The sequence below is a fragment of the Artemia sp. Qi Xiang Cuo genome, chromosome 17 (genome assembly GCF_049724085.1).
Source record: "Artemia sp. Qi Xiang Cuo chromosome 17, ASM4972408v1, whole genome shotgun sequence".
Lineage (NCBI taxonomy): Eukaryota > Metazoa > Arthropoda > Branchiopoda > Anostraca > Artemiidae > Artemia > Artemia sp. Qi Xiang Cuo.
The window spans coordinates 10529875-10674053 of record NC_142810.1 but is presented as its reverse complement, the minus strand read 5'-3'; the positions used below and the strand labels follow the sequence as shown (position 1 = coordinate 10674053).

The following is a 144179-nucleotide window of genomic DNA, read 5'->3' as shown; positions in this document are numbered from 1 at the left end:
CAGCTCTGCTAATTTCTATTAACTATCCAGAAAAATTTAATCCAGAAATTGATTTTTCATTTAAATATACATTTTTTAATTCTTTAAAAACTTGTATATCAGGATTTACTAAAGGTAAATCCTGATAGGACATTTTGCTATGGTCTCATTTGTACTCTTGCTCTATTTCTGTAAATTTTATTTTGAGTTTGTTGAAGGCCATTGCCTTTTGGAGGTCTAGTGTTATTCATTTAAACCAAACATAATAAGCTTTACCATGGGTGCCCATAAGCTGAATTCCAGGGGGGCAAACCTCATCTAATTGGCACTTTTAATGCTATATAAGAGAGATCTCAGAACAAAAATATAAAAATAAGGCAGCATCATTCAGCCAGGGGGGCTGGAGCCCCCCCCATATGGGCGCCCATGAGCTTTACAAAGCTTGTTGCACTAGGTGTTTTGACACTAAAAACCACAATTAAAAAACAACACTAAAACATTCTTTATGATAACATAACTAGCTGCAAGAATAACTAATGTCACAAGAGTTTTCCTCAAAACAAGTCACAATTAGACCCAGTACCAAACTCTGCCCAGGCTAATTGACCATTGAAAAACTGCACTAAGATAATTGTAACTGTGTCTGGTGGTAATACATTTCAAGTCTTCTGTATATGGCTGGAAAAGGAATTTGGCCTATTTTTTCTTTGGACATGGTAGATATATATATATATGTATATATATATATATATATATATATATATATATATATATATATATATATATATATATATATATATATATATATATATATATATATATATATATATATATATATATATATATATATATATATATATATATATATATATATATATATATATATATATATATATATATATATATATATATATATATATATATATATATATATATATATATATATATATATATATATATATTATATATATGAGTACTGACTGCTGGATTTAGTTCATATTTCAATAACTTGTCTTCAGTATGACTTCTTCTGAAGCAAACAAATCATAGTAAAATTCATATTTTTTAGATTCAGCAGAATTCCAGTTATGTGATTTCTAGGGTTTCTAATTCAACTGCAAACTAGCCTACCCTTCTCTCTCTTCTACTGCCTGGATATTAGTCTTGGGCTATATACAACATTGTTTTATGTGCTTATTTTTCACCAAGATTCAATTTACACCCCCAACCAAGGGCATAATTTCCTATGGGGCAGGGGGGCAACTGCCCCTCCCAGACCTTGGTTTGCCCCCTTCCCCCAGCGTAAATTTAGTTTCTTCCAAGATCTTGTCAAGACTAAGATAAACCTATATAATCCAAGCTTTAACAGAAACATATGAGTTTTTCTGGTAAATATTTACCTTTATAGTACTATAAAGTAACTTGCCCTCACCCCAGGATTACACCACTGCTGCCAAATTATCATTATTTGAACATAAAAAACATATTATTAGTTTTTAGGTATATTCTAAGGCTATATCTATGCATTAGGGGGGAGTGGAAAACAGTTATGGGATGTAGTTAAAATAGAAGCAATTTAGAAGTCAAATTAATATTTTTGTTTTTTAGAAATGATGTAGCCTAGGCCTAAGAAGCTGTTATTAGGCCTATAGTGTTTAGGTAAAAAAAAAGGCATAGATAGGGGGAGTATACCCAATTGATAATATCTAAAAATTTCTATTCTATAGAATGTAAAAATAATATCCAACCACACTTAGTTATTGCCAAAATTATCCAACTAATTAGCTATCTGAAAAATCCTTTTAAGCAAATAAGAAATTATCCAACTAGGACAATAACTAAAATTTTAAAGAAAAATAGTTTTATCTTTTTAGCCAAATACAATAAAGCATAAGAGCCAACTTAATATTTTTAACTAAGTGGATAATACTTTAACTTAATGCTTCTGATATATATCTAACTAGACAGATAAGTAAATTCTTCATACAAACTAGTGATAGCCTAATATCCAACTAGTCAGACAATTTTTTCTCTTAGACATAGCATGAACGTCTAATTTGGTGGGTATATCAGAAGATCTAAGACTCAGCATTATCCACCTAGTTAGATATTCGTGCTGTGCCTAAGAGAAACGATTTCTCTGGCTAGTTGGATATTATCCCAAAACTGCATAGACTAATGGAATTTACTTAGGCTATCCTCCTAGTTGGATATATATCAGGAGTGTTCAGACTAGGTATTATCCACCTAGTTAGATGTTCATGCTGTGCCTAAGAGAAAAAAATTATCTGGCTAGTTGGATATTAAACCCAAACTGCTTAGAGAATCTTTTTATCTGCCTAGTTGGATGTTTATCAGAAATGCTAGGGAACATTATTATCCAACTAGGTATATAGCTATTGTCTCTGACTAAGAGTAGCCTAACAATTTATCTGGCTAGTTGGATATTATCCCAAAACTGCATAGCCTAATAGAATTTACTATCCTCCTAGTTGGATATATAGACAATCCTATCAGAAATGTTAAGACTTGGTATTATCCACCTAGTTAGATGTTCATGCTGTGCCAAAGAGAAACAATTTATCTGGCTAGTTGGATATAAACCCCAAACTGCTGAGAGAATCTTCTTATCTGCCTAGTTGGATATATATCAGAAACTCTAAGTATCATTATTATCCAACTAGCCTAGGTAGATATTTTCTCTGCCTAAGAGTATCAATTTATCTTGCTAGTTGGATATAAACCCCAAAATGCTGAGAGAATCTTATTATCTGCCTAGTTTGAGATATACCAGAAAAACTAAGAAACACTATTATCAATCTCGGTAGATATTCTCGATGCCTAAGAGAATCAATTTATCTGGCTAGTTGGATATAAACCCCAAACTGCTTAGAGAATCTTCTTATCTGCCTAGTTGGATATATATCAGAAATGCTGAGCTAAATTATATCCAACTAGGTAGATATTCTGTATATTGCATAGACAGTCAAATATTCAGCTAGGTAGGTAAAGGTGTAAGAGTCTCAAAAATGTTATTATCTGTCTAGCTTGATATATTATCTTGATACTAAGTGTAGTTGGATATTATTTTTACATTCTATAGAATGAAATTTTTTTAAGAATATCCATTGGGCACCTTCCTGCCTAGGCTATAGGCTAGTCTAAGTGTACTATCTACAAAATAGCCTACCCTTAATATGGAGTTCAATGTGGCAACTCTCTGGTCAGACTTCCAAAGTTCAAGCATTTCTAGCTTTGTTTTTCTGATATAAACATAAAATTCATCCAGACTTATTTGAGATTTAGTCTGATTTGAGAGTGGTTCAGGAATTTTCTCAAGTCCTTCTAACTGTTTCAGCCTTAAGGCTATCTTTTCTTTCATAGTCTTTTGTTCGGGGAATGATTCAACCTGTAGCTTAAAAGCAGCAACAGTTTGATGCATTAGTTCATCCCACTGATGGGCATTGGAAATAGGAGTAGAAAAATCTAAGTCTACATGGCTAGAGTCCAACAATAAGGCACTCAAGGGGTCAAGGCCTTCCAGCGCTTCATTTAATATATTTGGTGATGCATGATACATTTTCAAACTGTTATGATGGTATATAAAACACTAGCAAATGCATTAGGCTGTAGCCTATTGGTATCCAATATCAAACAAGCACGCACTTAAAATTCAAAAATATCGCCTTAAGACTTTTGAAGGGCCTTGCATAGCATTCCATTAGAAAGTGTCTTGTAGGAAAAACTACCGTAAGAAAACGAAAAATATTTAATCTAACTGGAGAGTTAGTTAAAATTAATTTTTTTATATAATTAACTTTTATTTTCCTTTCCATTTGACTTTCTAATAGCTCGTCATTTCGTTAATAATGACAGAACAAGTGTAGACACGACCTCGTATCTTTTAATAGGTAGCGCCAAACCCGGCAAATTTTGCAAAATATCGAAAAATGCTTATTCGTGAGTTAAAAAATCCTTTAGACATTAGCCTACAGTTAATATGCAAATTCTGGCTCTTTGAAGCTCTTAACTATTTTGAGTATGCTCTAAATTATTTTATTAATGGTAAAAATTAAGAATTGTGGCCCCTGATAAGGAGACATGCTAGGGAAACAATTCTTACTTTAAAATATGTATAATGATCCTAGTTAACATAGCCTATTATCCAAGGAGAGAACCTTTACATCAAGTTTTTCTTTTTTTGCAGCTTAAAAGAAAAAAATTACAATTTCTGCCATGCTCTCAATGTAATGCATGAATCTTTTGAAATTGCTGCTATAAATTGTTCTTATAGATAGGCCTAGGCCTAACATTCATCCCAGTCATTGTTAATTCCATTTTTTTTTAATGATAGATAAAGCAGTGGTGAAAATAACAAAATAATGCTATAAATATACATATAGCCTATTTACAGAGTAGGCTATATACCCCCACTCCACTAATGTGGATTTATACAACCAAAATTGCATTCTGATTCTAAATATAACCTTCATTTACATCACAAATAAATTTTGCCCCCACCTTCCTGATGTGCAAACATATACCCTGATTTGGATATAGCCTATTTAGGGGTTGAGGTACAGTTCATTTGCTTATATTTAGGCTCAGAATACAATTTTTGTTATATAGTCGCACATTAGGGGGTTGGGGGTATATACTCTGTATGTATAGGGTAAAAGACCTCTTTTTGGGAAAGAGCACTTTTCTTTGGCATTTTGGAAAAATAGCAATGGGTTTTTGGACTGCCCCTTTTTTACTACAATATGACACAATGCAAGTGTAGACCCAATCAACTCTCACTAGAGCCAACCCAGTGGGAGTAATTTATCATCATAAATCCAATGTGTGGTCTCTGTTTTGACAAGCAAGTGAAATGAAAAAAAATTAAATTTAATATTTGTGATTTATAGAATAAAAATCAAGAAATAAAAGTTAGATTTTTAGAATCAGAAGACAATCAGTTTTCTATTAATATTTGAATAATACTGAAACACTGAAAATATATTTACATCAAAATAGGATAATTGGTATTTTCAAAAAGAGGTCTTTTTAGGTAAGTCAATAAACTAATCATTTTCAGTGAATGATCTTAAATAATTTTATTAATAACCATGTTGTTGCATAGCTTAGATTTTTAGATATTCATTGGCCTATACAAACCTTTTCAACTCTAATTTGATAACTAGATATGAGGTTTTAAGTTTTACATAATTTTGCTCAATTGGATACTGGTCTTTTACCCTATGTATATTTATAGCGACATTTTTTATTTTCACCACTGTATCTATCATTAAAAAAAATGGAATTAACAATGACCAGGATGAAAACTATCTATAATAACAATTTATAGCAGCAATTTCAAAAGATTCATGCATTACATTGAGAGCATGGCAGAAATTGTAATTTTTTTCTTTTAAGTTGGAAAAAGAGGAAAGACTTGATGATAAAGGTTCTCCCCTTGGATAATATGTTAACTAGGATTGTTATACACATTTTGAAGTAGGAATTGTTTTTCTAACATGTCTCCTTATCAGAAGCCACAATTCTAAATTTTTACCTTGTTAGTTTTGAAATTCATTCAAAGAGATTGGAAAGAGATCTTGGTAAATTTTTACCATATCATATTATTGACTTACAAAAAAAGTGAATATACCACTCAATGCCTTTTTTTATGCTCTTTCCAAATATAATAATCATTTTTGTCAGAAATGAATTTTACCCCCACCCCTATACACCAATTCAGGGTATATATTTGCACATTAGGGGGGAGGCAAATTCTATTTCTGATGTAAATGGGAGGTAAGTTTAAACTTACCTCCTGTTCCTCCTGTTTAAACTTACTACCTGCTCAATCATGATTGAACAATACAAGTATCGCTTAATATGTTTAATATGCTTAATATGTTCTTTTTTTTTATGACAAGGCGTATGTTTAGTATGCTTAATATGTTTTTTTGTATGACAAGGCATGTTTAATCCTTATGGCGTTGATACCACAAATGCCTGTGGTTTAAGCCAGTAGCAAGTCTTGCTTAATATCAGGCAAAATCAGGGCTTCCTTGCTGAATAGTTTGCTGTATTTACTAGGCTACGGAGGTTTTGAGGATTCATGTTGCAGCTATAGGTTTAAAATTAATGTAATGCAGATTTAGTGGCTTAGACTAGGAATAAGCGAGGGATAAGGGGGATGCAAAGTAGCGAGAAAATAGGTAAAGTGGATAGCATCACTTACCTAGATAATGTTACTTTTAAAGATGTTTTTAGAGACGTTTTGAGTGTTGACTCATGTGAAAATGTGGAATACTTGTATGTGTCTCAATTATATAGAAGAATTGATTTTGATAATCTCATTCTGAAGAAAATACTTGAAAATATCTTATTGAGTAGATGAGAAAAGTGCTTATATTATTTGTTATTTAGTTTTGTTTGTTTGTCGTTTGTTTAGTTTTTCTGCTAAATGATATTAGAAAAAGGATATTTTTGTTTGATTATATTTTTGTCAAATTATTTGTGATATTTTTATCAAATAATTAATTTCTTAAATCCCCATATGGGCTGTTTATAGCCTCTGGCATGTTGGCAGTATGGGAATAAGTGTATGTTTTGTTTTTTATTTTATCAATAAATCAAGTCAAGTCAACTCCAAATTTACAATCTCTAAGAGTGATTGCACTTTGGTCATTTTGTTGCCATGGTCAAGATTTTCATTTGTTTGTAAATTGCAGATACTGCTTTATCTTAGCACAACTGTTTCTACCCATAGCTTTGGCCACAATTGAGACACCCAAGTCATCTGACTTGGACCAATATAAGCATTCACTTGGAAGCTTATGATACCTAGACAGCACTATAATTGCTAAAAAAGTATTCAGGTTTTCAAAGCTTAAAGCGAAGCCTAAGTCACCTTTCTGTGACACATAAATTTTTTTCCACTGTGGGGCTTCTTTGGCTTGACTTTTTAGAGTATTCCAAGCTATTTTGTTGGGAGTCGGACTAATGTTTGGTCAATCATCACTATTGGGCTCAGGAACAGCAAGTATCACATGAATCTCCATCATGTTGGAAACATCATGTGGAAAACTTTGGGATACATCAGCTTCTGCAGCCTCATTGTTTTCTTCCTCTTTGTCACTCACCTCAGCCATATCAGAAGGGATTATAATCAGGTCAGCAGGGCCCTTGTTGTCTCCAGAATCTTTTATACTGCAACAACAGCCTCCTCAATGTTTCAGAATGGTTCGGATCTCATTGGTAAAGAACAATGTTTTTTTCTTTTGTTAGCTCATATCAACCAATATTAGTTTTTGCCTGTTGTTCCCAATCAGGAACACTTTCATAAAAACCCTGGGATATAGATTTTTCATAGCAGACTGACTAATAGCATTTGATAATCCTACTCCCTGATGAAATGGCTTTGCCAAAGACTCTAGTTTAGACAGTATTTGTTGAAACTATAGCTAAGCATTAGCTCAGAAGTAGCCTTATCAAAATTCTTAAAATTTCCACTTCTACTAAAATCAAGAAAATATACTTACCCTTGATATTTCTGAATGTGAAAATTTAATCTTATGCTTTAGACACTGTTCTTAACTATGGAACACTTCTGGGCATCTCAGGTACAATGAGCAAAAACAAAATCCAAGTCAAACTGTTCCCAATTTGGAACAATGGGCACTAATGGGTTAAATTAATATGAAAAAAAGTTTGACATTTGATTATTTGGTTAAGGTATATTAGCCTGAGGAGTAGAAATTAGATAGCTTAGGAAAAAAGGGCAAATACATACAAGATTCCTAGAAATGACATTTGGACAGCATGAACACACTAATCATACCTTTTTTACACACTTTCCACATATAATAATAATACTTGCTGAGACATTCCTACCCAGGCCTAGGGGTGCACAGTGTCAGGGGGCACAATAAATTATCACTGATTATTTTTTTTCTTAACAAAAACTGGACTGATGTGATTTATTGTCAAAATGACAGGTGTACTCTGCTGCCGTGCTGCCTATTCACAGAAAACTAATTTTAAAACAACACAGGAATTCTGTTTCCACTTATAAACTGTCAGATGTCTCTCAAGAATGGCAGCTGAGAGTTTAGTATCACCTTTCTCTTTCATTACTTTTGCCTCATCAGTTGTGTTCTGTCCAGTGCTTCCACCATCCCCAAATTTTTGGGGAATTCCTGAAAAATATCACAAAAATGGTCTAGGAGCATGAAAGATTTAAATCTGGCCCTGTCCCCACTCCTTTTTTCGTAGTTGCATAAATAGTCCTAATAACGTTTTTCTCCATTACATCAATCTAGTAATATTTCATTGCTCCTATATTACCTTAAATCACATTGTCCAGCAAATAAGGAGTTATCCTGTAGGTACTGGTTAGTGAAGATGTTGAGCCAAAGTGTCAGCTGCATCCCATTCTTGAAGCCGATAATTTCGGAGACCACACTGCCTTTCCATGATGATAAATAAAAGTTCAAATAGGGATAAAATCCTTTTAATCGACAGTGTTTCACAAACAGTGATGGAAATTCACAAAAATACTGGATATTTGGTCACATATACAATGACCATTATCAGTACTAAAACTGATGAGTTTTACTGCTGATGATGGTCACTGCATATGTGACCAAAATATCTGGCATTTTTGTGAATTTCTATCACTATTTGTGAAACACTGTCAATTAAAAGGATTTTGTCCCTATTTCAACTTTCATTTATCATTCTTGAAGCCATGGAATGGACAACCAATCTTTGTCCACAGCTCCCTTGAAGCCCTCTACATTAGGCCTCAAATATACTAAACCATTATTTTTCTCAGTCTATAACTTTATCACTGCATGTGATTGAGTGCATGTTTTACCAAAATATTATTTGGAATGATTAAAAAAATTATATAATAATGGTAGAAAAAAATTATGTTTTCATTTCTATAGTGTTTTTTTTTATAGTTTTTATATGTTCCTTGGGCTGTATAAAGGAAAATCAGGAGTGGTGTTTGCAAATGAATTGATTTTTATGCTTAGAAAGAGCAAAAAAACTAATTGAGTAGTAGTCTCACCTTGTCTCTATATTAGTTATGGAATCTTGTATGTATTTACCAACGAAATAAACATACCATTGAATTGTCTATTTAATGCTCTTTCCAGATTTGGTAATTTCTGATGTCACAATTATGTCCTACTTCCCTTTCACTTAATTAGACCAGATGTATGTTCAATCCCACTTTCTAGGGCTAAAATGAGAGAAAGTTTGAGATGGCCAGTATGTGTTCTGTGGATGAAGGATGAGATATTGCCAAAGATCATCCTTGTCAGTCAACAATATACAGAGCCGTTCTTAGCAGCAGCAGTACTACCCCCCCCCCCTTGAATGGCTCTGACTATATATAGGGCCAAATGAAAAGCAAGTTGTTCTAAATGGGGCGAGAGGATATTTTAAGAAAAGATTTAAGGGAAACTGGAACTCCTTTGGAGGGTGTAAAGAAAGAAGCCTTGAATAGATTGGGATGGAGGAAAAAGATGTGTTAGCCTCAGGCATCTTGATGTTATAATGAGTTATTAGTTGTAGTACTATATACCATATACCCTAGTAGTTAAGAAATAGGTCTTAAAAAAAAAAAAAAAAAAAAAAAAAAATTGGTTTCTGGTTATGGTTTAAGTTGGCTTTGAACACACAATTCCAACAATCTAAGTAAGACCCAATAGTAGCCAAATCTCTATAAACAGAATTTTAATGATAATAGATACATCAAAGGAATTTGCTTTTTAGGCTCCAGATATATAAAATTTAATTTTAAGTTTAATTAAGTTTAATTTTACCCATCAAAAGCTACAGGCCTGAGAAAAATTGCCTGCTTTTTGAATATGGAAGGAAATACCTCCAAAACGTCAAGCGATCTTAACGAGAATTATACCATCAGACTCAGTATATCAGAGAACCCTTGTGTAGATATTTCAAGCTTTTATTTACAAAAATGTTGAATTTTTTGGCAGAAGAAAAATCATGGATACATACTTTTTTTTTCCAGGGTTGATTGTAGCAAACCAATGGTCTGTAATCAAACCAAATAGTAATATTAAAGCAAAGATTGATAGATAGCTTATTTGAATGGAAATTAAAGGTTCTAGTGCCCTTTTCAATTGGCCAAAAAGATTAGAGGGCACGTAGCACCCTTCATGCCTATTTTTCTCCCAAAGGCATCTGATCAAAATTTTAAGATACACATTTAATTCAACATAGTCAAAAGGTCCAATAAATATGTTTTTGGTGATGACATGACCCTCTATAGTCCCTGGGGAAAGGGCATGTAAGTGGTGCAATTTGCCCTTATTGTTCATCTACAGTTTTTGTTTTTGGGAAATATACAAAAAGTTTTGGGGATAATTTTCTGCAAGGAGGGGGAAATTTTTCAGGAGAAATGCTACACGGGGGAGGGGGGGGTTATTAAAAAATAGAAATTGAATGAAAGATTACGTTTTTCAAACTAAAGCTAAGGAGCAGAAATAAAAATTAAAACAAATAGAAATTGTTCTGTATATGAGGGGGGCTTCCCTTCTTCAACCTTTGCTCTTTACGCTAAAGTTTGACTTTTTTCCTGATCCTTTAGAGAAGGCTACTCATTGTTCATGTGCAGTTTTTGTTTTTGGGAAGTATACAAAAAGTTTTGGGGATAATTTTCTGCAAGGAGGTGGAAATTTTCCAGGAAAAATGCTACACGGGGGGGGGGAGTAAAAAATAGAAATTAAATAAAAGACTACGTTTTTCAAACTAAAGCTAAGGAGCAGAAATAAAAATTAAAACAAATAGAAATTATTCTGTATATGAGGGGGGCTTCCCCTTCTTCAACCTTTGCTCTTTACACTAAAGTTTGACTTTTTTCCTGATCCTTTAGAGAAGACTACTCACACAGAAAGGCCCTTGGTTTTGAATGAGAAGTATTTTTAATGACCTTTAAGACTTTAGCATCAAGAATGACAGTTAAGGAAGGGTTAGTCTGCCTCATATACAGAATGATATATGCTTGTTTTAATTTTTAATGTTACTCTTCAGTTTCAGTTGAAAAACTTGTTTTTTATTTAATCAAATTCTAAGACAGATAGACTACTAGGGATTAAGAAGTCCCTTGCTAGTCCAGGGGTTCCTGTTTTGGAAATTAGTTGATTTAAGGAAATGAAGCTTTCAGAAATGAATCCACTTATAGCTTTAATTTTTTTTTAAATAAAATTCCGATTGTTTCAGCATGATTTTAGGCCATATCGAGGTTTCTTCTAAATATAAGAAATAGTTCTACAATTCTTTAAAAACTTATAAATCAGGATATTGCAAAGTTTAAGGCTCAAAACACTTTTCTTCTGCATTATTCAAGCAGTAGATCTATTTCTTAAGGTTTCCCTTTTATGATGCAAAGGTAAACAGAGTTCAGTGCCCTATGAAAGGGTAGAGGTAGGTATTTCATAATGCCTTTGTGGTGACACTTAAGGCCCTAAATCCATCTATAAGAATCTCATTCACCTTACTCAACTACCTTCCAAGATGACTAAAGCTGCACATCTAGAATTTTACTAACAGATTCCTACAAATCCTTAAAACTTATAAATCTGCATTTAGAAATGCTTAAAACATTTTCCTTGGAACTAATTTATTCTGTTGATCTGGTTTTGCAAGCTATGCTTTAAAACACTAAATTGAATTTGAAAAACCATAACTGGATCTCCATAATTTTGAAGAAAGCTGTTTTCAATCTTAACAAAACCATTCCGACTGAAAATTGAAGTGGGAAAGAAAAATCCCCTAGTTAAGCTATCATTTGTCAGCTGAGTTGAGCCCATTTGCAATCATTTAAAATTGTTGTAAAATAAGAACAGAGCTGTCATGGGGAATTATGTATTTAGCTCTTTTGTCTTGAATTTGAATACAAATACATTTAAATACATTTCAAATACAAATACATTTAATACATTTAAAGCTTTCGAATGTCTATTTGTTTATGAAAAATTTTGAATAATCGTTTTTGAAATACAGTGTTATGGAATTAAAATTCAAGAGGGGGGGGGGAATGAATAATACAAATAGTTGAAGTAAAAGAGGACATAAAATTTCTTGATAGTTGAAGAATGTAAAGAGGAGGTCCAACAGGCCAAATAAGCTCGCTAAGACTAACATTACCCAAAATTATCTGCTGCTTCAAACCCAGTGTAACATTTTGTTGGTAATTAGGCTATTATTTCCTCGAGAAGGGCCTCTCCTTAAAGTCATCAAAGGCCTGTGTCCTTTAGCAAGAAGAAGTAGAGGTAGATACTTCAGATAACATTTCAGTGTATCATTTAGGATCCATTCCTGGCAGTTCATTCAATAGCCTGAGCACTTTCTGAGGTAAACAGCCTACCATCTAGAAGTAAGGCTATCAGACACAAAGGATCAGTCAATCAGAGATAGTCTATTTCCCCCAGATGAGCCAATAGGAAAGTTTTTATCTTTTGAAACAAATTTTGACATCTAAACAAAAAATTGACTATACTTGGATGATTAAAAGATTACCTTAACAAAGTTAAGGCTACAAAGCAAAGCGTTAATAAAGTTAACCATCATGTTATTATATTTGTTCAGAAATACCACAATAGATTACCATCACCTTGGATGAAGTAGTAGAAATATACTTATTAATTTATTAAAATCTGTAACCTGTCATATAGTATAGCAAGCATGTAGAAACAACATTGATCATATTAATTACCTTAAATCGCAGCTTAGAGCGAATCTAAGGATTTTCGTTCTTTGTAATGTCGTGTTATGACTTCTGTTGGCTGTTTGATGCAGTTGCTTGCTACATTTGGGTAGAGGATTCAACAACTTCCCAGATGTACAGGGACTCTTGCTGTAGCTATTCTTTGTCAAGATTTGGGTTGAATGCACCTGTCGAACCAGCAGCCACTGCATCTTCAGACGGTTGATTCCACAAGCTCATTACTCGCTGGCTGAAGAAATGGCTTCTTTCTTGGATTGAGGAGCGTTTCTTGAAGATTTTATTGGAATGCCCTCTTGTCAATGAACGTTCGGGGGGGGGGGCGAGGAGACTAGAGAGAATATTTTTGGAATAAATTTTGTGGGACACAATCATGTCTCCACGGTTCCTATGGTATTTGAGAGTAGAAAGCTTCAAGTGGCGTAAACGCTCTTCGTATGGCATTTGTTTGAGGCTTTCAACCATTTTGGTTGCTCTTTGTTGTACTCTTTTTATTATATCCTTGTCCTTCTTGAAGTAGGGTGACACCAGGGAAACTCCAACCTCTAGGCGCAGGCGAACTAGTGCCTTGTAGAGCTTTGTAAACACACTTGGGGGTCTGCTCGAGATAATTCTTTTGATCATTCCGAGAGATTGGATGGCAGACGACGGTTCAAATTTTGCATGGGTACTTAAATTGACGATCAATAATGAATCCGAGATCTCTTTCTTCAGAGACTGCCAAAAGGGGGTTACCTTGAAGATGGTACTGCTGATGTGTATCTATGTATCAGTCCAAGTCCCAAGAATGTCAAGGTCCTTCTGGATAGATTGCAGGTCAGTGGGTGTAGCTGCTGTTCCAACAAGGTTGGAATCATCAGCATAAAGACTGAGGAGGTTCGAGAGAAGATTGGGTTCATCATTTATATAGAAGTTGAAAAGATTTGGTCCAAAAATGATCCCCTGGGGAACGCTGCTCATAACAGTTGTAGAAGAGAAGAAATGAGGGACACCTTGGGAGTTACAACTTGTGCTCTTTAATGAAACCTGTATTCAACAGAAATTGACATAAATAATTGTATCAAAATTACTGTTTCTTCAAGGTACTGCTCTTTGCTTTTCTGTCACTATTTTTCTGGGGGGAAGTATTTTTTAACTAATAATATGAAAAGAACCAGGATATTTTAATGGAAGAAGAGGAATTCAAAAAGTAGCTTCTTTTATTGATGCTACAACAAACCCAAATGTGAATGAGAGCTTTTATGATTGGTTATCATCTAGTAATTTTCTTTCTTTTAACATAAATTACCTTAAATTGCAGCTTGGAGTAATCTAAGGATTTCTCCTTGTAGAGCTCCAGAATGATGACTTGAATTGTTTTCAAAGGTCTTTAGTGACCAGTTGCAGTTGGATAATCAGTGACCAGTTGCAGTTGGATAATCAGTGACCAGGTGCTGTTGGATAGCATCCCAGTTGAGTTAACACTCTCTGGAGGACCACTCAGCACCCAACCTTCGGTTGAAACACCAATGAAGAAAGAAAAATAGAAGATCAGATTGTCTATAAATGACGCTCAGAAGAAACTTAGATGCATAAATAGTGAATTGGTTAGGCTATATCTATCTACGTATGCATATACACAACGTCAGATTTACCCCCACCCTCATCATCCTTAGATTTGTTTTAAAAAACTCGTCTGGGAATGTTAAAAAGCCATGGCCTAATAATATGTAATTTTTGTTTATACCCCCTCCCTCCTCAATAGAGTCACATCATTCTATATTTGTTAACCCTTTATCTTTATATTGTTATTACTGCTGTAAATTACGCTTGTACTTACTCGAAAGTATTCCAAGCAGTACATAGAATGTGTTTTATCAAATTTTGATGGACATTAGGAAGAGCTTCCAGGCTAAAGCAACTCTATGGAATATTTCAGAGGGAAAAAGATGCTTTTGCTGGTATTTTAATTTTAGCTCCAGTCAAGTACATACCACTGCAGAACTTGAAATTTACTTGGTTTTAAAAGATTTTATTCCCAGGCCCTGTTGAAGGCTATTGCTGCCTTTGATTTAGGTAACTATCATTTGGTAAAAGAGTATTAGACACCAACCTTTGCTATATTTTGAGCATGGTAAGCTATTCAGTAACATGCATATAAATGGTAAATTTTAGTCACATATACTGGTGAGCTTCTCCTAATGGTTGAATTTAAATTTTTAGGGTACAGAAAGATTTTGATTAAAACTATTCTGTCTGTAGAAGAAGGAGAAGAAAATGTCGCTTTGTTTTTCATAAGTTTTAAGTCCCATGCTCAATGTTTTTGATGTCTTCCCATAGATTGACTTTGGAAAGCCCTAAATTGAACTGAAATTATCTTTATTGACAATTCTGGCCTAAAAAATTGCGAAGTGTACTAGATACTAAAACAAAATGTTTTTGGCTTCAAACTAATGGGTGTATACATTCTTCTTTATCATCTTGTTTTGGTATTTTTTCTGGCACATGGAAAAGTGCAAATCAGTGTGCCATGAACATCTTTAAAGTTATCACAGTTTTAAGGTTTTTCTAGGAAGGATTTCCTACCCTGACACCTCTGAAAGTCTCAAGATGTTGATTTTTTTTTGTAGAATATCCAATATTTTTCCTATAATTGCCCTTGTTAGTTTTCCTCTCCTTCTTTATAGATTCCAGAGTCTAAACCAGGGTCTCACTAGACGGCCCAAGTATATCCTGAAATTGACCAGTTCTCCCCCTCTTTTACTATGAGATCACAAAACCGTTGGACTGGCACTTGCTTTTCAGATATTTTTTTTTTGTGCATCCTGTTGTTAAGTAAATTGCAACTAGCCTATTTTTTATAGTTATTTACTTGTGAAATAGTATTTATTTTGTGTTGTTTTGTCTCTTGTTAGGTTTAATTTATTTTCTCTTTACTACTGTTTAGTAAGGCTATCAGAAGCAGATTAGAACGTTCAACATTTTTTTTTTAATTTATGGTATTATTAATTGTAAAAATTCCTGTTTCTATTTTTTATGTACATACTCTATTTCTTGCCTTTGTTTAGGTTGGTACCAGTTAAGACGTATACACAGAACAACACGCATTTTAAATTCTCAAGCTGCAGTCAAGAAAGAAAACAGAAACACCAAAAAACGAAGTACCTCAAATAGGCTAGTATTTCCTGTGCTTACTGTCCCACAGAAGGAGAATGGTAATTATGTTCCATATATGTTTAACCAAACCCCCAGACAGGTTGGAAGGCTGTCACTCTCAGAATTTTGTGCAATGTGTGCCCCTCCCTGAAAAATGGGTCAAATTTATGATTTTTAGAATTTTGGACCCCTAAATGATATTTTTTGTATCTAGGTTTTGACTTGATTTTTTTTTTGTAAAAACACTACTTTATGCAATACTTTTGTAAAAATGGAATAATTTTTTTAATTTTCATTCTTTTATATATATATATATATATATATATATATATATATATATATATATATATATATATATATATATATATATATATATATATATATATATATATATATATATATATATATATATATATATATATATATATATATATATATATATATATATATATATATATATATATATATATATATATATATATATATATATATATATATATATGTATATATGTATATATATATATATATATATATATATATATATATATATATATATATATATATATATATATATATATATATATATATATATATATATATATATATATATATATATATATATATATATATTTATATTTGCTTTATTTTTAGAATCTTTAGTTTTGTTTTTGTCTTTATTGTGGATACAATGTTCTGGTAATGCTTTAGATTTAATCTTTATATCTTTATTTAAATGCATTTTATCGATTTTTAGTTCTTTTTTTAGGTTTGCAGATTTAATCTTTATTATTGATACTATCGGGTCAAGCTGTTACTCTCACAGTCTAATTATTTAAAATGAGTTTTGCTAGTCCTGTTATTTCAAGTCCTTGCGCTCTTTATTGTAAATGCAACCCCATTTATTAAAAAAAAAAAGTTAAAATAACATGAATTTCAACTTGCGTGTGCATAGTATGACATCATGTCATACTTCAGCTATGAAAGTCTTTATAGCTTCCAGCTCTGCATATTAATGAATAGTAATTGAATAAACAAATAATGAATAAATGAATATATAATGAATAAATGAATATAATGAATAAATGAATATAATGAATAAACAAATAAGCCACAAGCTGATAAAAGCAAACAAAGTGACCATTTTGACAATGTGACCATTTGAATTTTGACCATTTGATGACAGCTGAAAATAACTGATTGGTCTCTGTTCTTGAATTGTACATCATAAGCAGCGCCAAAAAACCATCAGAGAGAAAAATCTCAACGAAAAAAAGAAATAAAAGAGATCTTTCATTCATAAGCAGTGCAATAGCGCTGCCTAAGAGCGATGTGGGCTCAATGTACTATTTATTTTTTAAATAAATAAAAGCAGTAGCTAAAGCTAAGGCTACTACTATTAATTCTGCTGCTACCAAAACTAAGAGTACTAAGACGAAAAATTTGGGGAAAATTGAAACTGTATTGAACTAAATCGAAACATACTATACCCAAACAGGTTGTTAAGAGGACGTATCAGAAATGCTTCGGGAAAGGTTCATGGTATAAGGTTAGACTTTCTGCGTGTTTTGATGGGGATCTTGAAGAAACGAAAGGTGCTATGCGCATACTGCTACTAATCGCAGCATACAGAAATCTGATATGCGACATTGATATTGCCGCTATAGAGGGGATATGATAGTGAAATTGAAATTGTCCAGCTACGAGCATTTGACCGCGTGTTACTCATTTGACTCGTGACATCTCCTTATATTGCTCGTTTGACCTCATATCTTCTCCTTATATTGCTCGTTTGACCTCGTTTTTTCTTCTTGTGTTGCTCGTTTGACCTCGTTTTTTCTCCTTGTGTTGCTCGTTTGACCTCGTTTCTTCTTCTTGTGTTGCTCGTTTGACCTGGTTTCTTCTTCTTGTGGTGCTTGTTTGACCTCGTTTTTTCTCCTTGTGTTGCTCGTTTGACCTCGTTTTTTCTTCTTGTGGTGCTTGTTTGACCTCGTTTTTTCTTCTTGTGGTGCTTGTCGTTTCTTCTCCTTGTGTTGCTCGTTTTGACCTGGTTTCTTCTTCTTGTGGTGCTTGTTTGACCTCGTTTCGTCATTTAAATCATCAGTTGACAAGAATTGGCGCAATAAACCATGGCGAACGGCTTGGTACACACCTGATGAGTTGGTAGGTTGTCTCCGCTTGTACTGCTCGCCCAACCTGTCGGCCGAACTGGTGACTGCAGGATCATCCTATCGCTGGCAAGTGCGATCTAAGGTGATGCCTCTAGTAAATTTTTATTTCGTACAACAGAATTGACCTAAAACGTCAAAGGAAGAAGATAAAAGCGAGATCAAAATCCTCTAGGAAAAGGAAAATTTCTTTGAGAAAGTTTGAAAACGCTTCTTATAATCTTAATAATCCGATACCTCTTTTAAAAGTATACGTGGTAACCCTTATAATTTGTTTGTGGCTCATTTGTTATTTTAGCGCTACCTCCTTGTCGTTCATTTTAGGTGGTATTTGAAGCGACGCATTTAGTTCGTAACGAAAACGGCCAAAAGATTCTGCTTGTCATTTCGTAAAAATGGTTTGTTAAAGGATAAGCTTATTAAAGTTTCCATCCTCATATTTGTTTCATCCATTGATTAGGCTTTTCAACATAATCATTATTATTTGGGTGTTGTCTGAATTTTGAAACAACCTCTAGTACATTTAGGGCTGAGTAAATTTAGGGCTAGTAAAAGTGAGGGCTGAATAAATTTAGGGCGTAAGCCACATTCAATATGTGGCTTACGAGCCAATAAGATATTGTTATCATAAGTTTAGAAACTTCTGGATGGTCTCTCAAAACAATGCTTTACTTCTGGCATTTTTTAAGGCTCTATTATGTCACCATTCCTTTTCAATCTGTTGCTGTATATCAAACTTTTACTAATAAAAGCCGAATACAATCCCAAAATAGATGGGGTCCTCGTTGACAGACTTGGCATGCCAACAATATTTAATGTTCATATCTGCAGAAGAATTCTAAAGACAGGTGGATTGCCTCAGCCATGTAACAAAACCCTTTGGCATGCAAATAAATAACGACGAAATCAAATTAATGGTGACGTCTGATCATAAATAAGACGATATTCCCTCCATAACCATTGATGGTCAGATAGTCGAAATAGTTGACCAGTTTATCTACCTTGGAAACCTCCTGGCTGCTGACTTCCATCAACTGGTTCTAGTTTCATGAGACTGTCGGAAATATTGAAGTGTAGCCAACTCTCGGCCCACCTAAAATTCCATCTCTTCAATAGTATAATTATGCTGATATTTCTTAAAAGTTTCTGATATTTCTTCAATAGTTGCTGATTATATCAGCAACTATTAGCATTAGTTGCTAATTAACATTTGCTGATTATATCAGCAAATATCAGAAATATGTGTATAATTATTGACCATTGAAAATGTGGATGGGAACCTTTGACCATCAACGCATTCCACAGCTATCCAGAGCAGCACTAAATAGATTGTCTTGTTAAGTGTTCTATCAAAACTAACTGTCAAAGACTTAAGTAAGTATAGTAAGGTATAACATAAGACTTAATTAAGTACATTGCTCATATACAATCAAAACTAACTGTCAAAGACTCAAGTAAGTATAGTAAGGTATAACAGTAAAACTTAAGTCAGTACATAGCTCATGTCCTGTCAAAACTAACTGTCAAAGACTTAAGTAAGTACAGTAAGATATAAAGTAAGACTTAAAAAAGTACAGTAAGATATAAAGTAAGACTTAAGTAAGTACAGTAAGATATAAAGTAAGACTTAAGTAAGTACATAGCTCTTGTCCGGTCAAAACTAAAAGTCAAAGACTTAACCAAGTACATAAATGAAATATCTTACCTTTAGGCTGACAAAGTTTTCATGATGAAGGTATGCAAAGAAAATAGTGAGAGGTGAGTCGAGGGATAAAGCAAAAAAAGCGTCACTAGAATTTACAGTCCAAACCAGCGGTGCTAGTTTCCGTTTCATGGCTCTTCAACCAGGAAGTGCAATGGGGGGGGGCAGCCGTTATGTGCTTTCACACACCCTTCCATTTTACCTTCCCCAAATTTCCCTCGGTTCTATTTATAGCTGGGTCGATGCTGCCTAAGCTTATAGAGGCACGCTACTGACCCCTGTCAGCAACTAATAGTTTTTTAGTGAACAATTATGCGTATTTTTCCCCCTTTTTTATTAAACTGACTTTGTGGATAAGCCTCGCACAAAAACATCAACGCAGTCGCAAATTTTACTGGTAATTCTAGTTTCATTGTACTTTAGTTATCCCTTAGTAATAAAAATTTGATGCCCTAATTTTATTCCCAATATACTACCCAACAAAATACCCAATTATCTAATTCACTATTTAGATTATATACAGTGTATGGAAATTAGAATAACTAATTTTGGTAAACTTTAATTTAAGTGAAGAGCATCACTGCCGTTGATTTGCGTCCAATTGGGATGTCTTGGTGCAAACTGGAAGATGGAAGAGTAACACATTGGAATTATGAAAGTATTAACATCAGGGCATTGAATGACCATATGACGATTCTAGAAAAGGTAAAATGTTTCTCCTTAGCAGTAGAACTAAGGTCAGGGCCCGCAGGGTCTAGGGAGCTTGCCGTTAAACAAAATCCAAAGTAATTTTTAAATTTAATATGCCAGGTGAGGGCAAAAGACGCCTGGTCCTGCTGCAACAAGAAGATGAAGAAGAGAACCAATCAGGTTCTTTAATATTGCCTAATAGAAGTTTAATTTTTAATGAAGGTGGCACAAAGGTAGAACCTTCCTCAGAACCTACAATCAGGTTCTACCTTGAGTCTGGCGAGTTTATGGCTAAGCAAATCCCCAATTAACATCTGGATTGTGGATCCCAGGTTAGGTGGAAAACGTCTGACCCTGCTGCAAGAAGAAGAAGAATAGAACCGATCAGGTTTTACCGTGAGTCTAGAGAGCTTATGGTTAAAAAAAACGCCTGACTCTGCTGCAAGAAGAAGAAGAAGAAGAAAACCAATTAGGTTTTACCATGAGGGGAGAGCTTATGGTTAAACAAATTCCCAAGTAACATCTGAAGTCCAGATGTTCGGTGAGACGGAAAACGCCAGATTATGCTGCAACAAGAAGAAGAAGAGAACCAATCAGGTTTCACCGTGAGTCTAGAGAGCTTATGGTTAAAAAAAACGCCTGACTCTGCTGCAAGAAGAAGAAGAAGAAGAAAACCAATTAGGTTTTACCATGAGGGGAGAGCTTATGGTTAAACAAATTCCCAAGTAACATCTGAAGTCCAGATGTTCGGTGAGACGGAAAACGCCAGATTATGCTGCAACAAGAAGAAGAAGAGAACCAATCAGGTTTCACCGTGAGTCTGGGGAGCTTATGGTTAAACAAAGTCCCAAGTAACATCTGAATTTCAGATGCCAGGGGAGGCGGAAATGCCTGGCCCTACTGCTGAAAGCTGAAGAAGAGGACAAATCAGGTTTTAATGTGAGCCTGACGAGCTTACGGTTGGACAAATTCTCGAGTAACATCTAAATTTCAGGTCCCAGGTGAGGCAGAGAACACATGTCCATGCTGCAAGATGAAGAAGAAGAGAACCAATCAGGTTTTACCGTGAGTCTAGAGAGCTTATGGTTAAACAAATCCCCCATTAACATCTGGATTGTGGATCCCAGGTGAGGCAAAGAACACATGTTCATGCTGCAAGATGAAGAAGAAGTTTTACCGTGAGTCTAGAGAGCTTATGGTTAAACAAATCTCCAATTAACATCTGGATTGTGGATCCCAGGTGAGGTGGTAAATGCCTGGCTCTGCTACAAGAAGGCAAAGAAGAAGAAAACCAATTAGGTTTTACCATGAGTGGAGAGCTTATAGTTGAACAAAATCCCAGGTAATATCTGAAGTCCAGATGTCACGTGAGGCGGAAAACGCCTGATCCTGCTGCAAGATGAAGAAGAAGAGAACCAATCAGGTTTACCATGAGTGGGGAGCTTGCTGTTAAACAAATTCCCAAGTAGTGTCTGAATTTCAGATATCAGGAGAGGTGGAAAACACCCAGTGCTGCTACAGGAAGAAGAGAAGAAGACGGCTGGATTTACCTGCCTGGGGGCGATAGGCCACTTCTGCTTACCTGGACACGTCTTACCCTATCTTGAAGATCACTTCACTAAATAAATACTGCTCGCTTAACCCTTATCAACATGACGCAGAAGATAAGTAGGGCAGCTAACGAATTGGGGAGAATCGTTTTGGCATTTAGTATCTTTTCAGCATTCCGCTTCGTCTTTTTCCCTACGGTAGCCACTAGAGAATCGTTTTGGGCACGCTAGATGCTGAAATGCGAATCATTTGACCTAAGTACCGCCATCTTCGCTTTCTGATCACTTCAGATTCGTCAGATACTAAAACTTAAAAGCTCTGTTATATTTATTTTCTGGCCTACTAGTTAAGGAACTCTAAATATGACTAATGGTAAAGAACATAGAACCTTAACTAATTCGAAAATATCGTGTTAAAATATCAAACTAGTTATTTGATCAAATCTTTTATTTGGTCAAGTCACTTAAATGATAAATAAAGTATGAAAATGTTTTGTATTTTAATAAAACTTAAAATATATCTTGAATGTTTATTTTCAGTTCCAAGAAGCTTTTCTGCTCTCCAGAATTAAAAAAATAAGGATGCTGCTATAAGACTCTCAAAGTTCATGTGTGATATTCTTTTTGTTTCACAGCTATCATGGGAGCCAACATGCGAAATACAATAATTAAGGTATTTGATCGAAATATTGTTCTTTTGAAAACATCATTTCAAGGAATAAATAATTTCGTTATTGGACTGCAGGGGGGAGGGGCATTCTCACCCACCCCATTAAGGTTCGGCTAATGAACTCTCCTCCACGGAAAGTTGATAGATTGTGGCCATAAAACGTACTTTTTAGATTTTTGTTCCCTTCAAAAATTAATAATGTTTACCCACCCACCCCACCCCACCCCTAAAATGAACCTTCTTAGGTCTTTTTTTTATGTTCTGATATTTTTTTTTCCAGGCACGAAGCCTTGTCGAGAAACTACCCAAATCCGATGCATATGTGGAGGAAGATAGGACGTTAATTAACAAAATGACAAACCCGTTATACTTGGGGATCTATTCAAGACTAATCCAAGTCCACAGCTCTGTACTTACTATAATATGTAATCAAAATCCAGAACCTTATTATGTATTTATGAAACCGCTGGTTGTACAACAGTTATATAAAATACAAGTGGGCGGCGAACGTTCAACAACTCAGAAAATTGTTTCCCAATTTTTGGAAGAAGATAATTCTCGTTTAAGTGAAATTGTGAGAAAAACAAAACCCTGTTTTGATGAGTGCTTAGTTGAAAATTATTTGAAACAAAAACATGAAGTTCGTGAAACTATGAGTACAGCGTTGCTCGTTGCGTTGACTTTTTTTAATGAGATTTTAGGCGATAAAAGTTAATAAATCATTATTTTTATTTTTCAACACAAAGTATATGGTAACTTGTAAGAGTATGGGTAACTTAAACTGGCAGTAGTGTCGGCAAATAAAAATCATCAGCGCCATCTAATTTTACTAATTTTACCAACTACGCAAATTAAATTATTTGTTGTTATTATTACACTGAAAAAATGTCACTTGTCGCCAAGCTCTAGATGTTGCTGAGGTGTTCCTTTGTCGACACTAGTGTCAGTTCTCACTCTTGTAAGCTACCCATAGTCTTTGGTTCACCATTTAAAAAAAAGATTAGAAAGTATTGGTTTTTGAAACTTTTGTTTCAAAGGAAGAATACAATTTTAAGTATTAAATGTGATCCATGTGTTAGAGGTGGTTGCTTTGTTTTTATGTGTAAATATGAACTTTTCAAAGCTGAAATATCAATTTAAGTGAAGATGGAGAGAGGTTTGACGACTCAGAAAATTTTTCCCCTATTTTTGGAAGAAAAGATGATTTTTGTTTAAGCGAAATTTGAAAGAAGAGGAAACCATGTTTAAGATTAAGTCGTTCCATTGTATAATTAAATAGAAAAAACAAGTTTTTTTAACTGAAAGTAAGGAACGACGTTAAAACTTAAAACGAACAGAAATTATTCCGTATATGAAAGGGGCTGTCCCCTCCTCAACGCCTCGCTCTTTACGCTAAAGTTATTTATTGTTTTAAAAAATAATGTTGTGAGAAATTCAAACTTTAGCGTAAAGAGTGAGGCGTTGAGGAGGGGACAGGCCCTTTCATATACGGAATAATTTCTGTTCGTTTTAAGTTTTAACGTCGTTCCTTACCTTCAGTTAAAAAACTTGTTTTTTTTATTTAATTTTTGAACGTTTTTGGATTGACGCAGGTTCTGATATTGGCTCACCGTACATGAATAATTAAAACAAAATTTGCATATTAATTTTACTTTTATTTGGTTTTATTGGCTTTCTCGAAAGTTATTTAATTTTATTTAAGAAAGTTTCTATTAGTAATAATTATACATGACTTACGAATTAACAAACGTAACGAACTTCTATATTCATAGATTTTTAATACGTATATTAGGGGGTTCTTCCCCTAGTCAATACCATGCTCTCTAAGCTAAAGTTCGAATTTCGTTCCAATTCTTTAAAAATGACCCCTTAGTCAAAAAGGCCGTTAATTAGAATAAATAGCTCTTATGAAAGGACTAAAAAATCTTTGGCTTAAAGAGCGAGGTATTGACTAGGGGGTGAACCCAATCATATACGTAATATTTTCTGTTCGTTTTAAGTTTTGATGTGGCTCCTTACTTTCAGTTGAAAAACTTTTTTTTTTATTTAATTTCTGATCTTTTTCTTTAATAATGATGGGAAATCCGGCGCCCCCTTCACAGCAAATTCCCTTCCCCCACGAAAACTTCCTTCATGGAAAGATCCTGCCATATACCCCCTGACCCCCCCCCCCATCTACCAAAAAAAAATCCCCCTGAAAACGTCTGTATATTTCCCAATAACCAATACAATATGATAACATTGGGTAAAGTTCATAACTTTCAGCCCTCCCCCCGGGGACTTCGGTGGATTAAATCATCCTAAAAGACATAATTATCATATTTTCGAGCTTGCTGAACAAAATGGCTATCTAAAAATTTTGATTGGGTGACTTTGGGAAAAAATGAGCGTTGGAGGGGGCCTAGTTGCCCTCCATTTTTTTGGTCACTTAAAAAGGGCACTAGAAATCTTAATTTCCGTTCAAATGAGTCCTCTCGCGATATTCTAGGACCACTGTGTCGATACGATCACCCCTGGGGAAAAAAACAACAAAAAAACAAATAAACACGCATGCCTGATCTTTCTTTTGGCAAAAAATGCGAAATTCCACATTTTTGTAGATAGGAACTTGAAACCTCTACAGTAGGGTTCTCTTATACGCTGAATATGATGGTGCGATTTTCATTAAGTTTCTATAACTTTTAGGGGGTCTTTCCCCCTTTTTTCGAAAACCAAATTTTCTCCTTAGTAAGACTAAACTTGATGAAACTTAAATATTTGAAATCAGCATTAAAATCTAATTCTTTTGATGTATCTATTGCTATCAAAATTCCGTTTTTTAGAGTTTCGGTTACCATTGAGCCAGGTAAAACAAATAAGCTAAATTCCACTGCTGTGTGACAAAATGTACGGTGCGCATTTTGTCACACAACAGCGTTCTCAAACGTTCTCAAGGTTCATTTGGGTATATTATAAATATATTATATTATAAATAATAATATATAAATAATTATGAATAATATTATAAATAATAAAATATTATAAATAATAAAATCGGAGTAATCGTCCCTCATCTTACTTAAATATCTTGACTTCCACCGTGGAAAAAGTGGGTAGCATAGTAGCGATGCTAATTGGCACTTTTCATGGCCTAATGAAATTTGTTGGCAGATTTGGCAGATTTTGGAGTTTTATTGAATTCTGCTACTGGCAGCTTTGGAACTTATCCCATACCTTCCTAACTTATTATCTCCCCTTATCAATATTGATATTCTGATACAAATTGTTGTATGAAACAAAAAAGAGAAAGCAGAACAAAATGAGAAAAAAAAATCGAATAGCAGAAAAAGCGAGGGTAGTGTCAGCCAATGGAACAATTATTGCTTATTGTTCCACTGGCTGACATTACCAATATCGTCCCTCATCTTACTTAAATATCCTGACTTAAACATCTCTACTTATAAATTTTTATATCCTGGTATAAGTTGTTTGATAGTAAGTCTCAGAGAAGAAATCAATTCATTTAATAGTTTACGCTCAAAAAAAAAAAAAATTATTAGATGGCGTGCAAATCTTGTTAGACGGGTCCAAGGCCAGTGAACGAGACAAGAGAAATGTTATGCAATTATTTGTCTCTGTTCAATAAGATGTCGTCGGCACAAAAAAAATCTAATGCTATAAAATATATTAACTATATGGAGAAGACAGCGTGATGCTTCTTTTTAATTTTTCTATATTTACTTTTGCATTTGAGGAATAATTTTTCAATGAATATTTTTGAAATATTTAGCAGTACTTAAAGAATTGGAATCAACATCTAAAGACTTTTTGACTTGTATTAAAAACCCCATTGTCTTTCCAGTAACAATTTATTGAAAAAGCTTTAAAGCTTTAAATGGAAAGAGCTTTGTTTACTAATTCTTGAAATTCCTTCATTAGCTTGTCAGATGCCATTTTGCGAAGGTATAAGTTACAAAATGTTATATTGCCATGTATTGGGCTTCATCAGGCCAGATGCCATTCAGATGGCCAGATGCCATATCAGATGTCAATGCGCCTGTCAGGCAACTGACATAAAAAAGGCAAAAAGAGACAGCCCATGCTCTTAGTGAAGACAAGAGAAAATATGTTTTTTCCCCTTCCCCCAACAGAAAATTCTAAGCCCCCTTACTTAAACTCCATCCCTTTACTTAAACTCTAAATTCTGTTTGGGGTTTAAGATCTTTGTATTTACAGTCGTAAAATTCAAAAGTCTACATATATATATATATATATATATATATATATATATATATATATATATATATATATATATATATATATATATATCTATATATCAAACAGTTCGTGGTAACGAACTGTAAGTAAGGAGCGACCCGGCTCAATGGTAACCGAAACTCTAGAAAACGGGTTTTTGATACCAATAGATATATCAAAAGAATCAGATTTCAATGCTGATTTCAAATATATAACTTTCATCAAGTTTAGTGCTACCCATCAAAAGTTACGCGCCTGAGAAAATTTGGCTGATTTTCAAAAAAAGGGGGAAAGACCCTCTAAAAGTTATAGAACCTTAATGAAAATCACACCATCATATTCAGCGTATCAGAGAACCCTACTGTAGAGGTTTCAAGCTCCTATCTAAAAAAATGTGGAATTTTGCATTTTTTGCCAGAAGAAAGATCACGGATGCGTGTTTATTTGTTTTTTAGTTTTTTTTTCCCCAGGGGTGATCGTATCGACCCAGTGGTCCTAGAATATCTTGGGAGGGCTCACTGGAACGGAAATTAAAAGTTCTAGTTCCCTTTTTAAGTTACCAAAAAAATGGAGGGCAAATAGGCCCCCTCCAAGGCTTATTTTTTCCTCAATGTTACCCAATCTAAATTTTGAGATAGTAATTTTGTTCAACATTGTTAAAAATATGATAAATATGTCTTTTTGGATGACTTAAGCCCCCGAAGTACCCAGAGGAAGGGCTAAAATTTATGAAATTTACCGACTTTTAGCATATAGTATTGGTTATTCGTAAGTATACAGATGTTTTCTGTTTGTTTTTGGGGGGTTTTGGGTTGTTTGGGTGGGGTCAGTGTTGCGGATGAAAGAACGGGCCGTGTAGGAAGTGGTCATAGGGTTAAGCAATGCGCCATGAAGGGAGTACCAGACCTGCCAGTATTATTTATTAGTTATTTGTAAGTATACAACCATTTTCAGGAAGAATTTTTTCTGAAGGGGGGGGGCTAGAGGAGGGGGTTACTTTGGAGAATATTTCCGGAGAGGATGTTTCTTTGGGGTAAGGGACATGTCTATGAAGGGGGCGCCGGATTTCCAAGCATTATTTAAAAAACGAGCAGAAATTAAATAAAAAAACAAGTTTTTTTCAACTGAAATGTAAGAAGGAATATTAGAACTTAAAACGAACAGAAATTATAACGTATGTGAGGGATTCTCCCCCAAGTCAATACCTCGCTCTTTACGCTACAGTTTTTTTTTAGTGATTTAAAAAGATATATATATTATAATTAAACGTCCTTTTTTTTTATGTTTTTTTTTAATAATAAATTTTTTTAAATTTGAAATCTAAGTGCTTATTATTGACTACGGTAAGAACCCCCTTATATACTTAATAACATAAACGTAAAAAAAAAAAACAATGAAAAAAAGCAATACGGCTCAATAGTAATCGAAACTTTTAAAAACGGAATTTTGATGTCAATAAATTTATCAATAGAATGTGTTTATAATACTGATTCTAAATATATAAATTTTATTAAGTTTAGTATTACTCATCAAAAGCTACGAGCCTGAGAAAATTTACTCGATTTTTTAAAGAGGGGGGAAACATCCCCTACAAGTGAAAGAATTTTAATGAAAATCACACCGTCAGATTCAGCGTATCAGAAAACCCTATTACATAGGTTTCAAGCTCATATCTGCAAAAATCTGCAACTTTGTATTTTTTGCCAGAAGAAAAATATACGAATATAGCTGTTAGTTACGTAAGTTAATTTGTAAAGACATCCATTTAGCAAAAGAAAAGTAAAATTTTTATGCAAATAAAAGCTGCATTAACTAAAAAACGATCAGAAATTAAATAAAAAAAACAAGTTTTTTAAACTGAAAGTAAGGAGCGACATTAAAACTTAAAACGACCAGAAATTATTCCGTATATGAAAGGGGCTGTCCCCTCCTCAACGCCTCGCTCTTTACGCTAAAATTTGACTCTGTCTCACAATTTTATTTTTTAAAACAATAAAAAAATTTAGCGTAAAGAGCGAGGCGTTGAGGAGGGGACAGCCCTTTCATATACGGAATAATTTCTGTTCGTTTTAAGTTTTAATGTCGCTTCTTACTTTCAGTTTAAAAAACTTGTTTTTTTTTTATTTAATATATATATAACTCCAATAATGTGGAGAAAATGTTATATACCCCGTGCTATCCCGATATGGATCCCTCTTGCCCCCCCCCCCAACAAAAGTATTAGAGATTTGCCCCTGCTATATTTTAATATTCCTCCTAAGGCTCATAAATCTGTAAAGCAGAGGGAAGACAAACGAGTCACTCAGAGAAGAAAAAACAAAAAAATAATCACTTAGTACTTAGAGAGAGAACAACAAAAAGGAGAAGAAAACTAAGTATCAGTAGACCTAAGTGAAAACCGAAAAGAAACAGGAAGATACAAAAAAAAGTGCTGGATGAGACAGAGGAAACTTAGCTCAAATTTTTATTTTCTTACTACATGCATTTGGAAGGAGTAACTTGTTTTGTACTTGTTTGTTTTGTTCATTTTTATTGAATTTTTATCATTTCTAAAATTTCTGGTTTTAGTTTTTCTTCTTCTTTGCGTCATTTTCATTCTCCTTTTTTAGTTTCTCGTTAATCTGTTTCCGTGTCGAAAATGTCTTGTTTCATAAAAAAGAAATATTCACGTTATGTCTTTCTTATTTTTTTTTCTAGTCTTACACCCGTTTCTTTCCTACTTGTATTCTTCTGCTTTTTTGTTATGGCTGATGGCCTTGAAAAATTTATTTATTAAAACAGAAATACATTAAGCTCAGGGTGTGTTGCAAAAATAAACAAAAAAAAGGAAATATACAATTTTGATAAGAGGAAGCCCCGGACTATCCGCCAGTTGGTTGTTTGATTGCTTTGAACTTCTCGGTTACTGTAAATTTATTACTTTTTAAAATGTTTTCTTATCTTTCATTTAGCATTAATTAAAGGGTATTCTGCGGCTACGAATGGAAGGATGCTATTCTAGAAATTTCCAGAACTAAAATAAAATTTACTGAATATCGAATACCTTGTATTTCATTTTACTTTTTAAAGTACTAATGATATCAAAATAAAAATATCCCCCCCCCCTCCTCGACTCATCTTAGGTCTGTTTATACCTTAAAACTCTAAATGTGTAAGATTTTCCTTCTGGATGTTTCAAAAGTATCACATTTTCGTCAGTGTTGTCAAGTTGAATTGTAAAAATAAATGAACAAACACTTAATTTAACAACGCCTTCGTTGGACAGCTAAACCTACAAACGCTGGATGGCACTGGTGATTTTTGTCGGTACTAAGGCCAGCTTCCCCTCTAGTCAGCTACCCTTTCTCTTTGGGAAATTACCTGCACTGTGGGAGGTCTTTTGGTTGTTTCAAACTTATTAAGCTTTTACGGTAGTAACATATTTTGTCAGCGTTGCCACGCTGAATTATGAAGATAAATCAGTAAAACTAATTAATTAATTTAACTACACATACGTTCTACTACTAAACCTACAAACGCTGAATGACACTGGGGATTTTTTGTCGGCACTAGGGCCAGTTTCCCCTTTAGTCAGCTACCCGTACTCTTTGGAAAATTACCTGCATTGTTAGACGTCATTAGACTGTTAGAGCAGCTGCGCTGGTTCGGCCATGTAAAGCGAATGAATCCCGAACGCCTGCCCAAGATCGCGTTTGAAGGGACAACTAAAGAACTTTGACCACGGGGGAGACCGCGCAAAAGATGGATTGAAACCGACAGTGTATTGCCAAATTATCCCGAAATCCACTGGACAGAGCAGCATATCGAGCCCTAGTTCATCAAATTCAGGAAGGAGTGGCCCCAAGACGTCCCATGAGGATGTATGGGACTTAAGTAAGTAAGTTAGAGGTCATTTGTTATTCCAAACTTATTAAGTTTTTACGGTAGTATCACGTTTTCGTCAGTGTTGCCACGTTGAACCGTAAAAATAAAACAACAAAACTAATTAATTAACTTAACAAGGCTTTCGTTCGACAACTAAACCTGCAAGCGCTGAACGGCACCGGGGATTTTTTGTTGGCACTAGGGTCAGTTTCCCCTCTAGTCAGCTACCCGTACTCTTTGGAAAATTACCTGCACTGTTAGAGGTCATTTGGTTATTCCAAACTTATTAATTTTTTTCGGTAGTATTACGTTTTCATCAGTGTTGCCACCTTGAATTGTAAAGATAAATCAGCAAAACTAATTAATCAATTTAACAACGTCTTCGTTGGACAGTTAATCCTACAAACGCTGAGTGGCACTGGTGATTTACTGTCGGGACTAATGCCAGTTTCCCCTCTAGTCAACTATCCGTACTCTTTGGAAAATTACCTGCACTTTTAGAGGTCATTTATTTATTTCAAACTTATTAAGCTTTTGCGGTAGTACCACATTTTCGTCAGTGTTGCCACGTTGAACTGTGAAAATAAAACGACAAAACGAATTAATTAACTTAACAACGCTTTCGTTCGACAACTAACCTTCAAACACTGAATGGCACTGGTAATTTTTTGTCACTTTTAAGGCTAGTTTCCACTTAGTCAGCTACCCTTACTCTTTAGAAAAATAACTGCACTGCTAGAGGTCTTTTGGTTGTTTCAAACTTATTAAGCTTTTACGGTAGTATCACGTTTTTGTCAGCATTGCCACGTTGAATTGTGAAGATAAATCAGTAAAACTAATTAATTAATTTAACTACACCTTCGTTTGACTACTAAACCAACAAAAGCTGAATAGCACTGGGGATTTTTTTGTCGGTACTAAGGCCAGTTTCCCCTCTAGTCAGCTACCCGTACTCTTTGGAAAATTACCAGCACTGTTAGAGGTCATTTGGTAATTCCAAACTTATTAAGTTTTTACGGTAGTATCACGTTTTCATCAGTCTTGCCACGTCGAATTGTAAAGATAAATCAGCAAAACTAATTAATCAATTTAACAACGCCTTCGTTGGACAGCTAAACCTACAAACACTGACTGGCACTGGTGATTTACTGTCGGTACTAAGGCAAGTTTCCCCTCTAGTCAACTACACCTACTCTTTGGAAAATTACCTGCACTGTTAGAGGTCATTTGCTTATTTCAAACTTATTAAGTTTTTACGGTAGTATCACGTTTTCATCAGTGTTGCCACGTTGAATTGTAAAGATAAATCAGTAAAACTAATTAATTAATTTAACTACACCTTCGTTCGACAAATAAACCTACAAACGCTGAATGGCACCGGGGATTTTTAGTCGTCACTAGGGCCAGTTTCTCCTTTCGTCAGCTACCCGTACTCTTTGGAAAATTACCTGCACTGTTAGAGGTCATTTGGTTATTCTAAACTTATTATTTGTATTTACTCGGCAGTTAAGGGAAGCAAAACTGCGTGGGTGTATTCTTGTAGTACAATTATTCAGGTTGGTAAATAATAAATTCCGATTAGTAAAAAGTCTCCCATTCAGAAGCATCCCGATGTCATAAGTGGGTTAGAAAGTGGAGCATAGTATAAATACACGTTTGGAAATAATACACAATTTGGAAAATTGTGCATAAATAGGAAAATTAAAGAAATTCTGCGTTAACTACAGCAACTTGCAGTATTTCAAAAATCTTGTACAAGTTCCAACTTTGCCAGAGGTAAGCTTTTTTTGTTACGGTAAGCTGGTTTTGGTAAATTGTTATTACAGTAAAAAATCAAATCAAAGCGAGTCGAAACTCAAAACTTTGTTTGTGTTCTAGGCTTTTATAGCCTTTGCTTTTATTATCACCTAAAGAAATTTATAACTAAAAGTGTAAGCCGTCAGCAAAGAAAAGACACGAGGAAGTCACTTAAAAGAATCACTTGGTGTCCCACGTCTGGTGACAAAACACAAAAGGAGTAACTTGGTGTCCCATGCCTGGTGACAAAACACAAAAGGAGTAACTTGGTGTCCCATGCCTGGTGACAAAACACAAAAGGAGTAACTTGGTGTCCTATGCCTGGTGACAAAACACAAAAGAATCACTTGGTATCCCACGTCTTGTGACAAAACACAAAAGAAGTAACTTGGTGTCCCATGCCTGGTGACAAAACACAAAAGGATCACTTGGTGTCCCACGTTTGGTGACAAAACACAAAAAAGCGATGAGGAGCTGGTCACAAAAAGGTGCATTTTGGCGCCCAAAAATACAGATTCCCCATTGTGCTTCGCTTAACTTAATAATGAATTTGTTCTGTTTGCCGTCCATGAACAGAAGGTGTATGGAGATTGCTTAAAATAGCGTTATTTGGTGCTTAGCAACAAAATATCCGTTTGCCATCCATGAAGAGAAGAAGTATGGAGATTGCTTAAAACAGCGTTATTTGGTGCCTAGCAACAAAATGTTTCTGATTACCATCCATGAGAAGACGCATGGAGATTGCTTAAAATAGCGTTATTTGGTGCTTAGCAACACAAAGTCTTTAGGCTTAAATAATACTATTGTATTTTACATTAGATCAGCAAACTTAGAGAGGATAGAGGGCAGCACATCTAAGCAACAAATCGCGATAATCCTACCAAAACTCTGGTGGCAGATTCCCCCTTCTCCTAGACTCATAGAGACGAGGTTATTACCTTGTTCTTGGGGGGTTGAATAATTAACATTCTGAAGGGAAAACGCCCATAATAACGACAAATATAAAAATCACCTAAGTTACTACAGCTACTTTAGTTAGGAGGGATACCGGATCATGCTACTCTGTCTTGCTAGTTTTTTTTTTCCAGTGAATCATTAAGGGGATTTGATACCTTAAAATCATTTTGTGAGCCTCAGTGCCGGCTGACTGTCTCAAAGTCAAAGGGCCTATTAATTAAATCTGTCAGGGGACTAGCCATCATCGAGAGCTATTCAGTGTGTGGTTTGACTATAAAATTCGATTGAAAAAACAATGATAAAATCTACTTCCCTTGTGCCGGTAAGATTTTCAATAAAACTGTATGGCACCACAGGGAACTCCCAAAGCTGCCAAATTACTTGTGATTTCTTTTGAGCTTATTTTTAGCGGCTTCAGGGACTACCCTATCCTGAGCTTTAAATAGAAAATTCTGCTTCATCTAATCGGAAATGAAATTTATAGTTTCTGATGATGTTAGTTTCCTTCAGATTGAAATATCTGTATCTCCAGCACAAAACTGGATAAGTTAAATGGTTTTTCTAAGATGTCCGGGGAAGTAGATGCCGGATTTTACTTTCCTGTCGTTTATTAGGAATTCTTATCCAAGCTCTATAAGTTATGGCAAGACCGCCCAATCTATTCTAAACATTTTAGCCACACAAACTAAAACAGCTTATAATGGACGAGAATGGTGATCCTTAAAGGTATCGAATCCCCTTAAAATAAAATCCTTTTTTTTTACTACCCAGTTAATTTTAATTTTTTCAACCCGCGATATTTGGATTTTGACTCAAGACTGTGCTAACATATTTTTTAAGCTCGGCTTAAGAAGGAAAAGGAACAGTTCTAATCAGAAGTAATTAATACTTCCTTCAGGTTAGTTTTGACCATTGACCATTTATTTGATTTGACCATTTGATCACTGACCGTTTATTTTGACCATTTATTTGGCAAAAACACAATTTCCATATATGGCAAAAAGCAGCACCCACATACAGAAGAATGTGTGTCATGGGGGGCGGGGGAGGGTTTGTAAAAAAAAAACTGGTGAATCACATAAAACACATAAATCACATAAAACACATGGGTAATCAGCTGAAAAACCATTAAAAACAAAGGATGTCCAAGAGGGAGAGGTGGACTGAAGGGGGAATATCCTCCGTACTTGTCTGGCCACATACAGCTTTTAGCGGAACTCTAAATCTTGTAATGAATAATGTAAGCACGGGTATAAAACGGTTAAGGGTGTGTATAATTAGCAATAAAAATGAGGATAAACTGAAAAACCCGATTGAAGATGTTTAGTCCTCCTTAATCCTCGCTAGGACTTTATAACGATTGGAACAATTCTTAAGCCTCTATACAAAAACAGTAAACAGTAGATACAAAAGTAGATGCAAAAACAGTAGATACAAAAAATGTATTTAATAGATCATAATTTTACAATAAAAACGTATCTTCATTCCAAATTTTTAAGCCTCTATACAAAACAGTAAACAGTAGATACAAAAGTAGATGCAAAAACAGTAGATATAAAAATGTATTTAATAGATAATAATATTGCAATAAAAAATGTATTTTCACTCTAAATGTATATGTAATCATGGCAGGGTTTCCGAGTTGATTAAAGCTCGAACTTTGGCTCGAAGATCCTGGAAAAAAAAGAAGAAATCAGTTGCTCATGGGAAAAAACAGTGGCTCAGAATTCAGGAATTCAAGGACTCATTACGTAATTTGGATTCTGTAGATTTAGTAGTTTTGTAGCTTAGTGTCAAATCTAGAAGACAAGACAACTACTGCCTTTGAAATCATGAATTTGAATAAAATATTTTTGTTTCATTACGTAAGGACTCACTACGTTATTTTGGATTCTGTAGATTTAGTAGTTTTGTAGCTTAGTATCAAAGTTAGAAGACAAGAAAAAGTTGAAGATGAGTATCATGCTTCTCTGGTATGGTTTCATTACGTAAGGACTCATTACGTAATTTGGATTCTGTAGATTTAGTAACAGACAAGATAAGACAACTACTGACTTTGAAATCATGGACTCATTACGTAATTTGGATTCCGTAGATTTAGTAGTTTTGTAGCTTAGTATTAAAGTTAGAAGACAAGACAACTACGCCTTTGAAATCATGAATTTGAATAAAATATATTTGTCTCATTACGTAAGGACTCATTACGTAATTTGGATTCTGTAGATTTAGTAGTTTTGTAGCTTAGTATTAAAGATAGAAGACAAGACAACTACGCCTTTGAAATCATGAATTTGAATAAAATATATTTGTCTCATTACGTAAGGACTCACTACGTTATTTTGGATTCTGTAGATTTAGTAGTTTTGTAGCTTAGTGTCAAATCTAGAAGACAAGACAACTACTGCCTTTGAAATCATGAATTTGAATAAAATATTTTTGTCTCATTACGTAAGGACTCATTACGTAATTTGGATTCTGTAGATTTAGTAGTTTTGTAGCTTAGTGTCAAAGTTAGAAGACAAGACAAAGTTGAATATGAGTATAATGCTTCTCTGGTATGGTTTCATTACGTAAGGACTCATTACTTAATTTGGATTCTGTAGATTTAGTAACAGACAAGATAAGACAACTACTGCCTTTGAAATCATGGACTCATTACGTAATTTGGATTCAGTAGATTTAGTAGTTTTGTAGCTTAGTATTAAAGTTAGAAGACAAGACAACTACGCCTTTGAAATCATGAATTTGAATAAAATATTTTTGTTTCATTACGTAAGGACTCACTACGTTATTTTGGATTCTGTAGATTTAGTAGTTTTGTAGCTTAGTGTCAAATCTAGAAGACAAGACAACTACTGCCTTTGAAATCATGAATTTGAATAAAATATTTTTGTTTCATTACGTAAGGACTCACTACGTTATTTTGGATTCTGTAGATTTAGTAGTTTTGTAGCTTAGTATCAAAGTTAGAAGACAAGACAAAGTTGAAGATGAGTATCATGCTTCTCTGGTATGGTTTCATTACGTAAGGACTCATTACGTAATTTGGATTCTGTAGATTTAGTAACAGACAAGATAAGACAACTACTGCCTTTGAAATCATGGACTCATTACGTAATTTGGATTCTGTAGATTTAGTAGTTTTGTAGCTTAGTGTCAAAGTTAGAAGACAAGACAACTACGCCTTTGAAATCATGAATTTGAATAAAATATATTTGTCTCATTACGTAAGGACTCATTACGTAATTTGGATTCTGTAGATTTAGTAGTTTTGTAGCTTAGTGTCAAATCTAGAAGACAAGACAACTACTGCCTTTGAAATCATGAATTTGAATAAAATATTTTTGTTTCATTACGTAAGGACTCACTACGTTATTTTGGATTCTGTAGATTTAGTAGTTTTGTAGCTTAGTATCAAAGTTAGAAGACAAGACAAAGTTGAAGATGAGTATCATGCTTCTCTGGTATGGTTTCATTACGTAAGGACTCATTACGTAATTTGGATTCTGTAGATTTAGTAACAGACAAGATAAGACAACTACTGCCTTTGAAATCATGGACTCATTACGTAATTTGGATTCCGTAGATTTAGTAGTTTTGTAGCTTAGTATTAAAGTTAGAAGACAAGACAAATACGCCTTTGAAATCATGAATTTGAATAAAATAGATATGTCTCATTACGTAAGGACTCATTACGTAATTTGGATTCTGTAGATTTAGTAGTTTTGTAGCTTAGTGTCAAAGTTAGAAGACAAGACAACTACGCCTTTGAAATCATTAATTTGAATACAATATATTTGTCTCATTACGTAAGGACTCATTACGTAATTTGGATTCTGTAGATTTAGTAGTTTTGTAGCTTAGTGTCAAAGTTAGAAGACAAGAAAAAGTTGAAGATGAGTATCATGCTTCTCTGGTATGGTTTCATTACGTAAGGACTCATTACGTAATTTGGATTCTGTAGATTTAGTAACAGACAAGATAAGACAACTACTGCCTTTGAAATCATGGACTCATTACGTAATTTGGATTCCGTAGATTTAGTAGTTTTGTAGCTTAGTATTAAAGTTAGAAGACAAGACAACTACGCCTTTGAAATCATGAATTTGAATAAAATATTTTTGTTTCATTACGTAAGGACTCATTACGTAATTTGGATTCTGTAGATTTAGTAGTTTTGTAGCTTAGTATCAAAGTTAGAAGACAAGAAAAAGTTGAAGATGAGTATCATGCTTCTCTGGTATGGTTTCATTACGTAAGGACTCATTACGTAATTTGGATTCTGTAGATTTAGTAATATATTTGTTTCCAGATTTATTTTAATTTCCAACAAAACAATTTTTTTTTCTTGATGCCCCAAAGACTACAGCGCTGTAACTTAAAATTCTTCAAATTTTTGCCCAAAATGAATTCACACTAAGTTATTGACAAAAATAAAAACGGCAATTCTTTGGCTATTATTACATGGTACGAAAAGACATGCTTGAAATTCATTGTTTAACGTCTGTGACGTTATAGTTCCACAAGCCAATCATATGATTATTTAGGCCTACGCCAGAAAGGAAAGCCAATAATACCAGTTTTTAAAACCTGATATATGTGAGGCTTTAAGAACAGGCGGTAAAAACAACAAAAAGTTAAATCCTATCTGATTGGTTTGTGAGGGCATAAAAAGACTGCAAAGCCATAAGAAGAACAACAAATCTAACTCCATCTGATTGGTTTTTGCGGCCGCAAAAATATTGTGAGGCAATAAAAAGAGCAACAAACTAAATCAAATCTGGTTTTCCTGTGCAAAATTTCAAGCAGGTAGGCTACAGCCAGCGACAAGTTTTTGGGTCGCAAGATTTTCGAAAAGGTAAACTTTTTTATGATATTTTTGTACTATATTAGGCACGTTAATGGGGGAGCGGAGGATAATTCCCACCTTATGTTTTACACCCCACCTCCCCGGATTTCAAAAAAAGTATTTATTGGTATTTTCATTGTATTTCGTTTTTTTTTTGGGGGGGGGGGGTTATTTGAATCACTAAATTTTTAAAAAATAAACTTTTTTTGCATTTGTGTCCTATTCAAGGCGCGTCTATTGAGAAGTAGAGGAGGGGCAATTGTGCCCCAGATTTTTTTGTACCCACTCCCCAAATTTCGAAAAATACCTTTTTCCTACTATTTTGACTAAAAAAAGAAACCCAATAAAATTGCCCTCCTAGATTTTAGAAGGAATATTTTGCCCCTCCCCCACAATTTCGTGAACTGACCCCCCTCATACTATACATATTAAGTTGAAGCCCCCCTCTTATATATACTAAGTTGAGGTCGCCTTATTCTGCTACACCATAATTTTTACATTTGTCACAATTTAAACGTTTTTGAAAATATTACGCAAAACGTAACAACCATAATAATCACTGTCTATCAAGTAAACTATATTAGATTTCTAAAAGCATCTAAATTTTAAAGATCCAAAATGCCTACTATAGACAAAAGTATATATAACAGGTAGGGTATATAAAGGGTGTATCCTAATGGCCTATCTTGCAATGTTTAAAAACAATGTAAGTTATATAAAAGGCAGGGTATATAAAGAGTATATCCAACAGGCCTATCCTGGAATCATTAAAAATACTGTAAGGTATATAGCATCAGGTATACAACAGGCAGGGTATATAAAGGGTATATCCAACAGGCCTATCTTGCAAGGTTTAAAAACAATGTAAGTTATATAAAAGGCAGGGTATATAAAGAGTATATCCAACAGGCCTATCCTGGAATCATTAAAAATACTGTAAGGTATATAGCATCAGGTATACAACAGGCAGGGTATATAAAGGGTATATCCAACAGGCCTATCTTGCAATGTTTAAAAACAATGTAAGTTATATAAAAGGCAGGGTATATAAAGAGTATATCCAACAGGCCTATCCTGGAATCATTAAAAATACTGTAAGGTATATAGCATCAGGTATACAACAGGCAGGGTACATAAAGGGTATATCCAACAGGCCTATCTTGCAAGGTTTAAAAACAATGTAAGTTATATAAAAGGCAGGGTATATAAAGAGTATATCCAACAGGCCTATCCTGGAATCATTAAAAATAATGTAAGGTATATAGCATCAGGTATACAACAAGCAGGGTATATAAAGGGTATATCCAACAGGCCTATCTTGCAATGTTTAAAAACAATGTAAGTTATATAAAAGGCAGGGTATATAAAGAGTATATCCAACAGGCCTATCCTGGAATCATTAAAAATAATGTAAGGTATATGACATAGGGTACATAATAGGAGAGGTATATAAATGGCATATCCAGCAGACCTATCCTGCAATGTTTAAAATAAAGTCGGATGTTGCTTTGAAACTATTCATTACGTTGATGCTGTATGTTGGAAGAATTCAAATAATCGATTCCTTTTTTTTCTTCAACAGTATTTATTAAACGATCATAGGATTAAAACTGATAAGTAATCAATAGAGAATTTATGATTATTTCATAAACTATATTTAGTTTTTGTGAATTTCTATTGGAAAGATTAAATGTTTTGAATAAGCTTGCTTTTATCGGGCAACATCCGTGAAAACAATTTTGGAAGAAAATGAAGTTCGTACCAGATTTATCGGTTACCAAAAATTGTTCAGTTGGACAACTGTATTTACTACCTTTTGTCTATAGCAAGCAGTACTCGCACTATCTCCAAATTCTTTAAGGCTTCCCCGTAAGTAAATAGTTCTCCTAAATTTCCCAAAAACTATTTGATGAAGAGTATTTCCTTTATTTTTTATTTGTTTTATATTTTATTTTTTAATATATTTTTTTCTAATATTTAAGATTTCTTTTATTTTATTTTTAATTAATGCTAATTTTTTCAGGTTTTCCTGAAAGTAAATAGGGTTCTCCAAAATCTCCCCAAAAATTAACGTCAAAGAAGATTATTTAAAATTTATTTTTTTTTTACAAAATAGTATTGATTATGCTCGGTCAACACTAACAGCACACGATACCCCCCCCCCCCCCCGAAACTTAAATTAACTCTATAGCAACGTTTTATGGTAGAGGAAATGGATAAATTTTAATAATTCTAAATATATTACAAGTAAAAATTAAAAATTTTAAGCCTGGAAAAGACAGGATGGAGCCATGATAAAGAAAGACTGACAATTTTCTTTTAACTAAAAAACTGTTTTTTATCTCATAACACATTAAAAAGTAAAAATTTTTCATCTCTTTTTGTCAAATTTTTTTTTTTACGATTTTTAAGACTAAAAATGAAAGCATGGGATTATTATGGTTACAGCTAACCTAGTAGCGATCAAAATACGGACCATAATAACAGAAAATTACAACCTAAAATCGTGACCGAAAAGTCACCAAAAATAACCACAGTAACCAAAAAATACGCTTTTAGATAAGTTTTCAAATGTAACAGAGTTTTCAAAAGTTTTCATATATATATATATATATATATATATATATATATATATAATATATATATATATATATATATATATATATATATATATATCCATTAATTATTTATTAACCAAATGATAATCTAAAGAATATCTAATAGCCATTATTATAAATCAAAGAAATTAAAAAAAATTATTATTAATTACATATATTACCCATGCTAAACTTAAAAGAAAAAAGTACAGACGAAAACGAATTTTTAAATTATTCTTCCTAACTCAATTTGTGTTGCCCACGATGAGCCCCTGGAAGATAGAGACACGGAAGCGGACTTAATTGCCCTCAAATCACCTTCGGTCCTGCTGCTCAACCGTCCTCAGTGAAAAAAAACAACAAACAAACAAAAACAAAAAAAAAACGACTAAAATAAATAAAAACCGTAAAAATCACCACTAAATTAAAGTGAAAGTACGTCACGTGACGTGCGGATGTCAGGAAAACGTCAGACGCACGTAAGTTGACAAACAGAATCCCTATCAACGAGGGAAATTTGACTATGCTTGCTGAGACAATTGCTACAACAGCTAGGAAGCTATCATAGCAAAGTGCACTTACTTAGCACGAAAGTCCAAAATCGAGGAACGAGTCCGAAATCAAAATCGAGCTACGAAGAGAAAGAGGCGGATCCGAGAAAAAAAGATGCTTTGTTCAAATAAATAGAATTTTGTTGACTCGAAATGTTTTGATACTATATTGAGGACTCAAAGTAAGACCTTGGACCCATTCTCCCTACCTAAAACAAACAATAACTCGTAATCTTCCTTTGCACCCCCCTTCCAATAAATGGACTCTCGAATTGTCAGAATGTGAAGTCGTAAGTTTTCCTAACACCTTGTGCTATATTACTTACGGGGACATTACGGGACCAAGAATAGTGCCACGTGGGCAAGGGCTTATTCAGGATTTCTGTTGGGGGAGATGCTAAACACATCAAAAACTAGTTTAAATGGATTTTTGCTTCTTTTTTTACGGGTCAAAAAAAATTCTGGGGGAGGGGTTCTGCCCCGATACCACTCCCCAGGATACGGCCTTGCTTGGGGGCCAAAATTCAAAGCTTACAAAAATTTTAAATGCTTAATCACCATCTTTGCTGAAGATTTCAATAAGTTGCAAAACTACAAACTATCCTAATAAATATAAATAAAAATAAGAACCTCTGTTAATTTTGTGACTGTTGGCTGCACCATAGACACTGATTCAGACGATTCTTCATTAATCTGAGCCAGGTTCTTTACAACTAATGGTGAAGATGGGATATCCCGACTCCTTATTTCGGCATCTCTAGAATAAGAAAACAGTATAATTGACCATTCACCATAGGCGAGTTCGACACTCTTAACGGATTTTTTAGTATTAGCCTTCTTTTCTCGCTTATTCACCGTCACCAGACAATCACTATATGGTGATGTAACCATAAATTACAATTTCACAGACCCATGCTCCTTATAGGTAAATCTGAAGACATGAAACCCCAACTTCTAAAAAAAAGAAAAAAATTGCTCCTGCTGGATTAGTTTTAAGCGGTCCATTCCCCTTGCTGCGGCATCTTAACTTACTTGACTAAAGTCCCTTCTGTCATTGAAAGTCGTCTCGGGTCCTCTCTCTTCATAGAGACGTGAATATGCCTTTTACATATCTTGCGGTCTTCTGCTAGATTAAACAGGTTCAGAAGCCGGCAGAAGTAAAGTGTTACTTGCGCCTCTTTGGAGGGTAAACACCGTGAATTTGGCCTTCAAACATAATCTTCGAAAGACGGGATTGACCCATCCGTTGGACTTGACTGAGCCGTCAAAGTTGCTAGAGCTGGATTTTCGAAAGGATTTACGAAAGGATTACGAAAGGATTTTGTTTGTCTTTACGACGTTTTTGTTTGTCTTTACGACGTTTTTGTTTGTCTTTACGACGTTTTTGTTTGTCTTTACGAAGTTTTGTTTGTCTTTACGACGTTTTTGTTTTTCTTTACGAAGTTTTTGTTTGTCTTTACGACGTTTTTGTTTGTCTTTACGACGTATTTGTTTGTCTTTACGACGTTTTTGTTTGTCTTTATGACGTTTTTGTTCGTCTTTACGACGTTTTTGTTTGTCTTTACGAAGTTTTTGTTTGTATTTACGACGTTTTTGTTTGTCTTTACGAAGTTTTTTCTTGTCTTTAAGACGTTTTTGTTTTTCTTTAAGACGTTTTGTTTGTCTTTACGACGTTTACGAGATTCCAGATGTGAGATTATCACGGTAAGTGACGCCAGTGATGTTGCACGAACATTTTGTTTCAAATGCTGTAAATCTAGGCTTGACGCCCGCATTCCCCTTCTATGTGTCGCATGAACATGTAAGCGATAGGGATAATCAAGGTGCCGAAAAGTCGTATCTTAGGTTACAAAGATAGATCTTCACTTCGCCATATAGGTCGAAGATCTTTGTAACTGGGGCTTCCGAGGGTAGGACGTCTCTCTATATATTTTGAATGGTAGTTGTCGCTGTAATCAAATAGGCTATGGGCGGAAACTCATCCACCAACTGAATACTGTCTTCATTCGGTGCCCAGTCTGGTCTGTTTGTGTCTTCAGGCATTCGTGGAGTGTGAATACTGAACTGTACGCTGAATACCAATTGAATGCTGTCTTCATTCAGTGCCCAGTCTGGTCTGCTTGTGTCTTCAGACCTTCGTGCAGCATGAATGCATTCAGCCCCCAGTCTGTTCTGTTTGTGTCTAATTGCTTCCGTGCAGTATGAATGCTGAATGCCAACTGAATGCTGTCTTCATTTAGTACCCAATCTGGTCTGACAGTCTTTAGGCTTTCGTTCAATTTTGTTTTTTATGCATTTATGACAATTCCAAAAGAACAAATGACTTTGAGAATATTTTATTTATTTATTTATTTTTTAACCCGTCACTACAAAAAGCAAAAAGGCGGAGTACAACATAATACAAAGAGAAAAAAAAACAAACAATACAGAAAAAGTACTTAAAAGCACTACATCGACACTACTGCCGCAGGAGGGATGACCACTCGTGCGATAACCTTGCGTTAAAATTGTCAATCTTTTTTCTAACGGCCTGACATGGTTGTGTAACTTTATAATGAAGGCTAATATATGAGTTACGCGTCCACAAAGGTAATCTCAACAGATACTTCGCATAACGAAAGTAGTAAGACCGAATTTTCTTAATGTCAGATTTCAGGAGCATTCTCCAGAAAGGTGCAATATACAGAATATATGGCAGTGCAGTTGCGTTGTACAACCTATTTAAAATTATGCGATTAAAACGGAGTTTATTTGCCACAATGTTGCCATATGACGCCGAAAATCGCCTTTTCGAGTGGCTAACTATGAGCAAGTGGGTCGCTCACAGGGATGTTCCGACAGGGAGGCCCAAAAAAGTTAACGAAGTCACTGGCTTAACGGTAATATCACCAAGTCTAATAGCTACATCAGTCGAATCATTCCAATTAAAGAGAACAATCTCAGACTTAGCTGCATTGAAACTAAGACCAATTTTCCGGTATTCATCATTTAACATTTTAAAATTCTCCTCGAGGCGCGCAATGGTCCGACAAGGCATAAACACGTCATCGGCTTAACAAACTAGACTTAGATTCAAACCGCGAACTATGCATGAACATTCAATTTGCGATTGTGGCTCTATTATTGCATTGTTGAAAAATTCAGGTGAAACAATAGATCCCTGTCTCACTCCCTTATAAACCGGTAAAACAACATAAATATCACTCAGACCAGGAATATAAATAAGGACCACGAGATTACCATATAAATCACGATATGCTCCTATCACCGAGGGGTTGATCCCCCTCTTATATGCCGAATACAAAATATATTCGTGGACGAGCGAATCAAATGTACGGTGTACATCGTGGCTACCAAGAACTAGAGATTCACTAGCTGCATCAGCATCCAAAAGTATAGCACATAGAGCTGACAGGGTATGACCACACCCTAGTACCTTCTGAAAGCCAAATTGCTCCGAAGGAGCGTTACATTTTGATCAAATTTCATCGCATGTTAGCAACTCAAATAACTTACAAAAAATATTCGACACAGTAATGGGTCTATACGAGCTACAAAGGTGGGGAGGTTTACCTCGCTTTAACATAGGGATCAGTTTACCTTTGCAAAACGATTTTGGCACTATTCCAGAGGAGAATATCATTTGGTACAGTAAGTTCAGGTGGTCAATAAGAAGATCACTACTAAAATTAAGAGCAGCCCCGCAGATACTATCAGTACCCATACTGAATTTCTTTTTCAATTTCATTATAGCAGAGATAACCATACTTCATGTCACGACAAAATCACTATTTGCATGGCACTGTAAGCTGTAGTCAAGCTTTTCAGCATGTTCTGCACTAAGATTGGAGGGGGGAGGCGCAAATTCTCGGCGGTAATGGTCTTCCCAGAGATCTTCACGAGGAACAGAATCCGGATAAGCATAACGTTTGGGTCGCAGGGCATGTTTCCACAGGGCACTAGGATTTTGGTTCACGCTTTCAGAAAAATTGGTTATGCAATCGCACCTGTGCTTGTTTAGAGCTCTGGCAAATACACGGTTAACGTGTTTCTGGACACAGTTAACCCAGCCTGTTCGTGGTCTGTCACAATCAAGCCAGACTTGGAACAAAAACTTAGATTTCTGACACGCAGACTTCAGTTCGGAGTTCCTGGACCAACCTTGAATTCGCGTTCCACGCCTGATTTTCACTGTCGGCACAGCCCCTTTTATGCCTGGCAAATAAGAGCACAATAAATGTCCATAAGCACACGAGCATCGTCACAGGAAATATCTGCAGATTTTTGTAAAGGAAGGAAAGGGATCTTAATCTTGCAAAGAATTGTATCACAGACCGATTGGAAAGATGATGTGTCTGTCTTTTCCCAATCTTCTTTGACAAACCAGACTGGAATCTTGGCTGTCGGGGCAGCAGCAAAAATTTTATTTTGACAGTTATCGGAAATGATCAGAAGTGTATATTGAAGACAGCACTTTCACTTGGCTTTGGAACAGATTTCCCGATGCTAAAACGTGATCGATATTGGTAGTGGCCCCAGTATGATGAAGATAAATTGCTTCAAGATTTTTTATTAGAACTTCTAGATCACTGGTAAGCTCCAGGATAAGATTTGATCGAGTTGAGGTCGTCACGTAAATAAGAATTAAAATCACAAATCAGGAGCTGTGCGGGCATACCACTGCGGGTAACACATTTTGCAAGTCGTTTGGCCGTAAGAGCAAAGAATTTTTCCGATTTTTCGGACTCGTTATCTGTCGGAAGGTAAGTGTTAATAGAGGTCAGATTCACAATTTGAGTAGCGATATGATTGGCTGCGGTCTCCACGAGGACACTGGGAATTGCTTTGTGAACTAGGGTAGCAATGCCGCCAGAGGGTCTGCCGGGGCTTAGAAGACGTTTGGTTGGCGAAAAATATAGCACGTGGGAATCAGGGAATTCAAGGAGCTCCTTATTGCACTCAATTAGGAAATGTTCTTGCAAGCACAACACGTCGTGATTCCTCAAGAATTCTTCAATTACAGGCTGCTTATTAAGACCATCGGCATGCATATTCCAGGAAAAGACGCTAATTTCGATGGTTAGGCTTCTCTGCAATCACTTTGGTTTTCAGGGTATCTTACATGATAGCAGGTGTGTGACGATGAATAACAAGCTACACAACGCATTAGCTTTGCACAGGGGCTGTCACTTGATGAAACGTGTTTAAAACTAGAGCATCGGCCACAGATAGCTTCATTTGCACACGAAGCGGCTTTATATCCATTTTTAAGGCACTTGTAACACTTGCGAGGCAAAAAAATGAAGTTTTTCACATTTTGTCGCTCTTTTGGAGAATAGTTATGCTGTTTGACTCCGTTTTAACCCCCAAAGAAAATTTCTTCCCTTTACCCCCCCCCCCACACAAACACACAGAAAATTTCCTCCGTCAATGGTTTTAACTCCTTACAGTAACCCCAGAAAACTATTAAATCATCTTCAGGATTTCTGCACATTGGGCAGAAATAGTTTTAAGTTATGGTGATGCTTAAATGAGGGTTGACCGACCCCTCATTATGCTATTTTACTTCACGTAAGTAGTGTCGTCACTTCACGTTTACAGTTTGACTTAAATGGATGTGATATCGTCTTACGGATATGCATATTTGTGAATCAATTGTCACATCTACCTAGGGGATACCGACGCACCAAAAAATTGAAACAACTGCCGTGAGGGAGCTTAAAATAGTTTTTGTGATCACCCAGCGGACCACCTGAGGACCAGCCGGAGCGAGCAGAGAAAGTCAGTGTGTGAGAGAGTCCACACCATGTTGGATCTGTTCCCTATTCCAATATCAAATCCGAGACCACCTCTTTTTCACTCTGAGCCTAGAAGCTGCTCGAACCCTGAAGGCAAATAAGGGCCGTGGTTGAGATGGAATGCAAGCAGATCATTTGAAACTATAATATGGTCCAATCTTAGATTTTCTTCACAAAATTGTATGTTCTCCCTGGAACGAAGGAAATTCCCGACTTCACAGTTGCCCCATGGCCATTTGCCAGCGATTGTCTCACTGCGCAAAAAGCAGTCAAATAAAGTTTACGATAACTATCGTCTTATCAGTTTTAACTACCCTGGCGGTCAAAGCCTCCACTTATATTATATTTCAGTGAGTTAGAGCAATTTCAAGTTCTGTCATCTTAGAATACCAAGTCAGTTTTCGTCCTAAAAAACCGAATGTCAGGTTGTGCGTGTATTTGCACCCCGTTCAACTCAACCCTTTTAACTGAATCCCCGTCCAACTGAACCCGCTTTAACTTAACCCCCGTTTAATTCGGCCCTCATAGAATTCAACCCAATTTAACTCAACCCCAATGCAATTTAACCCTCACTAAACTCAATCCCCATACAATTCAACTCTCTTTTGACTCAGCTCCAATCTCCGTGCAGCCAAATCCGACCCCCATTCAACTCAACCCCACTTAATTCGACCCTCGTTTAATCCAACCCCATTGCTGCAACCGTGAAATTCAAGCGTGTGCGGGTCCTGGGCATTAAAAATTTTGCGAACTGTGAAATATGTAAGATATGAGGATAAATTGGTGTTTTTGGAAGGGGGAGGGGGAATAATTTTGCATTAAAGCAGCAGAAAAAAAACTACAAAAACCAACCAGTGAATAAAGACCATTTAATTCGAGTCAACTTTTATGACTTCTGATAAAACAGTCAAAATTACATTTTCTAGGTTTATTGTTGGTTAAAGAGGGTTAAGTTGAATGGGGCTAAATTGAATAGGGTTGACTCAAGTAGGTTTCATTGGGGGTTTGAATTTTATTAAACGAGGACTGAGTTGTGTGAGGGTTGAATTGCACGGGTGTTGGGTCAATCGGGGTTGATGTTGTACAATGGTTGAATTAAAGGGGGTTGAGTTACTTGGGGGCTTAATTTAACAGGGTTGTGTCGCACGGGGGTTACGTTAAATAGGTTCATTTACACTAAGTTTAGTTAAACGACGGTTCAGTTGCACGGGAGCCCATTGACATTTTGCGAATTTAAGTAGTCGCGTTATGACCTATGGAGTTCTCACTAAGAGCTTTTAGATGTCCATTGGGGTATTTCAAGGATTTGTCCTGTCTCTTGAACTTTTCAAACTCCTCTTTACAGCAGCACTTTAACTGGCGGAAACAATTTGGCAGAATTTAAACGACTGAGGGAGGACATTTTTCCAGAGGAGGGTGGGGAATATTTGGTATGGATATGACACGTAGGGACCATTTTTTATTTATTTATTCAGTTGGGATCAAGGGTGTGTTATGTTTTCATTTACCCGACAGCAGACCTGACTTGCGTGCAAAATGGTTGTAGCTTTGAGGGTTGAAGAGAATATCAGAGAAATAGGTTGTCTACGTTTGATTAGTACACTTCCCAGTGTGCTTGGGGTCCAACAGAGGGTGAAAATCCTTTTGTGTGTCGGGGGGAGTATGACTATCTACAGAATGAGCCCAGCTACACCCTTCAGATGATTTATGGTAGTCACTATCGAAAACTAAGGCTTTCTAAAAAAGAGAAAGTCCGGCGGATATCAAACCATTGTGATCTTTGGGACGTATTTTCCCTAAAAAACAGTTGATTTTACTTTGCTTGAAAAAGGGACTAAATAAAAGAGTGAAGTTATTTATCCCTCTTAAATGATACAATTTTTGGCACTAAACATTGAATTCAGCTAGAATCAAAAGAAACAAAAAGAACTAGAAAATTAAATTCAGCTAAAATCAAAAGAACTAAAACATACAGCCAACAATCAAAAAGATTAAATGACTTAGAAAGTAAAAAAGTTAGAAAAACTAAATTTTCGGATTTGTTGGCCTTTTGATGTTTTTTTTTCTGAACATCTAATATCTATAAAGCTGAAGTTTAAGACTTTTAGTTAGAAAGCTTACGACATTGCCAAAAATCACAAATCAAATCCATAAGAATAGAGAGGTGTTAAACGAGAAAGAGAAATAGAGAGAGAGAGAAGGCTAAACAAAAAGAGAGGGAAATAACTAATTCAACAGTGTAATCAGAACATATATTACTCTGACGACGTTGACGAAGATGAAGACCGCCTTCGCCTCCTTTTGCGCTTCTCTCTTCTTTCTCTCTTCTTTTTGTGCTCACTCCTCTCTTCTTTACTATTCTTCCTCTTTTTCTTTCGCCTGTGCCCTTCTTGCCGTTCTTCACTGAAATTTGAAATACATTTAAATAACTATAAAACAAAACATCTGTAGAGTTCTTACTGACAGCAAGCCTTAATTCATTTATTTTATTAATAAACTTGGATCATTAATTTATTTTATTAACAAAAACACCCTTTATTATGTGCTAATTTATTTACTACTTCATTCTATTTATTGGTGAAAGGTTTTAGAAAAAAAATAAGGCAAGTAAACGACACTCACAAAAAAAGCCTTGCCAGTGGGTTTTGAGTCTTATACTCCGAAATGAGAAAGCTTAAGTACCAAGGCCATAAAAAAAAAAATTGGCTCCTGGACTCATCTTAGGTGAAGTTTTGGCCCCTGGACCGATCCAAAATTTGATAGCCGAAATTTTCAAAAATTTTTCTTTTGGTTATTTCAAAAATATTAAGTCTTTAGGGCAGTACGTAATAATAAAAAGCTAAACTAATTAGTGAAATCTTATGACGCTCTTCGTCCGCAAAAATTCAAATACTAACAATCTCTTGATACCTTCAAAGAAAAATTTTTCGAAGCTATTTGTTGCCATATGTTTTTAACTAATTTTTTTGTTGATTATTCGTCACTTTTCTTTCTTTTAAGTTTGGCGTCCGTGATTACCAAAAACTGAACTGCTGTATTTGGCAAGCATAACATAGCTTGTCAATATATATGTTGCCATAGCATGTCAATATGTTGCCATATGTTTTTAACTCATTTTTTTGTTGATTATTCGCCACTTTTTTTTATGCTAGGCGTCCGTGACTACCAAAAACTGAATTGTTGCATTGAATGTCAATTCGTTAAAAATTCCCCCGTAAGTTTACACATAATTGATTAAAACGGGACTTAATTTTCACTGTCCTTGGTACTTTAAGATGATAATAAACCTTATCGGTTATTTAATGACAAAAATAACCTTTTCCATAGCCCCCCCCCCCCTCAAAAACCTAAATCTTGGTGCGAGAAAAATTTTACATAAAAATCGATGGATCATTAGGCTAAAGAGATATCTAAATTGTCTTTTAAAACACATTTTTATTTTGTTTTAAAACTGAATATTTTAAGTTTAGGTTTTATAATATTTTAATATTTAGGTTTTAAGTGCTAATATTGGAATTCCAGATAGCATTTTCATCAATACCTTCTTTCAAAATACAGATCTCGTGATTTACGAATATTCCTCGGCATATGAAATGATCGAAGATATACTCCTTAATCCCAAAACAACAGGAATTTTAGCCAGAAAAGGTCCTCAAATGATTCCTTGATGAAACTTGGAGAGATTTTGTCTTGTGTGTAGTGCTACTAATTGGGGGAGGGGGATTTGCCCCTCCTAAATTTCAAAAATACTTTTTTGTATTTTGTTGCCATTGAAATGGCCATTGGTATTTTCATTGAAAGAACGAGAAAAACATCCCCCTCCAGACTTTGAAAAATACATCCCCCCCACACCCAACAATGGTGGGGGATATAACAGAGTTGGCAAAACCCTTTGGCCTCTTTAGAAAAACAGTAAGTACGGTAAATTTGTGATTTCTTTGAGAGAAAAGTAAAATAATCCTTAGCCCCAAGAACGACTTACTAGTCATCCAAACAAACTTGGTTTATTTTAGGAGAAAAATTCTTCAAATTACTTCTTTTTAAATAAATGACAAACTTGCTCTTTGAAAAAAAATTGCTCAATTAATTATCTTTCCGACCATGTATATGTTGGCTGCAGGAGAACTATTACTGAAAGTAGAGTTGTTCTTTTCTGTTTTTTTTATCTTTTCGAAGGTTTTCTTTAGAATCTATCTAGGTGGCACTTTCTCTTGTGCGTGCAGGTACAATAGAATTGACTAAGACCCTTTCGCTCTTTTCAAAAATACATTTACTGTATATTTGTGACACCTTCGAGAAAAAAGTAAAAAAATATCCAAAGACATTGATAATGACCTACAAATAATCCAAACCGACTAAAGTAAACCGATAAACCGGTAATAACCGATAAACCGACTTAAAGTTGTAGCTTCATTTTGCATCCTTTTTTTTTTCAAAAACCATGAAATTTTTTTTATTTTTTTGACAGGTATATTCTCAAAAGACTTTCAAACAAATATCCTCGATTATTTTTTTTTCCAACCGCGTATATGTTGCCTGTAGGAGAAGGGTTACTGAAAATAAATATAATTAAGCTTCAATTTATTATTTTTTGTCCTTTTCACTGTTTTTTTCGAATCCATCTTGGAGAGATTTTTCCTTGCGTGTGACGAGGTCTCTTGTTTGTTTCTGGGCCAAGAACGCCTGAGCATTGGTCTCGGCCCATATACTCGCATTATTATCTCGTTTTTACTTGTTTAACATTACCCCTCAGTTATTTGTCCATTTTTTTTTCCAAACCTTAGCCCTTCTCCTATAAGTTTTTTAGGTTTTTTGAAATAAATTTGTTGCGATAGCTTGAGAACATTCATGTTAAAGAATGCTCGTAAATTATACTACCAAATCTATCAGATTCGTTACTGAGAAATACTTTCCCTGTTTCCTAGTGGAGCGAAGATGATTATCTAGTTTAAAACTATAGGTTACTGCCAAGACCCCCACAAAATTATACCGAGATCACCTAACTTATAGAGATACAAGTCGTGTTGAGAGGAAATCACGGATCCCCGCCACACCCCGCGGAGATTTAAATGGGTATTGACCTAAAAAAAGTAAATAAAGCACTTACTTTTATTACCCACTAAATTTGGCTGGAACATTTCTTGACGTTAATAACCTAGCGACCCTCCCTAGGACATTTCAAACTGGCAAACATTTTCTTTCAAGGTTTCATTCGTCCTGTGGTGGCGCATTGGGTTTGACCTTGCCTTGGTAATAAGGGACCCAGAGATCGAAATTGGCTGTAGCAACACACTGCAGGGCTGACGCAGGGACCTGAGTGGTAGGGCTGTGGAGTCAATTATAAGTCACAACTGACTCTGAATTCAGATATTTTCAATATACCGACTCCATTCAGCAAAATTTACTAAGAACTCCGACTTCAACTCCGCGAATCCACAGCCCTGCTTAGTAGTCAAGAAGCTTCGTTAATCCGATTAGTTACTTAAAGTTCCATTGGGCCTTACCTTCGATCACGGGACCGTTTTCTTTTCTTGTCCTTTTTACTTTTCTCACGTCTTTTCCTTCTACTTCTTTCTCTACTTCTTCGTCTTGACGGACTTCTTGAGCGGTATCGAGATTCTTCTTCTGACTTGTCTCGCTTTAAGCGTGTGGACTCCTATATAAAAAGGCAAAATAATATTTACAGCAAAAAGGAGAGAAACACAGAAGAGACTAGAAAAAAAACATAAATAGTATCATTTAGAACAGGAAAACCCTGACGATCACAGCATGGACAACTGAAAGAACCTCAATGGTAGCGATGGAAACTTACCGGCCCTAGTTTAGCTCTTAAAGTTCGGAGCCATAGCTTTGACTCTAGAAGGCCAGTGCCAGATATACCAGTGCCATAAGCAACATATAAAGGATTTAAGATTTACCAGTGCCATAAGCAGCAGATCAATAAGGAACACACCAGTACCATAAGCAGCATATCAATAAGCAACACTTAAGCAACACATCAGTGTCATTAGCAACACATCAAGGAAAATATTTACCAGTGCCATGTGCAACACATCAATAAGAAATACACCAGTGCTATAAGCCACACATCAACATCAATAAGCAACAGACCAGTGCCATAAGCAACACATCAAGGACTTAAGATTTACTAGTGCCATAAGCAGCAGATCAATAAGGAACACACCAGTACCATAAGCAGCATATCAATAAGCAACACTTAAGCAACACATCAGTGTCATTAGCAACACATCAAGGAAAAGATTTACCAGTGCCATGTGCAACACATCAATAAGAAATACACCAGTGCTATAAGCCACACATCAACATCAATAAGCAACAGACCAGTGCCATAAGCAACACATCAAGGACTTAAGATTTACCAGTGCCATGTGCAACACATCAATAAGCAACAGACCAGTGCCATAAGCAACACATCAAGGACTTAAGATTTGCCAGTGCCATGTGCAACACATCAATAAGCAACACCCCAGTGTCATAAGCAACACATCAAGGATTTAAGATACACCTATGCCATAAAAAACACATTAATAAGTAACACTTAAGCAACACACTAGTGTCACAAGCAATACAACAGCAATTTAAGATATACCAATATCATAAGCAATATACCAAGTAAAGATAAAAGTAGAGGAGTCTATACAATTGCCATAAAAGCATTTCAGCCATTTTAAGCTGAATGAGTTAAGCTGAATTAAACGTATTAGGCTGAATGTGTCATTTTAAAACTTGCGCTACAAACAAATTTAGCAACAAGCTAAATGACAACTGTCCCTGAATTGCATGTATTACGGTAACATTAAGCTGAATGACCGAAGCTGAATAAAAAACACATTAAGCTGATCGAGTCAAGGTGCAAACTGCGCAAGACAAACTAGGCACTCTACAAGTTAAATCACGACTATATTTGCATTACAAGCACTACAGCAGTGTTAAGCTGAATCACCAAAGCTGAATAAAATGCATTAAGCTGAATGAGCAAAGATGAATAAAAACATTAAGCTGAATAAAACACATTAAGCTGATGGATTCTAAGTGCAAACTGCGCAACACAAACTAAGTAATCTACAAGTTAAATCACAACTAAATTTATATTACTAGCACTACATCAGTGTTCAGCTGAATGAGCAAAGCTGAATAAAAACATTAAGCTGAATGAGCAAAGCTGAATAAAAACACTAAGATGAATAAAACACATTAAGCTGATGGAGTCAAGGTGCAAACTGCGCAACACAAACTAGGTACTCTACAAGTTAAATCACAACTATATTTGCATTACAAGCACTACAACAGTGTTAAGCTAAAAAAAATAAATAAATAAACATTAAGCTGAATGAGTCAAGTTACAATCTGTGCAACAAACAAGTTTTGCACAGATTGTTGCACAAACTGTGCAACAACAAGCTCAATCACAACTATTCTTCATTGCAAGCGTTACATCAGTGTTAATATCTCAGTAGGATAAAAATCGCACTTCCTGTGGTGTCATGTTAAAGAATTTCAGCGGAAACAAAATACGGTTTTCTCCCAAAAAGTTGGAGCGCAATCCTTAAAATTCTTAATTCTAAGAGCAGAATAATCTTTCTAGAATTCTCCAGTTTGATGTAAAGGTAAAAAAAAGATGCGCAAAAAATAAATTGAAGATTTTATTTATAATTAATTTGACATTTTGTTGGGCTGCCCGAATTTACCAAAATTTGAAAAGCAATCCTTGGAATTTATAATTCTAAGAATAGAATTCTCCTAGGATTTTCAGTCTAATGCAAAGGGAAAAAAGATGCGCGAAAAACAAATTAAATTATTTATTTATACTCTTATAATTAATTTGAAAATTGGTTTGGCAGCCCAAATTTAGAGGACAACCCTTCGAATTCTTAATTCCTCTAATTAGAAAAGCAAAAATACCTGACACCCCACCACCACAACCACAACCAGCATAGCGGTCTAGGGTAAAATTTTAAAAAAGAAAATCGAAGAAAAAAAAATGAAGAAATAAATTGACGACGACAAAACGACAACAAAGATAATTTCCAGAGAAATATACAGAAAAGAAATAAATTCTTTGACAAAAATCTCCACTAAGCTCACGCTAAAAATGTTTGTTATTTTAATATGTTTACTTTTATTTCAATGTAAGAAACAAATTAACGAAATAATATTTCAGTTCTTAAAAAAAAATATATAATAGAAAAGCAAACATTTTGGACGTCTTAAAGAAATAGGAAAGGGGGGGGGGGAGTGGTCCCATTTGAAAACGAAACCAAGGAGGTGACTGACTCAAGTGAATGAAAATATCCGTCAAAAACTACATTTGGTAGGATATCTGTCCATGACTAAATGACGCAGCCTTTCTGTTCCTTCGTTTTGAGTGAACCCGACTAATTGAGCCTTTGTTAATAAGAGAAGAACCGAGCTTTTTATCAGAACTTCCGTGAAGTAATGAACCTATAGCTCTTTTAACTTGAGTTTTTATCAACGAACTTCTGATCATGACTTAGTTTTAGCTTTTTTTTCGCTAAGGACGGCTAAAGGTCATGTAACTAAAATATTCACTTAAGCTTCATTAAATAAATGTCTTTTCAAAAATACCATTCCATATAATTTCCTGCTCTTCACATTATTTCCACATAGCTTGATTTACGGAATTTGGGGCCGAGCTGTCGTTTCAAAGTGGACAGAGTTGCTTATCTAGTTAACAGAAGGTCACGGGTCCATATCCCACAAATGGTAATTTTTACAATAAATTTTGATCTTATTAAAAATTATATCTTTTAATCTTAATTTTTTTTTAAAAATTATAATCTTTATAATTTAATCTTTTAAAATTATAAAATTTTATTTGATATGGCTAAAAGCGTAGGATTGGTAGCTTTTAGAATTAAAAAGAAGAATATATTCAATAGGTTGCACAACACTTAACATTTCCCTTTGTTTTCAACATACCCCATACCGTAAAAAAATTGCGCAAATTACTTCCAGTATGGGACTTGTAAAAAGAAAACTTATCAGAAAGTTCCATTAAGGCACGTTCACACGTGAGCTTAGCTAGACATAAATTTCTAGTCATCATAACGTTGGATCAATTGAGCTTATAAAAAAGAAAGCAATAGGAAGCATCCTCATGTAAAGAGGAAGCAAATTAAGATTGATAAATACTGAGTGTGCCTAGACATTGCGGTGTAGCTAAGCACAGATGTGAGTGGGGCTTAATGGAACTTTCTGAAGGGAATTAAGATTTTAGGCAACTAGTTGTCGCTTAGACCAATGTACTGAACATCCCCGGAGCAACAGTTTTACAAATTCCTGTAGGAGGAGCTCAAGGAGGAGCAATATAATTTATAACAGCCATTATTTATACTAATATTAATTATAATGACAATTAAATTCAGCAAACACGGTTCACTGTCTGTCTTAAAAAATTGGACAAAATTAACTGTAAATTTGATTTCTGCATATTTTTCTTAACATTTGTTTTCATCATTTTCTTAATAATTTTTTCCTTTTGTTTTTTTTTTGTAACAAAGTAACCGAAAAAAAATTAATAGAAAGAAAAGATTTATATCACTAGATGAGACGACACCCTCTTCTTCAGTAGCTTCTGTTTTAGGAGAGCGACTGCTCCTTTAGGAGGAGCTCAATCGGCTTATAAATTATAATAGTTAGTGTTTATGCTACTAATTATTATAATAGCAATTGTAGCCGGCAAACACAGGAGATTCGTTATTTCTGAAATTGGATAAAAGTAGCTGTGAATTTTCAGGAATTTTTTTTTTTTTCATCTTGCTAATATCGTTTTCTCAATACTTTTCCCTCTTTTCGTAAATACATTGAAGGCCACACTGAAGCTATAAAAGGCCCTCCACATTTTGAGAATCTATGTCTATTATAGCACCAACCACTCAAGAAGTGAAGTATTAGTAGTAAAAGCTATAGAAGGCCCTCCACATTTTTGAGAATCTATGTCTGTTATAGTGCCGACCACTCAAGAAATAAAGAATTAATAGTAGAAGCTATAGAAGGCCCTCCACATTTTTGAGAATCTATGTCTGTTATAGCACCGACCACTCAAGAAGTGAAGTATTAGTAGTAGAAGCTATAGAAGGCCCTCCACATTTTTGAGAATCTATGTCTGTTATAGCGCCGACCACTCAAGAAGTGAAGGCCCTCCACATTTTCAAGAATCTATGTCTGTTATAGCGCCGACCACTCAAGAAGTGAAGTTAGGTTAATTCTAATAAAATATATCAAAGTATGATCAAAAAATATAATAATTTAGAAACAAATTTGGGCTAATATTTGCACATTAGGGGGTGGGGGTAAAGAATAGCGGGTCTGAATGCAAAATGTGTTAGGTACAACTATACTGCATACTATGAAGTAAGAATCGTTTTCTAACTTCATATTGTCCAAATAATTTACATTTAGATTCACATTTATGCAATCTAATAATAAGATTCACATTTATGGTTTTCTTTTTAAAGAGGTAACTTTTGAAGAGGCAACTTGTAAATGGCTTACCGCAATCTTTTGGCTTACCGCAATCTTTTGGGTCATTTGGCTTACCGCAATCTTTAATGAGGCAATTGAGATTAAAAATATATATAGAGATTTTGCATAAATAGACACAAAGGAGATATTTCCTTAAGCCCAATTTATAATAACTTAATATTAAAAGATTCAAACAATATTTTTCTGTCTAATTTAAAACAAACTGTCCCCATATCTAATGAAAATCAAGGTTGCAGGCAAGATAAATCTATTACTAGGCAAAGAATTTTGCCCAATCCAATTGGTGAATTGTCTTTCATTTATTCTGGCTGGTTTTGATTTAGCGTCTTCTCTTCTCGTGAAGTTTGCTTCAAAAGGTTAAATTTTGTTGTCATTTTTTATTCTTAATGATCATTGAAGACGACTTTGTGGAGGTCATTGTCGAAATTAAATAAAAAAAGTTTTTCAACTAAAAGTAAGGAGCAACATTAAAACTTAAAACGAACAGAAATTATTACGTATATGAGGGGGTTCTACCCCTAGTAAATACCACGCTCTTTACGCTAAAGTTCCAATTTTGTTCCAATCCTTTAAGAATGAACGCTGAACCGCAAAATCCGTTTAATTAGAATAAATAGCTCTTTTGAAAGTACTAAAAAAAACTTTAGCGAAAAGAGACAGGTATTGACTAGGGGGTGAACCCTCTCATATACGTAATAATTTCTGTTCGTCTTAAATTTTTATGTTGCTCCTTACTTTCAGTGTAAAAAACTTATTTTTCAATTTAATTTCTGATAGTTTTTTAAATAATACTGGGAAATTCGGCGCCCCCTTCATAGAAAATTCCTTCCCCTACGAAAAATTCCTCCATGGAAAGATCCTCCCACGTAACCCCCTTCCTGTATACTTCCGTCGGTATACTCTTGCGTCTCATAACGTCTGTATACTTCCAAATAACCAATACAATATGTAAGCAATGGGCAAAGTTTATAACTTGCAGCCATTCCCCCAGGGAAGGTGGGGGATTAAACCATCCTCAAAGACATAGTTATTAGATTTTTAGACTATACTGAACAAAATGGCTATCTCCAAATTTTGATCGGGTGACTTTGGGAAACAATGAGCGTGGGAGGGGGCCTAGTTGCCCTCCAATTTTGTTGTCACTTAAAAAGGGCACTAGAACTTTTAATTTCCGTCTAAATGAGCCCTCTCACGATATTCTAGGACCATTGGGTCAATACAATCACCCCTGAAAAAAAAACGCATTCGTGATCTTTCTTCTGGCAAAAAAATGCAAAATTCCACATTTTTGTAGATAGGAGCTTGAAACCTCTACAAAAGGGTTCTCTGATACGCTAGATCTGATGGTGTGATTTCATTAAGATTCTATGACTTTTAGGCGGTGTTTCCCCCTTTTTTCTACAAATAGGGCAAATTTTCTCAGGCTCGTAACTTTTGATGGGTAAGACTAACTTGATGAAACTTGTATATTTAAAATCAGCATAAAAATCCGATTTTTGATGTATGTATCGGTATCAAAATTCCGTTTCTTAGAGTTTCCGTTACTATTGAGCCGGGTTGCTCCTTACTTACAGTTCGTTACCACGAAATGTTTGATATCTGCTTATTTTCGGTTCAGGTTTTTCAACTGGCTGACACTACCCTCGTTTTTCTCGACTATTTAATTTTATTTTTCATTTATTTTTTTTTCTCCTTTGCTTCATACGTTTCCTCCTTTCTTATGTTTGTTGTAACAAAATAACAGAAAAAAAATGAATCAGAAGAAAAATTTACATCACTAGATGAGACAACGCCCTCTTCTTCTGTAGATTCAGGTTGTTTTTTGCTCCGCTTTGGAGCAATAGTATCTATAATCTCTATATCCTCATCACTCTCGACCGTTACGACTTCTGGTTTGGAGTTAGGTGGCGTTGAGGGCAGAGATGAGGCTGAAATATCACTTTTTGGTGTGCCGGGTAATTCTTCTTTACCTGGAATACACAACAAACGATAACAAAATAAATAGTCATGAAAATAAGAGAAAGTATCTGAAAAAAGGAGAAAGGAATTAATAAGAACAAAGCCTTTCCACTTGCGAGAGCTACATTGTAGTATTGTCAAATTCTAGGGGATTGCAAATACCACAGTATAGCTTAGATTGAACAATTTCTTCGAATAGGCGGGGGGGGGGGGGGAGAGACTTTATTTTTGTGTAGTGAATACTCCTTACTTGTATGAGCAATAGTTGGTAACAAAATTGATAGCCATGAGAATAGGAGAAAGAAAATAAAAAGGAGAAAAAAACAGAAAAAAAGAGACCCTTGTCAAATTTTAGGAGATTGCAAATATTACGTTTGGGCTTAGACTGAGCAATTTCTTCCAAGGGGGGAGGCGAGAAGGGAGGATTATATTTTTATGTAGTATCTATTCTTTCCTTGTAATGAGAGATAGTTGGTAACAGGGTTAACACTAGTAAGAATAGGAGCAGAAAAGAAAATGAGAAAAATGAAAAAAAGAAAAATGAGACAGAAGAAAGAAAAAAAATAGTTTTTTCAATTGCAAGAGCAAATGTTTTAGTATTTTTAAATTCCAAGGGACTGTAAATATCACAGCTGGGCTTAGATTGAACAATAGGGAGGAGATGAGGATTTTATTTTTGTGTAGCAACTACTCCTTCCCCTACTCCATCTACTGGTCGTAGTTCCATTTGTTTTCTTCATCTTGAGATTCTTCTCTCTCTTTTCGTCTTTTAAAATCAAGATAAAAGACAAGAGAAAAGGAGCTGGAATAAGAGAAAAAGGTTATGAAGTAAAAGCTTTTAAAAAAAAACGAGGAAAATCAGCCATTTCTTCTTATGACAGAGACCTTTTTTTAATTATTTCAAACTTTAGAAGAATTTCAAATGTCAATATTCGGTAGGGATTCGATACTTTCCCAAAGGAGGGGGTGGGCGGCTTTCATTTAAAACTGTAAATGAATTCAGCTTTTCCTAGAAAACTAGTTAATTAACAAGGAGTCATAGACATGAAAGAAAAGAATTAGAAAAAAAATTGACATAACAAAATTATAAATGACACAAAAAGGATAAAAGGTACTATTACATACTTAGACTTAATTCCTCCCACGCCGTCTGGCGCATAAGGCGACCACGGTGCCTCTCAACAGCGACCTCTGAAGAGCTTGAGACCACAGATCTACCAAAGATGTATTCGCTAAAGTAGCCTCTTTCTCTAGGGACCGGCCAAGCGTCATTCCCTGTCGTCCACGTCTTCTAATGCCGGGGGGGGGGCAACACCAAATATCATGGGGGAGCCTGCCAACGCCCATACAGACCATACGACCCCAATATCACCATCTACTACTTAGGATTTTGTCAACTATTAGCGGTTTTTCCGTCCTTTCACGTAGGGCAGCGTTCGTAATTCTTTCAGACCAGTGGATCCCAAGGATGCGCCGAAGAAATTTATTTTCGAAACATTGTATTCGTTTCTCAAGCTGTTTTGTCACTGTCCATGTCTCGCATCCATACGTTAGTACAGAGAGGGCATTGCTATTTAGGAGTCGGAGTTTGAGCTTTAGAGAGTACGCAGCATTTTCCAAATTATTCTTAATTTGGTAAAAGCATTGCCTGCAGAGGTAATGCGTGTAGTAATTCCACGCTTAAGACTTCCGTCAAATTTGATGAGGCCTCCAAGATATTTAAATTCTGTAGCCTCATCTGAACCAACATTCAGTGGCCCGGCCGGGGTTGTATTTACGTTGTTACGCATAACCTTCGTCTTTTGAGTACTAATTGACAATCCAACTCGCCCGGCTTCGCTCAAGAGCTCGGTGATGTTCTGTTGCAAGCCTTCTCTTAGATGAGAGAGGAGCGCAATGTCATCAGCATAATCACCGTCAAAGACAGTACGCCTGTCTCTCTCCAACTGTATCCCTCCAAAAAAAATGACAGGACCGGAGTACACAGTCAATGAGAATCGTGAAGAGCACAGTAGAGGATACAACCTTGTCGTACACCAGAATTGATCAGGAATCATTCCGTCAGGTCTCCATCGTCGGCAAGCTGACCATTGTATAAAGCAACAATAATACTAATAATCTTGTCTGGGAGTCCATAATATCATAGTATTTTCTGAAGTGATTTCCTATGTACAGAATCAAACGCCTCTAAGAAATCAATAAACACTATTAATATTTCATTTTGCGACTCGTTCGATTCTCAATTAGAATTCTTAGGCTGAATATGAGATCAGCACAAGATCTACCTGATCAAAAACCGTGCTGCTCATCTCAAAACGCAAGGTGAAAAGATGGCTTTGTCAGAAAACGTGTCCGGGGCGGTCCGCGGTCGTCATCTGTGAAGTCAAATCAGATCCGAGGCAATTCGTTGTCGATTCAAAAATCGTAGTTTTTTTTTACGGGGACAGGCGATTGGCCTGTCACCTAACCCTCCTCCTTTCCTGGCTTGGGACAGGCTGCTCCCCAATACCCCGGAAGGCATGATCCTTACAGGCGGAGTAAAAGGTACTATAAAGAGGATCAATCATAGCATACGACATACAAAGTAGAAATCAATAGAAAAGGGAGAGGAAAGTAAAATATACCAAAATACGCAGCAACATAACGAAAGAGCAATGCTCTAGGAAAGTTGTAGCTGGAGTTCAGAGTTTGCATTGAAGAGGATCCAGATTAAAATATTGTTTAGGGGGAGGGGTTGTGGCGGAAAATAGTCTAAGACAGGCTCAAAGAAAATCAATCAGCCATAGAGAGGAAGGGACAGAGAGAGATAGAAAGGCAGAGAGGGGCGAAGAGAAAGGAAAAAGAGGGAGAGGGAGGCTGGGAGAGGGTAGAGAGAGAGAGAGAAAGTATGTGAGAAAGAGAAAGCTTACCTGATAAACTGGAAGCATCTGTTAGAGGCAGCTTAGATTCATTCTTCAATCTTGCGAGAAGCATTACAGCTTTTTGCCTCCGCTCAAACTTCCTTCTCTGATCTTCAGCTTCTTCTTCATTCAGTTGCACAGGTGATGCAGCAGCACTTAGACTTGGAGGAGTGTCAGGAATAGAGCAAGGAGACATTGACCTTACGGGTGATTCAACACTCTCAACTGCTTTTTCAACCAAAACTGAGGACGTATAAGCACTATGAGGAAGTTGATTTATCAAGCTATCATTAGATTCATCACTAACAACTTTTTCTATTACCGTTTCGGAGCTATGACCTCGCTCCTGCGTCCTTTTCATCATTTTCTCAATTAATCTATTTCTCATCTTTTCTTCCTCAAATTCATTCAGTAAATCAGGTGGCTCAACGATCTCAGTGGACGGAACCCCGCGTTGTTTTACAATTTCAACAACTTTACCGACTTCTGTAAAAGGAATGGACTGCTGTAGCCTTTTCTTCATCATTTTTTTGTAAGCTTCAACGGATAGTTTTTCTTTTTCTTGCTTTGGGACAGGAACAGGAGGGCTTTCAACTTCATCAGCAAACATATCCACATTCTGAGGTTTAGGAGGCTTCATTTTCTTCTCTTCTTTTATAATTTGCTGCGTTGATTCTATTGTCTCTGCAAAAATAGAAACAGAAAAAAAGAAATTGAATAAGAATCAATGACCTGAATAAGAAATGAAGGGAATACAAATTAAATGAACAAGAAACACAATTAGAAAAAAAAGAATCAATGCTTCTGTCGCGGTTGCTGCTAGAAGCTGAGAAACAAAAAATAATTTCTAAGACTACACTGGCTCTGCATGACAAAATGAAGAAAATCGTGAAGAAGAAAAAAACGAAGATATTTCCAGCCAGCAAAGAAAGGAGTACCTACTGAGTCATCTTCTAAGCAGAGGCTCCTCCCCCCAGGCCACTCAGCGCATCCCCAGGTGGTGGACAGGGGAACACCCTACAGATATGTAGGGTACCTCCATTGACTAGGAGGCACGGTCCAAGGGGTACCCAGTCCCTGGGGGTCCTTAATTGAAACTAGGGCACCCTCACCCAGGGGCTGCAAATACAGGCGGACGAGGAGGAAGGTCCCTCGGATGTACACTCACCAGGGCCCACCGGAGTGCGGACACGTCCCATCAGTTACAAACCTTCTCCCAGCAATGGGTTAAATTGCATAGTGAAGCAGAAAACCATCGTGGGAGGATCCCCTATAGGAGGACAACTGCGGAAGGGCGGAGGATCCGGATTACGGAGAACGCTCTAAGCAAGGTGGTGGAGAGGGGTGGATTGCCGCCACCACCCGTTTAGCCAAGAAACCACCTCTCTTGAAATCATGAAAAAAGGGCTCAATGTTATGCGAACATCTGCTACCGCGTTCGGGGTAACCGAGAAACAACCAATTTTGAATGATGATAAAGCGATTTTACATGCTACTGCGTCCCGGGTAACCACCAAACCTACAAAGTCCGGGGCAGCCGACGATCCTAAGCCTCGGACAACCCCCACCCGGGGCAAAAATCCTCACGGTTATTCCGTTCCGACAAAAACCACCCTACACTTTGGCAAGCTAAACATCCGAACACTTGCTAAACAGGGAAAACTAGATCTTGCCCTTAGAGAAGTACAGAGAGACAATTGGGATGTTATCAACCTCTCTGAGACTTACCTCCCCCAAACGAGCGAGGAAAACCTCTCTGGAGCCTCTTTCTTGTTGTCCGACCGCAGGGACGGAGTTAAACCAACAAGGTGTAGGATTCTTCGTATCACCAACTGCCAAAAAATCTCTTATCTCTTTCACCCCAGTTTCAAAAAGAATAGCCGTCTTACAACTCAAGGGAGCTGCCATGAATATCTCTGGCGTCCAAGTCTATGCCCCATACTCCACGAGAAGTGAGTAAGAATGCGATAAATTCTATTTCACACTGCAAAGCGTCATCAACCAAATCCATAAGAAAGACGTACTGATTGTCATGGGGACTTTAATGCTATAGTAGGTACGGATAATACTGGTCGGTCCGACATAATGTGGACTTTTGGGCACGGAAAACTCAATGCAAAAGGTGCTCAACTTCTGTCGAGAAAACGAGTTATTCGTAACGAACACAATATTCAAACACCGTCATCGACGTTAAGTAGTCTGGAGATCCCCAGATGGTAAAACCGAGAACATGATTGATGTTATCGACTAAGACCACATTCTCCTGATGTTAAGGTTCAAGCTAAGAATGAGAAAATTGCAAAAAGCACCAAAAATCGAAAGATTCCGGGTGGATCTGCAGCGAGATCATGAAAAAAGGCAAACATACACTTCCACTCTATCTGAAAAATTCCGAGAGATCCTGGAAAATCATTTCTCCCTTGACCACCGCTAATCAGATAGACTCCATGACAGAGCAGGCAACATCAGTAATCATAGAGACAGCAAATGACGTCCTCGGACGAAAAACTCCCAATGAAAAACCATGGATCAAAGACGAGATCATTACGCTATGCGAGGATAAGCAACTTTTGGCAATAAATCCGACCACCACAGCCGGGATATTTACAAGCTCCTTAAGAGAAGAGTAGAGGGAGAGATCAGAAAGGCACTACGCAACCACCTGCGGAAGAAATACGAAGACTGCGAAGGATTGTTCAAGAAGGGGAACAGCGGAGCGGTTTTCAGAATGGTACGCGAGTTAAGCCGAAAAAATGCCACAAACATCAGTGATCCTGGACAAAGACAGAAATGAGATTAGCGATTCAAAGATGAAACTTGAAAGATGGAAAGAGTACTTTAACGATAAACTGAACCCCCCAGTAGCTGCGGATCCTGAAATACAAACCCGCTTCCCCATACCCAATCAAGAACTCAGACCTCCACCACCACTCAATTCAGAAACCGATTCAGAAATAACGTTGCTCAAACAAGGAAAAGCCTCTGGTCCAAACGGAGTCACCACTGAACTAATTAACGTCGGGTCGGATGATGTAACTGATCTGTACCATGACATTGTGACTGCGGTGTGAGAAACCGGCGACGTACCCCATCAGTGGTGCAAGGCTGTCATTGTACCCATTCACAAAAGGGGTAAAAAAGAGTGCGGAAACTACCGTTCGATCAGCCTCACGAGCCATCAGTCATGTGTCCTCACAAAAGTCCTACTCTGACGCATACAAGCAACAACTGCCTTTGCCATTGGAGAATATCAGGCCGGCTTCCGCCCTGGGAGATCAACAATCGATCAGATATTTGTCGTTCGACAACTCATGGAACGATACATTGAATTCAACCAAGAACGAAACCAACTATTCGTTGATTTCCGTCAGGCATTTGACCTGATATAGCACAAAGGACTCTGGCATACAATCCTTCACTACGGGATCCCTTGCGAGATAGTCCAAATAATCAAGAGTCTGTACGAACAGTTCCGAGGCCAAGTAACAACCGCTGATGGGTTGTCAGAAGAGTTCACAGCTTCGTCAGGAATACTCCAGGGTTGCATCTTATCACCACATCTCTTCAACCTCTTTCTAAATGCCGTTGTCAATGATGCAGTCGGAATATGGTGCAACAATAGGAGGGCTGCTAATAGACAATCTTGCCTACGCTGATGATATTGATGTGCAAGCCAACTCTACACAAAAACTGCTGACACAAGCTGATAAACTCAACAATACCACAAAGCCGTTCGGGATGGATATCCATGCCAGCAAGACCAAAGATATGGTAATTATGAGACGTGAAATATTATCACCCATTATCACCATAGGCGGGAAACAGGTTGAAACGGTTGACCCCTTCCTGCACCTTGGTAGCCAACTCTCCTCAGATAATTGCCAAAGCTCTGACGTGAAACATCAACTTGCACTTGCTAGATCTAGCTTCCGAAGACTAGCCAACCTCTGGAAAAGTAACCACCTAGCCAACAAACTCAAAATGCGCCAATTCAACAGTTTAGTAATCCCCATAGTTATTTATGGATGCGAAACATGGACGCTGAAAACCGAAGACGAAAGAAAACTTCTAGCTTTCAAGATGAGATGCCTCCGTCGCATTACTAGATCAAATATACTGACCGAATCACGAATGAGGAAGTACGTCAAAGGCTGCAGTCCACTGAAACCATTCTCCGTAAAATCAAGAAACAACAACTGCGCTGGTTCGGCCACGTCAAGCGAATGGAGCCGAGCCGCCTCCGAAAATCGCCCTTGAAGGATCCCTCCTTTTCTATAATTGCATAGCAACGGTTTTTCTTTAATTTCATTGGCTTATATAGGTGATCTGCAATTGTGATTTAGTTTTATTGGCGTATATCGGTGACGTGCGAAATCACGTTATTGCATATTTTTGGCATAAAACGTTCAGTAAAAAAAAAATTAATAAAGCCATTTGCTGATAGAAATTACTTCTTGAATTTAAGTCAGTAGACATATATTAAAAAATGAACCCCCCTTGTTTCAAATAATACAATTTTTAGTTTATATGTTTCAAAGGTAATCAATTGCTTATTTTTAGCACTCATAAATTATTTCAGCATAGCACTATAAGACTGTGGTCTAAAGAGCGAGGTGTTGTGGAAGGGGCACCCCCCCCCCCTTATGTAAAGAATAATATTTCTTCGGTTTAAGTTTATTTTTATAACACTGAACTTTCATTTGAAAAAAGTTGTTGTTATATTTCATTCTTTAAAGCTTACTATCCTATATTTCTTGTTGAAATCTATGCTTGTAACTCCATTTGATAATTTTTGTTACGGGTTTGTACATCGATGAGTTATTTTCTTGTTTTTATCTTTTCTTTTCTTTTTATTAATTTATCAGATTTTGTCTTGAAAGCAACATTAAACATTAAGAGACATATTTCATGAACTTGTATCTGTATTTACAGCCTGAAGCATATCAACCCCGTTTACACCACCAGAGGGAGGACATGTGGGAAGTGGCAATGAACAGGAGGGGACGCAGCCTTTACTCCCCCCTCCCATGGAAAATTCCCCCACAGGCAAAATTGAGCAGCCAAAGTGAAAGTACAAAATTGGTACATCAAAATCTCGATCAGATATCCTAGGGACTAAGACAGTGTTTTCCCTGTCTTATTAAACATTAAGAGACATATTTCAAGAATTTGTATCTGTATTTACAGCCTGAAGCATATCAACCCCATTTTCACCCCCAGAGGGAGGATATTTGGGAAGTAGCAAATATGAAGGATGACTGGAAGCTCTTCCTGGTTGCTATGGCTACACATGAGGGGATGAGGTTTTGACACAGGAGTGAAGGTAACTGAATAGGAGGGGAGGCAGTGGGAAAATCCCCCCTCCCATGGAAAATTCCCCCACAGACAAAATTGAGCAGCCAAAGTGAAAGTACAAAATTAATACATCAAAATCTCGATCAGATGTCCTAGGGGCTAAGACAGTGTTTTCCCTGTCCTATTAAACATTTCCCTGTTTTTATATATGTTCTTTTCAATCTTCTCAACATTTCTGAATTTTTAGCTTTCTGGATGATTTTAAACCAGGGGTTTCCCTGGTTTAAAATCATGGGGTAGGGGTTGGGAGAGGGGAGGCTACCCCTAACTACTGCTAGCACTCTAGGCTCAAATAACCGTAAAATAAAAATGCTATAAAAACAAAATGAGTTTATATTATAGTTCAAATTTACAAGGCACAGTACCTTTTTTTAGATCTTCATACTTTTCTAAATCTTCTTTTTCGACAGCTGATGGTTTTTGCGTCAGTGTTTCCACGACACTTGATTTAACTTCCTCAGTTGGAGGTTCGGCTGTCGGCTGGACTTTCTCCACAAATGCTTTGTTTATGGAGACTGCAGGTTCAGCTTTCTCATCTTCTTCCATCTCATCTTCATCAATTTCATCAGCTCCTAGTTGTATTGTAGATGGAACTAATTTCACAGGATCTGATTCTTTGGCTTTTAGTTTGAAGCTGATAGGAACTGAAAATAGTAAATAAATGGAAACTTTTGCCAAAACACCAAAGATATAAAAACAAAAAATTTTTCTTCCCCAATTGGCCCCTTTTAGTTCTTTTCATACCACGATTTTCTAAGATTTTTCTAAGATCCTTCTTCTAATTCTTCATATGTTCATTATAAATTTAATCGAAAGTTTCTATAAATAAAATAATCCCTTCAAGAAGCCCCAAACGCATGACTATTGCACATAAGCTACCACCTTGTATTTCTAATGTATAAAACATAAAATCGCGAAGAAAGTAAGAAAACGAGGACAATTAACAGCAAATGAAAAATTATACAAATATTTCGGTCAAGACCTCCGCTTGGCCGGCCTCAGTGCAGAATAAAACTGATAAAAAATATAAAAAACTAAATCTTAAAATAAAAACACAAAACTAAAATTAGACGACCCTTTCTCAGTAACGGTGAAAGGGCAACATTTCTTCAATAATCTACCAATTTTTTTCGACAGTATTTTTTACTAGAACTTTAAAAAAAATTGAAAAAAGTAAAGGGAAATCGCATAAAAAAGAAGATAGGGGAAATATTTTAAATTACAAAAAAATAAATTTTTAATAAAAACACCAAAAGAACAGGAATTACAATAAATATTCAAGTTTTCAGCATATTTTCGTCAGTGTTGCCACACCAAACCGTGAAAATAAATAAGCAATACTATTTACGGCAAATTTGTATAACCATAAGTTGCAACAACTAATAAACTAATCATGTTTACGAGATGTTTCCCTTTAATATTTGACAAACATGAGGACTGTATCCTTTTAATATAAGATTTTAATACTCGAGGCCTGGGGGAATATTTCCAGGGAAATGACTATACAAGATAAGAATTATATTTTTCATTAGGCATAGCTGGTCTAACAGATTAGCCCTTTGAATGTCTTTCTTGGCTTCTAGAACTTGATTTAGGTTATTCTTGTGCATATGTTGTTTAAATATCTCATAAAATTTTTTTCCGTGAACATTTTTGCGATTTTGCGACACCCGCTATTCGTGAGCCGTTTTGTGTTAAACAAAAATCAAAACAAAGTTAAACAAAAATCGCACCAATGGAAGAAGGTAAAAGATTAGCGGTAAGTACAAAAAAAATGCCTTAAATTAGAGAAATAAGACCCTAGTAGTTCGAATAACAGTAAATTAGCCTGTTACCTCTATACGATTTTGCTGTTTTTAACTTTCTAATTGTACTAGACGCAATTGATGACATTTCACTTGTAGAGATACGCGTATAGTGCCCAGCTGAGCATCAAGTGAAGAAATTTTCAAGTATTATATTTTCTAATAGAAATTAAATAACAGATTTTCAAATAGAAAGTAAATAGAAATTAAATTTTCAAGTATTATTCTTGTATTAGTCTACTTTCGTCTACTATAGTCTACTTTCTCAGATAATTTTTATCCTTTCAATACAATTTTTGTATTTGCATTATAAAAATTAGCAAACAAAAAAGAATGATTATAGAATGATTATATAGAATGAAACATTATATTTTTAGTATAGAATGAAACATTATAGAATTCTATATGATTATATATAATGATTCGCAAACATTAAGAATTAGTGGAAAAATAATTTTTTTTTTTAACAAAATGGAATTACTCCCTCTAACTACCTGATTGAATAAAGCTGATTGGAAGGTCCTGTACTAAGTAGGCAATACTATTTGACAAATTTGACGGTTGTTTCCTAGCGTAAAATTTCAAACATTGAAGAATTTATTGCTTCCCAAAGACAACTACATCGATAATAGAAAGCTACACTTTCATAAGCTGTTTTGCGCCATGTTAGATTTTGCCGATTTTTATCTGTGTAAATCCAAAATCAAGTTCAATGCCTCTCACTGAATGCCACGATTGTCTCGCGCACAATCAATATATAGAAAATACCAGTATTCTTTTTTATATATCTTTTCTGATAATCATAAATACTAACTATAAACCATTAAATTGAGAAGATTTCAAAAATATACCTCTGTAAACGTTAAAAAAAAACACTCGAAACAGAAAAAACCTAAAAACTATTAGAAAAAAAAACTAACAAAACTAACTAACAAAAAAAAAAAAATGAGGAAATCCAAGATAGAAAAAAACATGCGTAAACAGGGGCGAGGCTCCAGTATCTTTATTGGGGGGGGGGAGTAAGGGGGTTCCATATCCGGATAGTCAAGGGACATAGGATATATAACAATCCTTTCTCCAAATAATTGGGGGAGAGCAACTGCCCCCCCCCCCCAACGAAGCCTCTGTGCGTAAAAGTTCATAGGCTTAAGGAAAGTTTCAAGGACTACCTTTTAATGAGATTTTTTTAGAGAAATTTTGGAATTGAGAAATACAAACAAGTGAATCCATTAATGAAAAAAAAACAGTTTTTCCTTATTGAAGTAAGCAGACGTAATAAGACTGATATTACTTTAAGAAATAAGAGATTTTCTGGAGGAAGACCCTTTAAAAAAAACCTTCAAAAACATATCAAAATTTATTTATATTAATTTTTTACGTTTTTACGAGCCGGACAAACATTTTGGTAAGCCCTCTAACCCCCCTCCCCCTCCTGGATACGGCCTCACCACCACAAAAAAACCACAAACAAAATTGACGTAACAAGGCAAGACCAACAGAGAAAACTGGGTATTTTTCCGATAGTATAAATAAATTCGTGCAACGGTGTACACATACAAATGACATGTGTGAAATGTTAAAAATACAACAACAACTAAAATGTGACAACATCCTTTTTTTAATAGACGGATTCTACCCCTCCCTCCAGCCTATGCTCAATATTCCACAAATTTTAGGTCTCTGCAAGATCTTCCTATTCAGTTAACTTTTCGGTTCAGTTTTGTTCAGGTTCAGTTCAGTTACTTTTCATTTTCGTTCCGTTTCAGTTGTTACTTTTCAGTTTCGTTCCGTTTCAGTTCAGATACTTTTCAGTTTTTATACAGTTCTTTTTCATTCAATTTTCAGTTTTGTCCAGTTTCAATTCAGTTTTTTTTCACTTTTAGTTCAGTGCCTTTTCGTTTCGATTTAGTTTTTATTCTTAGTTAACTAAGGTGCAGGGATTCAAAGAAGTTACGAAACATTTTTTTGTAAAGTCGATGATATAGCATATACACATGTTACATAGCAACAACAAAAATACGATTTTAAACATGCTAAATAGCATGTCTGAGGACACTGAGGTAAAATATGTATTTTAGCATGTCATAAAACTGAGGTAATACCCACTATTCTATGATGTCTGTGCTTCATTTCTTTATATAGTATTCTATTTATCATTTCAATCAGTGATTTTAGTGCTGGACATTTCTTTATATATATATATATATATATATATATATATATATATATATATATATATATATATATATATATATATATATATATATATATATATATATATATATATATATATATATATATATATATATATATATATATATATATATATTGTAGTGAACTAGTGTTCATTGCAAAACATGGTAGTGAACAAAAATGCTCAATTCTCCAAAATCCTTCATATAACAAAAGAGAATTTTGAAATAAATAATAATTTATTTAGCTACTGTTTTAGTATCATTTTGTAACTATATTTAGTATAATTGCCGTTCTGAGTAGTAAGCTTTCAGATATTAGAAAAATCAACTTCCTCCGTTCCATTGTCTTGATAGTATACATAGTTAGTGATTTCCCTTATTTTCTATGTATTTTACACCGCTATTCGAATTTTATTATTACTGAGTTATAAATAAAACAAACAAATAAATAAATCATACCAATTTTCTTTTCATTTTTCGATGCTGTGTCACTACTTTCTTGAACCTGCACAGTTTCCTTCTTTTCCTTAATCATCTCAATATATTTGACTACTTTGAAATCATAATATGGTCTATGTATATTATCTGGCTTTATAAAATCGAACCTGGGGTCATCTGAAAAAACAAACAAGACATTAAACAAGATTAGAATCAAACAACAGAATATCGCTTCTTGTTGAGAGAAGAGCATCGCAAAGTGCAGAAGCCATCGTTATGGCAAAGTACATCGTTCCATCGCTAAGTGCATCGTCAAGCGCAGCGACAAAGATGGTCAACGGCTGCGCAAATCTTCCATTTAACTGGAAATCACAGGGAGAATATTACAGGTCACAGGGAGATTACCTCCAATTAAAGTCCGGTTCTATGCCAGCCAGAGCCGTATCCAGGGGGGTTAGGGGGGTTTACCCCCCCCCCAAAAAAAAACAATGTTTGTGTGACTGGTAAAAACGTAACAAAAATGGATATAAACTCATTTTTTATGCATTTTTAAGGTTTTTTTGGTGTATCCCCCCCCCCCCCGAAAAAATCCTTGTGTAAAGCACCCCCGAAAAAAAAAACTGGATACGGCCCTGATGCCAGCTTTGCGTAGACTTGAGAAGTTACGAATTCATAACCTGCACTGGTAGTACCCATTTCTTTGTAAAACCGACAGTTATGTATATATCATCAACAGCACAAATACGATTTTAATCTATAAATGTATGATAATAATTAAATTTAAATATTGATTTATTGATTCTGATTGATTATTGATTCTGATTGATTACTGATTGATTCAAATATGATTAAACATTCAACTTGATTTAAGATGATTAAAATGTAATTGTAAAAATAAATCAAATACTTAATTGACAAATATAATTAGATTTAAATATTGAAACGATCCTACCGAAGCCAGCTCTCATAATATATATCACACACACACACACACACACACATATATATATATATATATATATATATATATATATATATATATATATATATATATATATATATATATATATATATATATTTGACTGGTTTTCAAATCTGTCCGATGATTTGGATTACCAAAGATTACCAGGTATGTCTATTAGTCAAGGGCTGGAATCTCTGTTTAGTCACCAGGGATCCTTGGGTTTAGCTCCCATTGCCCAATGGGAAACCCAATTCACCCAATTCTACATCCAGTTTCAACACCCAATTCTAATTGTTTGTGTCTTAACTCTAATAATCTTCTTATAAACCTAAAAAACTCGAAGGCTTCGAACTCGATTCAAAAAAAAATTCTTTTAACCTTCTCTTTTCTATGACATCATTCAAGCCATCAGTCCCCTAAAAAAAATAGAGGCTGATTTACCATTAGTAAATCTGTTATCTACAGGTTGACTAATTGGGTCTGCTGGGTCTATTCCCTAGAACTGAGTCTTTTCCCTGAATTGGGTCTTTTCGCTAGAACTGGGTCTGCTGGATTTAAACCTGTTATCTACAGGTTGACTAATTGGGTCTGCTGGGTCTATTCCCTAGAACTGAGTCTTTTCCCTAATTAGATCTTTTCCCTAGAACTGGGTCTGCTGGATTTAAACATGTTATCTACAGGTTGACTAATTGGGTCTGCTGGGTCTATTCCCTAGAATTGAGTCTTTTCCCTAGAACTGGGTCTGCTGGACTTTCAGAAGTTTAGCTTCTTTTTTAAGCTTCAGAGAAATTTTTTTTTGAGCCTCAAAAGAGCTTGAATCTGTTCTTAGCCGAAGTCGGCTCTTAGCCTGAGAAAAGCGGAGAAAAGCAGAATGTTCATTCACATTCAAAATCTTCCGTTTGTCAAGAATGAGAGACAAGTGTGTTAAGTGTCGTTAAGTATAATTAAATATAGTAAAGTATTGTTAAGAATCGAGATAAATTAAAAGGTATCAACCTTCACTCATTACGAATAAATACAAATTATCTGAATAAGTAAGGGAATCACAGTCGTTGTTCAAATTAAAAAGAATTTCGAATAATAATACATTATATATTATATTTTTGTGTATATTTTGTAATAATATATTATATTTTGTTTTTAACAACAGCGTTTTAACGAGCAAAATTTTGGATTTACAATTTACCTTGTTTATTTTGCTTCCCAGAATTTAATTTTGGAAAGGTTATTTTATAAGTATAACAAAAGAAATAGTAACAAAGTTGCTGAATTTCTACTTGTTTACTTAATTTTTCATGATGCTTCTGTTTTTCTTGGTCTAATTCTTCAAATCATTTATGTTTATACTCTTCTTCTTTCCTTATACTTATCTTAAACTCTTATCCTCTCGTGCTCTTCTATATTTATTTGTTTATTATATACTTATTTATTTCTTCTATAATCTTCAATACTTATATTATTCCAGGCTTATTAATTTCTATTTTACACTCTTCACGTCATTTATATTTGTACATTAAACTGATTGATTAATTTTTTAATATAAAATTATTATAAGGCTTTTTGAACATAGTAGAAGTCCGCATGACGCTAAACCCTCCTACATTCTGCTCCTATTAATTGGCCTATTAATTATGGCTCCTACAATGGCTATTAGTATCTTTTATGGTTATTATTTTTCATATGGCTATATTAATTATGGCTCCCACATGGCTTCTATTAATTGGCTTCTATATAAAACCTATTATTTGGCAAATTGCTATGATAAACTATCTGCCATTCTTGGCTAAACACAAAATAAACATTCAACAAATACACGAAATTCATTGCCATAAAAGCTCCATAGCATGTAAAGGAGAGGAGGGTGGAGATACATATACCATTTAAATACTAACTCGTAAACAATAAAAAAAGAGAGACAGGGATAGGGAGGCAGGGAGGGAGGGAAAGAAAAAGAAAGTGGAAACAATTCTAACTATTTATAAGAATTTATTCTGATTACTAAACTGGCTCAAAAAAAAAAAAAAAAAAAAAAAAAAAAAAAAAAAAAAGGAACTTATCAGGAAGGGTATTCCTTATACTATGTCACGCAACTATGGGATTCAAATCAGATCTTACTGTTGGAATGAGTGGAGCTTGAATATTCTGAGAGCTACGGGATTTTGAGTTTGATAATTCGACCGTTCAAATACAAACGATGAAGTCAATCTAAGGGACCTGTGAATAATATTGTGGAAATGGAGAAAAGTAAAAGATACAGAAAAAAAAAATATACAGTTTCTCAACTAATGTCTTACTCGACTAATCAGAGCCGTAGGGTCCAAAATCCTCCCAGTTACCCCCCCCCCCCCCCCAGATGTAACATTCTAATTTGTACTTACTTTTAGCAGTGACAATCTCTTCAAACTCCCTGCCATTTTTGCAACACAGGTTGCGACTGTTAATATAGGACTAATTAATACAGCCATAATAGGCTAATAGCCATATAGATAATAATAGCCATAATAGATACTAATAGTCATAATAGGAGCCATAATTAATATATACCAGTTCATAGGTTACCCAACAATAAACCCAAAAAGACATTCAACAAATACACTAAATTTATTGCCACAAAGGCTCCATAACCTGTAAAGGAGGGGGATAAAGTTTTTTAATCAATATCTTACTGTACTTATCAGAGCCGTAGGGTCTAAAATCCCCCCAGTTTTCATCCCCAGATATAAAATTCTAATTGGTACTTACTTTTAGCAGTGACAATCTCTTCAAACTCCCTGCCATTTTTGGCAACATAGGTTGCCATCTTGTCAATAATGATTTTCAATTCTCCAGATGGTTCCACTATCTCTTTAGGTTTAGATACTTCATGCTGCTTTTGATGACTTTTTATTTTCGATATAAGCTGTCCATAACTGGAATTCGTATCCAGTTTAACAGGTATCTATAACAAAAATGTAAATATATATGGCTACTAACATGCTTGATAAAAAATAATAATCAGGAAATCAAGAAACAAGTGTGATTATCAGCCACTTGAAAAATGTGAAAGCAGAAGGACAAAGCAGATATTTCAGCAAAGATCTCTGTAAACCTCAGTGCTAAAAAAAAAAAGGCTACTAAGATAGGTGGAAACAGGAAGGATGATGCGAAGATGGGTACTTTTCCTACAATAATTAAACCAATAAATGCGTCTTCTTAGCTTTAAAACAACACGTGAATACATCAGAGATAAATATGGGTATTTAAGAGCAATACAAGCCTATAGTTTGCGAGTTTTTTTTTACACAATTCTTTTAATAAAAGACCTAAAAACGATCTGGTCTACCATAATAAAACGGTTCTAGTCTCCCACGGACAATTCTCCCTGAAATATCTCCCAAGAACAATTCCCTACACCCCCCCCCCCTCCCAGCAGACAATTAACCCCCAAAAACTCTCCCACATGTGAAATTGAGCAGCCAACGAGAAAGTACGAAAAACAAAAAGAATGAAGAAAAGAAGTGATTTTGGAATGAAAAAAAGAAGAGAGTTCTAAAATATAGGTAAAAAAATCCTTCACTATTTATTTTAACATTTTTGGTTCTTTTAATTCTTCTTTTCAAGTTATTGGGGTTAATACAAAGGCTGTATAAAATAATGTGGATATCTAACGTTGTTTTCAATTTTCCTTTATTAGAATCCCATCTGACAGTTGGAGAATCTTTGTGAACTAATCCTGTGGAAGCAATCCTTGGGACTAACAAATATCTCTATCGAATATTTGTTGTTCGAGATTTTCGTTTCTATTTTAATTCTTTTAGTACACCAGTACACTTCTGTTAAATATTTAGTCTGTTTATCTAGCTTATTATGTCTTATCTTCTTATTCTTATACTTTTTAATTCATAGTCTTTACTTCTTATACTCCTTATTATTCTTGTCTTTCCACTTTTATTAAACATTTAGACTCTTTGTCTAACTTATTATGCCTTTTCTTCTTACTATTGCGCTATTATTTCATCTTATTATGTGTTTTCTTCTTATTCTTATACTTCTTAAATTTACCTTTTACTTTATGTATGTCTTCTCTTCTTACTCTTATACTTCTTATATTTTTTACTTCTTATACTTTTTACTTTATACTTTTCTTATACTTCTTATTATGTTTGTCTTTTGACCTGTTTTTAAGCATTTAGTCTGTTTGTCTAACTTAATATGTTTTCTCTTCTTACTATGGTGCTATTAATTCATCTTATTATGTATTTTCTTCTTATTCTTACAATTTTTACTCATTATACTTTATAGTTTTTACTTCTTATTCATATACTTCTTATTATGCCTGTCTTGTTATGTTTTTTTTTAATTTTGTTAAGCAATTATTCTGTTTGTCTAACTTATCTATTTCGGATCCTTCCTTCATTCTCATTTTACTTTTCTTCATTATCTTCATTCTACATTTACTTCATTCTTCATTCCAATTTTTGTGTACCTGATTGGAGTTGACTTGTTCTGTATGCTCTTTAGCTTACAAAGGTTGTAAATTATGGAACAAGCCTGATACATACTATAAGAATACACCTTTTTTATATTTAACAGTATTACCAAAAAATTATTCTATAGTCGTTACATAAAATGATTAATTGGGTCTCATAAAAAAAAACTCGCATTTATTTGTTATGTTTTATTAGCTGGCATTGTTATTTCTCGCTTTCTTTTTTTTACTTTTCTGCTTTTTTTACCGTTCTTTTTTTCATTTCTTTATGAACGTTATTATATTTATTTATGTTTCCTTCACTATCTGTACAAAACCTAAATAATTTATTTTTGTCTGGTCAGTCCCCTTGGACAAGCATAAGCTTTAAGAGCTAAAGGTATGTTGTGTTTATGATGTTATGTTGTGTTTTTTTTTGCAAAAAAAAAAAAAAAATTCAATCTTTAATCCTAATCTTACGGGGAAAAGAATTCCCCCAAAGTTCATCTACTTATTTACAATCAATCAAAAATTGTGGAATATACGAACATCTTAACTGTATATTCTATTTTGGGGTTAACTGCAGAAAAGTTGGAACAAAATGATTTTTGCCCCATCTTGTGAAAAAAAAAAAAATCTGAATAACTTATCAAGAGTCAATGCATTTAACTGCGGATGAAACTTACTTCTCTTGGGGTAAAAACGGTAAACAGTTTTTAAAACGGTAAACAGTTTTAAACGGTAAACGGGAAGAGTTCTGTTTAATAAGATATGAAAAGCGCATTATTTAATAGGACTGTACATTATGAAACATCAATACTAGTCTTTTGGTATGATTACAAAATTGTAGTTAGTATCCCCTCTTTAGTAGTCAGAACATTCATCACCTACCCAGTGGGTGTTTTGTCACGACAAAATTATATTTCAAAATCTACAATTGTGACTATAAAATGAAATTTCTTTCCAGCAGTTAATTCTTTTGGTTTTAGCATTAAATGTTGCTACTACCAGCAACTCATTATGGCGTGAAACGACCCTAGGCAAGCACAGCTACACAAGCTACTCCTCATCAGCAATTAGTCCAGAGGTTCACTCTTTACTCCCTCCAATGTAGTTATTGCCTCCTTCCTCCTTATTTGAGAAAATTCTGCCTTTTGTTTTAAGTCGGTGATGGGACAGCGAATTAATCTCTTCTTGAAAATATTCGTAATAAAGTAAGAAGCAATTTCCCTTCTAACATAAATTTAGACATTCTAAAATGATCATAAAATCTTGCACTGGCCCATTTGAGGGTTTTGCCACAATTTTTGTTCGGGAAGAGGGGATAAGAAGAGTTTTGTTCAGAGCAATGTTACCGAAAGAACTTAGGAGAAACAATTTTTTATTACTCGTTTATTACTAGTACTACTACTGACAACTCATTACAACGCATTACAGAATGATCTCTGCTTGGATATACGTTTAATTCCATCTACCACAAGATAGTGGCAGTAAAGCAGCATTGAACAAGCCTTGTGGCACTGTGTTCAATCCCAGCTGCCACAAGATTGACGGGGAAGGGGACTCGTCGGTTAAATAAATGCCAATAAAATATCTATATACGTTGGTTGAGACAGTGTCTGGTCCAAAAACGACAACAAAACACATCATTCTAATTTTTGTTTGACGACAAAATTGGTTGATTTTGGCAATAATTCATCTGTAAAACACCACCCGACTATCCAACTAGGCATCTTCGTCACATCTCACCACCCTTTATCTATCCCCAAAACATTAAAAAACTATACACTCCAATTATGCTACATTAAGTGAGCTCCATGCATCTTTTATTTTTTGACAGAGTATCTTTTATGCCATTTATACAGAATATGCGTATGAAAAGTGAAACATGGTTAGATAGTGTTGTAGATCTTGCTGATGCTGCCAACCTCTTAATGACATACTACACCTTTATTGGTTATTTATCACTACTACTACTATTTATCACTACACCACCCAACTATCTTGACCCTTCTTTCATGTAGGCACTACAAACTGGGATCAAAACACATAACAGAATGTAGTAGCACACAACACAGCACAGAGCAGTAACACACAACACAAAACAAATAGTAGCATATTCGAAAGAAATAACAATCGCATCCTGTCTTTAAACTATTCCCTTTGTGCAAGAGCATCCTGTTCCTCATATAATCAGGAGTAACCAGTGATTGGTGGTTAGGACGATGCAATGAGATAAAAAAAAAGGCATAGCGTTCCTTAAATTTAAAAGAAAAAAGAATTAATTATCATAAGGTGTTTCCGCTGTTCCCTCATACATAATCAAGTTCCTTCACCGAAAAAAGAAAAACAATCTTTGAAGCATATAAAAACTTTTTTAGGCTTTATTTACATATGACTGAAAAGGTGAACTTATACATTCATTGAGAGAAAGGCGTCCTTGGGACGAATCGCTGTGGGCATCTAGCTTGATTTACTAAAATAATAAATATAAAAAAGTCAATAAGTATTTATGTATTTAGATTAATCTTTAAAATTCAACCACCAGATATTTGAAAACACCAAAAGAATGAAAGGCCTGTGCCACAGCTTGAACTGTATTCCATGCTCTTGAAGATGCCACCAGAGGGTTAAAAATAGACCGGACGTAAGGGGTGGGAGGGACTCTTGCTGTCAGAGCATTATGAGTTTACTCGTTCTGACCCTGCTTCGGTCAGGCCCATCCAAATAGGAAAGTTTTAAATCCCCTTTTCCTTTAGTTTTAATCAAGAAATTAGTTTCTGCTTTTTTTCGATCGAATTTACTTACTCAACCTACTCCCTTTACAAAAACAGGGGAAGTATTCTTTTTTTATTTAAATGTTCTTATAATAAATTTTTATTATTAAAAAGCGAGCATCCTGAACAAGACAGACTGGACACAAGACCTATTAAACAAGGCAATATCCAAATGTCAAATGCCTCAGTAGCCTCGACTGACACTTATGAATAGTGATCAGTGAAATCTCAGATTTCATCTAACAATTTCGTTTCTTCACCTTGATCCAATCATACATTTCCGTTACCATATGAATGGTAATCTGGAGCCAATCGGAAGGTTCAGAAGGTCACCGTTGTGATCGTCAGTGACTGCAGACCGTAGAGCCTGCCACCCTAGAGCAAAACCTCTGGAAGGAGATATGTCGTCGTCTGCTGGGCGGCCACGATGAGCCTGGATGCAGCTTGAACGTGCAACAGGTACAAGTAAGTAAAGTAAGTAAGTACTATATGAATTCCTACTTTTCAGTCAAATCTAAGGAGTTTATTAATCTAAGGAGTCTCTTAATGAGGCAGAATAGGAGCAAGGAGTATGTGTTTCTTGAAAGTTCGCAAATCCATCTGCTGTTAAATCTCTCTTAAATTTCACATCAGGCCAAGTCCTCAAATTTGCTTCTTTTATTTTTGCACGGCTGCCTGGGGAAACTTCAATTGTCTTCAAGTTTTTATTTTTGTATCTGACAGCGCTGAACACATCTGAAATCCTAGGTGAGCTTTCTTACCTAAGATCTTCTGACAGCGCAAGAGTCCATTCCACCTCTTGCGTCCGGTCTGACTTTAACCCTCTGTTGGCATTCCACAAGAGTATGGAAAACACTTCCAGTTACGGCACAAAGATGTCATTCTTTCGGCACTTTCAAACGTCTGGTGGTTGCATTCTTAAGAATAATAAATTAAATACATATTGATAATTTTTTTTTATTACATAATTATTCTTTCTTATAGCTTGGACTTACTTTAATTTATACTCTCTTTTATTTTTATACGTGTCTTGAATTATCCTTTTAAATGAGTTATTTTTTGTTTTTGAGTTGGATATATATATATATAAATATACATATATATATATATAATATATATATATATATATATATATATATATATATATATATATATATATATATGCATCAACAAAAACATACTCCAACGAAAATACCAAAGGAACCTACTAAGCCAAAACAAGTCCACTCAACCTCATTAGAGGTTATGGCATCAACAAGCTTGGCGGATGACTGGCATTCCTTGTAAATATATATATATATATATATATATATATATATATGCATCAACAAAATCAAGGTTTAGGATTGAAGGGAACCTCTTGGGAGGGAAAAAAGAGGGAGGCGTCCAATATATTGGGATGGAGGAAGAGCGTTGTAAGTAGTAGTAGTTGAGGGAAAAAACTAACTTGGGGAATAATTGGCTTCTCTTCAGTAGGCTTAGTTTCGATGTTCGTGGCTTGTCCTAAGCCGCCTTTTAGTAGACTTGGGTGAAGATAATGATCCTCTTCATCGCTTTCCTCTTCTTCTTCTTTGACCTCCTCTTTGAGCTCAACTAAAGAAAAGACTAAGAGGTTAATAATAGCAACAATTCCTCTATTCCGGGTTTGCTGTGTATTCTAGCTCATATCTGCATTCAGAACGTTATTACAATTTATTTATTTTTGCAGACAATATTTTTCTGGTTCTGCAATAATGACAAACAAGTTGTTTATTAGTTAGAAAAGGGCTGCTTTTTAAAGTTTTCTTCATTAAAGATGGCTCTATTCTCAGCTTGCCATGTATTCTAGCTCATGGGTATTGCCAGAATTTTATTTCCAAGTTAGTTAGTTTTTGTGAAGCAAAGATTTTCTAGCTATGCAGTAATGACAAAAATTCCATTTTTAGTTAAAGAAAGAGTTCATTTTTAGTTAAAGTTCTGCACAAAAATTTATCTATTGTCATATAATGAAATGTTCAGCTAAAAATTGCAGCTGCAGCTTTATGCCGCTTGACTGCGGCTTTCACCACTTTCGTCCTTAAGAAGTACGTTTAGAAATTTTTACGGATTAACACGTGTCCTATCAAAGACAAAAACAGAAATATTCCCAAGACGGAGAAGGGGCTAGCCTGAACGCTTTGTCTGAGGAGGAATGGGATAAAGAAATTACCTCAAAAATTTACATTTTTTCTGAATATTGCAAAATTTTCAGATTTGTAGATATCCTGGTCTTTTATTGAGGGAGGGGAGCCTCCACCACTTCTTCCCTTGGTTGTGCTTTTTTAAGCGTTTTAATTAAATAACTTAATAAAACAGAATAATAACTCCCAACGATGAGCTGACCGCGTAAAATTTTTATATAAAACGAATATCATATTTACCTCGTCAGAAAAAAAGAGAGAGAAAAGAAAAAAACACTGGACTAGTGCAGCGTAGAAAACCGCTCTTATATATGTAAACAAATATAAACCAATTTGATACATAAATACTTTAATGATACATCATTAGAGGTTCATAAATAATCTCAATAAAATTAAACTGGAGTTATTAATCAAACAAATAATTGGCTTATTTTAACTGAGAATGCTAAAAAATAAAACTGGCGCTGCATCTCTATACAACTTTATTTATATAGTTTATTTGAAAGCCTATATTTATTTGAAATTAACAGTGTTTCGTTTATCGTTTAACGGCTTAAACAGTGTAACGGATATTCTGTTGAAAACGTAAAATACGAGCGCAGAAGCAATAGACATCTCATTTTAGGGATCTATTTTTGACTGGTAAATTGTCAGTATTTTCTACATTTTCTGTAGAAAATGTGTAAATTTAAAACGGTGTAAAAAACGGTGCAAATTTAGCGGTTAACACTGTAACGGATATTCTAATGAAAACGCAAAAGAAGGCGGCAGAAGCACAAGACATCTCGTTTTGGGGATCTATTTTTTAGATGATAGCTAATTGGGGATAAAATACTGCTAAATCGTCAATTTTTTTATTAATTAATTAATCCCTTTTGATTAATTAATCCCAATTTTTCTAATTTAATCTAGTGTGTTTAATTCTGAACTGTTTTCCAATGTCAATCACTGTAAAAAAGGGCAAATTGCAATTTGACGAAAGAAAAAAAGGATTACCAAACGGAAAACCAAGAAGCAACGAAATACAGAACTGGAGTAAAATAATGAAACGCTGAAACTCCAATTAAAACCAGAAACACAAGAAGAGCTTATATTTCCCATAAAGTACCAACTAGAATTGTGTATTTTAAATGTCATAATATAGCGTATCAGCTGCTGGCTGATAAAAGCAGGGCCAGAGGCGGATCTAGAGCAGAATCTTGGGAGGGGGGACGGGGGAATGTGACGAGGGCGCCAATGAGCAAAATCTTGAGGGAGGGACAATGTGACAAAGGTGACAATAATTGACCAAATTGACAAATTTATTCTAAAAAAAAGAGTGGAAAAAAAGGAAAAAAAGAGGGCGCCAGAAAAAACCTTTGCCCCCCCCCCCGGCCCCCTAGATCCACCAGTGAGCATGGCTTTGACTGAAAACAAATATGGTTTGACTTACGGTCTCCTCAGTCCCAATCGCCTACTCAGGGTGGCGAACATGGAACATAATTCTCACGGTAACTTTTGAAATGAAATACGTCATTCTCACTTTCTTCACCATTCTCACATTCTCAGCCATTTTATTTCAAAGTTAGTAGTAGTATTATTCTGAACCATTATTCTCAATAGCATTATCACACTAGAGTTGAGAATGGACCACAACTCTCAAATTCGAACAGCTAAACCAGATGAAAAGCAACTGTTTACCCTAATTTTGAGTATTAGCTCTTTACAAACTTTAGCACACTACCCATAAAACTTTAATACCCAAGAAGAGAACTAAATATGATTAAATAATTATTCTTAAACAACCAAGGAAATCAAAATAATAACTCTTAATTACATAGATATGCACGGGTGTGTAAATTTCAACTGAACCAATACAAACCATCTTATTTAATTTTTACTATCGTTGGTACGGTGCAATAGCTTTTTAGCGGCGGTGCAAACTATGGCCTTTACTGTAGATCAATTCTAATAAAACTCAGACAAAAGGTTTAAAAATAAAAACTTACTCTGCGACGTTCCTGTCGAAATACTTAGGAAAGCTAGGGAAATAATAAATAGGAATCATTCTCTAATATTCATCGTAATCACTTTTTAAGTTTAAATTTATCATCAACAAATCAGAAGACAATTTATACAGGTAAACAAGTAAATGTTTACCAGATTTACCAGGAAGCACAAAAATGTTTACCAGATTTAAGCTGTAAGCTTGAAATAGCAAGGAAATATGAAAAGGTGAATTTAAACGTCACGTGACCTTTCTCTATAGACTTCACGCCCTCACTTCTCTAAGGCACGATACATATTTTCAGATTTTTTTCTATTTCTTAATTTTTTCCCAAAGCTCATTGATAATCAACTAATTTTTTAATCAGCAAGTTTCATTGTTATTCCTATTTCTTATTCATTTTATTATGATCATTTTGTATTTTTTCGTTTTTTGCTTGTGTGACTACTCAATGAGATTTTGATTTATTATTTTTTCCTGTGAAACATGATTTTGCGCCGTTTTATGCTTTAACTTGCACAGGAAGAACAAGATACTTATATCAATAAATTTACTACTTTTGGATCTATTCATTCACAGGCGCGCCAATTAGGGGAGAGGAGGGCTGTGGGGGGGGGGTGATTACCCCCTCCCTAGACTTTGAAAAACACTTTCTAATTTTTATTTAATAACTATTTTCTATTTTATCATGGCTAAGTGGTCGTTTTGCTCCCCCCTCCCACTACAATCCTTGCCCCCCCTACATTTTCGTGAATCGGTACCAGTGTTCAATCACTGAGTTGACTGTGATCATAAGCCTTTTCAAGGATTGTATAAAATGATGCCATTTTCAGTTGTTGATAGTGACTAAGAACTTACGTTTTTTTCTTTTCTCGAGAATGATCAAAACATGCCTTTGTGAGCCTCCTTTAAAGGCCATGGAGCCTCTGCCGGGATTAGTGATTTTAGTTACTGAATGAATGCTACTATTTTTTTTTTGTTTTAAATATATTTATCTATCCATCTATCTATTGCATAAAGGTCCATCCATAATGATTTTCAATGATATTGAACTTTAGCTAGTGCTAAGGCCGAGCCGATCAGGACTTTTATAGAATTTTCAAATTGGTTATTTTCGGAACCTTACCCTGATAGAGGATGCAAACGAATTAATAAAAAGAAGTAAATATGGGGAGGAGCTACGGGAGTTCGTCGGAGCTCAGGAGCATTTGTACGGCAAGAGAAACATGGACTATATGAGACAAAGAGAAATGCATGGGATAATTACGGTGTTAATTGATTTTAGTGTTTAGATTATCGATTGCGAATGGTAAAATCTGATGAGTAGCATCAGATTTACTTTATGATTTGATTCTGATGAGTAGCATCAGATTTATATTATAAAACCCAGTATAAATATCGGGTTTTAAACGGGCTGAATTTTGGTATAATTTCTTTAAGCCCATAAACAACTGTTCGAATAGGGATAAATTCTTTTATTAGATAGTGAAAAAAAAAAAAAAAAAAAAAAATATATACTAGATATTTCAATCACACATTGTGATCGTCATCATCAGAAATATCAGCAGAGTATTTCTGCTGATCACGATCACTGTATATGTGATCAAAATACCCGGTATATTTTTTTTATTGTTTTTTTTTTCACTGTCTAATAAAAGAATTTATCCCTATTCGAACAGTTATTTATGGGTTTGGAGAGGCAGCGTGGTCTTCAAAATTACCTGTATTATTCAAGCCCCTTCTGAGGTTAATGTTAATTTTTATTAGTTTTTTCTTTTTGTGGATTTGTTTGATTCCTCCATATCATGCTGTGATATTTGAACGGGATCTGTCAAGGCCGTACCCAGGATTCTTTTTCGGAGGGGGTTTTACTAAAAAAAATTGGGGGGGGGGAGGGTACACAAAAAACCCTCAAAAAACGAATACAAAATTTGTTTATGTCCATTTTTCTTACGTTTTTACGAGCAGACAAACATTACGGGGGGGGGGGGGGGGTTCAAACACCCAAAAACACACACCCCCCCTGGATACGGCCTTGGGATCTGTTTAGGTTAAGTTTTTTGTTCAAGACAAGATCTTTTATTGACAAAATAAATAATTTTCTAAATTGGTCGACGGGGAGTAGGACTTGATGTGTCGGCCATAAACAGAGATAAGAAAATGGCGAAATAACAAAAAAAAAAAAAAAAAAAAAACATACAAGATAGGAGATAACAGAGGAGGCCACCCCAGCACGAGAACACCACAGCAAATTTCATACAAAATATCTATTTTTCATCAATCCTAACATCCAGACAAAGAACTATTTTTGAAATATGTTTAGTTATGTTCAGCTGTTAATAGTTGCTATTAAGTAAAAAAAAAAATAAATAAGATTAAAATGCCATATTGAAAGGGCCTCAAGAGATAGAAACATTCCTATTTTCACATGTTTTCGCAACCTTTTCAATGATCTTTCATTATTTTCATCCTCTTTCAATGGTTTGGAGTTTAAAGGTCTAGTGCCTCTGTAGATAAACAAAGCTGAGTCTCAGCTATCAACTGATTGCAAGGGTTCAAACGTTAAAACCTCGGAACTACAGAAAAACAACATACCAAAATATTGCACAGGCAACGTTATTCTAATGTCCAATTAAGCTAACACCGGATCCATTCAGCAATGTTTCGACATCAAAACAACGTTTAAAAATAACGCAAAATGTTAGCAATACTCTTTATTAAAGTAGTAGCATCAAATACAGCGTATCTTGCAAAAGTCTAATTTTCGTAGCTAAAATTTTCCACGCTGTTTTTCATCAGCATAAAAATTAGCGCGGTCTACAGAGGCTACGCTACGCTATTTGATGTAGGAAAACTCTCTATCTTAAAGTTTATCTTGCTTATTTTTTCTGATTAGTTCAAATATAAAGTATTCCGCATATAAGGGGAGGGTATCACCAAAAGTTTTCGTTTGGGGCGGGGGGGAGGGGGCGAGTTGCCTGCATTTTAAGACCAATTTTTGAGTTGGATAACTATTTCATGGGGGGGGGGCAAAACAGGTAGTATATAAAAGAAAAAATTACATACCTCCTCGAAATCCAAATAATAGATTAAGTAAAGGAAACGTATTTCTTACTACGTTCTGGCTGATATCCTCACCCCAGAAATATGTAATTTGTTTTAGTATTATTTTAGTTTAATGATGTATTTGACTGAAATGTAGAGTCTACATCAAAAAGATATGAAAAAATAATTACAGTGAAATGAATATTAAAATAAATAATATACATTAATGAAACACCACCTTGAAATCTAATGTGTAAATGCGTATTTCTTATCTTTAAAAAGCATAATGTGTCTTAAAAATTTGAACCGAGGGACCCAGCTTAGCTCGAATCAAAAAAGAACGATCAATATCAAAATTAATTTTTGCCTGTTCAATTTGAAGATTTCCAGAACACGAACTTTTATTTAACGTAATTGTTTTAGGTCAAAGATCAAATCTACAGACATCAAATACATCTTTACAGCCAACAATATGGCTATTGATTGTTTTGAATTGTTAACAACAATATGGCTATTGATTGTAACAATATGGCTATTACTATATGGCAACAATATTGCAAATTGTAACAATATGGCAACTTAACAACAATATGGCTATTGATTGTTTTGAAAGAGAGGCAGGCATGGTCTCGTAACGAAGTATTAAAAGCAAAAATAGTTGGTGTGAAAAAATGAAATGTTAGTATGAAGTATGGTAGCCGAAAATTGCTAATAAGAATTTTTTTAAATAGAGAAAAAATTTACACTTTCGTCAAAAATGAGTTAAAAAGTAAAAAAAAAGTAAAAAACATCTACTGACCTTTTTCCATTTCTTCTTCAACAGGAGTTTCATAGCTACCGCCTTGAACCATTTTAATAACATGCTGATAAAAAGGATACAGCGGATGATCAAAATTCAAAAAGCCAAACTGAATGTTGCCAGATTGCTTTGTTTTTAAAACAATTTCCATTTGCCGGCCTTGTTTAGCAATAAATGAAGCAGTCCTCTGAATAATAGCATTAAGCTTCTTTGTTGGCGGCTAAATAAGATAAAGCTTATGAAAAAAACCCAGCTGAAACTAATAAAAAGGATAGGCCTTACGACAAAAAGGACTAAAAATAAGCGAAAACTAGCAGTCATTGTTTGGTAATAAAAAAAAGCAGTCCTTTATAACCGCGTGGCATATATTTCCTTGATAACCGCGTGGCATATATTTCCCCATTGTCCTTGATAATGGGGAGAAAGAGAAATGATAAGAAATTAAAAACTGATGGTGGTAATGAGGGTGGTGATAAATCAAATGAAAGCCTAACGTCAACCCCAAAAACTTCAACATGGAAGAAAAGGCCTTCGCTGGAAGATTCTATTCTGGATTCGAGTGGCGAATGCTTACGACAGGAATGTGAGAAAACAAATGCAGAAAATATTGTAAGAATTTCGGAGCTCTTGGAAACTTTACAATCAGACGTAAAAGAAATTAGAGAGTCCCTTCATAGAGCGAAGACTGATGTGCAAAATATATGGAAAACTGTTGGTGAATTGGGAGAAAGATACACGCGTGTGGAAGGTGATGCAAGTGAAACAAGTAATCGGGCAGATAGTTTGAAGTCGAAGATGGAAAATCAGGATAAACTCGTGAATGATTTATTTGCCCACGTTACATCATTAATAAATCAATCTCTTGTGTTGCAGCAAACGGAAAGAAAAAACGACATATTGTTCTGGAATGTGATTCATTGTCAGATCCGGAAAATGTCATTAAAAGAGTGCTGAGTGAGGGATTAGAAATGGAAGTGAAGAATATTCCACCATTTTCAATGATACAAGAAGCGAGTAACTTTATCAAAATCAAAGTTACTGATAATAAGGACCGATAAGGTATAATGAAAAATGCAAAGAAATTAACAGGAAAGGACTTGCAGTTTGGAAAACCAGTTTTCATTAGTGATGATGTTAGTAGAGAGGTGCGCCAAATTAGAAAAGAATTGGTGGTGAAAAGAAAATATTTGATGGAGAGAGGTATTGAGTGCTGGATACCACTCGTGGTACCGCCAGTTCTTTCTATTAAATCTGCAGATGATGTTGAAAAGGTTGAATGGTTCAAAGCGTTAAAGTGTAAATAGTGGTTTTGAGCTAGTTATTTGTAGTGTTTGGATTTTTTTTTAGAGGTTATATGAAAAGTTTTAAACTATGAAGGTTATTAAATTTTGGTTTCAGTATAAATGAAGTTGTGAGCCACATTAAGCCGAATAAATTTTTATTTTGGAAGTTGATATGCGTATACATATCGACCGGTTTGTTTATTTGTTTTGTTTAATTTTTGTTTCTTATGTTTATTTTATTATGATAATTAATACGTCCTCGGATGTTGTAAGATGTAGAAGTTATATGGGGAAGTTATGGTTTTCTACTCCTCCTTTGACTTTCTCTTGCCCATATTTGATTTTGGATAATGGTTAATTTAACCAGTAGGTTGAGGGAACTTGAAAGGATATTGGACGTGTAAGGATTGATAGATAGTGTTCTGCATCAGGACTATGATGTAAGTGAGAATGTTGGGATTCCCGGTATACTTTTTTGTGTGAGATATATGATTGGAAGAATATGAGAGAAAAGAAAGTCTACAACATGAACTGTCAAAGAATAAACACATATGAGTTCCTTGATGAGCTATGTCTTAAAACAGAGCTGCGTATCCTGGCCCTAACGGAAACTTGGCTTAAGGATCATAATTCTACTTTATTAGAAATTGAAGGTTATAATATGTATGTGCAAAATAGGGTTCTAAACCAACGTAGTGGTTTAGCTGTATATGTAAAAAGTGGATTTAGTGTACAGATTAGGTCAGATTTAGCGGTTAATTATGAAATGAAATTTGAGTCTATAGTTCTTGATGTGAGTAATGCAAATAATAAGTTTATAGTTGTAGTAATTTATAGACCTCCATCAGGTAATGTTGAGGAGTTTATCGAACTGATTGATGAATTTTTGGGAAAGTTACCAAGTTCAAGAATGCCATGTTTTATATGTGGGGATTTTGACATTGATTTAAATATGGTTGATAGAAATAGTAGGGTAAGACATTTTGTTAACACAATGTTAAGTTTTGGTTTTTATCCTGCAATTAACATATGCACACGAGTGACCGAAACTTCAGTCTATAATTGATAATATTTTTGTAAATACTAATTATTTATGCCCTACAGTAGTTATTAATAGTGTATCTGACCATTTTGGGGTTGCAATAGCTGTACCTGGAACGTTTGGTCCAAAGCCCAAGAATAAAAGTGTGTCAAAGGTGACTTTTGTGGATGTAAATGTGCTTTGAAGTTTAAGCGGAAAAGTGCAGATTTTGAGTTCCTTCTGGATAGCACAGGTATTGATACCAAATTTGGTAAATGGTATGAAAAAATAAATAAATAAATATACTATTTCAAGAATATTTGGAGTTTAAAGAGACAAAGCAAAGATATAAGTTGCCAATTAAACCTTGGATTAAAAAAGAAGTGCTCCTCACTCACTTGCTCCTCAAGTGAGGAGGATTACTCCTCCTCAATTGCCTTTTTTCCTCAATGGAAAAAAGGCAAGGGAAAAAGGCAAAGCGGAAAAGTACAGATTTTGAGTTTCTTCTGGATAGCACAGGTATTGATACCAAATTTGGTAAATGGTATGAAAAAATAAATAAAATAAAATTACTATTTCAATAATGTTTGGAGTTTAAAGAGACAAAGCAAAGATATAAGTGGCCAATTAAACCTTGGATTACAAAAGGAGTACTCCTCACTCACTTGCTCCTCAAGTGAGGAGGATTACTCCTCCTCAATTGCCTTTTTTCCTCAATGAAAAAAAGGCAAGGGAAAAAGGCAAAGCGGAAAAGTACAGATTTTGAGTTTCTTCTGGATAGCACAGGTATTGATACCAAATTTGGTAAATGGTATGAAAAAAAAAAATACTATTTCAAGAATGTTTGGAGTTTAAAGAGACAAAGCAAAGATATAAGTTGCCAATTAAACCTTGGATTACAAAAGGAGTACTCCTCACTCACTTGCTCCTCAAGTGAGGAGGATAACTCCTTCTCAATTGCCTTTTTTCCTCAATGGAAAAAAGGCAAGGGAAAAAGGCAAAGCGGAAAAGTACAGATTTTGAGTTTCTTCTGGATAGCACAGGTATTGATACCAAATTTGGTAAATGGTATGAAAAAAAAAAAAAATAAAATTACTATTTCAAGAATGTTTGGAGTTTAAAGAGACAAAGCAAAGATATACGTTGCCAATTAAACCTTGGATTAAAAAAGAAGTGCTCCTCACTCACTTGCTCCTCAAGTGAGGAGGATTACTCCTCCTCAATTGCCTTTTTTCCTCAATGGAAAAAAGGCAAGGGAAAAAGGCAAAGCGGAAAAGTACAGATTTTTAGTTTCTTCTGGATAGCACATGTATTTATACAAAATTTGTTAAATGGTATGAAAAAAAAAAAAAAAAAAATTACTATTTCAAGAATGTTTGGAGTTTAAAGAGACAAAGCAAAGATATACGTTGCCAATTAAACCTTGGATTACAAAATGAGTACTCCTCACTCACTTGCTCAAGTGAGGAGGATTACTCCTTCTCAATTGCCTTTTTTCCTCAAGGGAAAAAAGGCAAGTGAAAAAGGCAAAGCGGAAAAGTACAGATTTTGAGTTTCTTCTGGATAGCACAGGTATTGATACCAAATTTGGTAAATGGTATGAAAAAAAATAAAAAAATAAAATTACTATTTCAAGAATGTTTGGAGTTTAAAGAGACACAGCAAAGATATAAGTTGCCAATTAAACCTTGGATTAAAAAAGAAGTACTCCTCACTCACTTGCTCCTCAAGTGAGGAGGATTACTCCTCCTCAATTGCCTTTTTTCCTCAATGGAAAAAAGGCAAGGGAAAAAGGCAAAGCGGAAAAGTACAGATTTTGAGTTTCTTCTGGATAGCACAGGTATTGATACCAAACTTGGTAAATGGTATGAAAAAAAAAAAATTAACTATTTCAAGAATGTTTGGAGTTTAAAGAGACAAAGCAAAGATATAAGTTGCCAATTAAACCTTGGATTACGAAAGGAGTACTCCTCACTCAGTTGCTCCTCAAGTGAGGAGGATTACTCCTTCTCAATTGCCTTTTTTCTTCAATGGAAAAAAGGCAAGGGAAAAAGGCAAAGCGGAAAAGTACAGATTTTGAGTTTCTTCTGGATAGCACAGGTATTGATACCAAACTTGGTAAATGGTATGAAAAAAAAAAATTCCTATTTCAAGAATGTTTGGAGTTTAAAGAGACAAAGCAAAGATATAAGTTGCCAATTAAACCTTGGATTACAAAAGGAGTACTCCTCACTCACTTGCTCCTCAAGTGAGGAGGATTAATCCTCCTCAATTGCCTTTTTTCCTCAATGGAAAAAAAGGCAAGGGAAAAAGGCAAAGCGGAAAAGTACAGATTTTAAGTTTCTTCTGGATAGCACAGGTATTGATACCAAATTTGGTAAATGGTATGAAAAAAAAAAAAAAATACTATTTCAAGAATGTTTGGAGTTTAAAGAGACAAAGCAAAGATATAAGTTGCCAATTAAACCTTGGATTACAAAAGGAGTACTCCTCACTCACGTGCTCCTCATGTGAGGAGGATAACTCCTTCTCAATTGCCTTTTTTCCTCAATGAAAAAAAGGCAAGGGAAAAAGGCCAAGCGGAAAAGTACAGATGTTAAGTTTCTTCTGGATAGCACCGGTATTGATACCAAAGTTGGTAAATGGTATGAAAAAAAAAAAATTACTATTTCAAGAATGTTTGGAGTTTAAAGAGACAAAGCAAAGATATAAGTTGCCAATTAAACCTTGGATTACAAAAGGAGTACTCCTCACTCACTTGATCCTCAAGTGAGGAGGATTACTCCTCCTCAATTGCCTTTTTTCCTCAATGGAAAAAAGGCAAAGCGGAAAAATACAGATTTTGAGTTTCTTCTGGATAGCACAGGTATTGATACCAAATTTGGTAAATGGTATGAAAAAAAAAATTAGATAAAATTACTATTTCAAGAATGTTTGGAGTTTAAAGAGACAAAGCAAAGATATAAGTTGCCAATTAAACCTTGGATTACAAAAGGAGTACTCCTCACTCGCTTGCTCCTCAAGTGAGGAGGATTACTCCGTCTCAATTGCCTTTTTTCCTCAATGGAAAAATGGCAAGTGATGTATGAAAGGTGCGCGACTCAAGGCTCAGCATCTGATAAAGAACATTATAAAGAATTTAATAGAAAGCTAAAAAGTCTTTCAAGAAAAGCAAAAACGGATTACTATGCAAAGAAACTTAAAGGTTATGAAGGAAGCCCGGCTAAAACTTGGCAACTCATTAAGTCGGTAATAATCCCAAATAGTGAACCAATAAATCCTAGTAATTTGCCGTGGGAGTCGGATAGTGGTGTACTTTTCAGAAGTAGGGCTAAAAATATCGACATCTGTGGAAATCATAAATGGTGATGGTATATACCGGAATTCTCTTCCTGAAGCAAATGATACAATCATTTATCTTCAACCAGTGAGGTCGCGTGTACTTGAGGATATCTTAAGAAGTATGAAAAAATTGGCAGCTGGAATGGACTTTATAACCTTTCAAAAATTTCAAGAAATTTACCCAATTATATCTAGTCATCTGTTGTACATTTTTAGTCAGTATTTTGAATTTGAGGTGTACCCTAATGTGTTGAAAAATGCGTTGGTTATTCCTCTATATAAAAGAGGTAATAAGGAAGATATGAACAACTACCGTTCGATATCTCTACTTCCAGTGATTCCCCTTATTTTTGATAAATTGATTTATAGACGATTAATTGATTATTTTGAGAAAAGATGTTTTTTTAACACCAATCAATTTGGTTTTAGAAAAATATGTCTACAGAGCATGCTTTACTATTTTGACAAATTTGTTAACGATTGTCTAGATTCAGGTTTAAAGGTGGCTTTAATTTTTCTGGATATTATGAAGGCTTTTGACTATGTTGATCATAAGATTTTATTGGCTAAGCTTGAAAATTCTAGAATTCGTTTTAAAAGTCTGAAATTGATTGCTTCATTTCTTGAAGGAAGAACGCAAAGAGTACGGCTGGGTACAGTCCTATCAGAAGAGATGGTAGTAAAGTGCGGTGTGCCACAAGGGTCTGTGTTGGGTCCCCTATTATTTCTTGTGTACATTAATGACCTAAATGGATGCCTCAAACAACTGTCAACTCAAAGGTACAATGATGGCCCGGTGCGAGCAATACTTCCAAGTTTTGCAGATGATACTCAGTTTACAATGGCTGCGAAAACAGAAGCAGAATTAGGGAATGAAATGGCATGAAAGAATTAGGGAAATGGCAAGCAGAAATTGACAATGGCAAATGAAATGGCAAGCAGAATTAGGGAATGGCATGAAACAGGGAATGGTGATAATCGAGAGAGGGATGCAAGCGAACAAACTGCTTGTTAATTAGAAAAAAACAATGTTCATGTTATATGGCAGAAATTGAGTTGGAAATGGAAGTATAAATCGGACAAGTATTGTAAGGTATCTATGTGTAATCGTAGATGAATGTAAAGACCATATTGCATTTATAAGTACTAAATTAGCCAAAAATGTTGGAACTTTGCGGAGCTGAAAATTTTTTTTTCACAAAAAGGTTATAAGAATGTTATATTTTTCTCTTATTCATCCATATTTGCTGTACTGAGTTACAGTTTGGTCGTCGACATTCACTAGCCATTTGTATCCACTCTGTGTGTTACAAAATAAAGCTGTAAGAGTTTTAACCAATGACTTGTCCCCGAATTCGGTAAGATCGAGGTATCGTCAATTAAAAATTTTACCATTCTTTGGTTTGGTTAAATTTTATGTAATTTTTTTTACGACGAAAACAATAAGAATTCCAAATAGGGATAGGAATTCCAAATAGGGAAAGGACCTATCCCTATTTGGAATTCTTATTGTTTTCGTCATAGAAAAGGCAGTGTGGTCATGGAGAATAATAGCAAAAATTTTTTACGTAAAATTTTTTTTCTTATTTGTTACCTGTATGTTTTTTGGAATTTTATAATGAAAGGGAACATAATTATGAAACTTGAAATGTTGAATTAGTTAGAACGCTGGTTCCAGTTACTATCAGGTCTAAATTTTCTATTAGGTATATTGGTCCTGAAGCCTAGAACAGGCTTCCGGCGGAAGTAAAAGGTAAGAAAGCCCTTGAGGAATTTCGTGCTTATTTGCGATGTATTTGTTTAACCAGTATTGTAGACATGGTTTAAGTGATTGATCTGGGAGTGAGTATATGCGTGTGAGTGTTAAAAGAGAAATTGATTTGTGTGTTGATTGGTGTGATTGTCAGTATATGAAATCAAGCATGATAAATCATAGAGTATGAGTGGGTGATTCCTTTGAGTCAGAGAGTTTTTTTCCCCCGAGGAAGTGTATTAGCAGTTGAAGTGTCCCTTTTTTTGGATCGTCCCAAATATGCTAATATGCCGTCGGAACCTATTTTAATATTGTTAGTATTATATGCAGTTTTGTTTTGTTAGTATTATATGGAGATTTTTATGGTTTTTTTTTCACCCATTAAAAAAAAACAACACACAAAAAAAATAAATATACATAAAATTAAAAAAAAAAACCCACTAAGGTTTATGAAAAAAAACAGCTAAAACTAATTAAAAGGATAGGCCCCACGGCCAAAAGGACTAAAAATAAGCGAAAACTAGCCGGCCTTGTTTAGCACTAAACAAAGCAACCCCACGGAAAATAGCGATGAACTTACTTTGGTGGCTAAATTAGATAAGGTTTAGTCGAAAATGGACTAACAGGACGAAAAAGAAAGACCGAACGGACTGACAAATAGCCAAAAAAAGCGGGCCTTGTTTGGCAACATATGAAGCGGTTTTGTAAATAACTCCATTGAGCATCTTAAATAAGATAAATTTTATTCCAAAAAAGGGTAAAAACTAACGACCAAGGTACTCTAAACAGACTAACAAGCGACCAAAACTAACGTCAAATAACTGGGTCGGGTAATAGGGTGATAAATAAAGTCATCGTTTAGATAAAAGCATTGAGTTTCTTTGGTTTGTAGCTAAATCAGGAAAGGTTATTTAAAAATAAAAATAAACGAAGCTAACGAACTAGAATAAAAAACCAAAGAATGAAGAATAGATTTTGGAATGATAATAATTATTACAACGCCTCACCCTGCAGAGGTCTGTTCAAGGATCAGCCTCAAAAGACTTAACTGTGACAAATATTTTAGCCTCCCCTCCACCCGCTTTGATCAATATTTGAGATATCCTGAGCAGTAGACTTTATCCCCCCCCCCTCTCCTTCTTTCTACTTCCCTCTAAGAGAACAGATTGAGTGAAAAATTCTTATTTTTCTCAAGGGGTATTTTAAAGTTTACAAAACAAAAGCTCAAGAACGGAAGAATGAAGAATAGATGTTGGGATGATAATAATTGTTGGAACGCCTCGCCCTGCAGAGGTCTGAAAAAATATGAGCCTCAAAAGGCTCACCTGTGACAAATATTTTAGCCCCCCCCCCCCTTAGTCCTTTAAATATTTCTTTATGACATCCTCCCACTCCAACCGCGGACGACTTGCATTCCGTTTAGCAAAACATTAAACGATAATATAAAGGATAAACATGAAGCTGGCGACACGGGGGATTGAACAATGATCCCGGTTATTCCCGAGCGTGGCTTTATCCACTTCGCTGCCACAAGGTGCCACCTCATTCAATCAGTAGATGAAAAACTTACAACTTCTAACCCTTCTAATTTCTAATCCACCAAAGTACTACTAATGGGAATCCAGCGTCAACCAACCAATCGTCAACTAATTCATCGAAAACTACTAGTGGGCAGATTCAAACAACAAATTGCAACTTATAATAAAAATTTTCTTTTATTCAAAGACAAAAATTGGGGCTGAAGACATTTTCTAATTCCAACACCCAGGGGCAGGTATACAATTGTTTTTTTTTTCGGAGGGGGGGGGGAAGGGGGCGGAACAAACAAAACTCGAGCTACCTCATTTTATCAGTAGAAAAAAACTTACAACTTCTAACCCTGGTGGGACTTCAAGTTCAGGAGGTGGGATGTAGCTATCATCCAGATATATTTGGCTCCCCTCTACAGGTGAAGCAGAAGATGTTTCATTTACTTCAACTTGTGCCCCTCCATTTGCTTCGTCATATGAAAATCCTACCATTGAATACCCTGGATCTTTACTAAGTTCTTGCTGTAGCCGCTTCATTTCTTCTTCTGCAAATATATATATAAAAACATATATATATATATATATATATATATATATATATATATATATATATATATATATACATATAAACCTTCATTTCTTCTTCTACAAAGGAAAAACTTGAATAAAGTGCACCAGATATCCCCCTACTGCTCACCTTTGGAGACAAGACATACAAAAGTGTTAAATAATTAGAACTTCGAAAAAACAACATTATCATATGACTCACTTGCTTTTTTTTCTTGTTTTAACGAAAGTTCCATTGCGCAACTTATTCGTAAGAATGAGAAAATGTTTTTTTTTTTTTTATAAGAAAGTTAGTTGCTAGAAAAAACATTTCCGCACTCAACAGGGAAATAGCTTTATGATAAAAACTAGTCGTATGTCTCTCCCCCTCCCCCTTCTGAATTAAAAAAATGGCCCTAAAAATCGGTTTTATTGTAGTATTTTGGTATTTCAGGTTATAAGAAACTAAATTCTAATCAAGACTATTTGGAAAATTTTCTAGTGCAGTTTTGTAAGCTCAATTAAAAAACAATCAGACTTCATTTAGCATCCAAATATAGTCAAGAATTTATTTTAACACTCTGTACAAAATAGAATGCACTAAAAGTAGTATAAAGAAGAAAATAAAAGGAAGAAGTAAAATAAAAAGGAAAATAAAAGGAACGAGTAAAATAAAAAATAAAAATAAAAGGAAGAATTAAAAAAAAGGAAAATAAAAGGAAGAAGAAAATAAAAAAGGAAAATAAAAGAAAGAAGTAAAATAAAAAAGGAAATGCCATTATAAATCTAAAAATCGTAAAAAAAGTAAATAAAACCATAAAAAAAGTAAATAAAATCGTAAATCTAAAAATCGCAAATAAGTCGTAAAAAAGCAAATAAAATCGTAAATCGTAATTCAATGACATAGATATGTTACCCTTCTGGAGCAAGTTACAGCCAAAACATATGGCCAAATCACATGTCAAACAAGTTCATGTAATGTCAAACAAATTGATGTAACAAGTTTACATGTTCTTAAAATCGCATGTTCGCCTGTTGAGAGGAAATAAACCTTCTGAATTAAAACTTTTTCAGAATCAATTTATCCTTCTACCCTAGTTTTAAATAATTTCTTATACTACAATACCTTTTCATTAGAATTGAACGAAAATAGATGAAAAAACGGGTATTTTTCTTAAATAAGAAGAAAATAAAATAAAAAACTTATTTACAAGAAAATAATGTAAAAAATCTGGATGTTTCGTTTTGACATCCAGAAGCCTTTATCAACGAAAAAAAAAAACTAATTTAAACAAAACATAAGAAAAAAAAACAACAAAGAAAAACACATAAAAGCTATAAAAAAAGGAAAAAATCACATTTAAGTAAAACTAAAATACAGTATTAAAACAAAGCACTAAAGCACACTTATTATTTAAGAATAAATAATTTATTTTATTTCACTATTATTAAAGAAAAATTACCGTTTTTAGCAATTTTCGTTTCAATTGCAAATGGAAAAACAGCGTGGTCTAAAGCATTTTAAAACCATGATACAATGGTAGAAGCTTTCTGTGTTTCTTTTAAGATATCATCCTCTGTAGATTGGGCCCTCCATCTTATGGTAATGGTAAAAAATGGTTATGGTTACGGTTGGGCCCTCTGACTGAATGGTAAACTGACATATGTATGCAACTGAATAGGCTACTATAGTCAAGGCCGCATCCAGGATTTTGGCTCGGAGGGGCGGGGGGGATAAAAAAAACTGCAAATCACAACAAGATTTGTTTGTATGTATTTTTGTTATTGTTTTAAGTTCCAAACAAAAATTTGAGAAGAAGCGGGCCTGGATACGGCCATGACTATGGTAGATAGTTATTTATTTCCTTTTAAGTTCTGTTTTTTTTTAGATCTTATGGAGAACAGAGAACAAAGAAATTTTGCATTTTTAACAAAAAAAAAACAATCAAAATTCATAAATGAAATAAAGCATGAACTAAAGGTTATTTGAATTCGAATTAAATTTAAATTTAATTAATTAAAGACAAATCAAATAAAGGTCACAAGACATCCCAAATTGCTTATATAGGCCTAATGATTAGTCAGGGCGGCCAAATTTATTCAACCTGGTCAACAGCTACAGTGGTGGTCAATTCATTTGGTTGATTTTGTCTAGTACATATTTAAAAAAAAACATCTTTTATAAAAAAAAGAAAAAAAAAGTAAAATTAAAACTAAGAAAAAGCGTAAAAGTAGCTAAAGGAAAATAAAGTATATTTATCCCTTTACTTCAATGAAGAAACTAATATGCCACTACAAAATTTTCATATTTAGAAATCAGAAATCCAATTCTACCAACGAAACTCCAAAAAATAGGCGCATATAACTGACTCCTTTCAGCCATGGCTATTTATAGACCCATAAATAATACAGAATAATATTAAAAAATATTTAATTAATAAAACGAGAGGGAAAATGAGAAGAAATGAAAAAAAAGGTATGAGAAAATGAAGTTTATTCATTGCTGCTATGTCAAATTTTTAGCCAAGAAAGAGTACAAAGTCCGATTGGGTATGACATTTACATAACATTTTCAAAAGTTTTTTCTTTTGTATTTTCATAAGGAAACTTATTTAATAAAGAAAAGGTATGAGAAAAAAACTTGTTTAGTTCCAAAAACTAAGAAACCAACAAAATCAAAAGGTCATAAGCCTTTTAATGCTTTTGTGTTTTTAAGTTTGAATAATTTTTTTCTAGAATTTTATAATTTTTGGTAGTAAAAGTATATTTAGAAAAAAAAATGACAATTTGAATGGCTTTTTTATCTTTTGACAACTAGATTAATCCAGTATTTGGGAAATTTACTATATTTTTATAATATTGCAATTGTATATATAAAATATAATAGCAATTAAAAATAACACCTTTTAAATAGCTGCACCACCTGTTTTGCTGCTTTATGTCCCATGTTGCCATATATTTTTGTTTTTAATTTTATGAATTGGCCTTCAGTATGAACATTCAGAATAAAAATTTGAACTTGAGCTTCAAACCTGATGAGGAAACAGCTGTGAATAAGTTGATTTTGACACAAGCTTTTCAAACCAGCTTTTGGCCATTTAAATTAATACACGCCAGGCTCCTTCTTTAGTACAAGTATGACCTTAGAATCAAGGAAACCCCAAATCACCCGTGAAACTTGTATAGATATGTGTTTATACAAGTTTTACGGGACATTTTGGGACTGTATTTTGATTTAGTCCCAAAAAACCTGGACTACATCAAAATGATCAAAGTTTGCCTCCATTAAGTTGATTTTGTCAGCAAATCAATGTTTGCTAGCTTCAATACTGCTATTACCAAAACTAGCAGCTCACTGCAGCACCAAGGCACCTGAGGTCAAATCAGCTACGCACGCTTCTCCTCAACTGTTATCTATTCAAAGCCTCCCTCTTTACACCCTCCTAAGAAGTTCTGATTTTCCTTAAATATTTCCTTTCGACCACCCAAGTTGACCCGGGGTGGCCCTGGGTCCACCCAGGGGACCAAATTCGGGGGCTTTTCATTTGCCCCTACATTGATGAACAAAAAGGACAATATTTGGCAATCAGTCATCCCTCATCAACAGAACATGTCCAAGCCATCTCATCCTATTCTCTCATTATAGCTGTAGAAAATGGGATATATCCAAATTTGTGTGCAACTTACTCTTTGAAATAGGGTCAGTCAGACTGGGTACCCAAAATGATCTGTAGACAATTCCTCTAGAAAACATCCAAAAAAAAATCATCCTTTGTCTTTTGGAGCCATAATTCATAACCCTAGTTAACCGCAGATGACTTGTGATTTACCATAGCATGGTTATGGTAACTGAATGATTAATAGCATGGTAATCAAAACTGAATGATTTATCATAGCATGGTTAAATGACTAGTCAAAATTAAACAGTGGTTTATTTAGTAGAGGTGTTAGAGGTAAAAATTGTACTATTTGGCTTAGTGGCGTGTGGTGACCAGTGGCGCAGAGAAGGGCGTGTAAATATTTTTCCCATTCCTTTTCTTTCACTTATTATATCAGTTCAATTAAATTTTCAAAAAATATTGTCCAAGAAGCAATTATTTGCTTTAGTATTAACAGTAGAATTTATGCACGTTAAACCTGGTTTCAGGTTCCTATTTGCATGTGTTCTTGCACCTACACATAGCGATCAGGTAGTAATCCCTGTCCTTTTTTCCTTGTTTGAAAAACTTAATCCTGGACAGGTAGTAGATGCCAGTGTCTTCCTGTTTTGCATGTATTTTATTTATCTTCGTCAGTGGAGGGATCAATATTAGGTGCATTTCGCTAATGTTCTTATTGTCAGTGCAATACTTGTCTCAAAGAGGCTACAATAAAAAAGTTATGCAACTGGCATGCTAACATCAAACAAACCCAAGCCCTCTCCATTATATCTCCTTAACTGTATGCAAAACTACTACTACTACTAATAACTAACTGCAGCACCAAGCCGCCCAAGGCCAACACAGCGGCACATGCTCCCCCTCCATCCAAGTCTGATCAAAGCCTCCCTCTTTAAACCCTCCCAAAAAGTTCCCATTTCCCTTCAATATTTCCTTATGGAATCCTACCATCCCAATTGAGGACGATTTGCTTTTCGTTTGGGCCAACAAGCACAATCTTTGGCAATCTTTCATCCTTCATCCACAGAGCGTGACCCAGCCAACTCTTCCTTTCTCTCATTATAGCCCTAGAAAACAGGATCAAGCCACTGTTTTTGTACAGTTTACTGTTTGAGATAGAGTCAGTTAGCTGGATGCCCAAAAAAATCTGTAAACAATTTCTCTAGGAAATATCTCGCAAATCCTCCTCCATTTTACGGAGCCGCCCATAGCAACATATCCCAGCTATCTCATCCTTTCTCTAATTATAGCTCTAGACAGCAGAATTGAATTACATTTTTTTGTACAGCTTACTATTTGAGATACCGTCAGTCCAACAGGTGCCCAAAACAATCCACAGGCAATTTCTCTGGAAAACATTTAGCAAAAGTCTCCTCCACTTTACAGAGCACCCACGCTCCAAACCACACTATGCTTCAGAACCATACTTCACCACTGTTATCAGTGTAGCTTCCAATATTCTAATCTTGGTTTGAAGACTTATCTTCATATTCTTCCAAACTTTTTTCAAAGGTGAAAAAACAACCTGGGCCTTTGCTATTCTACTTTTGACATCTTCACTGCACCCACTATCTTAACTAAAAATACTACCCAGGTATGGAAACTCTATAAATAAAGGCAAAATAATACCAAGCTTTTGGAAATTTAGCACACTTCAGCTGAATTATCAAAAGAAAAAATTTATTCAATTTTATAGACACATGAGTATTAAAAGACTATCTGATTTTAACTAACTTGATCTTGGTTATATGCAAGTTTTTTAAATAAAAAAAATATCTTGTTTTGCTAGAATTTCAAATCAGAACACAGCTTAAATATACATAATATAGCTGTTATCCTTACTTATGTTTGTTGCATGGATTTTCCTATAAGATTTGCTTAAAAAAAAACAAAAAAAACATAGTTCCTGAAAAGGAACTTTCTTTTGTTTTCTTTTAATTTTTGTAGATCGTTTGTGTTTTCCTTATCATTTATATCTATGTTAACTTGTTTAAGATGGTTAATGTCTTTTTTGTTTTGTGTTTTTGTTTTCTTTTTCTTTTTGGCTTTTGTTTTCTTTTTGATTTTTGATAGTGTTGGTATTTTTTCCTATCTTTTCATTTAAATGTTAATTTGTTTATAATAGTTAATGCCTTTTTTGTAATTTTTTTTGTGTTTGTAGGTTTCCTTTTCTTTTGGTTTTTGTTGTTTTTCTTTTTGTTTTTTGCATAAGGTTTGTGTTGCTTTTTTCTTCTTCTGTTCTTATGTACATGTTAACTTCGTTTCGTCCTGTTTTGTTCGTTGTTTGTTTTCGTTTGTCCTTTTCCTGTTGACAAAGACTACTGGATGTGAAGCTGGAATATTCAGAAATATTTGTAAAAAAGGGCAATTGTTTTTTCCTTGAAAAATTTTATTTTTTATTATTTGCTTCTGTCTTATTATTCTAATTGTATTATCCCAATAAATTCACTTTTGTTGTATTAAGAGTTTTATCTGTTTTTCAGTATTTTCATTTTGTTTTGATTTTATGATTAGACACAGGGAGAATGGTAAAGTAAATGGGTAGAGAGCTTGCAGAGAGTAGGTGGAGTAATGTGTACCATGGTAGAGAGCTTCTTCATCTTCATCCTTATAAAGAGCCATATATCGCTCTTCATCACACAGTTCTTCTATTCGTTTTTCCTCAGATGTCATATCATGGAAGCGATCATAGCCACCTGGTGAAGGGACAAAGCGTTTGAGGTCATGGAGAGCCCCACGGCAATCATACCTAAAAAATTTACAGAAAAAAAAACCCGATTAAAACCCAACTTTTACAAGAAAAAAAAATTCATTATGTGCATTAAAAGATCCAAGATAGCCAAAAAAAATGAAAAATTAAAGCAATTGTCCAAAAACTATCAAAAGTAAACTAGATCAAAGTAGAAAAGTATCAAATGATCAAGAGAAATATTAACAGTAACACTACTTTTACAAATGAATCTTCATGTAAGCTGTATAATTAAAACCAAACAGTGACATACAAACAGCCTAGGTATTTTGTAGGCTATGGGTTTATACCCAACAATTGTTACATCACTGTTTTCAAATACAAATCAAACACTCAATTTTTTATGATGTCAACAAGGACTGCAATACTTTGTCAAGTATCTTATAATTTCTTATGATCTGAATAAGGACTTTGGTGATGTCAATAATTTTGCTAAATAAGGATTTTTGTGATGTCAATAAGGACTCAATGTAAATAAGGATGATGTCAATAATTTTGTGCTAAAACTATTATTTCGTCACTGTACCTTCTTTTTAATCAACATCATATTTAACACAGATGTCCAAAGCTTTCTTTGAATGACAGGTTAATTCAATCAAGAAAAACACTATTGAGTTATTAAAATGATTATTTATAACAAAGTAACTAACTTCCTCAAAAAAAAAAAAATTGCTTTTACTCAAACAAGAAAAAAAGGACAAGTAAAAATATATAAATAGTTTCCTCTAATAGCTGACTAAATCAACATATTGTCAGTTGGGTATCAAAAGGTTGTATCTCCATTATTGTAAATTTTCAAAAGAGCAAATAAAAAACATCACACCTTTTTTAATTCCCCTCCAATAACCATAAAACAAAAAAGGATTGGAATTTGCTTTTGTTTTACAAAATTTCGTCAAAACAAAAATTTGCTTTTGTTTTAAAGTTATCAGAGGGGAAATAGAAAAATTGTGAGGTTTTTTGTTTGCTCTTCTGAAAATTTATAATTATGAAGATACAACATTTTGATAATCAACTGACAATATATATACTTCAATGAATTTATGTGCATATGAAACATAGAATAATTTGTAACTGTTTTGCATAATTTATTTATTCAACTAAATTATATAGAGGTAGAAAAAAAAAAAATCTCACCTGACCAATCAGAATTCATTTTATTCCCAAACAAAAGTCAATTCTGAAGAATAAAACTTGAGTTTTCTCTTTCTGTTTTCTTAAAGTTAAAATATAAATTATTAAATTTATGACAGGTTTGACAAAAGAATTTTCTTTTAAAATTTAATCATTCAAGGAATAATAATTTTGAATAAACTAGGGACCAAGGAACCTGATATACGGCCCATTATATAAACTCTTCTTAAACAGCAATGTTTTGAAACCAGTAGGAGAGAAATAGCCCCTCAATCAAAATCTAAATAGTACAAAGCAATGTTTTATACTTACCACCTGCTTCACTGTCTGGAACTAAACTTCTCTGAAATATATATTTATATGAATAATACTGGAAACATCTCATACCTAACTGAAAAATAAATATCTTGCCAATTTATTAGTAGTGTATTAGTAGATATTCCCTAGTAAAACCTTCCTTACTGAACATACCAAGGATAGTGAAAATTACATATTTTTGTGAAAATAGTGAAAATTATGATCTTTGGAATTGGTAAAACAGAAACTTAAAAATGTTCCTAATTTTATTTTTAGGAAAAGTAGGAACCTCAATCTTTAACAAAAAGAGTTCCAGAACCAGTAATGCAGTTTTTTGTTTTAATTAAAAAAAAAAAAAATTGGGTGAAATTGTCAAGAAAAGCATTCTGAAATTCAAATTATTAGTCCTCCTAATTTGTTATCATGGTTCACATGGAAACACTGAGGATAAAGTGGTACTGCTCTAAAAGCTTCATAATTTTGAAACAGCAAAGATAAAATCTTAGAAAATTGTGGTTTTCTTGAATCAATAGACCTGAGATGGGTCAAGTGACAAAAGATGTTTTTATTTTGATGTCTTTGGTATTTAAAACAAACAATTTAACTTCAGCATGAACGTTGAACATTAGTTTCTGTAGTTACTAAAACATTTACAAGCTATGATCAAAAAATTAATCTTCTATTCAAGACCAAAATTAAACCAATACTAATACCACTGACAGGATGATGCCAAATATAAGTAGAGTATATGCTGAATCCAAAAAGTATAAAGGAAAAAAAAACTATTTTTTTATTTCTTTTTTTGAAAGTCAGCAATAAATGAACAAGTTTAAGGTAACAGATTAATTAGATACTTCTCATTAGATTTATTTCAAAAATAAAACTTGACAGTGGTATTTTACAGGTTAAAAAAATATTGTGGAAAAAACATTTTCAACAAAAATACTTTTCTTGATCATAATCTCAATTAATTCCCCCTCTCTAGCAAAAATAATAAAAAAACAAATAAATCAAATGAGTCTTGTCATATTCTCAAGGTTGCAGCTAAATCAAAATTTTTACTTTTGCATCAGTTTGAATTATGAAAGAAATTATTAATATAACAAATATTAAAAAGCTTTATAAAATAATTCCAGCAAAACTATTGATATCTACAAAAAAAGAAAGAAAATCAAAAAGAGAATCCTATAAGAGAGAGTCACAATTGTTTTTTTTTTTTGCTTTGTGAATACAATTAAAAAAAATTTTTTCCCAATATTGAAAATAGCAAATTGACAAAACTAAGCAAATGCATAGAAATTATGTTTCTAAAAACACATTATTTTATTGCCAAAACAGTTTATACATAGACAATTTTAACTTGAGGGGGGGGGGGTAAGAAATTGAGGGGGGGGGGGTAAGGTGCTCTAAAAAGCTGCTATGGTACCAAGAATTGTTGAAAAAAAAGAATTGTGCTAAAAAAAAAGTTTATTTAGTTTCCTGTGATAGCTAGTGGAGAAGGTGAATCCCAATAAAGTATGCTCCTAATGTCAGAATAAAACAAAATTTTGATGTTTACATGTATATTCTTTCAATTAACATTTGCAAACAGGTTTAAGTGTTCATTTTGCATTCACTAAATATTTGCACCATGCCCCTCAAGCAGGGGTGTTATACATGGAGGAAGGGGGGGACACCTCTCTAACATGTTATACCAGTTGCTAAATATTAGAGTCACTAATATAGTAGTGCAAAGCACCTCTATTTTACAGGCTCATTTTTTTTTTTTATTAGGTAAATGGGCAGATGAAAATAAAGAATGCAAAATCATTGAAAGAAGATCCTTCACAATCAGTAAAAAAAATTTAATAGCAATATCCCCCAAATCAGTCATTAAAAATGACCAGCCATACAGTAAAATCCATTTTTCCCCAAAAACATTTTGGCTAGTGACACCTTTGCCCTCAAGCATGCTCTCCCCTGGGGTAAAGAATAAGAAAATTTTTGGACTTGGGCCATAGTTGCAAATACACCTAATACACCTTCTCTTTTTCCAGGAGCAAACACATAAGAAAAGGGTAACAAAAGGACCTTTTGCCTTGCTTAGATGAACTTTTTGTCTTGCCATGGAAAGCAAGAATTAATTTTAATATCATAGTAATTTGCTATGAAACCCAAAGTCTTGTTTAGAACAGAGAGCTCCCATACTGTATCAAAGTGTCCACTACATATTGTACTAGTAGATAGAAAATTATTTATACTGTATAGAAGTGTCATAATACTAGTGCATTTTAAAAGTGTGCATATTAGACTAGTTGACTGAAAAGTATTTATTTGCAAATTACACTGTATATGAACAGAATGTTTAGTGAAGTAAAACATTCATCAATGATGCTTTTATGGATAAGAATGGATTTTAATAGAAGCCTATTTCACATAGAATCTTCTTAAGTTACTATTCAATGTGCTTAGTGGAAAAAATTTGAGTTCCTCAATTTTTTTACATTTCTAGAGCCACCATCAGCCTCAAAAATTAAAATTGTATGCTTTTTTTAAAGCAATAAAAATGTTTTGTATGCAGCAGATTACAAGTTACCTAGTAGTAGCAGAGCACAGTGATGCTCTGCTTGGCTATAGTGCCCAGGGTTTGATTTCTGCTGCAGCAAGATTGAGTGACAGGTCTACTACCTGCCCTGTAAAAAAGAACCAGCAATTGAAAGGTCAAGTCCACTTCATATGTACTATAAATAGCTCTAAGGGATCTTGATCCAGATTACATGTATGATAAAGGGCATGAAATAGTGTTTTTTTTTTTTACAAGTGCATGATCATAAATTTGCTGCAAATGTAGCAAAATAGAAAATGTTGAGTCTTACTAGAAAGAAATAAAAATGTTTTTTTTTTTGTTAATTCTTCATATATTATATTTATTTGTTTATTATATATATATTTGTATTTTTTATTTATATAGGCCTATATTATTTATATAAATTTTATTTAATTATTTATATAAGCACAAATATGACCAAAAGCTACAATGCTCACTTTATGGAGGAGGGGGAGGGGTGGAGGTACGGACATGGAAACACCTTCCAAGGATCTACTTTAGACTTTAGCATGTATCTACTCCTGAAAGTTTACTTTTCCCAACTTAACTGCTTCCCAAGAATTTTGTCTGGGGGTGAGGTAAAATTTGCACAGCAGAGAATTGAAAAATTTTCAAACCATATATATAAAGTGTTGGGGAGGGAGGTAAATGATAGACTACACTTTGTTATTGGCCTAAAGCATTTCAGTCAAAGTTTAGAAATGGAATTCTTTACTGAGATTACTATATTTTATAATAGGCTAGATATTGTGGCCAATAGATCATAGCTGCCTTGGCCTAGTAAAGAACTAACCACAGCCCATAATAACCAATAAATTAATAAAAATTAAACATTTTTTCATTTTTATGATTATAATTCATTATTATACATTTTGCTAAACTTTTTGGAAAAAAAGACAAAACTCTACTTTAGCTTCTTTTGGCCATATTTGAAAGGGGCTAGGTTAGGAAAATGAAACTATCAGGGATGGGTCTACAGGCTAAGGTATGGGTACTTATGCATAATGCAGGCACCAAGAAAGTCAGTCAAGTTTGGTTAAAGCTAATGAAATAAAATAGGATGAATATATAATAGTTTAGAAACAAATTTGGGCTATATATTTGCACATTAGGGGGGGTGGGTGTTGGTAAAGCATAGCATATATTAAATACATAACCTAACCTAGGTACCTTCTCCTCCCCTAAACCCCAAAAAACAATCACTTAAATATTGTAAACTCCATGAGAAACAATGCTTTGTAATCAATTTAGGTCTTGCAAATAGCCATTTGATGGGTTTTGCTGGGTGACTGTAGGATTTCCTATTTGACATTCCACATACAGTATATAGCAGTGCCTGCATAATGCACAAGTACCAAAGTATGTCCCAGGAAGGTATTTTGAAGTACCTACCTCCACTCCTTCTCTCTCCAGAGGGTCTTGACCTTTAAAAATCTGTGTGTTATAAAAGCAAAACCTTGCAAAATAGATCCTCAGCTTAAATGAAGTAGAACAAAATTGTTTTCAGCTTCACAACTCTGCTCAATCCCAATTTATAAGGTTCTAAAGATATGCAAAAACATTTCCTAAATTTCAGAAAAAAAAACATTAATATGGCTTAAAATTCTACTTAAATAGCAGGAATTGCATTTTCAGAACTAAACCCAGAGAAAAAGAAACTAATAAGTGAAAATTAAGGCAAAATGTTGTTTTGTCACAATTTCAAGGTAAAAGTTTTTGTTATTCATTTTATTGACTTATGAATAAAGTAAACATACCACTTGATGCCTTTTATATGCTCTTTCAAATATAATAATCATTTTTGTTGGAAATGAATTTTACCCCCCTACCCTTATATATACCAATTCAGGGTATATATTTGCAGATTAGGGGGGTGGGGGAAAGTTGAAACTTACCTCTCATTTACATCAGAAATAAAATTTACCCCTACACCCCAATGTGCAAATATAGGCCTATACCCTGAATTGGTATATATAAGGGTGGGGATAAAATCCATTTCCAACAAAAATGATTATTATATTTGGAAAGAGCATAAAGAAAGGCATCAAGTGGTATGTTTACTTTATTAGTAAGTCAATAATAGGCTATGAATAACAAAAAGTTTACATATTTCAATGTAGGTATAGATATGTCATGTAAGCAAATTTCAGGACCCTGTAGAGGGAGAAGTAGTGTAGGTAGGTACTTCAAAATACCTTCCTGGGACATACTTTAGCCTGTAGACCCATCCCTGAAAGTTTCATTTTCCTAACCTAGGCCCTAACCCTTTTCTAAGAGAGCCAAAATTAGCTAAAGCAGAATTTTACCAAATAGAATGTCAAGTGAGGTATGGTTGCCATTTAAAGCTGGTTTAGAAACAGTCGGCTAACTATAATTTAGATTACATTTCATGATAGGCCATTAAGTTTAATAGGCCTCTCATTTTCAAAAATTCTAGTTTGGTAAGTAGAAAAGCCTATACTTTTATCTCATGACTTGGGAATTGAGCTGGAGCTTACACAACAGTTTTTTTTAGGTGGATAGGCTAATTGTCATTTCCTATTTTGGACACTATTAGGCTATATAAACTCTCATGGATTGGTTTAGAATTTGCAACAGGCAAATTGTCTATTTTCTGTAAATGCATCTTTTTGGCACTGAAATTCAGTAGATCTTTGGATAAAACCATAGAAGTGGTAACATTTCAAAGGGAGAAAATTCAGAGAATTTACCTTTTCTACAGTTGCCAAACAGGCTATTTGGCTAGTAAAATAAATACTAAACAGATTAAAATAAGTTACAACATTTAAATTTGGAAATATAACCCCATAAATGTCTCTTTTGGGTGATTATGGACTGGTCTTTGGCCATACCTGTCAATTTTAATTGCTTCATTCCCCATCCAAGGTATGAGATGCTTCCCTTGATCAAGGTAAAGTGCTTTTTCATCATCTCTAAACAAGGTACACGAATATCCGAAAATAAATAACTCTTCTTCATCTTTTTTCGTTGGTTGAAAAGATTTTGGCTTTTTTAACGCCATATTTTATTCATTTTCTTCCTAATATTGAAGACATGGGGAATGTCTATGTAGATCAGCATAGATAGCAGCTAAATTTACGACCACGCATGATAGAAAAATTTGTCATGACCACATGATAAAACGATCAAACCTAATGAAGAAGAAAAAACTATAATAAAAAGGCCCAATAAAAAGGTTCATCATAAAATAAAAGGGAAATATTCTACTTTAGCTACTTTTTGCGAAAGGGGAAGGGAAATCACGGAAAGGGGTTAGGTTAGGAAAACGAAACTTTCAGGGATGGGTCTACTGGCTAAAGTATGTCCTAAAAATGTATTTGAGGTACCTACCTCCACATCTCCCTCTAGAGGGTCCTGAAATTTGCCTACATGACAGCTCATGAAATTTTGAATAAACAACAGTTTACCTTAGTTTTCAGTTATCAGTGTCTTTTTCTCTGGCTTTAGTTCTGAAAATGCAATTCCTATTATTTGAGCAGAATTTTAAGCCATAGCAATGATTTTTTTTTCAAAATTTCAGAAATGTATTTGCATATCTTTTAAACCTTTAAAATCTTCAAATATCTTTAAAACACACAAATTTTTAAAGGTCATCAAAGGTCAGGACCCTCTAGAGGGAGAAGGAGTGGAGGTAGATACTTCAAAATACCTTCCCCGGACATAACTTTATCCTGTAGACCCATCCCTGAAAGTTTTTTTTTCCTGACCTAACCCCTTTCCAATATAGCTAAAAGCAGCCAAAGTAGAATTCTACCAATAAAAGGGTTAAGTAACGGTGAGCGGAAAACTGAATAAAAAAATATCAAATTTATTGGCTATTTAACCTTGCAATTTGGAATTTATTTTAGGTAAGGCTTTTTGAATACTAATCGCTTACCAGGCTCGGTGTTATTCTGGCTTTTCATTTCTTTTCACAAAATCATAATTCGTAACCTATCAGGACCTTCAATAAAACCATGCCTGGTAAAGGATTAGCATTCAAAATACATTAAAAAAATTCCAGCTTAAAGTCTGAATAGCCATTCAACATTGAATTTGTTTTCAGTTGTCCTTTCGCCGGTGCTTGAGAGAGGATCTATTTTATTTTAGTGTTTGTTTTTATTTAAGGACTTTTATTTTTAATACTGGATTGAGGACGATTGTGTTGAAAGTTACTTGCTGCTGTTATCCTGTTTTTTTTCTTGATTACGGTTTTTTGTGTTTAGTTGGCAGACAGCATTCAAAGTTTAGGAAAGTGAAGCATTTAATATTATGATGGTTTATTTTTAAACCATTATTAATAACAAGAAAAAGTTGAGTAGTTAATTACAAAAAGAAAAGAGGCCAGGTTAAAATAAAACAAATAACTGGAACAAAACATAAGATACGATCCTAAAATGGCTAATACGTTAAAATTGCAGACTCGGAAAACTGTGGCAGTTGTAGTTTTGCTGCTATGTCAAGACCATTAAACTGCATAGTTTTTCTATAATGCCACCTATCCTAAGATGGTAAGTAAAGTAAGCTGAGCGGAGAGCTCAAAGGTACATTGTTGCGTTTTTTTTATCTTTGAATTTTCTTCATTTTTCGCCACTGATTAAAGTGGTGAAAATTCCCAAAAATCTAAGGGGAAGTGGCAGAATTTACTTTTCACTACCAAAATGGGATAAATTTGTCGTTTTTCAGTTTCGTCAGTGAAACTACCAAACAAAGGATTTTTTAACAAGAATACCCCAAAAGTTATTTTTCAAATTCCAGGGAGAACATTAAAAGATAGGGAGGCACATCCGATGATATTGGATTTAATTGTGTCAAAAAGAGAGACACTCTGATGAAAAAATAAAGTCTCCTCCTACAGATGTTAGTCAGGTATGAGCCTCAAAAGTGTATGATTGTGTTACAAGCCTAATTTTAATTCCCATCAACTTTAGTTGTAATACGACAACGCTTTCTGCTAGATGGCGTCATGATAAGATCTATGAAACACCCTTTATAGTTTTCAAACAGTTCGTGGTAACAAACTGTAAGCAGGGGCAAATCTCTAGCATTTTTATAGGGAGGGCAAGAGGGATCCATATCCAGCCCCCCCCCCCAAAAAAGACACCCCTGACTGTAAGTAAAAACGACCCGGCTCAATAGTAACCGAAAATCTAAAAAACAGAATTTGTAACAATAGACATCAAATGAATTCGATTTTGATGCTGATTACAAATATTTAAGTTTCATTATGTTTAGTCTTACCCTTGAAAAGTTACAAGCCTGAAAAGTTTGACTTATTTTAAAAGAAAAGGAGAAACATCCCCTGAAAGTCATAGAGCCTTGATGAAATCAAGACCATCTGATTCAGCATATCAGAAAAACCTTATTGTAGAGGTTCCAAGCTCCTGTCTGTAAAAATGTGGAGTTTTGTATTTTTTGCCAGAAGAAAGATCACGGATGTGTTTTATTTTTATTATTTTTTTTTTCAGGGGTGGTCGTATCAGCCCAGTGGTCCTAGAATATTGGGAGAGGACTCTTTCGAATGGAAATTAAAAGTTCTAGTGCCCTTTTAAAGTGAAAAAAATAATTGGAGGACAACTAGGAAACCAGCCCATGCCCATTTTTTCTAAAAATCATCCGATCAAAATTTTGAGATGGCCATTTTGTTTAGCATAGTTGAAAGGCGGAATAACTATGCTTTAGGAGATATCACGGCCCCCCACAGCCCCTAAGGAAAGGTATTAAAGTTACATATTTTACCCAATGCTTACATATAGTAGCCGATTTGTTATTGGGAGGGATGCATACATTTTTCTGGGGGGGGGGGATGAATTTTCTGCTGGTGGGATTTTCCACTGGGATAATTTTCCATGAAGACGAAAGTTCCCAGGGAGTGAATTTTTCAGGGGAATTTGCCAAAATTCCTATACTAAAATCATCTTGCGTCTTGCTTTCTCTTTGCAGACTCAGTTTTACTCACGGGGATGTTAAAGGTAATTGTCCAGTGTAAATTTTCACCAGAATGAACTGTCTAGAGAATAAACCTGTGAGGAGGAGGGATTTTTCCATGGAGGTGTAACCAGATTTCCTTCAATTATTTAAAAGCGATCACAAATTAAATAAGAAAACAAGTTCTTTTCAACTGAAATTAAAGAGCAACATTAAAACTTAAAACGAACAGAAATTATAAGGTATATGAGGGGGTTGCTCTTCCTCAACACCTTGCTCTTTGCGCTAAAGTTTGAATTCTGTCCAAATTCGTTAAGAAAGACTCCTGAAACACTATGTTCTTTTAATTAGAATAATAAGAAGCTGTTTTTAAAAGTACTAGGAAAATTTAGCGTAAAGAGCGATATGTTGAGGAAGAGCCACCCCCTCATATGTGTAATAATTTTTTATCATTTTAAGTTTTAATGTTGCTCTTTACTTTCAGTTGAAAAAACTTTTTTTTATTTAATTAACTACAGAGCTGATTTAGAGAATCTAAATCTCAGATTGGCATATTGACTTTTCCAGAAATATTTTCTAGGAATCTCAAAAAACATCCTAAAAAAACACCTTACAAATCTTAAAACAACATACATAATTTTATCTAGGGCCTCAAAGAGATAATTCTATGCACTAGAAGAGTTTGACATAACTCAATGTGTTAGAAGTTTACTTTATTAGTTAGGGCAGTTTCCTTTTGTTTTTTGTTTATGCTATTTAGTACCTTATAAAAGATTTGATTTCTAGTTTATTATACCACTCTTCAAGACACCTGCCCCACGCAACTGTTTTTATCTAGTGGATGGATACTTACACCAGTTTTGAAAACTCTCCAGCTGAAAATTTTGTAAACTCTTTTGTTCTACGATGCCAATACCAGGGAAGATTTTGGAATTCGCGTCTCTTATTATGGGGATAATTGTATTTTTTTTTTTAAGAGAGAAAACAATCGTGTTGCTTTGAGACACAAATACCTCGAATAAAAGGATGAAACTACAAGAAAAATATATAATTACAATGAACTGTGAAGCCAAACTTAAGAGGGACATAAAGTAAATAGTTCAAGGAAACAAACTGTAAGTAAGGAGCAACACGGCTCAATAGTAACCAAAACTCTGCAATACACAATTTTTATGTCAGTAGAAACATCAAAAGAATTAGCTTTTTATGTTGAGTCCAAATATATAAAATTTATCAAATTTACAGTTACCATTAAAGCTACGGGCCAGAGAAAATTTACCTGGTTTTGGTAACAGGGGAGAAACATTTCCAAAGAGTCAAGGAATCCTAATGAAAATAGCACCATCAGATTCAACGTATAAGAAAAGGCTATCAGAAAAGCTGCAAGGGTTTCAAGCTCTCGTCTGCAAAAAAGTGGAATTTTGTATTTCTTATCAGAAGAAAGATCACGGATGCATCTTTACATGTTCTTTTGCTTTGTTATCATTACTCCTGCTACTACCACCACCTCTACTGAGGTTAAGGGTATTAAATAGAAATTTCAGGGAATTTTTAGGGGAATGTTGTAATAAACCGAAATGCACTGCGTGCATTCAGGCTGCCAAAAAGATGTGAGAGCATTTTTTTGGAAAACCTTAGAGTATTAAGTTGAAACTTTCAGGGTGTTTCGAGTGGCATCCCTAACTATCAAAGAGGCACCCTGTATATACTGCTACTACTAATACTACTGCTACGATTAATAAAACTACAACTACTGAGGCAAAGCACAGGAAGGGGAATATTGAGGAGAAAGTTGAACTAAATCAAAACATACTATATGCATAACATTTGTCAAAAAGGCGTATCAGCAATATCTTAAGAATCAAATTAGCGTATCAAACTGAAATTCAAGTCCATCAAGAGGATGTTCGACTGACCAAAAGGCAATATACGTATATTACTACTGCTACTAATACAACTGCTACTATAGTTTCTACTACTATTAATACAATACTACTGCTACTACCACTACTAATCTTACTGCTAGTACTAGTAGTGAGGGTATTATGGATTCCACGAAACCAATACCCCGAATTCCACGGGACTCTGAATTCTGAAACGCCCTGGAATACTCGCCCCTGCAATACGACCGGTCTTTTTTTTTCATTATCCATTAGGTATTACATCAATGTTTACAGTTTAGGAAGACCCACCCCAGAATACGACCTTTTCCTGTTTTAAATGGTCAGGTGTTACGTCAATGTTTACATTCGGTTGCTATGTAATAGAGGATGACACATTCTAACGTGGCATATTTCTTCAGAACCCGTGGGGACTCTCGCTTGTAACTGAGCACGGCGCACACGTGGGTGTTGCGTAATGACAGCGCACACTTGACAGCGCACACGAGATTTCACTTCCTTTCAATGCATTTTTCTCAGAAGACTATATATTCTAATGATTTTTGTCTCCATTAGGACTCGAAAGGCCATTTCCGTCCAATGGAGCGCCGCCTTATTCATCTGGACCATGAAACCCTTTCCAATATTCTGTTTCGATAAATACTTTCTACGTGATAGCCATTAGCAGGTAATTAGAGTCCTCAGGTTCCAATCGATTAAATCATTTCCACCCCTTTCCACATCGGAGCACAAGCGTTCCCAGTCCTATTGACTCTTGCATTATTAGATACACCTGGTAGTTTCCCCCATTGTTTTAATATGATCTAGGCTATTTAAGTTACATAGGAGGTTTTACGCAGCATTGCCATTAGATTTTTCATTGGGTAAATTATTACGTACTGAAGATTTATCCTAGAACAATAAAGCTAAAAAGAGACAGACTTTGTAAATATAAAATTTATTGATAAAAAACGCTATGATACTATGAAATCACAGAAAAAGCACTTAAAAACATGAAAAACGAAAAACAAAACATGAAAAGGCCGAACATAGGATAAAATATATGCAAAAACATGCGTGAACAAAAGAAAGATGGGGTCCTAGTGGGCAATTCTAGGGGGAGGATTAATATTAGAGGTAGATTTAAGCCCTATATTGAAGTATCTCTGAGAGCTTTTAACAAGAAATATCCCATTTCTTTGAGACAAGACTATGCAAATAGAAAAAACCAAACGTGAAAAAACCTGACATAGGATAAAATATAGGCAAAACATGCGTCAAGTAAAGAAATATGAGGCTCCTAGCAGACAATTCCAGAGGAGAAGGGTTGTTATTAAAGGTAAATTCTTAGACCCTATCGAGATATTTCCGAGAGCTTTTAACGAAAATACAGCGTTTTTGAGAAAAGAATATGCAAATGGAAAAAACAAAACGTAAAAAAACATGACATAGGATAAAATATAGGCAAAACCATGGGTAAATTAAAGAAAGATGGGGACACCTAGTAGACAATTCCAGAGGAGAAGGGTTCTTATTAGAGGTAAATTCATACACCATATTGAGATATTTCTGAGAGCATTCAACGAAAATATAGTGTTTTTTAGAAAAGACTATGCAAATGGAAAAACAAAACGTGAAAAAACCTGACATAGGAGAAAATATAGACAAAACTTGCGTAAATTAAAGAAAGATGGGGCTCCTAGCAGACAATTCCAGAGGAGGAGAAATTGAAGCCCCTTTGAGGTATTTTCGAGAGCTTTTAACGAAAATACGGCGTTTTTTGAGACAAGACTACCCACCCCCAGTTGACAAGCGCACATTTGAAAATTATTTTCTTTTCAAATCACACGCAATATCGATAGAGGTAAATTTTTAGGCCTTATTGAGACCTTTTAATTAAAAACCCCCTCATTTGATTGACCAAGTGTTAGATTTCACTCACCCCACTGCCCAGAAAATTCATTGAACGCCTCCACCTTAACTCTTAAGCTGTAGAACGTGTTACACCAAGCAATTCACGCCATACTGCCGCACTATTACTGCCCAGTGACAACTCCATGACACATATTATCGTTCCTAAAGTCAATGCATAAAGTCAAAATTAGTTAAGTCGTATTAGTCGTAAATCAGCAATCTCAAAATTTTTATCGAATGAATTTGAGGAAAAAAGAGCGTTTTGCGGGCTACTCGCATTCTGGTCACTTTTAACTCTTAGAAGGGCCACTAGAAATTCCGATTTCTAATCGATTTAGCCCCCTCCGGAGTTTATACGAATACCTCTTCCATATGAAGTGCCTTTAAAAAAAACATTGAAGTTGTTTGACCTGCCTTTAAAAATTTCTAATAAGATAAAATGGAAAATATTTTCTATAATATAATTTCATTGTGAGATGTATATCCAAAATATTTCCTTGTATTAATATTTCTAAAAGCGATGTACAGTTTGCAATAATTATTAAATTTGTTTGATAACAAACATAATAATTTAAAAGTATTTTGCATAATTATTTGTTCAAACCTCGAATAATAAAGAATGGTACAGTAAAAAGGAACTGCTATTACTTAAATGAAAATCACGAAAGCCGAGATTTGAAATTACTTGGGCTCAGACAAAAGAAAAATAAACTACTTTCTATTATAAAAAGCAACCTGTCAGTCAGGGTTGCCACTCTAACAAAATTAATGGTACTACTTAGGGTTTCTAGGAAGTACTACCATAACATATGAAGCATTACCAGCCAAAAAATTGGCCACGTGTGACACGCAGAACACTATCCTATTTGAGCAAGAACCAAGATATTGACCATGAACCCGAATCGAACAGAAATTACAACAAATAAAAGAGTCAAATTCTAAACCAGCAAAATTAACAAGAGTAGGACTGACAACTGCAGTATAGCATCAATAGACACGGGGAGTACATAATTTATTCTTTAATACAAACGGAACACCCTTATTTGGATATTACTAAACTAGAATATTGAATTCAGGTCGTACTATTTGCCATAGTACAGAATTAATTACTCCAGCCAGGACAATCTTTCAGGCCCTTTGAATGCTATAGCTAAGACCATACTTAAATTTGGGCCATTGACCTACATACACAATTCAGAGCTAAGACCGTACTAGGATTTGGGTCATTGACCTACACACAGTCAAATACCAACCGGCATCTGTTTTGCATTATTCTTGTCCGGACATGAATATTAAGGTAATCCAAATAACAATTATATGAATAATTTTTTTTATTTGGGCTGAATGAAATTGGTTTACATGTTTATAGAAAAATCTACATTAAGTAAATTTAAAACAGGAATTTTAAATTTATTATATTAAAAGGCACCGAGAATAGAATTTTAATATCATTGAAATAAAAAAATAAAAAAGCTAAGTAAAAGCTAAGTTCTAGAACAAAAAATGACTCGTATCATATGTATACCATTTTCATTTTGTATGTCAAAAATGTCTCAAGTGAAATTCCTTGGCAGATAACTTTTTGACTGGTGAACATGGGTTTTGGATATTTGTTTTTATGTGGCCAACCCCGTACTACTCTGTGGCTAGTCATTGACACTACCTAGTTTATTGTATATTTTCAATCGGTATTTTTTGTAGATTGGAAGGATAAACACTTGCATCATATTAAAAAAAAAATCACGGTGAAACATTTGAAGAAAGTGTGTGCACATGATAAAGTCCTCATTGTGTTGAATGCTGAAAAAGAAAAATATTTGAACTATAATACAAGCAATAATGGAGATCTTATTGGAAATGTATTTGTGCGTTGTCATGATAGTGAAAGATTAAGTTCCTTTGGATCATCAAAAAATTCAACTCTTATGATGGTGGATATGCGAGAGTGAGATATCCAGAGAAGTTAGTGTTCAGAGATAATGTAAACCTGAAACCAATAGTTGACGATGAGGGTCAATACCGTGCTCATTGTGCGTGTAATTAGTTACCTGTTGACAGATCATATCGCCATCTTTTGGGTATTAGCATTCAAATGAAAGCAAAGGGAAAAAGAAAGGCCTTTTACTGCACCAATATCATAGAACATCTTATCTATGTGCCAAAACTACCAACTACTCAAAAATAATGTGGTAATAGACAATGAATTCGAAAGTAAAATAAAAAGGGCATTAGCAGATAATATCACCAAGGAATATGAAGACGAATCAATGAAAAACAAAATGCAAGAGAACATTATTACTATCAATGATCATATACCAACAGATATACTCAATGAACCCAATAATACCAATGATAAAATATGTGAAGTGATTGTAGCTGAAACCATGTTAAAACTCATGTATGACCCCAAAATAGAATAAGTGCCTAGTCAAGAGAAAACATAATTAAGTATATTATGGAATGGATTCAAAGCATTCATTTTTAGTATTATGATGATATTCTACATTTCCTTATTTCCATAAAAATATTTTATGCATTATTTTGTTATGTTTCCATTATTTTTAGGGTACGCTTGCAAATCGAACGTTTTTTAGAATGTTCATTAAAAAGTTGGAAATGTAAGAAAAGAAATTTTCAGAGACATAGATACTACTAGCGGGGATTCATAGAAGATATATTAAAATCTGAGATATATTGACAAGGCTTTTAACATAGTCTGAGAGAGATGAATCGAATTATTTTTAGAGTTAGAGATATATGAAGTGGGAATTATCAAGTATTGATTGGTATTGGGGTATGCATAAAGTCAAAATTAATAAAGTCATGTATATTTTAAGTGATGCCACGATAACCCTATAGGGGAAATGATAGAACAATGCCGTTCGAAAACTATTGTTTAGTATTGGGGTACGTATAAAGTCAAAATCAATGAAGTTGTATATATTTTAAGCGATGATATTACAGCCATATCAGGGAAATGTTAAAATAAAGCCTTTTGAAAAGTATTGCTAAGCATTAGAGATATGTATAAAGTCGAAAATTAGTAAAATCATATATATTTTAAGTGATGATACAACAGCTCATATGAGGGAATTGATATTGAAAAGTATTGCTTAGTATTGACGATATGCATAAAGTCAAAAAGAATAAACTCACATATATTTTAAACGATGATACGACAGCCCTATGAGGAAAATGATAGAAAGATGCCTTTTGAAAAGTATTGTTTAGTATTAAGAATATGCATAAACCCAAAATTAATAAGGTCGTATTATTATGAGGGAAATGATAGAATAATACCTTTTGAAAAGTATTGTTTATTATTGGGGATATACATAAAGTCAAAATCAATAAAGTCGTTTATATTTTAATCGATGATATGAAAGCCATATGAGACGAAATAATAGAATAATGCATTTTGAAAAGTATTGTGTAGTATTTGGGTATGCATAAAGTCAAAATTAATAAAGTCATATATTTTAAGCGATGATATGACAGCCCTATGAGGGAAATGATAGAATAAAGCCGTTTGAAAAAGTATTGCTGAGTATTAGGGATATGCAATAAGTCGAAATGAATAAAGTCGTATATATTTATAAGCGACGATAAGATAGTCATGCAAGGGGAATAATAGAATAGAGCCTTTTGAAAAATATGGTTTAGTGCTAGAGTATTCACAAATTCGACATCAATAAAGTTATCACTAGTTTAATCATTGATACAACAGCTCATGCAGGGGAAATAATAGAAAAAATCCTTTTGTGTTGTTTAGTTTTAGGTCATTCACAAAGTTTAAATTATTAAAGTAATATATATTTAAAGCGACGATACAACAGCTCTCTGAGAGAAATGATAGAATAATACCTTTTGAAAATTATTGTTTAGTATTAAGGTATGCACAAAGTCAAAATTAATAAATTCTTATTTATTTTAAGCGATAATATGACAGCCGTATGAGGGAAATGATAGAGTAAAGCCTTTTGAAAAGCATTATTTAGTGTTAGGGATATGCATTATGCGAAAATAATATAGTCGTATTTATTTTAAGTGATAATGAAACAGCTCATGTGAGGGAAATGATAGAATATTGCCTTTTGAAAAGTATTGCTTAGTATTTGGGTATGGATAAAGTCGAAATTAATAAATTCGTATATATTTTAAGTAATGATACAACAGGTCATATGGGGGAATGATAAAGTAATGCATTTTGAAAAGTATTACTAAGTATTAGGGATATGCAAAAAGTCAAAATTAATACGGTCGGTTTTGAATGTATTGCTGAATATTACGGATTCGCACAAAGTAGAAATTAATAAAGTCACATATATTTTAAGCGATGATACGACAATTTTATTAGGGGAATGATACAAAAAAGCCCATTGAAAAGTATTGTTTAGTATTGGGGTATTCATAAAGTCGAAATTAATAAGGTCGTATATATTTTAAGCGATAATACGACAGCCCAATGTTTACGTCTTGCAATAATACGTCTAAAACATAATATTTCTGTCTCCAATACCTTTTAAGTTATAACTGTCGATGTAAGAAATGTTCAAGGCTTCTCACTGAGAAAACCCAAAGAAAGATCAAAGATGTCGATAATCGAACACTGATTCAAATGTAGCGATGGAATTCTTATGTGGCTATAAAGAAAGTTTGGCTATAAAGGGAAAGGGACTGGGCTTAATTGTGGTCATAAATTTTGACCGCGTCAAAGCTAATATCGTACCCTGAAGGTGTGAACTTACACCTTATAAGTTCTCCGATAGCGCCGCTTATAGCGCTAAAGATTGTGCCCACAAGCCTCGCGCCACAGCAATGGGGAGTGAAGTAACATTATGACCGCACCACCCTCAATTGTTGAGAGAAATTAAAATGTGTAGCCATATAAATGTGACCTCTTTTTCTGGAGCTATCTGGAGATCAGATTCCCTGGGAACGTCCTTTGAGATTTGCGAACTCATTACCTGTTATTAGGCTAGATCCAGACACATAAAATGAAATAAACACAGGTAAAAAAGGCAATAGATTTATTGAAACTTACATATTTAGGTGAACAGCAATGAGTCACTTCAAATGACAACAACGGTGACTGAGATACAACAATGAAAGAATTGCAAAGCTTGAACGTCGAAAAAATTCTATCTGAATGGTCCTGATTCTGATTTACGAATACTTTCAAAAAGCACTTTTACCCCACTATCAAACGTAGTTTTTTTGTCCTGCTCTCTAAGAACTGGCTCACAATTGGCTCAAATGGCCCAAGGATGCGAACCCTTCGTCCAATAAATTGTTTTAAATATTTCTGATGATTCAAACGTTCACACGGTTCTTATCATTTAAACTTCCTTAGAAATATTGTGCGTAGCACTTTTTTTATTGCTCACTCTCTTAGCGAAATCCAAAGCTTGGATAGCGCCGTTCTTTGTCTGAGACTAACTGCAGTTTTTTTTCTTTGCTGATTAAGGACTTTTCATTTTTGAAACTAGGTTTAACTTAATTATAGGGAGTCGGAATTATCTTTAGAAAGAAAGAACTTTATTTTGGTATTTTAAATACATCGTGTTTTACTCACGGTACATATTACCCTTCCCATCAATTAATGACGTCCCGTCATTATTACTTGCTTGCCTTTGGGCTTTTAAAATGTTCGCAATTTATTAAATATTTCTTCTACATAATTATTTTATATTTATGTTATGGCTTAATCAGGAGTGTTAAAAATATTCTCTATTACTTTTCTTATTTTATTTTACGTCCCTATCTAAAATTCATCTACCGGACTAAGATTATTCATGGTTCTTGGCTAGCTGCTATACTAAAGATTTTTTTTTCTTATACATCTAACACTGATTACTTTTACATTTCCAAAAGATTTGGGCTATTCTACGTTTACATTAGATTTTTTTTTCTTTGAATTCACTTTTTTACAAGGCTTTTTTTTATTTTGCTGTCTATATGGCACACTACTTTCTATCTATGCTGCATCAAACGAGTAGCTTTACAACGCAACGCATAATTCTGTATGGATATATAACGCAACACATGAGAACGATTTAGCGCATCCAACATCGTGTTTACCCAACTCGCTGGTAACGCTAAAACACTCTCACTGGGGCCGTTTGCTAGGTAAAGTTAACGCTGAAATGTTGGGATTTTGACTCATTAAGGTCCCTAAGGAGAAACATATATAAGTTCACATTGATATTATCTCCATTCGAGTCTTTAGTATATTCAATCCTTCTGTTGTAAATTATTGTCCTTCACTCCTTTTCTCTTGGCAAAATTTTTAAAGCACTTATGGTATGGTTTCTTCATGGGACAGTTCAAGCATGATTGTGTTCACACGACATGAGCTTTCTTTAATTGTCAACTGGGAAATGATGCTTCCCACTACAGGTGTGGGAATATGCTATCAGGGTTCATTCTCACCTGCTTTTTGACAGTTCATAGGGTTCCTTATCATTAAGGGGTCGAACACTGGGAGTGCGTTTATTTTCTTTTCAGCATATCATTTTTGGGATATTTTGAGGCACATAGAGAATGTATTCTCGTATAAAATTGTTCATTTGTGTCTCTTTATAAAATTGTTAGCTCATGGCTTGCGTCTATTAACCCTTGCGGTAATTCCTAGGTTAATCATGGGGGAATTGAAGTTTGGGTTTGGAACAGGTCGACATCAAACTGCAGTTACTCCTTCATCATGTTTTCATTAACTTGTGGGAGGGGTATTTTGTCACTGAAGGGTTGGTTAATGTGGTTAATTTTGGTTTCCAGGTCCATTGTTCAGAAATTATCTCGTAACATATGTGGGATAACAGATATGAATTTTCCACACAGAGGGGATAGGATGGATTTCGAGAGGTGGTCGAAAGGGATTCGATGCGTAAGTCTATGACACTTAAATTGTTTTTGGAGTCATCAAAAATCGGAACTATACAGTCATATAGTATATGGGTCCGTAATAGTTATAAAGGCGATATTTTTGTACTTATATCTTGTACTGATTGATGGAGTTCTCATAAATTATGTGATTATATAGTTCGAAAATGCACTGGATACTGAGATTCAAATGTAATGTTACCGATGCGTAATATGGTTCATGGTCGAGGAAACGATCAAAGGTAACTGTTGTTTTCGTAGAAGTACCTCGGATGAAAATCGCCTGGATTGTATGGTAAGTATTCTTCGTTGGTTGAGGTATGATGAAAATAGGTTCTACTAGGTTGTATCTGCGCTGGACAACTCATTGTAATGACTCGATATCCACTATGTCAATCCACTTCCTGTAATAAAAATAACGAGGCAGAATCACACGTTCTTTAAAGTAAATACTCATAGTACAAATAAGTCACGTATTGATTGGGTACATGAATTTTACGCTACGAAACAGATTTAAATAAATACACTAATATTATTACACAAAACAAATTTTTTATCATGTTGGTTGATAATATATACGTACATAGTTCCCATTGGGAAATTCAATACATAGAAGTTTTTCTAAGTTGTTATAGCCTAACGACGATTTAAAAGATTAATTCTTTGAGTGTGTTCTGTTACTATGCTTTCTAATAGACACTCCTATATTTACGTTATTTTAACTTCCTTCAATAGTTAGTTAGTCTAACATTAGATTTAAAATAATCATTTAAACAGAGTTTACGCTACATGGTTAACTCTGAGGTATGATTTTATAACGTATTTAATGTCTGCATTGTTAAAGCACGTCCGTGCTGTTTAAAAAACACATGTTGCAGCATCATAGCTACACGCTTTTACGTAAAAAACCTTACAATGAGGGAACAAGACAAGGCAACGACGAGTTGAGACCTTTATACCAACCCGTTTTTTAATGTCTTTCCTTTTTCTTGGCTTAGACGTTTTTCATGGTGTTCCGGGTTACACTTCTGCATTCGAGCCGTTTCCCCGTGTTCTTCTCTTGGTTTTTGCCTACTTAGTCTCAGGAATTTTCGGTAGTTAAAAGTCATTAGGGTTCTTATGGTCAGGGAAGGTGCGAATACGAAACATGTGACCAGGAGTATGTTCCACCAAAAAATGTTTGAGAATAATCCATATCTATTATTCACAAACGTTAATCTCTGGTCTTTATTTGTAAATATGGTAATCTGGAAATCCAATGCTTCTCTTATTTTTGTAAGTCTTTTTGTCCCTTTATTTTTTTCTATTTTGGACCATATCAAGGTTTTCATATCCTCGTTTTTTATATTGGGAATAGTTTACGACGGATTTATTGCCTTGAAGTAAGTTATTTTGGGACTTAGGATCTTTGTGCTCGTGGTAATTAACGGCGTTCGGACAGTTGACTCTTTAATTACGAGTCGAAACCCTTGTTTTATGGTTATCGTACCCACATTTTGTAAGAGTAACTCTGTTTTGTAACTTGGGTCTATTCTTTCTGTATTATTATAAAAAGACAAAGTTCCAACAGTTTCTCTTGGAAGAGAAAATAACCAAAGATCATTTATAAGATGTATGTATATTTCTCGCTTAATACTTCCCATCATGGCTTCACACGAACTCGGTATTTCCTCCTGTTGGGTTTCTTTCAAAAATATATCTAACGCACAGGATCCAGACTTGACATTATAAATAGGTAACGTAAGTTTGCATACTAAGTTTTTGAATAGTATGCACTCTTTTAAATCTTGTGGATTGGGTAGGGCGTATTTTCGCCTGTCTTGATCAACAAGCAAAAACTGTGCTTCAGGCGTGATAGTCATAAATGAATTTGTCTTCTTTATGTTAGCAGGGAAGGTCAAAATTTTGTACAGGTCGTAAATGGATTGTTGATTTATCAATGGAATTGTAAGCACTGTCGATAATTGTTCATTTATTTCCTTGGCGCGGATCTTTAAGTTAGTATAGTAGAGGAATAAATTTGATATTTTTGGCTCTACGGGTAAATGTGAACCACACGTTAGGTTCATTTTTATTTTGTCTAACATATTTTTTACGCTAGACGGATCTACTAGGTCGTAGGACAAAAATCCTCCCGTGAGGGCAAATAATGCGAACTCGAACTTGCTGACATCTGTCGCCAAATTTGGTAATGACATGGTAATTGTATTGAGTGAAACCATGGTAAGGCTCGCGTCTATCACCATGCGGTCCACTTCGTTTCTTAAATGGTTCATTACGTTTATGGTTGATGAGCTTTTCGTAGATATCATTTCAATTTTATCTCTCTGGTAATTTGCTACACTGGGTTGTATCTCCTGAACGTGTAATGTTACACTCATGGCATTATTCAACTTTCTTACACTTTCCCTCAGGCTGATTAGTTCTTCCTCCGTTGTCAAACCGAAGAGGCGGGAGGCGAGTTCTCCGATGATGGGAATTAGGCCTGTAGACCTACGGTATTTATTTCTTCGAAAGAATACTTCGAAAATCTTCGTGGTACTTTGTTTTAATTTTTTGTATCTCCGTATTGAATAATTCAAATAAGGCTTGTTGTCTTTGTCTATATAGTATTAAATAGGCTTGATGAGTTGAAACTTTTTGGGCACTTTTCTCATTTAGATTAGGTAATGGTTGTTCGTCTATCATTGCGTAATTTCCATCATAAGGTTTTCCTTTCCTTGTAGTCAGTAATTTAGGGTTTTGTAGCGATTTTGTTTTAGCAACGTCTCTCGCTAAGTATTCAATATTATCCGCCAGTCTTTTCCTTCTGTCTTCGTTAGTCCTTGTTCCAAGTGCCATGTCAGTTTCTGTCCTTTTCTCATCAAAGTCATATATTGCGAATTTTGATTTTAGTTTGGGGAGAACTGAAGTTGGAAACTCTTTATTATCTTTACTGTGCATTATTTTACTGGCCTGTAGTCCTTTGTTTGATCTGAGGAATCGAAATATTGATTCCTTGAGTTCGTTCGTGTTTTTTTTCTAGTCTTATTACTTCTTGAAACAAGGTCTCGAAGGGTTTTGGGTCCAATTTCATAAAGACCTTCCATGCGTCATGGCTAACTAGCAATGAATTTTCATGCTTGAATATTACTCCATGTTTTACAATATCTTGGGCCACTGCGTGAACAATGAGGATTATGATGATTTTCTTAAGCCTCATCTTATTGTTTGTTTCTAAAATTAATTTACCATTAATTTTACCCATTTTTTTTTCAAAATTCGTTTGTTTACTACTTTGTTATTATTATATATTTTTTTTCAAAGGCACTTTAATTTTTAATTTAGGTTATTTTTTTATTACATAATCATTTTGTGGCATTGGCCAAAGAAAACTGATTTGTAGGCGTAAAACAGAATAAATATTTTAGGATTAGATAGGTTAGGAAAGTAGAGTTAGGGCTTCCGAGTTTTATTCTGGTCGTGATATGCCTCTATGACTGGTTGAGATATAACTTTAAAGCGTAGCTAATAATCGCTATACAGTTTAATTTTGCATTATATTTTTCGAGTAAGCAACACATGAATAAGTAAGCGTGTAGCACATAATTACACTGGTATCATATTTTTTGTGTAGGCCTAAAATAATTATAATCTGCGCTAAGACAAAATAGTTTATATATACGAGATTAGTTTCTTCCACAGTTACCTACTAATAGGTAATTTTGAGTTCAGAATTTTCTCTTAATTTCTTGTTATTATTTTTATAGGCGTCTCTTTTTCTTTGGTAAATTTTCGTACGTTTCACAAATAATTCACTACCAAGGGATCGGTATTCTTCAGATTCAGGGTCAAATAAAAATTGTTTGTGATATTGAATTTCCGCTAAAGGATGATGTATGCCTTCATATTTGACACATTGGGGATTTTTTCGAGGTTATAGCAAATTTTGGGGGCTCTGCATTTATTGAGAAAATAAGTCTGTTTGAGTGGGTCCATTGGAATAGAAATACTTGATATTGAGGTTCTTTTGTAGGCGTCTTATCAATAATTGTAAACAACCAAGTTGTTTCGCGCTTCTTCTATATTTTGTTTTGACTTCCCCTCTAGCCGGACGATATTTGGGGGTATTTGCGAGTGCTAAACCATACTTATAAGTGTGGGGTGCATACCCTTTAAGATTGTAGGTCAAATCCCATTCTTTTTCATATATCTGATTTCCTTGTTCGTCCACGACTAACATAGCTGCCGAATATATGATGTTTTCCTTTGCGTTCATTATGGTGATGAACTCAGTATCAATTATCGCCCTTCGAACAGGTTTTGATTCCATTGCCATGATCTGAAAATGTTCACAGTCAGAACCACGAACTATGAAAATGTCCGCAATTCATAACTATGAACATGGTCATCTGCCGACAGCAATTCTTGGTATGCGGTTGGAGACATAATGGCACTCTCTCGCGATGTGCCCAGGTCGATTGCAATTACAGCATCTTATTATTGTATGGTTATTTTCATAATTGGATTGTTTGACAGGCTGAAAACGTACTGTTTTCTGCTTAGCGGGTTCTTAGGTTTTATTTCTTTGTGGCACTGGGGAGTTATCCCTTGAAAAGAAATTGGGAGACGCCTGATCGCTCTTGAAGTTTATGTTCACATTTTAATCGCCTAGGCTATTTATTTTTGCTTTACTGTGATTTACGACCATCGTGTCGACTTCCATCAATCGCTCTACCTCCTGAACTGCGAGATAAAACATCTGAATATTTTTGGATAGTACCACTCTATATAGTTTTGGGGGTAGTCCTTGCAAAAAGGTATTTAGTATGACTTTTTCATACAGTTGCCCAGAACCACTTCCGTATTTTGCCTCTACCGAAATGCGTATATTATCAAGATATTCTCTTATATTTTGTGAACAGTCAAAGCTTACCGTTCCGTGTTTTAATTTATTTATGGAACTGGTTTCGATAAATCTATCTTTAAATGCTTTTAACAATTTATCAACCGTTTTTATTGGCAGGTTCGCGTTATTGCCCATGGTCTGTTTAATCTGTTTTAGAAAGGTTAAGGCCTGGCCTTTTAATCGTAGAAGGAGCATGTCGACTAACGCTTCTAGCTCTGTTTTTGTTAGTTGTACAAACTGGGCCAATTGGATATTGAATTCGTCCATATCTGATTGACCATTCTACTCCGGGATAGACTTCGCTATTTCTATATTTTTCGCGACCAACTTCTGCACCATTAATAAATCGTTAAGGTCGTCCGACATTTTTTTTTTTTGAATCAACTCGAAATAAATTTATTATTTCACTTGACCTGTTTTGGAGGAGGCTAATATATCCTAAAAGATGTTTTAAAAGGTTTTCCTTGGTAGCTTAGTGGTTATAGGCCTATTTATTGTACTTATATTTCGATATCTCCCTAATAATTAAATTTAAGTTACAAAGTTTTATGGCCTAATTAGTTTGTAAATTTTCCTCCAATTTCCGACGGTGCCATTTGTAGCGATGAAGGTTTTTATGGCGACTGTAAAGAAAGTGTGGCTATAAAGGGAAGGACTGGGCTTAATTGGTAATAAATATTGACCGCGTCAAAGGTAATATTATGCACAAAGGTCGTGAACTTACACCTTATAAGTTCTCCGATAGCGCCGCTTATAGTGCTAAAGATTGGGCCAACAAGCCTCGCGCCACAGCAGTGGGGAGTGAAGTAACTTTATGACCGCACTACCCTCAATTATTGAGAGAAATTAAAATGTGTAGAAATATAAATGTGACCTCTTTTCCTTGAGCTATCTGGAGATCAGATTCCCTGGGAACGTCCTTGGAGATTTGCGAACTAATTACCTGTTATTAGGCTAGAGGCAGAGATATAAAATGAAATAAACACAGGTAAAAAAGCAATAGATTTATTGAAAATTACTTATTTGGGTGAACAGCAATGGGTCACTTCAAATGACAATAACGGTGACTGAGATATAACAATGAAAGAATTGCCAAGCTTGGCGTCGAAAAAATTCTGTCTAAATGGTCCTGATTCCGATTTACGAATACTTTCAAAAAGCACTTTTACCCCACTATCAAACGTAGTTTTTTTGTCCTGCGCTGTGAGAACTGGCTCACAATTGGCTCAAGTGGCCCAAGGATGCGAAACCTTCGTCCAATAAGTTGTTTTAAATATTTCTGATGATTCAAACGTTCACGCGGTTCTTATCATTTAAACTTCCTTAGAAATATTGTGCGTAGCAACTTTTTTATTGCTCACTGTCTTAGCGAAATCCAAAGCTTGGATAGCGCCGTTCTTTGTCTGAGGCTAACTTTAGTTTTTTTCTTTGCTGAATAAGGATTTTTCATTTTTGAAACTAGGTTTAACTTAATTATAGGGAGTTGGAATTATATTTATAAAGAAGGAACTTTTTTTGGTATTTTAAATACATCGCGTTTTAGGCCTACTCACGGTACACAAATAATCAATGTTTGTTATTGTGTTTGATTTAATAATCAAACAGCATAATTTCTTATATTTTTGCTATAATATTGCTAGCTAACACCCGAATTCAGAATTGCCATCTACCAAAGTATGTCATCTATTCAAAAATTGTTTAGGTTGAAATATCATAATAATTTACAATCCTTTCATAGTCAGTGATCCAAGGCGCGCTAGCGTTCTAAAAAGGGAGGGAGTGGCTTACATCAGCCGCAGTTGGTTTGAGGGTGGATTCTAGGGTGATCGGGGGTGCTTATAACAAATATCGTGGTGCACAAGTTCGCACGCGTCTAGAACAAGGTCATTATTCTGAATCCTAAGAACGAGTACTTTCACGTGGTATTTTTAGTCTTTTCCCACAACCTTTATTTTTTTAGATAACTCCTATTCAATTTTGAAAACAAGTTTTTTTAATATACTTTTTCTCAATTTTTCAGTTGTTCTGATTTTTTTGCCTACATAAGTATATTTTTTATGCTTTATTGGATTTCTGCTCGTCATTATGAGCCAGAACTGTTTGAGAGCTTTGCAGTTGGGTAATTCTAGGTCGTTCAAACTTCAGTTTTCTTCGAAAGGGGACCTTGAAAATGCCATTAAATTCACCCCCAGTGATTCATTACGAAAACATCCCAATCTCTGAATATCTGTTTCTTCCAATGAGATCTTTCAATTGTCAAGCATTTGGTCACGCGGCCAAATTCTGCAAGAACGAAGCCAAGTATTCTAGATGTGGGGATAACCACACTAGCACTAAGGACAACCCTTGCAGCAAACCGATCAAATGTGCACTCTGTGGTTCGGAAAAGCATCCTTGTTACATTTTCAGCTGTCCGGAAGCGCAAAACTTATTTGCAGTTAAGAAATGAATCGCGAATTAAGTCTGATTACTTGGAACATTAACGGAACTGTAATCAACAAACTGCCTATCCTCGAAAACCTAATTCGCAATCATAACATTGTTTGTCTCCAAGAACATTTCCTGATTAATGAAGGGACTGAACTTTTAAATATCGGTGATTCAATCGATCTTTTTGCTGTTGGTGCGAAATCGAGTGGTAGTGGCCGGCCGTCAGGTGGTATCGCATCCTTGCTTCAAAGTCTTTACGCGCGACAGTTTTCCAAGTTTCCGATAAATTTATTGCGATCAAGGTTGAACGGACAATAATCTTTTTAGTTTATGTGCCTACGGACTACAAATCATCTAGATCATATTCCAAGTTCGTTAGTGCTTGTCGGAAATTAGCAAACGCTATTGCAACTTGGCGGACCCAAGATTTGTCGTACATTGTTGCCGGAGATATGAACTGTGATTTGTTGAATCCGGAAAGCCCTAGATCCCAAGTACTCTCGACTACATGCGCTGGTCTAAACATAATAGAAAATGATCTCGATTTCACGTATGTGCATAACTCTAGGGCAAATTCATCTCTACATTTTATAATGTGTTCTCATCAACCAGTTCCCCTTTGCCAGTCACATGTGGATACGTCTATCAGCGCATCTGACCACTTACCAGTTAGTTATGTTTTCCCACCTAGTACACCTTCGAACTACAACCCTGATCTACCCAGTGGAATAAAATGACATCAGAAAGTTATGTGGGATAAAATTAATACCCCTTTGTACCAGAAGGTATGTGACGATATTTTAGCAAGAATTTGCGTCCCTTACAATCTACTTCATAAATCTTCTTCAGTTGCAGCAAGTGATAAACAAGTACCGATCAATATATACTGTAGCGAAATAGTCCATGCCCTGCAGTGTGCGGAAAAGGCTGCAGTACCGATTTGTCGTGTTCGGATTGGCTCGGAAATACCCCACTGGTCCGATAATTCGGATCTTGTAAATGCGTGTGCGGACGCGAAATTCTGGTTAAGAATGTGGATAGATAATGACCAACCAAGGCATGGTATAGTGAAATCCATCCGATTGTATACTAAGCGAAGATTCACAAAAACCCTCGCTATACATCGTGCTATGATTATTGATACGACATTAGATGATGTCGTGTCGTATCATTTTCATCATGTTATGGCATCTTTCATTACGATTAATCTTACAGCCCTTCTTGAGTGCGAACCCCCTAATAAACGTATTAAAAATATATGAATATAGAAGTTCGTTACGTAAGTTAATTCGTAAGTTACGTATATTTATTACTAATAAAAACGTTCGTAAATAAAATTAAACAAGTTTCGAGAAAGCCATTTAACTAAATAAAAGTAAATTAATATGAAAATTTTGTTTTAATTATTCATGTACGGTGAGCCAAGATCAAAACCTGCATTTATTCAAAAACGTTCAAAAATTAAATAAAAAAAACAAGTTTTTTAAACTGAAAGTAAGGAGCGACATTAAACTTAAAACAAACAGAAATTATTCCGTATATGAAAGAGACTGTCCCCTCCTCAAATCAGTATTTAAGCATCTCTTTAAGAAGTTCTGGCAGCCCACTAGCCCCTAGCTTTTCCACTTGAGACATGGCATCAATAGAGTCATTTGGCAGTTGCAGGTGGTGATATTTATAAATAAAACGTAGATATGAGAAATTTTTTAATTTGAGCTATTATACATCTGTCTACGATGTTTTTGTAGCCCGCTAGCCCCACCTCTTGAGAAATAGCACATAATATGCCATTTTTGCGTCATATAGCACTTGCAGATGGTGGAATTTATAAAAAGTACGTAGATGTGAGAAACAGCTTTCGAATGAGCCATTAAGCATCTCTCTATGATTTTCTGGTAAACCGCTAGCCCTGAAAAAAAAAAAACCATAAAAAAGGGAGACGGATCAGTACTACCCATACAAAAAAGTGATTTATCTTGTTTTTCAAGGTTGGGGACTGTAATTTCCATAAATAAAGTTATCGACTATGTTGATTCCAATGGTACACTTTTCATTTTGGTCTCGCCATTTTCGAGGGGTTTAGGCTTTTTTTCGAAATGACCATAAATTTCTTTTCCCAATAAACTTTTAAAATGATAGTTATAATTCCTGAATCAGTGTCAGATGGCAAGTTTTTTTCACTAGGCAGTTTTTTTCTAAGCGTGTTTTTTAACTTTTGGTTACTATGGGCCGTGGTTCGCTCTTTGCAGCGGCCGCTGCAACCATGACAAGTCTGGATTGACTCCTCCCTCTCACTTTATTAACATTCCAGTACAATATTTTGCCGTCTAGCTGCGTCTTCCACATCCTGCATCTTCCAGATCCTCGGCAATTTTATCCATGACCTCCACTTCACACCTCCTTAGTTCATATTTTAATGCTTTCTCCAGTTTCTTTATATTCCTTTTTTTTTCATATGATCTATCGCTTAGAAAATTCTTGTACAAATCCATTCTCCTCTCTATTAAACATTAAGCTTTTTCGCTTATATTCCTAACCACAGTCGTAACTTTCTTCCCTAAGACACCATCAGCAACTTCACAAATTGTTTTTCTAAAATTATTCCGACCATCTTCCATATTGTCAAATTTTAAACTCTTTAGTTTAGTATTCAACCGTTCCTGAAAAGTTTCTCTCAAATTCTCATCTTGGAGTGTACCAGCATCATAGCTTACTAGGAGATAGTTACCTTTCCGAAATTTCAGCATTAAATTAACCCATAAATAGTTTTTGAACAGCAAATTATTTTATTTAAATTGTGCCTATTCCTGACAGAAAACTGCAAATTCAGCATGGTTTTAGAAGATCATAATCTCAGTAGATTCGAATCGAATAATGTTGAATGGCAATCAAGGACATATCCAGGAATTTTTTTTCGGAATGGGTCTAAAAAAATTCTCTGAGGGGGGTTTTAAACAAAAAAAAACACATAAAATGTTTTTATATTCATTTTTGTTACGTTTTTACGAGTCAAACAGACATTTTTTGTGGAGGGGTCAAACCCCCTAATCCTCCCCCTGGATACGGCCTTGATGGCAAGTCTAGATGCTTGGGCCTCAAATATTATATTTCAGATCCCTACGAAAACAAAACCTATTGTGGCCTTTGTGACGTTTACTTTGACGTCAACGTTAGTTTATGACGTTAAGTGAACATTTGAATATAACCCTTAACACTGTGAGAGAAAAGATATAACGAATTAGTCAGAGATAGAGATGTGATGCAGATAAAAAAAAATATATACACACCAAAGAAGTGTTATATTCATAATTGTATTTCCGTTTCATTACAGTTATAAGTTAAAACATTGTCTAAGAATTTATTTGAAATTAAAACAAACTGCAAAAAGCACCAATGTTTGGGGTTCATTCGCAGTAACCTTTATTAACAGAAAAAAACAGAAAAATAGAATAAAAACACAAAAATCATAAGGAAAAAGAACAAATAGATAAAAACTCAAAATATCAATATAAAAGCAAAACTCGAAAAAAATTCACTTCGGAAATAATTTCATAATTTTGGACAAATAGCTATAAAAAAATGTTGCGATGTAGGCTGATTCTTTTCATTTACCTATACACAAAGTTGCTGTTTTTTTTTGTATTTTTATAATTCTATATTTGTTTTATTCTGTTGATAAGGATTTTTAAATATTAAGCAGGCATTTTTTGGTTTCTTATAGTCTATTTTATTGTCATGATGAAAATTTTTACCATTACTCATACATTTCATTTTAATTAATCAGTCAGTTTATTCAATCAATAAATTCACAACAAAACACTTCAATATAGTCTCCCCCGTAAGGCTCTATGGCCAGGAAAAAGAACAGGGGAGAAAAATCTATTTAAATAAAAACGATTATTCATTCTATTTTAGACATATAAATTGAAAACCTTTATTCTCGGTAACTCAATGCCGAAGAAAATGTCCGTTGAAGAAGGGGCTTAACGAAATTCTTAATACAATGGTAATGTCCTTTCTCTTTCATCTAGTTTAGCTCCGAGATCACGGACCTACTTTTCTGAGTCGTGGGCAATGTTGCCAAATTGTGTGTTCCACAAGTTGGGTAAGCAATGAATAGTTTTTGATTGCCGAATTTCGCTATAGTGGACGTGGCTAAAACCTTGCTCCGTTACCTGTACACGTTCGGCTTGTAGGTTCAGCCACTTCTACTAATCAGAATTTTTCCATAACAAACATGGCCAAAAACTTTTATTGTTGATTTTTATAAAATCTACAGTAAAATATAAAAATGCTCTCCAAATATAAAAAATGTCAAATATAAATATTGTCATTGATTTAAATAAGGAACTACATTGTAAAATAGTTCGAATGTTAAATAAATAATGCGTGATAGTTATCCATGGTTATTCTCATTATTTATTATTATATATTATGTTACCATAAATTCGTATATTGCTGCAAATTATAGTTGAAGTATATACAACAAACAGGCCAGCCATGAAGTTTGCAATATGGCCCTCCGACAATTTTTTCCACCCCTATCCTTAAATGTTTCTTTGAAAACACAATTCTTAATTCTTATGGGCCAGGGTTTGCTCTTTAGTTGGTTGCAACTGCTGCTGCAACCATGATATTGCTGTATTTGGTAATACTAAAAAAAATAATTTATTTTTTCTTTTTTTAATGTAATATTCTTTGTTTTATTTAGATGCTAGGAGAGGGTAGTTAGGATTCTAAGGAGCAGGGGTTGCCGGAGGGTAACAGTAAAAGTTTCTTGATATTTCGTTATCACGTTCATAACGATTTGGTATTAAAAGGTTAATAAAGTTATTACTTCTTCACATTTTGGAAGGAGCTTGGACCCAACAGAGTCCAAGCCCCTTGGACTCTGGCTTGTACCTTTGCTTCGTTTCGGTGTGCTTTTCCAAACAAAATACATTATATCTAAATATATATACATATTTCGATTAGATTTTATAAAAAGGGAAGAGAACTTAATCTGAGACTCCAAACAAAACCGGATTTTTCCTACCGAAGCTATTAAACAGTTTGCGTAATAAGGAGCGACTCGGACCAATAATAGCTTTAACCCTAAAAAAGAAATTCAGGTAACAATTATTACATCCAAAGACTTATATTTTTATGCTGATTCCAAATGTATAAAACTCATTAAACTTAATGTTACTCATCAAAAGCTATGAGCCTGGGAACATTTACCTGATTTTTGAAAAAAGGGGAAACATCCACAAAAAGTCGTCACCTGAGCGAAAATCACATCATCAGACTTGGCATGTCAGAGAACCTTACAATAGAGGTTTCAAGCTACTATCTAAAAAAATGTGGAATATAAATGTGGAAGTGTTTATTTTTGTCAATTTTTTTCATTGGCCGCTCTATTTTTCTCCCTAGGGTGATCATATTGAACCAGCAGTCAAAGAAGATCAGGAGAGGGCTAATTCAAGTGGAAATCCAAAAGTTCTTCCGCCTTTTTTCAAACACATTAGACCGAAATTTTTGAGACAGACATTTGTTTCAACATATTTGGAAGGTCCAATGACTAGCCGTTTGGGGATCCCATGACCCCCAACGGCCCTGGGGAAAGGCTGTAATATACAGAATCAACCAATTGTTTACATGCAATACTTATTATTGGTGAATATACGGAAATTGTTTGGGGGATTTTTTGGCGGAGAGGGTGTTGTCCATCGGGAGAATTTTCTTAGCAGAAGGAAGTTTCCGGAAGGAATTTTCAGGGACATTTCAAACATGGGGAGGAGGGAATTTCCTGGCATGAATGGAAAAACTGTCAGAAATTAAATAAAAAACAAGTTTTTCAACTGAAAGTAAGAAGTAACATTAAAACTTGAAATAAACCGTCGAAAATGAAGCGGTGTTGAATTTGAATGAGAAGTACTGAAAAAAAAACCATTAAGACTGTAGCGTAAACAACAATAAATGAAGGGGGGTAGCCCCACTTTGTCCACGGAATTATTTATGTTCGTCTTAAGTTTCATTGCTGCTCCTTACTTTCAGTTAAAAAAAGGTTTGTTTTATTTAACTATAACAAAAACTGACAGTGTTAGTAACAAACTCGAGGTAACTGTCACTTTGTTAACAAAGGATTGAAAGGGAAACTTGGAGTTGAAAAAGGTAAAATGGGGTCAACCTGATATTAAAAGGGCGGTAACCTTTTTGCTCCCACAGGTAAATATGATTCTATATAAAAAAGGTAAAAGAAGACATTATCGTTTAGTCATTACTAGAACATTCCGAGACTAGGTGAGTGAAATCATTTTCAATTTTATATTGGACTGCTAACTGTTGAAACAGATCTTGTCCATTGATATAACTGTTAGCCTGACTTGGAGCCTGGCTATCAGCCGTAAGCCTGTTTTTTTGTGTTAATACAAATTTAAAATTCATAGAATATACTATATATAATATATAGAATAGAGTAGCCATCTAGTCCCTACAAATATATTTATTTAATATATTAATATATAAAAACTTTACGTAATAGTTAATATATTAATCTATCGAAGGCTATTTATATATTTTAAACATTTTTTAATCGAAACTACCTACTCAAGCAAAGCGTTTCTTACTGTCTTAAAAACGGGGTTTTAAGACATATTTTTTAAAGAAAGCAATTTTTCTTATTTGTTATTTTATTCATCTTCGAACACAGCGGATTGATTTTCTGCTTGATAATACGGGGCCCAGGATTTGATTCCAGCTGCCACAAGGCTAAATAATAGGCTTACTACCTTTCCCTGTTAAAAACAAACAGAAACAAAACAAATGAAACGTTTTTTCGACACCCTATGGGCCAACAATGGCTCTGGAGAACCTTTTTTCTTTTTTTTATCCTCAGTGCTCATATAAAAGAAAAAACAAAATCTATCCTTTTGAACTAAACTCTACAAGAAGGGAAAATATACCCAAAGATGCATGAATTTCTTTTTTCTTGTTGTAGAGTTCACTTCAAAAGGTTAGATTTTGTTTTTTGTTTTTTTTATGAGCACTGAGGACGACTTGGCGGAGGTCCTTGTCGAAATATTTGCTTGTTTTTCGTCTTTATATTTGCCTACTGGCTGACAAAATCCTCGTTTTTTCTCACCTATTTGATTTTATTTTTCATTTACTATATCCTCTCTTTTCTTTGTTTCATACATAAAACAGGGTGTTCCTGTAATTTCTTATTATAAATAGAATTTACGTATTTGGTTTCTTTAAGCTGTACTGTACCCTTTCGGATTCTGATCCCCAAGCCTCGTGACAAAATTCCTGCTGATGTGTCTGGAAAAGACATTTAATACCTGTAGAATTATATTGTAGAATTTTATTGGCAGAGTGGCATCTCTGCCACACATTGTACTTTTTTCCACACCGGGTTGCTTTGTGTATAAGTTATTTCGAAGATAAGCGTTTACTCTTGTTGTTAAAAACTGATTAAACAAAATTTGATAAACATTTTGTCAAAGTCTGAGTCAAAATTTTCTGAACCAAGAACCAAACATGGCTGAAGCTTCACATGAAAAGCAGTGACAATGCTGACATCCAAGACAAAAGCAAAAGTAGTTTAGGTAAAATCCTTGATGACAACTTCTCGGTCCATTAAGCAGTTTTTTTAATGGTCCAAAAGTCCAAGTCCTGAAAGGACTTGGACTTTTTTGAAAGGACCAAGGACTGAAAGTCCAGGGACTTTCAGTCCTTGGAAAGCAGTTTTCGGTCCATTAAGTCTGAGGGTTTTATTTTCGATCGAATGAATATAGGTATATCAGCATAAAATGAATATCTGAGGGAAGCTTTGACTTGACATTCAGATTGAGCATTCCATTAGGAGTCAGGTGAATTAGGTGAAGTCAGGTGAATGAAACTCGGAAATGTTTAACAGACCGTAAACTACGCCCTTTTGAAGAATCTACCTCTACCCCTTCCCCCTCCAATATATAATGACTTAATGAAACTTGAAAAGCTTAGTATATTAATGAAACTTTCAAAAATAGATCTATCAAACAGTTCGTGGTAACGAACTGTAAGTAAGGAGCGACCTGGCTCAATGGTAACCGAAACTCTAGAAAACGGGTTTTTGATACCAATAGATACATCAAAAGAATCAGATTTCAATGCTGATTTCAAATATATAACTTTCATCAAGTTTAGTCCCGCCCATCAAAAGTTACGTGCCTGAGAAAATTTGGCTGATTTTCGAAAAAAGATGAAAAGACCCCCTAAACGTTATAGAACCTTGATGAAAATCACACCATCATATTTAGCGTCTCAGAGAACCCTACTGTAGAGATTTCAAGCTCCTATCTACAAAAATGTGGAATTTTGCATTTTTTACCAGAAGAAAGATCACGGATGCGTGTCTATGTATTTTTTATTATTTTTTTTTTATTTTTTTTTTCCCAGGGATGATTGTATTGACCCAGTGGTCCTAGAATATCGTGGGAGGACACATTGGATCGGAAATTAAAAGTTCTAGTGCCCTTTTTAAGCGACCAAAAAAAATGGAGGGCAGCTAGGCCCCCTCCCACTCTCATTTTTTCCCAAAGTCACCTGATCAAAATTGTGATAGCCATTTTGTTCAGCATGGTTGAAAATATGATAAATATGTCCTTTAGGATGACTTAATTCCCCGAAGTCCCCGGGCGGAGGGCTGAAAGTTATGAACTTTGCCCAATGTTAACATATAGTATTGGTTATTAGGAAGTATAGACGTTTTCAGGGGGGATTTTTTCTGGTAGTAGGGGGGCGGGTGGGTTGGGGGTTATGTGGGAGGATCTTTCCATGAAGGAAGTTTTCATGGGGGAAGGGACATTGCTACGAAGGGGGCGCCGGAAATCCCAGCATTATTAAAAAAAAGATCAGAAATTAAATATAAAAAAACAAGTTTTCCAACTGAAAATAAGGAGCAACATCAAAACTTAAAACGAACAGAAAATATTACGTGTATGATTGGGTCCAGCCCCTAGTCAGTACCTCGCTCTTTAAGCCAAAGATTTTTTAGTACTTTCATAAGAGCTATTTATTCTAAATAACAGACTTTGTGATTAAGGGGTCATTTTTAAGGAATTGGAACAAAATTCTAACTTTAGCTTAAAGAGCGAGGTATTGACTAGTAGGAAAACCCTCTAATTTTGGTAATAAAAATATGTGAACACGGAAAGTTGTTACGTAAGTTAATTCGTTAAGTTACGTATATTTATTACTAATAAAAACATTCGTAAATAAAATTAAACAAGTTTCGAGAAAGCCATTTAACCAAATAAAAGTAAAATTAATATGCAACTTTTGTTTTAATTATTCATGTATGGTGAGCAAATATCAAAACCTGCATTAATTCAAAAACGTTCAAAAATTAAATAAAAAAAACAAGTTTTTTTAACTGAAAGTAATGAACGACGTTAAAACTTGTAAAGTAAGGAGCAACATTAAAACTAAAGTAAGAAGCAACATTAAAACAAATAGAAATTATTATGTATGTGATGGGGTTCGCCCCCTAGTTAATACCTCGTCCTTTACGCTAAAGTTTTTGTTGTACTTTCAAAAGAGCTATCTATTCTAATTAACCGGCCTGTGGGATTCAGAGGTTTGTGATTCGGGGGTTTGTGATTCAGGGGTTTGTGATTCGAAAAAATCCAAACTTTAGCATAAAGAGCGAGGTATTGACTAGGGGTAAACACCCTAATATACGTAACAAAAACATAGAAATATAGAATTTCGTTACGTAAGTTAATTCGTAAGTTATGTTAGAACAAAATTTCGAGAAAGCCATTTAGCCAAAACAAGTAAAATTAATATGCAAATTTCATTCTAATTATTCATGAACGGTGAGCCAAAATCAAAGCTGCATTAATTCAAAAACGTTCAGAAATTAAATAAAAAAAACAAAGTTTTTTTTTTTAACTGAAAGTAAGGAACGACCTTAAAACCTAAAACGAACAGAAATTATTCCTTATATGAAAGGGGTTGTCCCCTCCTCAACGCCTCGCTCTTTACGCTAAAGTTTGACTTTCTCACAACTCTTATTTTTTTTTAAACAATAAAAAACTTTAGCGTAAAGAGCGAGGCGTTGAGGAGGGGACAGCCCCTTTCATATACGGAATGATTTCTGTTTGTTTTAAGTTTTAACGTTGTTCCTTACTTTCAGTTAAAAAAACTGTTTTTTTTAATAGCACACACAAGGCCAGAGGTGTTTCAAGCCTCTTAACTTTGCTATTAATTTAACTGATTTATGAGGTTTTAAAGAATTCTAAATGTCTTGTTTGGAAACAATCCTTATTAGCTGAAAACTAATTGAAATCCTATTGAAATGATAAATTTTTGTTAAGGGAAACGTAGTCAAGGGAAAGCAGGTTCCAACCAAAACTAAGGAAAAAGAAGTTTTCTTACTAATACTACGACCCAAAGAGTGTGGGTGTTTAATATGCAATCTGCATAGACCTGTCTTCTATGTAATTTTCTAATGATTAGAAATTGTGGAAAGTGTGGAAACTGGTACTAGTGTTGACAAAAAAGCTATCAATGCCATCTAGCGTTTGGCGCCACTTGGCATTTTTCAGTCTGCTAATAAGAATAATTAATTTATTTTGTGGAATCGGTAAATTAGGGTCTAATAAAATTAGGGTCTTAAGTGTCTAATCTCGGTTCCTGAAATAAAAATGATTACAAAGCATGAAAAAAATGCTTTCCATTCTTATAAATTACCCATACTCCTTGTATGACCTTTAATATGCAATCTGCATAGACCTGTCTTCTATGTAATTTTCTAATAATTAGAAATTGGGAAGGTGTTGAGATAGGAGCTTGAACTTCCAGACAACACCTTTCTGGGTATAACCTAGGTCCTGAATTCATTCCTAACAATTTCATACTCCATATGTAAATATTTTCTAGACAGGAAAACATCCCTCATCCAGGATGTTACCGATGGATATGCAATCATTGCCTCTGCACCGTGTATTGCATTGCAAACTTCATGCCAAGAGTGACAGATTTTGATCAGACGGGCTTGCACCATCTTGTATAGACAAAGGGCAACTTATCGATAAGTTGCCTCAGACTAACAATACTTAAAAAAAAGCGCTTGTAAAGTGAAAAAATTAAATTAATGCAAACACTGTCAAAAATTTTTTTTTTTGGAGGGGGGGGGTTTGAACTTGAAACCCTTCATCAAAAGCCAGGTTTTCTCTGGCGGTCAGGCCCTCCAGGACACTTAGCTAGTATCCTTTCACTCAAAGAGAATAAAATTGATAATTGCTTAAATTCATTCAACCTAATATAAAAAAAAAGAAGTTTTAAACACAATAAACGCGCGCAATATTGCAATAAAAAAATATATATAAAAGATAAGTTAAAGTAAGAATATGACACTAAACACGAATTTACCTGCAGGTTTAAGTTACACGCAGCATGTTGTTTCGATTCTTCGTTTTCTTCTGTGTTGCTGTGGCATGGGCTTTTCCGACCCCTGATGCACCAGCTAGGGATAAGGCCGCAGCGAAAATTGAAAAAGGTAAGAGGTTCATAGGTTCAACTATACTTTCATTCCAGAACGTAAATAGGGAGCAGGGGTTAAATGGTTTATATTCCCCAAAACTCTGCCAGGGTGTAATACCCTTGGTGCTTGTGTCATTGGAAAATTGTTCTTGGATTATACCTCCAAGAGCTTTGACGAAAAGGGGTGGGTTGGAC

At 34.6% G+C, this 144179-nt stretch overlaps 4 protein-coding genes across 7 annotated transcripts in view; 2 read left to right on the top strand and 2 right to left on the bottom strand.

Annotated features, from left to right (window-relative positions):
* LOC148941878 (VPS35 endosomal protein-sorting factor-like) overlaps positions 1 to 3668 on the bottom strand; it is an 86344-nt gene extending 82676 nt beyond the window's left edge. The window contains exon 1 of one of the 2 annotated variants that reach the window (XM_089102845.1): positions 3170 to 3668. In XM_089102845.1, coding sequence (XP_088958971.1) covers positions 3170 to 3559 — 390 coding nt within the window. In that variant the 5' untranslated portion in view covers positions 3560 to 3668. The remainder of the gene's footprint in view (positions 1 to 3169) is intronic. The other variant, XM_089102844.1, reaches the window with a different exon arrangement.
* Positions 3669 to 3922: 254 nt separating this feature from the next.
* On the top strand, positions 3923 to 23958 carry LOC148941877 (uncharacterized). 2 transcript variants are annotated; one of them, XM_089103130.1, is made up of 4 exons: positions 3923 to 3939; positions 15781 to 15927; positions 20304 to 20440; positions 22926 to 23958. In XM_089103130.1, exons 1-4 carry the CDS (start codon positions 3930 to 3932, stop codon positions 23358 to 23360), a joined length of 729 nt encoding a protein of 242 aa, XP_088959256.1. In that variant the 5' UTR covers positions 3923 to 3929; the 3' UTR covers positions 23361 to 23958. The 2 variants fall into 2 exon arrangements, with proteins under 2 accessions (XP_088959256.1, XP_088959257.1); XM_089103131.1 differs by lacking the exon at positions 3923 to 3939 and adding an exon at positions 3983 to 4018.
* Positions 23959 to 34927: 10969 nt separating this feature from the next.
* On the bottom strand, positions 34928 to 111573 carry LOC148941876 (uncharacterized). Of its 2 annotated transcripts, none has more exons than XM_089103499.1 (14): positions 111404 to 111573; positions 104364 to 104533; positions 97919 to 98124; positions 88652 to 88871; positions 82109 to 82254; positions 76180 to 76375; positions 72495 to 72650; positions 68401 to 68679; positions 62690 to 63364; positions 59595 to 59791; positions 52799 to 52950; positions 49554 to 49697; positions 42127 to 42253; positions 34928 to 35173 (listed from the first exon to the last, which is right to left on the bottom strand). In XM_089103499.1, exons 1-14 carry the CDS (start codon positions 111571 to 111573, stop codon positions 35123 to 35125), a joined length of 2889 nt encoding a protein of 962 aa, XP_088959625.1. In that variant the 3' UTR covers positions 34928 to 35122. The 2 variants fall into 2 exon arrangements, with proteins under 2 accessions (XP_088959625.1, XP_088959626.1); XM_089103500.1 differs by lacking the exon at positions 111404 to 111573 and adding an exon at positions 105980 to 107199.
* Positions 111574 to 143877: 32304 nt separating this feature from the next.
* Positions 143878 to 144179, top strand: part of LOC148941875 (uncharacterized) — a 17561-nt gene continuing 17259 nt past the window's right edge. Inside the window, exon 1 of the mRNA XM_089102837.1 lies at positions 143878 to 144000. Within this exon, the coding sequence (XP_088958963.1) occupies positions 143898 to 144000 (103 nt within the window). The 5' untranslated portion in view covers positions 143878 to 143897. The remainder of the gene's footprint in view (positions 144001 to 144179) is intronic.

What these genes read in the sequence shown, in the direction of transcription:
- LOC148941877 (XM_089103130.1), top strand. An exon ending in TGTCCCACAGAAGGAGAATG is followed by an intron (nt 15,928 to 20,303) that starts GTAATTATGTTC and finishes CTTTAATTTAAG; the next exon opens with TGAAGAGCATCACTGCCGTT. An exon ending in ATATGACGATTCTAGAAAAG is followed by an intron (nt 20,441 to 22,925) that starts GTAAAATGTTTC and finishes TTTTTTTTCCAG; the next exon opens with GCACGAAGCCTTGTCGAGAA.
- LOC148941876 (XM_089103499.1), bottom strand. Translation starts at nt 111,573, where the DNA reads ATGGCGTTAAAAAAGCCAAAATCTTTTCAACCAACGAAAAAAGATGAA. An exon ending in TGAAGAAGCTCTCTACCATG is followed by an intron (nt 98,125 to 104,363) that starts GTACACATTACT and finishes ATATATTTGCAG; the next exon opens with AAGAAGAAATGAAGCGGCTA. An exon ending in AGATGCTTCCAGTTTATCAG is followed by an intron (nt 59,792 to 62,689) that starts GTAAGCTTTCTC and finishes TGTGTATTCCAG; the next exon opens with GTAAAGAAGAATTACCCGGC.